Source organism: Manis javanica, chromosome 3, assembly GCF_040802235.1.
Source record: "Manis javanica isolate MJ-LG chromosome 3, MJ_LKY, whole genome shotgun sequence".
NCBI classification, from domain to species: domain Eukaryota; kingdom Metazoa; phylum Chordata; class Mammalia; order Pholidota; family Manidae; genus Manis; species Manis javanica.
Genome location: NC_133158.1, coordinates 214,140,616 through 214,284,794, shown reverse-complemented (window position 1 = coordinate 214,284,794; position 144,179 = coordinate 214,140,616). Strand labels below are relative to the sequence as shown.

Sequence of the window (144,179 nt, the reverse complement as noted above, 5' to 3'; positions counted from 1 at the left end):
CAAGATTACCATGACAATAGTTAATTTATTTAATAATGCTATGTGTCACACATGGTGCTAAAAGCTTTATTTGGGTTACCTTTTATCTTTTTAGATTTTTTATTACTAGAATTTTCAATAATACATAAAAATTTAACAGTCTAAGGAAGTCCCATGTACCTAATAACCCACCCTTGACTCTTACAAATTCATGACCAATCTGGTTATTTCTTTATTTCCTTGTGTCCTGTACTATTTTGATTTCATCCATAAATATTTCAGTATGTAATGTCTAGAACACAAGGACATTTTTAATGAAGCATTATTTTCTATAATACTCAAGACAACCTTAGGAAGTTGGTCCTATGAATACCCCCATTTCCCAGCTGAAAACACCAAAGCTCAGAGAAGTGAAGGACCTCGTCCTAAGTCCCCTGCTAACGGGTAGTCTAGTAGGGATTCGGACACAGTTCTGTCTGCATGCAAAGTCAAGGCTCCTACACACCGCATCGGCTCTCTAATGCAAGGTAGTTTTATTCTCCAGAGACCTTTCTGATTTTTCAGTCTCTCCATACTGACAGATACTTCAGGGTGACAAATAAAAATGCTCTTAATCACTTCAAGAATTGAGAAATTTACCCAGGGCACTAGATGACATTAATTTCTAAAAAACAAGGTGCTCATGGAAATCATTAGATGCTTCTTTTCCTGGTATCTTAAGTTCATCCAGACTTGCAGCTCCTGAGACTGGCTGTAAAGTAGGAAGCACCTCCAGTCGTGGGTTTCCTGGAGTCCTGAAGGCGCAGAGATGCAGCCGGCGCCTGCGTGTGTCCGGGCGGGCCAACGAGGCGGGCCTGGAGGCAGTGAGTCCCAGGGCTCAGTCAGTGCCACACAGCGCGTCACCACCACGCATGCTCGAGATGGGGAGGGTGTACTAAGGGATGCTGGCTGGTGGCCGTTTTATTCATATTTTGCTAACATTCTATACAGATCCTTACTCAAATAAAACATACCTTTTAAAATTATTTTCAGGCCTGAATATTTTTCTCTGAGCAGAGTCACTCATGCTACTGCTCTACTTGGAAAGTCAATAAGAAATTACTTTCATGTTCAGCTATTATAAATAATAACAACGATTACTTGACATGAAATTTCTAAGTTATAAACGTGCTCTATACTCACAGGGATTCCCAGCCAAAGTATCCTAGACACTGTTCTGGCCTAGAGGAACTTAGCCTGCAGCTTACAATTGCCAGATAGCCAAGAGGTGGTTGTTAGAGAGGCAGGCCCTCGGAAGAGTGAAGAATTCAGCAAAAAGAGTACTTTCCCTGGGTATAGGAAAATGGAATGGCTGAGGAGGCTGAACTGAAAAAAGAGAAAGTTGAAAAATCTTTGCCTAAGATTCCTTACATTAAACTTACATCTTTCCCTACATTACATAAGATTCCGTCCCTTTTGGCACATTTGGACCTTTATGTAAACAAGCCAAAATTACATGGTGATTTTTCATTACATTAGCCTTTCTTCATAGGGTCTGATTCCATTAGTCAGCACTGCATGTGTCCACGGTAGATGCAAGCATGGGTAAGTCAGGGACTTGCTGTTTCCATCTGGTGGGGCGCACTTGCCTGCGGGGTACAACGTCTCTCCTGGAAACAGGAAAGGAAAGGAAATGCCAGTGAAGCGTTGTTGGATTAGAGATGGGGTCAAAGGAAAAACTCTTATTATTCAGCTGGGATGGAATAAAAAAGTCTTCGCATTTGGGCATCAGGTCCAAGGACAGCTCTTGTCCATGTGTTTCACACCTACTATTGCCAAATCTCAAACACAGTGTCGCCCTCTCCAGGTGTATTCCCATGACCCCCTCCCAAGACAGAGGCCCACGGCCACATTTCTATTAATGCCCTTCCTGGCAGTTCTAAAAGGAAGCTGCTAAATCACAGTACTCTTTCTACATGAGCTCATTAAGCTTTTGGACGTTGACTTGGTCATCTTCAAACTGCTTTTGCAAGCCTAGCACAGAGTAGATAGTCAAAAGTTCGTTAAATCAATGAACAATGCTAAGATTTAACAGGACTATACCTCAGAGGAGAGGGAGTATCAGAGGCATGGATTTGGAAATCCCAGCATAGAGGCGCTGGTTGTGGACTTTAAAGTAGTTGAGCTCCCCAGCGAACATGGCACAGAGGAGAAGACAGGCTCTCAGTGGACAATGTGCCCAATGGAGCCCACTGTTATTTACTGCACACTTGCTTCTTTCGACCTTCTGCACCCCTATCCACCCTCAGAATGCCCCTTGTCCTGCTTGAATTTTCCCTGACTGACTTGTAAGATGTTATGCAACTTTTAAATTTCTTTATTCCATTTACTGGTGCCCTACTGCCCTTGTTAGAATGTAAGTCCGTGAAGGATCTTTGTGTATGCAATCTCTAATGCAGCCTACGTACTTAGAACATAGCACACAATAAATATTTGTTGAAATAATGAATAACTATCTGTATTTCAATAATAAATAATGAGGAAGAGAAATGGCAAAAAGAACAATCATAAAATAGGAAGATAAACACAAGATCACCCTATGTTAGAAACAAAAGAAGAAAAGAAATGTAGTAAGTAGGGGGTAAGTAAGAACTGAGAGAGCTATGAAACATTTTAGGAAGAAGATCTGAGAAGAGATTTTTAGGTGTAGTGAATCCAGCTCATTGATAATTACAGAACAACCTCTGTGGCAGTGAGTGAAGAAATCAGATAGCAAAAGGTTGAAAATGAAGTCAGTGTTGAGACAGGGAACCGCATCGAGCACAGACCACCCTTTTTTAGTGGCGAATATCAAGAGAGCACAAAACAAGTTTGAGGTAGTAACAGAGATGAGAAAATTGCAGATGCTTTTAAAACAAGGGACCAGTGGCCACTGGGGAGCATGAAGGGAAAAAATGCAAAAAATGAAGAGATGGAAGATATAAATATACCGGGGGGAAAACCACAGGAGACAGGCAGTGAGGATCGTAAGCACATAGGTTGGGAAGCCTCTCCAAGAAGCCAGCAAACATCTTTCTCCAAAACATAATAAGGAGGGTAAGGCAACGTCTATACAGACAGATTACTTAGGAGTGAAGAGAATACAAAGGAGTCCATGTTATAAAGTTTTCTGTTATATAGGATTCAGTTTTCTGTGCATAAGTAAAGATATATCGGCTCATACCCGCACATACCATTCTGCCCACCTGCGAATATTAGCAGCGACATGACTCACGGGTCCAGATCACAGCATGATCCATTTGGTTACTTTCTACCTACATGATTTCAAGGATGCGACACCACAGGTTCGTCTGTTCAGTAGTATTTGTGGGCTGTCTCCTATGGACCCAATCCTGCTCTGGGCAGTGGAGCTACAACAGCCAATAAAACAGACAAAACTCCCGGCTAGAGGAGAGCAACGATTAACAGGGTAAGAAGTTAAATATATGATACGTTACGTAATGATGCATGCTAAGAAGAAAAATAGAAGAGGACCGAATCACATGAACAAGTCCCGTAAATCATCAGGATCTACCCAGGAAAATCAGCTGACTTTCTCCTAAAGTTTGTTTCTTTATTGACCTCTCCACTTTGCCCAAGGCACTAATTAACCCAGGGACAAAGAGGAAGTCTGTGGCAATTTCACCTTTCATAACCACCCTGGTCTAGTTGAGGCCAGCCTGAAAGCCTTCCGGGGCAGAGGTGGTCACTAGTCACTTTAGCTAGATCTGGGGACCAATTTTCATGCCACCTTTTCTAAATAGGTGGTGCCCACAGGAGGGGTAGTCTCCCACAGAGTGCACCTGACGACACATCATTCTCCAAGATGCCTCCCGGGGAAGAGTGGTCTCCTTGGAGACATCCACACGGCCAGCTGAGGGCTGCATTATCTACTGATGATGACTATTTGAACCCCTGAAGGTCGTTTGTGACCACCCTGGTAAAACAACTGACCATCTTGCAGGGAGAGAAAGAAGTTAGTGCCTGGCTTCTACACAAGGACAGCTCCCAGGGCTGCATTCAGCGGTTGCAGAAAGGAAGTGTTCTTTGCAGTTAGAGCTCTCCAAGCGGGATGCACGTGAGTCACAGAGCACGAGATGACAGCCTCCAAGGCTGCCTCCCCACATGCAGGCAGTTGCAATTTTAGCTAAAATGACAGGGAAAGACTGGAAAGACTGAGGTGTTGAAATAAAGATCGAAGCATGTGAGTTTGGAAGAAGTTTAGTGGATATCTGGAGCTGAATCATTCTCTTGTATTCATATAGAAGCAGAGCGAATATCAAAATCACTAAAGAACACGTGGCTGAGCACCGGGACACCTGAGATAGAGGACCAGCCTTGCTCCTGGCCATTTGTGAAACTAGGGTAAAGTCTGTTGGAATTTCCTGTTCTCAGCGTCACCTACAGCATGAAGGGGTCAGGCAAGGTGCATTATGAAGACCTCTCTGCCTCTGTGATTCCATGCAGATCTTTCCCTGGCATGTAAGGGTAAATCTTCAGGTCCTCAGCATCTGTAACATTCTGTATTTGACCATATGACTCTTTAAAATGACCCTATTGGATAAAATGGCTGGTTCTCACCACTGCCACCTCATCAAAGGCTGTCACCCCACACTGATTTATTGTTTCTCATGGTGTTTTATCTCAATCTGAAAATATATTTTATATTGTGGGTTTTTTTAAGTCATTTATTTCCCTCTAGAATATAAGCTTCATAAAGGCAGCAATTTTGTGTCACTTCTGTATTCCCAAGACCTAAAATAGTACCCAACAGATAGGTACAAGCTAGATACTTGCCAAATGTTATTGTTTAATTATGAAAATACTGGTTCACTAGATTTCATACTGGGATGCATGACTAACTACTTAGAATCCATTTTTAAGTCAAATGGATTTTGTTAGTGATAATGTCATTTTTAATCAAGTTTCTAACCAAAAGGAAAAAAGGAAAGAAATAAAGTCATAGGACTGTACTGCTTTCACTGCTTAAAATCATTTTTTTAAATTTACTAATAGTCATAAAAACTGATCTCTTTCATGAGCTGACTTGAGATGGAAAACCAGCATGATATCCTAAATAATTGAATGAAATTATATGTTATCTCTTGAAATGATTAAGATATTGAACAAGGCATTGCTTTTAACCATCTACTTGTATTCACATTTTTCTCCCTTCAGGAAAGCAGCTTGATTTTGATAATTAGTCTGAATTAACAGATACCTTATTCATTATTTGTAACAATGACATTTAACATTTTTCATTTCTTCTCAGCTGATCATTATGTGAAATGGAATAATCTTTTTTGAACTTTCCAATAGCATACCCAACAAACTAAATAAAATAGAAGTATGAAAACAAAAATAAAACTTTGGACAGTAGCACAGTTTGTGGTTAGTTCAGAATTATATAGTTTTTATCCAGTTCTGACACTAACTTATAAACTAAAATGAATTATTAAAGCACTAAGAGCTTTAGTTTCTGTATATGTTAAAAATCGGGTTAATAATACTACCAGCCAGTTGGGCTGTCGGGAAAGCCAGAAGAGATAACACTTGCAAAGCATTTATCACAGGACCTGGCAGGCAATAAATTCTTACCAAATCTTTGCTATTCTTTCCATTTTAAAACTCAACTGGCCCAACGTCTTTATCAAAATATATTCTGGTAAACTTAAGTCTTTCATCAATAATCCACATGTTTACTGAGATTCTGCTAAGCTAGCAATATCACTGTCATAAATAGTCATTAGGAGGTCTGCTAACACAGGCTATCTCGGCCCAGTTCCCTAGAAATAGAGCTGCAGGTAAAGCCTATTTGCTGATGCTTTGTTGAGGACTGCTATCCAGAAACTGCAGGCATGGGGAGAAGGGGGGCAGGTGGGCATAAGCCATGCTGGGCACAGGTTCCCGATGAGCTGATTGCTCATCTCCAGGGCATATTTATGATGCTACTGAGTCTCTAAACAGTCTTTTTAAGAGAGTAGAATTTATGGACCAGCCCTCCCATTATTCAAATTTGCCCCAAGGGCATTGGCACTTCTGTGTTGCACAGACAGGGGAGGGGTTTCCAGTGGACACGCTGCTGTCTTGCTCCTCAGTGACAAGGAAGCCACGGGGCTAGAGCACGAGGTGTTCAGGGAGAAGGGTAAGCTGCTGCCTTAGGGGCTTGTCCCCACACATGAAGGAAGGGGCCTTCTTATCGGCAGGGGGAGGTAAGGGAATCATATCTCTTTCTCTTCTAAACCACTTCCAAACCATCTGGGCCTGGAGTTTCTCTGAATTTCTAAGGCCCTCACAGATGGACTCTATGTGAGCATCTCCATTAGATGCCAAGAAATCTACAACTATAATTGCTCTTCAGTCTTTTCAAATGCCATTTCATTTGCTGGTATGTGAATGAGAAAAATAACAAAAAAATCAAACACAAACCAAAAAGAAAATTAGCTGAGACAGTGCAATGCAGTTTGAAAACATGCTACATGTGAAGAAAAGAACCTTGCCAATTACAGTTTTCAAAAACTCTGTTAGAAATTGCTCATATTAAACAATATATAAACAAAAGCACCTTAAGTCTTCTGTGCAAGTTAATATTTGACATATATGTTGCTGAGATACTATGACCCTAAGATGAAAAGGAGAGCTATTTTGGGGTATATCATTTAACTGAAAAATATTTACTTCATCTCAAGGAAAATATAAAATAATGGGAATTTTTTGAGGTATATTCTGAATGGAAAGATAAGTTGGGGGTGGGGGTTAAAAACATAAAAAGATTTTTAAAAGATGATACTTTAGTCTGTAAGATGAGCTTCAAGCAAAGATAGGTAAGTTGCCACTGTAGTGAGGTACGTTGATCATCAAATGGACATAAATAGCATCAGTCTTATTAAAAAGAATTAAAGAGAGAGTGGTAGACTAGATATCTGGAGCAGTCCATGCCCATGTGCTAGAAGAGCTGGACAATATATAAAACAACTGGTTTAGGGCATGGGACGGCTAACATGTTAGTGAAAAGTCATTGGTTCAGGAACTTGAGGTACAAAAGAGAACCAGAAAAGTGAGCCCAGCTCTCTGACAACTTTTTACCTTTTCCCCCTTAATTAGAAAGAGGAAGGGTGAGAGAGTGAGTGGTGCTTTTGAGAGAGACCAGAAACAGTCCAGAGCCTGCCAAAGGGCTCCCAGTGGAGTCCCCCCACTTTGGGTCAAAGCTATTCCGGAGGAACGCACTTTCAGATAATAAAGGTGAAAGATGAAGATAAGAACGAAGTGTGATGCACAATACATGCCAGAAGTACAGCTCAGCTCAAAACCATCTCAATACATGAGCTTGCATCAAGATGCCCCCCACCTTGATAGTGCTCCCAGATGTCTGGCAGATGGAAAACTAAATCCTTTCTGGAAAGTGAAACATCTTCTTTTTAAGAATATTTTTAAGGACAATCTGTACACGCATTGTTGGAGGTGGGGTGGGGGTAGTTAGGAGGGAGGCAGGCACAGAAAAAAAACACTAGAGGAAATTAGCAAAAACAGACAATAGAAACAGACCCATAGGAACTCCAGTTTTGGAGATAATACCCTGTTCAAGGACATAAAAGGTAAGATCTTAAATTTTAGCAGAAACTAAAATATAGTTTTTAAAATAGAATTCCAAAACACAAACAAAATAATTACCAAAATTAAAATCCCAATAGGCAGGTTTTATAGTAAATTAAAGGTGACTGAAGAGAGAATCAGCAAACTGAGATATAGGTCAGAAGAAAATGTTCAAAATGAAGCACAGAGGACCTAAAACATGAAAATTACCGAAAAGAAAATAACAGTTATAAGGGATATAGTATAAAAACCTTGCACAAATAGAATGGAAATCCCAGAAAAAGAATAGAAAGAGAATGGGCAGCAATGAAATTTAAAGAGAACATGGCTGAGAATGTTCCCAAGCTGACTCAATAAATCAACCCACATATTCAAGAAGCCATACAAAGCGCAACTAGAAAAAACTAAACAGTAGTTAATACCTGCTCACATAGTGGTTAAACTAATGTTGAAAACTATGCTGGAAACCCATCCAGAGAAAATCTTCACGGCAATTGAAAGAAAAAAGAAAAGATGACCTTCAAATGAACAATTGACCTGACAGTGGACTCCTCAACAGTAACAACAGAAGAAAAAAAAATCCAGAAAACTATATATGAAGTATTTAAGTAAATTTAAAATTATATGCATAGCAAAAACACCCTCCAAAAAACAAAGATGCAATTAAGACAATTTTCAGACCAACAACTGAGAAAATTCATCTCCAGCAGATGCACATTTGAAATATTTTTCAGGCTGAATAAAATTTATCCCCAACAGAAATTCAGAAATTCAAGAAAAAATAAAGAATTAAAAACATGGTAAATACATAGATAAAACTAAGTGAATTCAGTATCTGGCAAAGGGCTTTTGTGGTAAATGTCTTGGTGATGTTGCTATCCAAGAATTAAAGCCTAGAGGTATGCATCCATTTCAAACGTGCCTCCAAACTAGCAAAACATAACCTGGAGTTCAGCTTAATCCCTTTAGACCTCCACTGTCTTCGATCGCAGCCACTAGCCACATGTCACTATTGAGCACTTGAAACACGGAGTATAAATTGAGACATGTTGTAAATATCAAATACACCCCCTGGACTTAGCCCAATTTTTTAATATAAATATATTATTAATATTTTATATTGATTAAGTACTGGAATAATATGGGTATATTGGGTTAAGTAAAATGTTATTGAAATTCATTTCATTTTTTTCTTTTTACGTGTCCTAATGCGACTATGAAGCCACTACACATTTCAAAATCACATATTAAGCTGCCATTCTATTCTCATTGGGTGGTGTTGCCTGAGAAACATGAACCCTATTACCTCAGAATGGAAAGTCCCATACTGATATCCACTCTCTGAAATCACTCTGTTAAGAGTTTATGAATAGCAGAGACAATAGTAGTAATTCATGAACACTATGTCTTATAGATAAAGCAGTTATCTGTAACTCTCTTTAAGAGTTACAACCATTCTTCAAATGAGAGTCCCTTACAAACTAGATCTATTTGTAAGGGTATCGTTGGACATAAAAATGCAGATTTGCAATTGAAAAATGCAGGTGTGCAGAGGCTCAGCACACAGTGTCTCCACTGAACGTGCTCCCTTGCGGGGAGCTAAGACCGTATCAACACTAGTGGAAGTTCATGGTACTTTTCGAATTACAACACATTCAATTACTGGAACAGGAAAGCAGTTACGTCTTAGAGATGGCACACATTTGTTATTTATTACAGTATCTTGGTAAATACTTCCGGGTTTTGACAGGTGACAGCCCTGTAAACAGCACATGCGAAGTGAAACAAGACATGAAGCCCAGCCTATAAATAGTAAATGTGAATATCCCCAGGCAAACATGCATAAAGACCCACTAGAGTAGAGAAGAACTGGGCAGAAAGCATTATGGGCATATATGTACGCACGTCTATTACATATACGCATAATTCTCCCCTCCTGAGTTCAAAAGGACCTTCCACCAGAGAGCAGAGGAACCGACTATTTGGAAGGCAAAATTTGTTCTGTGACATTATCTTTTATCTTCACTCCAGGTCTGTTGCCTTGGAAGTCAGCACGTGCCTGAGATGAAGAAGTAATGCTATAGAAACCTTACCAACTCTTTGTGGGGACAAAGTAGTTCTGCATTTCTTCCCATTCACAGCAAACATGAAGCCAGGAATCCAATCCAATGGACACACGTGGTACAGGAAGACGGCGAGATAAATGACTGAGAGATGTTTTCATGCGTCTGTCAGTTAACCCGCTGAAGTATACCGATGCCATTCCTTCGGAGCCTGAGCCCTAGAACTATGCCTCTATTTGGCATATTAAGGTCATGCACACCCTGACTCCCACCAGCCATGTGGCTTCTTCCCGCATTACGCTCACACATTCCTTTTGCACTCCGGAAAAACCAACTTTATTATACTTTGCCAAGCGTGCCATTTTTTTCAAACTTAACACTTTTTTCCACATGCTTTCCTTTCTATCTGGAGCGTTCTTCCGTTTCCTCTAGTTGCTTAAGTCTATTTATCCTTTATAACTAAGCTTAAATATCACAGTGCAGGGGATCTCCCTCCACCTCATAAACAAATGATTTTTGAATCCACTTCAAACCATTTTTAGGACCGTCTATGGAAAACATGGGGAAACGATGTAATTTAATCTAGAATAATTTCAAGGATTTCATTAACAATTAGTCAAATGTAATGAGCTTGTAAAAAACCTAGACTATAGGCACATGTACCTATATATATATATGAATATACACGTATTTTGTAATTGTTCTCTGACGATGATGTGAGGAATTCTGCATATACACTTACACATAATATATGCACATAAACTACGTAACCAAAAGAAAGTTTTACCACTGTATTTGTTAATGTTTGGGAATGAAATAATTTTTAATAGTCACTAGAAGTACATTCACTGTTGTTTTGTTACTAGACTATTTCCTCATTAAGACAGTTAAAATGTGAGCTAACGATGAAAAAATAAACCAGACAATATGCAAAGGGGTACCAAATTAAAATTTCAACTTCAGTCATGACAACAAAAACATGTTTCTCTTCAAATTTAATTTCCATGAGAAACTATTCTAAATTAAAACCTTCCAGTGCAGTGTCCTTCCATTTTTTGCATTTTTTACTACCTAGAGATCAAACAGTTTGACACAGCAAAAATTCTGGGAAGTTAGGAAGAAATGCTGATCGGTTTGTTGGCTGGTGGCCGGGGGAATGTTATGACCGAGTAATTATGTGTTCTGGACAGATGCATTAACCAGGCTTGGGGCTGGAGCCACTGGATATTATTTTAGTCATGAGGCTAGAGGAACTGAATCATTTTCAAAGCATTGGCTGGCTGACATGGCCGTACTGCTGCCTGTTGCAATGGCTCTTTGGCAGTGACTTCCAACGCTGCACTTATGACATGGTAAACAAAAACTACATTAAAGGTTTGCTTTTTAATCATGAACGAGTTCAACATTTCCACTAAGCTCTCTTGCTGTTCATCAAGTCCCGTGGAGGGCTATTGCTGATTTCCACAGCCCTGTCTCCTCAACGGAAGACTTGCAGCAATGCAACAGGCTGAAAGGCTTAGTATCTTTTAAAAGCAATGGAAAGGTCCATGATGAAAATCCAACATAGGAGTACATTTTCACAGCTGTTCTCCCCTATTAAATGATGCCTTTTACCTTCTACTAATGACTTACTTCATTTCATAAAATGCCATTCTTGACAAAATGTCTGTTTAATATCTATCTAGTATATCTAGGATAATACTATCCTAAAGACAAACAGGATAATAATAAAATAAGACAGTCAACATGATGGCTTTTGGCTTCCAGGAAAAGACAGTAAAGCTCCATGATAATCAAACGGCTAAGTTTCTTCTCAGGTAACTTTTCCTCTTGTGCCATTTAGACTTGAAGTTTTACTTTGACATCAGGTACTAATTATAAATTTAATAATAATTTAACTGGGACCATGCTTAATTATTGCAAATATTTTGTACTGGCTATTCTAAAACTTCGGTAATAATTTTAATATGATTTAAAATAGAAGCATTTTTCCTTTTATAATGCTTGGAATTCTGAGGATATACTGACATTTCTCTCAAAGGCACCACGACTAAAGTGAAGTGCAAATAAGAAAGTCAGGATCAGAACATTTGGAAGACTTGAGTAGGGTTTTCATAGTAGCACATGATTGTTTCTCACAGATAGCAAAGTAGGTGCTGGATGGATAGATGGACAGATAGACACAGAGAGATAGTAGCTATAGAGAAAGATGGGGTATGTCATTGTTTTTATTTATTTTTAAAATATATATAATGGCTACAAACTTTAAAGCTATTAAGCATTAGAGTATATTTTCCAGACTCAGATATGCTTAAAAACATGCTGCAAGATTCATTATTTTGGTTCAGTTTCATCATATTATTGTGATTTTTTTCTTTTGATTAGTCACAAAGCATCATCAGGAGAAACTGAGAGATCGCTTTTGCTTTAATTACAAAACCCCTCAGAAGTCCATCAGAGTATTTATAGTATCATTGCATGTGCTATAATTAAGTTTGTCTCTTAATTAACTGTAACTGAAATTTCTAAGAAAAATGCTACATAAGATGATTACAAGTAAGCAATGAATTACATTGTGATCATTAAAATCATTATAATCATCTTATTTTTTTTATTAACAAAGTTCACTATTTGAAATGTTCCTTGTGTGTTCTTTTTTAAATGAACTTATCTAGAAATGCTATTCCCTCATGCCAAAGAGTGATCAAAAGTCCAAAAGGTTCTGTTAATTGGAAGGTGCTTAATGAACTCGTTAGGAAAAATTTAGAAAAACTCCCCCCAAATTAGCAAGCAGCTCTAAAAAACAGAATATAAACTGAAACTTTATGTGACGTCCAGGAAGAATTTACTGAGAGAAAGCCTTGAAGTACATCTGAAAAGTAAAAAGCCTTATAAATGAAACCACAATGGGAAAAATGATGAAAAATTGCTTTCCTAAAAGATGGAGAATGCAGAGACAGAAAGAGAAAATTGGGTTAATGAAGGAGGCAGAGCTAAAAAACACAAGTTGAACTATCTTAAGGCAAAATTGTATCATGTTTTAAAAAATGGTTATTAATGATTCTAAAATACAGCATACACTGAATTTGCTATGTTAGGAATTGGTAGTAAATCTAATTAGATTGAAATATTGAAATATATAATGAAGTATTATAATGATACTATAATTATACTATAATGAAACACTTTGATCCATCAGAATTGAGCACATAACCAATATAATTAACAGAAAAGGTTTTACAAGGAAAGAATATGTGCCATGTCCGAACATTAAAAACACATTGTAGAAATTTCACAATTTAAAATTTCTATTCCTTTCTTTGCCGAGGAACTCAAACATTTTCACAAAATAAAGAGGTTTTTTTTTACTCTTTTAGTTATTTTAATAAACTTATTTTGCTGTAAAGAGTCACTAATTCCACTGGTAGTTAGATAGTGGTACTCAGTAGTTGTCACTTACACTAATCATTGGATAAGTGAGTGGGATATGAATTAAGGCTATTTTATCCTATGTGGTCTATTTAATTCCTTTCTGAAAAGTAAGAAATCAAAATGGTAGCGTTGTTTAGGTTGTAAAGTTAAAATATTAAATGCGACTCTGCTACATAGACATTTACAAAATATGAACAAATAAATTTGTTCTTAAGAAAGGGATTTGTTTGTTTACAAAGGGATGTAATCAGCAGCTATTTCATCACTTATCTGCCTTCATGAATTGTTTTTATTTAGCATGTATATTGGATTCACACATCAGTTATAATCATACCCTGTTTAAATATTGGAAAATCTGGGGACTGTTTTCTTCAAATGTTTTCACAAGATGCTTTTTGATTTTTAAAAACTGTTCAAGCAGATGCTCACGTTGCTAAAGAACCAAAAAAATGGGGGGGGGGGGTGGAGGGACAGAGAAACTGAAAAAACATGTCTTTGAAGAAGCAAAGTATAAAGTAAGTAGAGTGAAAATGTCGGAAGGTGTTTTGTCACCATAAGGTGGGGTGAATGTGAATTTGCTATAAAGTGACCTAAATTATATACAGAAACGTCTACAGTATTTTTTTCTGATGACCCAATGGGAATAGCTTTTAAGCAAACTTAAAAAAAGAATGCAATAGCAGAATGCATGTTAATGTGACTGATCTTCCACTAACGACTCTCTCTAAAAAGAAAAAGAAAAAGAAACTTTCTATAAAGCCTAAACAAGGCAGAAAAGACATACATCTGTCATAGGTTTGCCGCTTTATAGTTACTACTTCCAGAAAGGATGTGAGTTATGAAGTGAGTCCTTTTCTAAACATTCTAATAAAGTCTGGATAAGATACACAGGGCATCACAACCCTTCAAGCTGCTGTTCTCGAAATAATATGAAGCATTATCCAGGGCATCTCTAGGTTCCTTGTATAAAGTGCTACACCAATTGAAAACTCTAGGCTGCCTTACCATTTTTTAAATTCTCTTTTGGAAAACTTGCACTGCTCTTTCACTTTACAAAGAGGTGACTGAAGAATCCGTATTTTATAAGATGTCCATGCTTTTTGGAGAAAGGGATCAGTGTATTTAATTTATGAGCCCTAATTCTTTTTTTTTTTTAGCTCCTAAAATCCCAAACATTAGCTCTGTTGCAGGTACTAAAGATAACTGGAGCATATCCTAGGCATTTAGTCTTAAAAAAGAGATTGGTAAAAAGAGCACAGAAATGCCAATTAACATCTGATTATTAACTACAGTCTTTAAGAACTAAAATGAAGAACAATAGATTCAGCATACAACGAACAGCAGAAAATCTCCTCTTGTTCTTACTGTTTTTTCTCCTATTTTCGAATCAAATAATTTAAATCCTTTGTGGTTAATTTCCACAAATTCTGTTTAAAGGATCTGAATGCCTTCCTGCGTCCAGACTGTAGTATTTCTAGTTCAACCCTATTCCTAAAAACTCTCCTCTTTTTTAAAAGTTCATTTTAATTTCCAATCTTAAACTAAAAACCAACTCCTGAAAAAAGAAATGTTAAAAGTTACAAACATCTATTCCACTAGTCAAAGAAAAGGCATTTTTCTTGGTTTCTAAAAATACTTAGAGGAAAATACATATTAATTATCATGAGAAAATCTGAAGCTAAAGTGAAAAAATAGACCTAACTCCATTACACTCAAATTAACAAGTTATTATCAAAGTATGGATTATTAACAAGCTTGAACTGTTTCATGACTATTGAAAGTATTACTAGTTGAAAGCAGAAAAGAAATAGAAAGATGAAGACAGAAAAAGTAAAAAAAGCAAACAGAATAAATTGTGGATATTGGCTCACATAGAATGTGCTATTATAATCAACTTCTAAGACACTCCAATTACTGTTTACCATGATTTCACAATGGTGTATATTTCTTAAACTTTTGTTTAATTTAGTCTGTGAACCTAATATGATTAATTACTATTTTCTACAGTAGGAATGACCCATAGACAGGAATGGCTATAGTAATATGAGATGTCAAAAAGAAAGATAAGTATGTATAGCGAAAGAGTTTGAGATGATAAGGATATTTTAAGTCTTACTTGCCTTTCTGTTAACAGCATCCAGGAACCCTGAGGCTCACGCCCTCTTTAACTGATGCCATGTAGTATTTATGCACACATGACAACAAAATATGTTTCAATAAAAATATATCTGAACTAGCAAAGCAAAATTGCTTTAAGCTTTTGATCTGTCTCATAGCTCACATCTCTCAACGTCTTTTTCTTTCAACAGTTACATTCAAAAAGTCAGATATACAGCTGACGATTCAAGCTGAATGACACCGTGATAAACTGTGGGCTCTCCTGAAGAGAAAATACGTCATAAATCGGTGCAACACTTACCTCATTTTAAATATTACTGTCTCCTTTTATCAGGTAACACTCTATGACCTCCCTTTACCTCCCTTCCTCCCATATTTTACATGAGATTTTAATTCTATACAATGATCACAACCAGAAAATTTTTTAAAATTAAAATAGGATATATGGCTTTAAAGGCTTAGGTTATCTGATAAATTTTTTTAAAAAAAGGAGGACTGACTGACTTCTGCTGCCCCATAAAATGTGGCAGTAACAGAATTGTATCTATTTTTAAATTGCAATCACTCTTTATATTTAGCTGCAGTTTATCCCGTGATACAAAATGATAGGCAGTGCAGTTTAATGAAATGGAAAATGCATCCACAGCTAAATGGCAAAGAGATATTTTTGCAGGGAGCAAATGACAACATCACACGGAGCTTTTTCTCAGTAAAGCATCTAGTCATGAATCACAGCAGCCCTCCCTGTCCACACTGTACTTCCAGGGAACTGCCTGATTTATACCGGCCGGTCTCCAGCCAGAAGGTGTCCTCCTTCTGGGTGCTCAGATCTGGATCACACTCCCAAACCTAATAAGTGTGTGAAATGTACTCGTATAAATCCTGGTTATCATCTGCACAGCTTCGGATCATCTCCTTCATGCTCCAGGCCTATGGAGAGTCGGGTCTCCTTTTGCTGCGGTACCGAGAAAAGAGGGGCCCCGGTCAGGACAGCCGCTGTGGGGGTGCCAGTGGGCAGCAGACAGCGGGGTGCGGGGGAGGTCTGCCGCCACAGCGCCCAGGCTAGTGCAGTCTGGCAGAGACGTCAGTCCTGTCCTCCAGTCACAAAGGATCAGGAACAACAGTCACAAAGGATTGCTTCCCATTTTCCAACTGCTTTTTATCTGAAAGTGGGGCGGGAAATTGAAACCTGTGGACCCAGTCCCCTGATTCAGTCCCCCAAATATCCCATCTTCTGAGTTCTTCCCGTCCTTCCCAGACACCCCTGACAGAAGCCACGTGATGCTCTCTTAACTGTGTGCTGTCGTCAGGAGGCCCGGCCACCCTAGTCTGATGATTATACCATGCAGGGTTAAGGGAGATTCCCAAGGTGGCTGAAAATCTCTTCATGATTCGATTGATCCTATTAAAAATTATTATTCCTTTTTACTTTTACAAGCCCTGCTTAGGATATGAGTGTTTTACCTACATAAGTAATATGTCTTATTTTCCCACAATATGAAAAAGAAATAAAATGTCTTTTGCAAAGCGCTATTGCTTTTATATGTCCCCATTTGGGGCATGCTGTGCGACGGTTTTTGGATGAGTGGCAAGAGACATCAGGCTGTTTCACCGCCCCGGGCCCCATGGAGCCATGCCAGGCATGTTGCCACCCCACTGCCTGAGCCGCCATGAGGTGAATAGTGTGGTCTCTAGCCTTGAAACAGAGTGAAGCCCATTCATCTCAAAATACTCCCTCATGGCTATTCCACAGCCAGCTTCCCAAAGCCCCAGCTGCGGTCTGCGGGTGAAGCACCCAGGCTTGAACACTGCCAGCTTTCTCTGTCAGCCTCTGACGGCATGCTCTGCGCTTTATTACTGCTATTATTATCTCTAAGTTTTCGTCCTTCTTGCCTGAAAACATCAATGTCTTTCTTTTCCACAGGTAACCTCCCTCCAGTGCTGAATTCCATCTCCTCAGGCCTCCCACAGGGCTGCACATCACGTACCTGCCCTCAACCTCGCTGTGGACCCTTCCCAGTATGCTTTCAGAGACACGTGCACGCAACTGGAAAAAAATTACTTTGTGTGTCCCTACCACGTTATGGTTCCATTTCTATCCTTCTTTGCATTGTTATGAACTTGCCAGGCTCGCTTCTTACCTTTCTATGGCACCTGCTCTGTGCATCATTAATTACTTATTTTACATAGATCTTCACAGATCAATCAATCCCACTAAGGCCGAGGTAAATTGCCTTGTTCCAGGCCGTATCCTCAATGTCTAAAGCATGTTCTGGCATGTAGTAAGCATTCTAAAAATATTGATTACATTGGGTTAGTTACCTAACTTTAATAAGTGCTTTTTTTCCTACTAATGTCTCTGTCACTCCTGAAAATCTTACTAGTTTTACCATGTCATGAAAAGCTATATTCATCAAAAACATATGATTTATACTTTCTCAACATTTACTTACAAATTAGTAAGTAAAATAAGCCTCAGCCATTTCTCTTTTCAATCCTTAAGAATCTGACGCTGATGGGGACATTTTCTGCACGGACCCTCCTGTGTGTCAGCCTCCCCCACACGGCCACTCCTGAGCCTCCAGCTCAGCCTCTTTCTTCTAAGCTTTATAAACTAACCTCCCCACCTGACCCCGACCTCCTTGCCTGGAAGGTGGTATCAGACTCCAATCTCCCCCATCTTTAGCCACACTGAGCATTATCAGCAGACCAACTTGCCCTGTTCAAAATTTCCCAAAGCTTCTCAACGCTTGTATTATTAAATCTAAACTCCTTATCTTGGGCCCTTGGCAATCTGACCTTCATCTCTCCAGCCATACCTCCCAGATTACTTATAGTCTTCAGTCCAATCTATGCACTAAGACCAGGAGTGTCTTACATTTTCCTCCATAGGACGGCTGCTTAATGTCAACTGCTCTGCCTAGAACGCATCCCCTCCTTTCAGTCTATCCAATATTCATCTCCTAATATTTAGTCTGGATTACTATTTCTTCATTAAGGCACAACAAAACTTCCAAGTACAGTGGTGTCCATTTACACCATTATTTTGGGAACCAACTATGTACATCATTTCTTTTCTTTTGTTAGTTCTGAAATAGTTTTGTAATAGATTCCAGATGTTCAAAAATCAGGGGGTGCAAGAGTACATACAAAAAAGCTCCCCCAAAAAGCTCCCCTTCTAGTCCCTTCAACCAGTTTCCCTCCTAGAAACAACCAACATTATCTGCTCCTTGATTGTCCTTCTAGAGATATTTGATTAGTAGCAAATAAAATTCAATACCTTTTAATATGTTTAGCATTTTGCACCAAACAAATACATATCTGTTTATGTCTCTTATAGATATTTAACATTTCTTTATGTACTTACATATTGTCTTCCCACTTGGCTTCTTACAGAAATGTGTCACAAATGTTCCTTGATTGATTGTGTGATTCTTTCTTTCAAGTTTGGGACAGACTGTTCAATGGTAAGACTGAATGTCCACCACCTTCCTCCTCCATTAAGAAGGATAAAAAAGTAAGCAGTAGGTTCTTTTTCAAACACTTCCTCCCCATACACAGCCATTCAAGGAAAATTAAAGCATGACTAATCACATATGCATACGTACATGGCTGCACTGCAATAGTCTAACGTGTTCCAGGCACAAGCACATAATAACAAATTTCCTTCAGTTCTGATACTTCTGCTGATACAAAGATTAACAGCATCACTGACTTAAATGGACGATTCTGTTTCATTTTAGAAATCTCTCATTTCTGCAGCATTCCAAGTTCACTGAAGGTATGTTTGCCCTGAAATTTTTGTTTCATAATTGGCGTCCATCTCCATTTCACATTGGACATATTAGACATGACGTGAGAGCCCACCCACATTGTTACTGCTTCTTAAATGCCCTGCAGTTCCCTATAATTATTTTAAAAATATATACCAAACTGTGAAAGAATAAAGCTCCCCCCACCCAAAGTTTTCTTATATAAAGTTATAAAATAATACCTAGGAGTCGAACACTGTAATCAAAGCAAGTTTCATTCATAGTTAAACATTATACCTAGTGGTACTAATTTAAAGCATTACCCAGTGCATAGGAAAATATGTGCTTGTAATCAAACGGTTTATTTGGTCAGTAGAGAGCCAAAGCAGATAAGCTAGAACCCTTCAAAATTCATTAAAGAGTTTCCAACTATCAAATTGGCTGTTTTTAATGGATCAAATAAATGAGACAGGTTCCAGAGATCCCTCTTACTTCACACTATACAAAACAGAATCTTAATTTATACCCCACACATGTCCCTTGAATTAGTATATTTCTTTCTGCTTAATCATGTATCTAAATCAGTGCCCAAGAATTAAGTATTAATTATAATTTCTTTTAGAAAACTTTAGAAATTCTTTAAGTTTTAGAAAGTTCACCTTGATGATTTTTACCTAGCACAATACTGATGCTTTTAAAAACCTGCTATTTTTTTTTTCTTCAGAACTCAATGGAAAACACTAGTATTTAGGTTTAAGTATTTTAGTAACATTAAAATCACCAGAATTGTAACATAGTTCTGGTTTATGTTATTTCTTCTTAATGGTATATTTCCTTTCCAACTAAACACACACACAATTTTTGTAAGTTTATTTTTATTCCTATGGGCCTTTCACCTAGAAGTCTCCTAAGTACAAAATTCCTAGTAAGTTACGAAAAGTTCAGGTGTGAGTGAGATTAAGTAGGATTCAATAATTCTGATTCATCACAAAGATTGAGTTTACTTTTTAATCCTCAATTTTGATAAAGTTTGTTTGGGGTTCTATTTCAGACTTTGGGAATATATTTCATCAACGGTTGGAACATTTACCAGCTAAGAAGTTAAGTAACATTTAACAGCTGAACATATTGCTCAAGAGAGATGTTAAGACACTGTTCAGGTAGGCTGGGAGCGCTTAGTTTTGATAGGCATGATGTATAGCTAGGGAAGTAAGTGTCCACAAATAATTATGCTGGCTTTGAAAGAGTGGCCTATTTATGGGTAGAACAGCCAATGAGACTGAGGTAGTAGTTGTCAAGTTTACAGGAAGTAATTAAAGCAACAGAGATTCTCTCCTTTTACTGGCTGTTTCTGGATTCCATAGAGATTATGAAGAGAGACAAGAAAAATGACAGAGCAGCCTGAACAGCCCTTCGAACTTTCCACTAAGAAAATTGTTTTTCTCCACAGATAAACTTTCTAATTAACAAACACTTATTGTTTTCATTTTACACAGCATTGACTGCACTTTTACACACACACACACACACACACACAATATGATTTCTGCATGTTAACAAAAGCACAGAGATGTTTACTCCCCAAAGGACTGTTTCACCCGAACGAGGTAACCCTCCCCACCCTCAGCTCCTTGGGGTCGTTGCCATTTGGCGTTGTTCCTTTCATTTTATGAATCAGGTCCCCAGTTGCTTCTGCGACTGTTGTCAGTGCAGCCTGACCTGTTGTGATGGGGATAACAAAGAAAAATGTCTCCCCGGCTTCCACAGCAGTGCATTCCTGTGCCTGTCCTCCCAGATTTCGTGTTGGCATTTTTCTGGTATATGTTCCTCAACACAGATAGTGACATTCCTAGGCCTTTGCTTCAAGGAACATAGAAGTGAACCCTTCCCAGTAATCAGCATTTGTGAATACATTTATGGATCTATGAGTATGGGATCTGTTAATTCTCTGCATATTACATAATACCTATGATTGTTTGCATTCGTGGTTGCTTGTAATGCTTCTAATTCCACAGCTTCTCTCTACTTCCAGCTGGTTGTTTCTTATGTCTACAAAGATGTCTCTATCTTCCACCCTGACTTCCTGCTAAAAAATCACTTTAGAACTGAACTCCCAAGAGCACAGGGGGGAAAGGAAAAGAGATGGGGTGGTGGCCTTCCACTAGCCCAGTTTCCAGGTTACAAGTCCATCACCATTCTGTCAACCAAGGAAGTTCTGAATTATCGTTCCTAATTTATTTAGCTTGTTGGGCTTCCAAGTAAAATTCCTTGGGGAGCAGGGGTTTTGCTCCTAATTCACAGGGTAACTGAATTCACTCACTACTAGCAGTGGCTTCAGGAGAGCTCCACCCACAGATAGACAAGATATGATGGTAATTGGAAGGATGTTTATTAGCAACCTCCTCCAAAATACCTCCCCTTATGGCAGAGCCCTTAGAACTTCTATTTTGAATCCTGCCACTCTTTACAGCATTGAAAACATCAGCTTTAGAGGAGCTAGAATACTTTGGACAGGAGAACAGAGTAAGGCACCCATTAGCATTTCCATATGAGTAAGTTTATCTCTTAACTCTTGGAGCCTAGTGGGGCCTGGAGAGACCTAGCATGTTTCGGTGGGGACAGAGAAATGTTTCTCAAGCTACCACTTTGGGGAACTGGGGAGTGGAGGGGACAAGAAGAAAGGGAAGGACAGTGATGAGGGCCCGGGGCTCTGAAGGCTGGGATTCGTGAGCCGAGAGAGTGGGGGATGACACCTAGTACAGGTGGGGGGCAGTCTTCACGGGACCCTCCCCTCAGTCAGCAGAGCCCCTACGTCCAGATCAGCAGAGGCTTTCTTTTCTGATATGAGTGACTTAATGTCAACTAAAAATATTTTTGTTTATATTGAACTATAAATGTATTTGTTTAAATTGAACTTTAAAAGGCCTCTGTTGTTGCAAATACCAATAACCCCTGAACATACGTTCATCCTGAGTTCAGCTTCTTTTATAAGGCGTGTCCATTCTTCCTCAAATTCAGGCAGGAAAATTCTTCAATCTGTACACAAAATCTGTCGTACATGCCGGCATTGAGTGCCATGATTTTTGTGTAGGAAGTTACTGATAAAGGCTCATCTAGGGCACACAGGTAAGACATAATGCCATGCATTCATTCCCTATCATATTCTCCCTGCAGCAAGGTATGGGCAGAATATTCATTTAATTTTCATAATCTGTAAAATGAAGGGGAAAAAAGCCTGCTGTGTCTGTTTTTGCATTATATTGAAGTGATAAGTAAAATTGAGTGACAGCTATGACTCACTATGTGCAAATTATGATTCCACCTTTTCCTTCAGGCACCTTTCTGTCCACACAGTATTTTTGTGCTTCTGAATCGAGGGTGATCCTTGGTTGATTCTAAAGCTGGGTTTGCAGGCAGCCTAACGTGATTAAAGGAAGAAGGCAAGGAGACTGCCTGTCCGAAATACTGTGTGACGCCTAAGGAAACGGCAGCCGCAGAGCAGGGACGGAGCCGCAGGAGAGGTGGCGGGGAACTTCACCCAGATGAAACCACGGCGCCACCACGCATCTTCTTACCCACTGTCCCTGGTTTGTGTAGGACATTTTCAGATGCACATGCTGCCGTCTAATCCTCTGCAGCTGCACAAAGGCTATCACGTGCGTTCTCCTGTTCTGCAGGCTGTGGTCCCTGAACGCTCTCTTGACGCCTCCAGAGCGCCCTCCAGCCGTCGGTGCGCCCCCAGGCCCCGAGGCCCCAGGAGCCTGCGAGGGTGAGCGGACGCGCGGTCCCCACCGCCGGCAGTGAGGCCAGCCCACCCGCGCAGCTGTGCCTCCTGCGGGTAAGCGCCGCCCTTTCGGCGCAGCCCTGCGCGGTCCGTTTCAGAAGCCACACCCAGGGGCAGACACCGAGGGCCCCGGCGCGGCCGAGCGTGCAACCTCGGGAGCCTTGTCGAGCTCGCCCGTGCCCCGGTGCCCAGCGCGCCCTGGCCCCTGGCGGCGTCGGGTGCCCACTGGGCTCGCGCGTCCTCCGCCCCGCGTCCTGTTCCTGCGCGACCTGCCTTTCTTTCCCTAAAACTCTATTTGCACGAATTACTTCTTCCTTTCATTAGGTAACAGGATTTATTTTCTTTTCTCTCTGTGTCAACCATGCACACACTCGGTGCCGAAGAACCAGTCAACTTGTGTGTTCTTAATTATTTTTATTTCTGATGAGGCAGATTCAAAAGAGCAAAGTCAGAGAAAATAACCACACGGCTCGCAGTGGGCTTTCTGCCTTTGTTTGGATTCGACTTCTCCTTCGCGGGTCGTTCTTAATTCTCCTCTGCAGCGCGGGGCGATTAAATCAGCATCTCAGGGCCACAGAGGCCAGGCGGCCCGGGGCTCGGAGGCGTCCCTGTCCTGGTATTTCCTGGCATTAAATGGGCAACTTCCCCTCCTACGAGGGGTGCTTGCAGCTGGGAAAGAGAGGCGCAGGAAGACCTCCCAGCAAAATCCGTCACTGCCTGGCCGGCCCGGCTGCCCTTGAGGGGCGGCCCAGGTGTGCCCAGGCCACAGCTTTGCCCTGAGAGGAGGAACACGGTGAGAGGCAGGTCCCAGGGGTCCCAAAGGAGCTGCGGAGGGGCAGATGCCCTCTCCCTGGGGACGCGGACTTGCTCTTTGCCTTGAAGTTGGCCTGGTGTCAGTGAAGATGTGCAGGGGCCACGATACCTTAGAGGACACGGCAACTATTGGTGACTCCATGGCTTGAAAAGCGACCGACACGAGCTGGGAGTGGCATGGAAGACCCTTCTCGCTGAAGCTGACGCCTCTTAGGAGGCAAGGAGAGGGGTGCCAGCCAGGTGGCTGGGAGCTTGCCTTCCGCCTCCACTGAAACCACATCCTCTTGGGGCCCAGCCCCAGGGGGGCGCTAAGATAAACCTGGTCGACCAGCCAGCGTGGAGGCCCCAAGAAAAGTCTTATGTTCTTGTGCTTCGTTGGAGGCCGTTGTGTCCCCACTACCCAGGCCAGGAGGCATTAAATACATTTGTTCACTGAATGACAGAGTATTAGAAGCCCCTCCCCCACCAGAACCAATGGAATTTACATACCAAGCCCAGCGACGGAAGGAGAGGGACGGAAGTGCTCTCTACCCAGTTTGGGGAAGAACTGGCCACCCAGGAAAATGAATTCTGACTCAACAACATCTTCACTTACTTTATATGAAAGAAGCACACTCACAGGTGGCTTGGAGGCCCGTGGGGCGGGGAAGGGACTGGGTGCTTCTAACCACCCTTCCCTGGAGTTCTTCGGGAGAAGAGACCCTGGGACGTGGGGGCTACCACGGAAGGCCGCGTGAGCATTAGCTCTGCACACCAATCATAAACGTAAGACCGCAGAACTTTCAAACCCCTGTCTAAGCAAATGCATTCATCAGAGCACTGGTAATGGGTTTGGGAAGCCGCCCTAGGAAGAGAATTACTGCAATTGGCCCTTGGGGCGTAGAGTTTTTCAGGGCTTCCCCGCTCCGGGTGCCCCTGGACGGCACGCCTGGTGGAACCCGGTGGCTCTTGGACTAGACCTGACAGTCGACCCCTCAAAGCAGCACCGTAGGTGCCCCGCGTTGGGCTCGCGGGCCCCTCCCGGGCCCAGGCACCGTGGTCACACTCTGTCCCCAGCTCCCGGGGGAGGCCCTGCGCAGCTGCCAGCCTGTGCCTAAAGGACACTGCCAGACGTCAGCTGCCTCTGTCTTGGGCTATTTTTGGCACGTTTCCTCCACGTTTCCCAGGTCTCCTGGGAATTTGAACATACGTTTCTTTAATTTCAGACTAGATTCCCTAGTGTGGACCAGACCGGGCACTTCCTGTGACCTGTCCTCCTCCGGGCCCGCAGCGCTGCTTCCAGCCGTAAGGGCGCGGCCGCGTGCGCCCTGGCAAACGGCAGCCTTTTTGACCTTCTTTCCGAACCTAGACCAGCCGGACTGCTCCTGGTCGTGCGCGGCCAAGGACCGAAGGGGCTGGAGTGGCCAGATGGAGAGGCGCTGCGTCGCGGGGCAGCGCTCCGGTGGGGCACCGCCGTCTTGCTTTCCTAGACGCGGGAAAGCGTCGCTGCTCGGAATCTTCCCCTTCCGGCGAAGGCGGGAGGAGCGGGTGGGCAGAGCCCGACCTGAGGGTGGGGGTGCGGGGCCGAGCAACTGGAGCGGGGGAAGCGCGCGCCCGCTGACCTGGGGGTGCTGCCCTTTGCTAGGGGGCCGGAGCCAGGCTGGGTGGTACCGGTCCCCGCTGCGCGCTGGCTCGGGTCGCTCCCGGAGCTCGTTACGGGTGGTAAACGGGTACGCGGGCGGGGCAGTTCATTAGACAAGAAATGGATTCGTTGTTTATTATCTATAAACATTCCAGGCACAGCGACCAATCGTAAAACCGCGGAAGGGCCTATAAAGGAAAGCCGCCGCGCAGCGTCCACGTGGGCAGTGCGCGCTTAGCGATTGTTCCCGGCGCCCGAGTGCGCGTTCCAGAGGGCGGTGGGGGAGGCAGCTGTACAGCGGCCTGTTGGAAAACAACTGCCTAGACTGGAAGCACGATTTTTCCAAGTTGAATGGGGTTGGAGAAAAATTGGGGTGAGCTAGAAGGGGACGACGAGAAAGAGGGAGAAACCGGAGTGGCAGATCGTCGTGGGTCATGACTGAGGCTGGCACAAGCAATAAAAGCTATTGATTAGGTGGGGACAGCAATTCAGTCTTTGGTCTTGGTGAGGTGCTTGGTCATCAACCATGAAAGTAGCCTAATATTGTTTTTTGGAGGGAGAGCAACTTTAAAACTGGCATCTCAGAAGTTCACGTTTGAGTGTGGCTGAGATGGTTTTTAAATTCTCATTGAGCCTAAAACATTTTCTAATAGAAGTTGGTCTCAAACAATTAAATACTGTTTTAAAGTATAAAGTCCGGTGGTGGTGTTTTTTTTCCCTCCAACAAATAGCTATTTTGTTTCCTTAGGTATTTCTTAAAACAAACTCTAAGCTCTCTCTGTTTACAATATATTATATTTTAAAAGAGTAGAAACAATGGTCCAAATTTACACTGGTTTTCTAACAACTAATGCAAGTATATTGTTGTCAATTTGATTCAGAACCTGTTACCTAGAAATCAAGTTATTGGTGAATATACTGGCTTGGAAAATTTTCAGGAATACGTTTTAGAAGACAGTGCCATACACATAGGGGTTCCCTATTTCTCAGATTTTTTTAAACTTCACTGAAGTATAACAATCTGAAAAGGGATGCTTTATAAGTAATTTAAAATAATACATCTTATATAATTACCTAAATCAAGATAGAGGACCACCAGCACCCCAGAAGTCCCTTCATTAAAAAAAATCGATTTATTAGATTTTTGTTTTGGGATAAGTTCTTTTTAAACAGTTGTTCATCAAATGCGCAAATTTCTTTTCAATGCTGTGGAGTATTTTTTACTGACGATTATCTTATGGAAAAAATTTTTTTTTGAGCTTTCCTATTTCGTGGTGGGAACAGAAAGGGGCTCCAATCCATTTCCCCCCGCCCCCCTGCCCTCTGGAAACATGCACCTCGTCCCCCAGCTTCCTTCTTCCATACTGAGAGACAAAACAAACAAACCGTTACATGTTGAAAAACACATCTGAAAACAGAAAGGTCACATTACTACCGAGTCCTGGGGAACATTAATCTGGTGTTTGGAAAACAGTTGACAGTTGAAGGTTGGAGTTTCTCTCTTTTCTTCTCTTGGACGAAAATAGAGAGACGAGAGAGAGAGATCTCACTTGAATGAAAATAAAAGGGAAAAAGATCACTACTCTGTGGCCTCCTCAGAAATAAATGCTTTGGGGTCTACCAGCATTCTAACTCAGAATTTAAAAACAGAAAGAAGAAAAGAAAAGTACAGGGACAAAGAAAGGCTCTGAAATGGCTCAAGTTCGCCTTTCCTCAAAATATAGTGTGTGTGTGTGTGTGTGTGTGTGTGTGTCTGTGTGCGCGCGCGCGCGCGCGCGTGTGTGTGTATTCCTAAAATAATTAATGTGAAGAGTGAGAAATAGTCACGACAATGTCAAGCCCTGAACGCCTTGGAGGGTGGGGGCGGGGGGGTCTCTGGGATAAAAACCAGTCCCTCGCCTACTAGCGAAGGAGAAGGTGAGGGTTGATTGCCTGACCGCGGGCCTCCCAGCCCGCGACGCCCTGGGCCTCCGCCTGGGCGCTGAACTGCCTTCCTGGCCTGGGTGGGTGCCAGGGACCCACCGCCCAAGGGCCCAAGAGCTGGTCGGTGAACTAGGGTGTAGCAGCCTGATCTGTGTGCAATCGCCTGAGATTCCTCTTTGAAATTTTAAGGCTTAAAATAAGGAAAGCTCTGAAGTGCGTTCCTGGGACGATGGAAATACTGCGTTGAAACTTACTGATAAATTGTAACGACGGCGAACAGTGCACCCTTCCTCCCACGCGCGGTTAGAGCCTGGTTTCTCTAAAACCGACTGCATTTGAGCAGCGGGATGGGGGAGCCGGCCAGGCGGTGAGGGCGGGAATCCAGAGCCTCAGGATCGAGCAGCACTTGGACTAGAGAGAAAGTCGCGTTAACTTTGCGGGGCTCGGCTTCCCCGTGCACAGACTGAGACCCGAGGATGCGCGCTTGCGTTGCCGGACCACCATCAGGCCGCGGCGAGCAGACACGCTCGGTTGCTGAACCCTCTCCCCCAGTCCCCGCTGCGTGTCTGTGAAAGTGCAACGCGTATTTGGAGCCACCGAGACTCGGATGGCAAGGTTCGGGGTCAGTGCTCCGGGTGGGCAAGTTTCGCGCCGCGCCCCCGGGCGTTAACCTGCCCAGGGCCCCGCGTGGCCAGGGCGACCGGCGCGCGCGGCACCCGCCGACGCAGCGGGCTGACAGTGATTTATGCGCTGGTGACACAGGTCGGCCGTAAACCTGGTTGGCTGCAGCGGGTTTGGGAGCCGCGGCGGAGTCACCGCAGGACCGCTCAGCCGCGAGGGCGCGCTCCTGCCTGCGCGCCGTGCCCGGCCTCCCGGCCCGGCCTCTCCCCGAGCGCGGGCAGGTCCGCTCTCCCGGCGCCGCCGGGTCCCCCTGCAAAGCCCTCGGTTAACCGAAAGCACGTCCACTCCGGGCCGCGCCTTACCCGCGCGCCCCCGGGGCTCCGCGCAGCGTCTGGCGGGACCTGGGCGCGCGGCCCGCAGAGCTCGGGGGCAGGCGGCGGGGGAGCTGCCCGGAGTTCCCGGGGCGCGGGGCGTGGGGGCTCGCCTTCTGCCCGGGCAGGAATCGCCCGCGCCATTTGAGTCTTGACCTCCCAGAGCCCGGCAGCCCTGCGGCCGCGGCCCCAGCGCCGGGCACGCGCCCACGCCGCGCCCCTCGGAAGGAGCCAGACGGTCTCATCCGGCTCCAAGCCCACGCTTTCCAGCGCCCGGGCCCTGCGCGCCCCTGCCGCCCGGCCGGCTGCCCGGCGCCACGCAGGGGGTGAGCACCGCCGCCCGGAGGGCCCCGGGAGCGGCGCGGGCTCCGCGGGCGGCTGCATGCGGGCCCGACCCTGCGGGTCCCCCCGGAGCGCCCCTCGGCCCGGCGGTTCCTGAATTCGCTGTGTCGCCGCCTCCCAACACACGCGACGCGGAGCGGCTCCGGTCCCCGCGCTGCGGGACGGCACCCCCTGCGCCCGCGGCGGGGAGGCGGCCGCGCCCTGGCCGTGTACCGCCGGGCCTGCAGCTCTGCGACGAGGCCGAGCAGGTCGGGGTACGTGCCGCGCGCCCCATACCCCCGACCCGCCCCCGGGGTCCCGTCTCCAGCGGCGTCTCCACCGCGACCCGGCGCCGCAGCTGACGCCGACACTCCCGAAAAACCGCCGGGCTCTACGCCGCGGGGACCAATTCCCGGACCCCGGGGACCCGAACCCGCGTCCCCACCTGCCCGTCGTTGGCCCCGCGCCGCTGGGCCCCGGAGGGCGAGGACGTGCACGTGCGCCCCGGCCCCGGGCCTCCGAGGCCCCCGATGGCTGCGGTGCCATCACTTCAGATGCCGCAAAGACGCCCGGGCGCAGCGGGCGCCGACGGTGACAGCTCTCCACACTCAGGAATGTTACCCCAGCTGCGCGGAAGGTTTTCCGTGCTTTTTATTCCGTTGGGACGCTCCGGTGGAACACGCTTAGGACGCAGACAGAGACTGGGTATGGTTTGTCCTAGTCACGTGAAAGAAAAAAAAAAGAACTAAAAATGTTTCTAAAAGGACTTACAGAACATTTAAGATAACCACATACAAACGCCCACATGTTTTTTGGGAGCTGTTACAACTTCGAAATTACATTTCCAATGTAATAAAAATGTAGTTCTTTTAGTCGTTGGCACAGTTTTTCTAAATTGATGACATTTGGTTACAAAACTTTGCTGAAAAACAAAACAAACCAGTGCTCATCCATCAAATTCTTGCACCATGGCAGCAAGTAGCACATTTGACTTTAAAACATACACAGTTACAAAACATATACTACAGTTACTTTGAAACAAAATGTTTTTAACTGCCTGACACATACACAAAACACTGAAAACACGGTAAAATGTTAGAAATAATTCTAATACATTCGCCTCTATGAAATCAGAATTTATCCCCACAACTAACTTTTTGGGTTAAAACAATTTTTGCTTCTTAATTCCTAGATGTGGAAGGGAAGTAAATGAATATGTGCAAGATATCATTAAAAATCAAGGACAATGTTGTATAATCTTCCTTGTAAAACATAGTTTATATGCGCTGCGTATTTGACCATGTGAAACTGTCATGTATAAATTTCATGCTTTTATGAAACAAAGTTCACATATATACGATGCAAACCTTATTGTTTAGTTTAAGCACATATCATAAGCAGTTACCTTGATTTATGTTTGTGTTAAAAGCCTCTATCCCAAACGAGGGAGCTTTGTGTTTAAACAGCAAATCATCTCAAAATATAAAATCTGAAGAAATTAGCTACTTGCAAGTCTTTTGAAATTTTAGAGATGATATTTGCTGGGGTTTTTTCTCTAATTTCATAATTTACATGTGTGAGTGTTTAGGTCACTCTTTTCCTACATAAATGGTGCATATTAAGCAAGATAAATTAATTTTAAAACTTATTTGTTCTTTAATGTTAAAAATTTAGATTACTGTAAGGCAAGTAAACTAAATGTAGAGCTTTCTTTGTAGTCACAATGATAGAACAAATCAAAGTAGTACTACATTGCTGATGGTACTACATTTCTCAGCCTGAGAAAACCATCTACCTATCTTCTCTTGAATTTTAAAAAACGTACTTGGAATTCTTTGGCAGGTTCTACATATAATATGTGTCCTTAACAGCTTCTATGGTAAATGTCAATACTGAGTTTATAGAGCTAGCTTTATTCCAATTAAGGGGAGTTTCTGAACAACACCAGCATAACAGGAAAAAGACATCTTCCTCACAAATTCATACCACACATTTCCTATCCCCAATGCAACAGGAATAATCCTTTGATTCCATTAAAATGGTCACTAACCTTATAATGACAAAAGAGTGTTTTACTGGCTTACCTGAAGGAGTCTTGTCAATGTCAGAGGCGCTGAGATTGTGAGCGCTCCGTGCTGTCCATCGCAGTCCTGGACCCTGTACTCTTGCGTCTCTGAAGGCTGAAGTTACAACGTATGACCATTGCCTCCTGGGACTCTTACGAAAATGAGACAGATAGCTGGTTCAAATGAACTGCAGACCTTGACCTCGGGATAAAGCTGAGAAAAACAAATCATATCACATACACTGAAAAATAATTAAAATGGTTTTCTAGACATTGTCTTGTGGGTGTTATTTTGCGTGTACATAGAAATGTTCTACTCAATCGCATAGATATGCAGGAAATGATTGTACTTACAAAAATGTTATTTAAACCTTTTTTTCAGAGGGGCAAAAGTCACCTTAGAAAGCAGTTGCACGGCGACGTTCACTTTTCAGGTTTTGAAACTTGAATATTTTAATTCATAACATACCTCCTTTCTCATTCTAAAAAAAAATCAGGCCTCTTCAAAGCTGGCATTTAAAATTTTTCTGTTGTTTGGGAGGTTAGGCGTGTAAGGTTGCATTTCCTATTGATTCTGTCAAAGCAAAATCATTGTTTGCTTTGGATTTAATATTTTATTTGGATGGTGTGAATATTTGTTTAAAACTATGAACTCTAGGGAATTTTAGTTCTATGCAACATAAATGAGTTTTATATAATGGATACATGCTGTTTCAGCCAAGAAAAAAAAACAAGATTTGCACCTCAACAATGTATTACTAAAATGGGTCGGATATTGTCAATCTAAGTTGACCTTAGTTTGAAAACAAAAGATGAAGTTCTTTGAATGAATTGCTAGCATACTGTTGTGTATTACATGTATACATATTTTACTGATTTTAGAATGGAAAATAGTTCTCCTGAGAAAGCAATTTGAGGTGGATTAACTAATGATATTTTTCCAGTCCAAATTTTAAGGTACTAAAACATTGGCATATGTTTTCCTTTCTTAGAATATTTCCAAAAGAAAATCTCAAACATGAAAAGACATTAGAGGGATGGTCTATTTAAAAATTAGGACCATTGTTCTGCTTTTAAAATCACCGGTCTTTCTGCCAGGAGAAATATGTTTAACAGTCATTAATACTTTAGGCTCATTGAAGTAGAAGCATGGAATGTCATGTTGAAAAAAGAAAAAATATGCCTTCATACATAGGCATCCATACTCTTTTTTACAAAGAAGGTTAAAAAGGCTTCATAATTTTTGGCTGCAGAAAAAGGGGATAACAAACATCACAGCCAAAGCAAGAGGAAAGCCAGTTGTGGTTTTTAGACAACAGAGAAGTATTTTCCAGGGTAGATTCAGTTTCATTTGGAGCCATTGAGTAAAGAGAAGTCGACCTTGGCTATCTAAATTAAATTATCTGGATTCTCTGTCCACACAGAGCGATGATAGCATCTCCTGTTCCTATGAGCTGTGTAGATGTATTTCTAACATGGGAATACAGACCCCCACTGTTTACTTTTGAAATAATTTGGAACTTTCATTTCAGGTAAGAAACACTTTTCACCAAAACCATACTGTAACTGTATTTCCAATTACGTGCACCATAGTAGCAGTCTTTAAATGGAGTACACGGCCAGTGGTCATCCATCATTCATTGAACAGCTCTTCCTTGGTCTTCTGATAAGGACCAGGCACTGTTGCAGACACACCGGTGAACAAACCAGACAAAATCCTTGTCCTTGGTGGACTTACTGCAGTTCTGTCTGGACAGTATGGCAATTGATTGTTAGGGGGGCAGTAGAAGTCCTGGCTTCCAGGTTATCCACTAGGTGGCAAGGTGGGCAAATGGCCCACTTTATGTGGAGCAAAATTTGGTGCAAAGAATAGTGTAGTTCTATGAAAATTTCCACCCTATTTGGTTTAAAGAATCTCTTTTTTGAGCACTATAGTTAATAGCTAAGGGTCAGGGTACATCCCGTGTTCTGTACCACAAAGCCTTCTGTGCTAGGGGCTCATCACTTAAGAGAGGAAGAGAGCCGGCTGCCTTCCCCAGAGGCCTGGCTACTCGATCCTCGAGCTTATCTTCAAGGTGGTCCTTTTCCTCCCCATAGTTCTCTGTGCCCCGCCCCCCAGCCCCCAACTGTGTGTAGATATGTCTAAAGGTCTGACCCTCTGGCTTTGCACAGAGCCCCCCAAAGCCTTGGCTCAATTTTATTCAAATGTATATATATCAATTTAGATAAACACTGTGGTTTGCAAATTTGGGGAGTTATTGTCCAAAAACACTAACATCTTAGAAAAACATCCACACTGACCAGCAAGTTCGTATGCCAATATACATACATGCACTCAGGCATATATTTTGTTTTCAGAAATCCCCTAAGTGAGACCTCACATTTACATTGAAGAAATAGAATTGCTTCACTTAATCAAATCTTTTCTTTGGGATAGAATTAAGATATTCCTAAATGAATCAGACCTTTATTCATCTTTAGATCACCCAAAGCAATAAAATAAAAAACCTTCCCTTCTTAGAAAAATAGTTCATACGGGATGTAGAAATACTTATAGACTTGTTTAAATGTAAAGTTGGGAAATTTTCTGTGCTTATTTAGCATATGAAGTCAGGATCTCTGTTTCCAGGTAAGGGTTTTTTAAATCTAAAAGTGAGATGCTAGAAATAAATATTTCTCCACATGAAGACTCTCTCTTCAAGGAGCCTCTGTGTTCTTCTTCTAAGAATATAATTAGAACATTAACATGTTAGAATGTATAACTGAAAATTTTCTCCTTACTGTTTCACTCTGGCCATGGTAGTTCTCAATAGAATTGAAATGCATGGATCACAGTTTGACCATGAGGTTTGACAAAAGTTGCAAACTAGCAAAAGAACAATTATTTAATACATAGACTGGGAATGGAATGTGGGTACATTTTCTGGTAGATGTGGTAGAAATCTGGTAGATTTCTCAATACACAATCGGGCACCAATTTTATCCATTCTGCTCAACTGATTGCTAAGAATGGTTATTTCATGCAGAAGTCATCTGTATAAAATTTATGCTCTTACTGTGGTCGAGACAAGGGTGTGCTGTGATATTACTAGTGAACAATCTGTTTTTTACTATGATTTTCATTGTGTAAAGATTTACCTGTATGAACAAAGAAGGGACAATTAAAAGTGGTTCGGGCATAAGAAGTCTCCTGAACTGAAGACGGCAACATTCTACCTGACAGCGGAGCAAGAAGGAGCCTCAAAGTCAAGCAGAGGGGGACTCGAGGCCTGTATGTTAGAAAAAAGGTGGAAGAACCTTAAGGAAAGTACGGTTCTAAGCAACAGAATGGATCGTAGTGGGAGCTTGTGGGGTCTCCTCTTGACCTCTGTACCACTAGAATTTTTATATCAATAATCTGATGGGACTTTTTTATTTTTCCCTCTCCTTTCCTTCCCTTTCTCGACCCTCCACGTTAATTCTGCTTTAGATTTCAAGGCTTGAGAATACAGCTTTTAGTGGTTTTTAGATAATTCCATTACAAAAATCTTTAATGAATTTATTATTGTGAAATTCTATTCTGGATTGCCATCACTGTAGGCTTTTCTTATAGACATTGTCATTGCTTAGAATTTCTCTTTTTTCATAAATGGTAGTGTGACATGCAGAGTAAAACTTTAAATATTTTAACAACCACAAAATCCTCAGCAAATCAAAGTTTTCATTTAAAGGTATTTACCACTCACAGTTTTCCATCTACAAACATATTTTCTTCATAACTGTAACTATTGTATGCATTCCAATTAGTGTTTTTTTTAACTTGATATTGTCTCATAAGCAGTTCCCCCTATTCTTAACATGTTTTTATATTTTTCTAGGTTAATGGCTAAACTCCTTTGGATTTCTTCTCTAAGCACACTCTTTCCTAAGGTTCCCTATTTCAGTAAATGGCACCATCATCTCCCGAGCTTTAAAGTAAAAGATCTAGGAGACTTCCATCTCCTGTATTTTTACCGCCACCCCCGTTCCCAAACCTGGTGACCTCTCGTCTGAACGACCTCCCTCAAGAGCTGCTACCTGGTCTCCTTCCTTCCCTCCTTGCTCCAGCCTATTGTCCGCTGGTCACCCAGCAGTCAGGACGATTGCTTTAAAAACATGAATCACATCGTGCTCACTGCTCTTTCTAAATCCTTCTATGACATTCTGGGACACTGGATAGGATCCCAATTCCCAACCACCTACTGGGTCCTGCAAGATCTGCCTGCTTCTCTAAACCCGTCACCCTCTACGGGTCCGTCCACTCGCTCCTCCATTCATCCAGTCCTCAAACATTTCCTGACTTGGTCTCAGGTTTCAGTGACTCTGGTGCTGGGAACCGAGAAGTGAATAGAACACCGTCTTCCTGCATGAAGCTGACGTTCTGTGGCACATGGACCAGTCTTGTTTCTGCCTGACAGCTTGTGCGTTTGTGGCCTCCTCTGCCTTGCAGTGTTCTCAGGCACATCTTCTCAGGGATGGATCTATTTAGCTGGATACAAGTGTACATATGCGGATCCATCACACGGCCAGCATACCCAGGACTCGCAGCCCGACACCTCGAAATAAAGTCATGGCTATTTCCTCGGCGTATACATGTGAAAATTAAATAAGTTAAGGACTACAAAGCCCTCGGCAGAGTCAGTGTAAGAGAAGAGTAAGATGACTGTATTAGCTATAATTTTTGTTTTATTATCATTATTGTTGATTAAATGTTTCACGATCTTTCCAGAGAGTTCTGAGACTCGGTTCCTCAGAGTGTTGGCCAAACTATGCATAAGCACCTCTGCAGAAATCCTAAGTCACAAGATATATTCCCAAAGTGCTGAAAGATGGCTTTCTTCTGGAGCCAGCGCTCTACTGGGCTGTGTGGTACAAATATCCATGGCTTAATAGTGTGGCTTTTATCGTGTATACCAACTGGAAAATAATTTAGAGCTGGTTCTTGATTGGAAACAAATGTTGACCCTTTAGTGCATCACATTCAAAATGTTTTCTTTGCAAAGTGTTTAAATGTTTATTACTGGGTTTATCGCATTGTATTCGAGTCACAGGTAGAGGACCAGGCTTGGTAGCTGATGCCTGCCGTCTGGAGTGCCGTCTGGTTTAGCGTCTCAGCGCCCTTCAGCGTGCCCTGCTTCAGACGATAAACTCTATCATCCCCCAGCTGCGAGGCAGGGGCCTGGCTGGAAGGCTGAGGCGCACGGGGGTGGTCCTGAGCTGAGTGGGGCCTGTTTGGGAAATTGGTGAGGCCAGTGACCCGGGGATGTCTGGCTGATTTGCACGACAGAAAAAGGGCTTTGAGGGGGCAATGTAGGTGCTGAAGGCTAAAATCAGGGTCAGAGAAGGAGAGGCGGGAGGGCCTCACAGACCACGGCTAGGTCCTGTGAGGACGGCCTTCCTTTCTCCCCGTTTCTGCTGCGTAGAGACCAGATTCTCAGGACACGAGCAGTGCAGAGAACTGCAGCTTCTGGTTGTTTTTTAGAGCTTCCCTGTATGTGTACGAGGAGACGGCATCCTGGTGAGTAAACAGAAAGTCACCTGAGTTCCTAGGATCCTTGTTTATTTTAATTTTAAAAGTAAATTAGGGGAGAGGGACATTTGTGAAGATTCTGTCTTTAAATAATTTCCTTTGGGAAAAGTCAACAACTCAAATATTTTAAAAGTGATTAAACATTTGCAAAGAGACGGAAAACAGTATCTTAGGCATGCGTGTCCCCCAAACGTACATATTTCCAATGGAGACCTTTAAACTGCCAATACCCAAGAGACGAGGCCACTGCTATGAGACTGGCACTAGTCTCACCGGTTAATTTTTTCCCTGGAGAGTGTTTCTGGGCGACAGAGTGGCGTCCGGCCTCCCCAGGTTGCTCCACTGACAAACTGCAGTGGTGGTAAAGCCAAGGAGCCTGACAAAATCTCATTAATCATTTTAAATTAAATCCAACCTTCTTGTCCAACCAACCATGCCAAAAAGAAAGCCTTTTTTTTTAAAAAAACGAATGAAAATTTCCTCAGTAAAGTTTTGGTATCTTTCTCTTGTTGCCTTTAATTCAATTAGACAAAATAGAAATAAAACAATCCACTTTTCTAAGCTGGCAAACAAAACATTTGTTCAGAAATGATTTAACAGATCAACCAAGTGTCTTCAAAAAATAAAACAAATTTTGAATAAAAATTGAGGGAAACATTCTGAGGGGAAACTAGTTAAATTAGGAATACCATTTATCTTTATTTTCTGAACAGTTTAATGAATTCATTTTGTACCTAAAGTATATGGTGCTTAGTAATATTTGAAAGGAGAAATTAAAAAATCCACTATCCATAATATTTTGGTGTATTTTATTTCATTCTTTTTTCCATCCATAGGCTTTGCTTTACTAGTAATTGCAATGTGTATGTGTGTGCACACATACATATGTACACATATATACTTAAGTATAACTTCATGTCTTTCCAATATTCATCCTTTCCTATAGCTCTTTCCCCATGTTATTCATAAGCATCATGTCTTCATAGTAACACAGCACGAGGATCTATTTGGTCTACATGACCAGTGCTGAGAGTATGAACTGGTACATGGTCTGTACTTAAATATTTGCTAGTTATTTATCAGAACAGCTCTAAATTGGGGGCATTCTCATTTTTTCCATCTTTTTTTTTCTTGAATTAAAAACAATAATGGTGCAAAGGGTGTAAGTACTGCCTTTTCCCTATTTTAGATTATTTCCTTAGGAGGGCTTCCCAGAAGTGGACATATTAACTTTTGAATGCTTGGAAAAGCAACTGTAGGCAGTTGTGTTATTAACAGTGGTATTTAAGAAGTACACTTAAATCACAGGAAAAGACTCCAGTTAGAATAAACAGGTTATCATCTTAAATAATAACAGGATTATGTAAATTCTTGAAATTAAAAAAATCAAAGACAGTCTCAAAGTAGCAATTCATCCAAATATTTAAAATTAAAAGGCCTAGGGAGATGGATTTATATCTTGAATAAATTAATACTGTGTTAATACCTTTAAAAAATTAACTCTAATTATTCTGATGTGTAGGTTGTGTACACCGGAAAGCCTTGGATATATTTTAAAAAATGGAAATAGTTAAGCCATCATATGATCTGTTATAGAGACACTGACCCAGAGCTGACGTAATTCAATCTGATGAGAAACTGCCCTGGGCCAAAGAACAATGTTAGGTACTGAGGGAGCTATAAGAATAAAATTTCCACTTGCAAGAATTGGGGAAGCTGCTCTGGAGAGAAAGAGTCCGAGAGGACTGTGCAAGGCAAATAACATTTCTCCAGGTAAATATGGGGCGGCGGCGGCAACCTGTTCAAGGAGCAAAAAAAAAAAAAAGAGGGAATGAGGAAGGATGCAACTCCAGGGTTCATTGAGTTTTAATAGAATGTGGCTAGGAAAAATCCAATCGATGACAAATTTGGAGGACTCAAAAGTCTTTAAGCATATCCCCCCTTTTCTTTCCTGTCTTTTCTATAGTAAAACCTCTAATGTGTACCTTAGGAAGCAGCGGCGGCACAAAAAGGATGCTCCGCAGCGCCCACGCGCATGTGCCGCGGGCTCACAGCGGGCCCGCGCTGCACCCTGGGTCAGGGGTGTTTGGTCAGAGATGACATAAAGCTATTAGCGCTGTTGTGATTTTCCAGCCCCAAAGAACTCAGCCTCCAGTAGAAAAGGTGGACTCAAAAAGGCCTGAGTGCAGATGGGGAAAAAACGACTTTTTTTTTCCATCTGGTTTTAGCCTTCAGAAAAAACGACTTTTTTTCCCAAATGCAAAGCCCAGCATCTTTCCTGAAACTCGCCCATAGCACTCTTCTCAGGGCCTTCTGCAGGCTTCAGGAACCCTCTTCTTCTGACTTCCTTTTCTCTCCCAAAACTTAAAATGCTGTATTTCTCAATAATATTTTACTCATATTCCCTAGAGTTGTCCTTTCTCATGCTTCACTTACGATAACATATTTTAAATACTTATATGACCCCCTAACTTATATATCCCGCCCTGGCCTTTCTGAACTCTAGTCCTATTCTCTTGCTGCGATTAATGTTCTATTGGTGATTTCCAGTTCAAAATATCCCCAAACAGCGATCGTCTTCCCCATTTCACTCCATTGGCTGCTTCTCCGAGTAGCTACCTCGGATGATAAGACAACCAAATCCTTGTATTGGAAACCTTTGTCCAATGTCACTAAATCCTATCATTTTCCAGTGCTTTTTATTCACTCGTCTTCTCTAACCCTCTGCTACTTGCCTAGTTCAGACTTTATCATAGAATCTGACACGTTGGGAGCAGTTCTTGACTTAATAAGATCATATTCTGATAAAGGAGTGGGACATGTAGAAAATTATAGTATAGTTAGAATAATAAAGATATGTACAAAGCGCTATGCCTCACAAAGGAAGAAGTAATTAATGCCAGTGGTGCGCATGATGCACAGTCTTGGATAACTTTGATGGATAAATTATACTTGTGGTGCATCTTAGATAGCAAGTAGGGTAACTTTAGGTAAATACGGGAGAGGATATCACAGAAAGAACAGCTTGTAAAAAGCAAAGACATGCCAGGCCACACTTGAGGAACGGTGGGAGGGGTCTTTAAAGATAAGCTGGAGGCCCACTGTGAAGGGTCACATGCCCTGAGAAGGAGGCTCTACTCAGTGTCTCAGAAAGAAGGGAGACATTGAAAGACTTTAAACAGCTGTGCCATAAAGAGTTAGTTGCAGACAGATAAACTTGTTATGTCTGAGAGCAGGTCCAATAGTTTCCAACCTATGGGGATATGCCTCCCCAAAAGGCACTTGGAAGTAGGTATGTGGGGACCTTATTTGTATGTCACAATGACTGAGGGACACTGGTGGCATCTAGGAGGCAAAATGCAGGCATGTTTATGTTCTGCACAGCATGAAGCCGTGCCCTGTAAGGAGCATCCTTCTCCCAAAGCCAGCAGGACCGCCGCTGGAAGACACTGAATTGCTCACTGAGTTAACATTCAGTAAACATTTACTACTAAGGCTTTTCATACATAGAAATTAAAAAATTTTGGCTCACCTAGTTTTAAAAACAACCAGGAATAAATCCTTACTCAGTAAGCATAGGACGTAGTGAAAAGAATATTGCCTGACCGGAGAGAGCTCCACTTCAGGTAATGGCTCCCTGGCTCTTTCTGACCAACCCTCCAAAAGGTTAAGAGCACAAACTCTGGACAAAATATACAAAATCAAGGGCCTGAAGTTAATGGAGAGCAGCCCAAGATGGGCTGACACCCTAGAGACACTTGGAAGAAGAGAATGGCCCCGGGTGAGCTTCCCGTTTTGATAGCTTTTCTCCTGAGGGCAGGCCCCACCTACTTAGCATCACGAGAACCTTTAGCTTTACTGTCTTGAAGAGCCATGGGACAGAGTGTGGGGCAGCTGCTAGAAAATAAAGAGGGAAGTGATAGCAGGGACAGAAGCAGGGAAAGAGCGCCCTCATTTCTGTGCATGAACTCTGCCCCCAACTGTGGCTGGTCTCTGAACACGCAAGCACGGGAAAGATTCCTCGTAGAGCAGAGCGAGGTTCTGAGCTGAACAAGGTTAAAGAACTGAACTGGGATTTGAGCTGCCGTCAACCGCCAAGGGAGAAAGAGCTTACAAATGGGGTTCTGCCACGTTAACAAGCAGCTAAGGAAAAAAAATGTCTTCGGAAAAACATATCAGAATCCAGGGTTTCTACAAAATTTTATCCACCATGTCCATGACAAAATTTAAATTACTAACAGATGAAAAAACAGGAAAATGTAATCTATTCTCAAAAGGCACAGAAACAAATGTCACTGAAATGACCTATAGAAATGAGCACATAAAGATTTTAAAGCAGCTATTATAACTATATTCAAAGTTATAAGGGAAAATGTGCTTATAATGAATGAAAAGACAGGAAATCTCAGCACAGAAATAGAAATTATAAAAACTAAATGGAATTTTTGGAACCAAAAAATACACTATTTGGAAGAAGAAAGTTCACAGAATGAGTTAAAATTGTTACAGGAAAGTCAGTGAACCAGAATAAAGATCAAGAGAAATAATACAATGGAAAAAAAGATCGAAAAAATATCAACAGATTTGTGAGAGGATAGCGAAAGTTTTAGCTTTAGCTAGTGTAAGGGAGAGGAGAGAATATGAGACCGAGAAAACATCTGACAAAACAGTTATTAGAGGAAATGACATTATTACACACAGGGGGGAATAATTTGAGTCTCATGACTTCTCATTGGAAAAAGTGGGGCCAGAAGACTGTGGCACAGTATCTTTAAAGTGCCAAGGTGAGCAGGGGAGAGAACTGTAACACAGAACTATATGCTCAGCAAAAATACTCATCAAAAAGGAAAACAAAATAAAGATGTTTTCATATAAAATAAAACTATGATACTTAATTGCCAGCACACCTGAACTCTAATAGATGTGAAATGTTTTTAGGCTGAAACGAATATTATAAAGAAACTTGGGTCTTCAGGAAGGAATAAGGGCATCAGAAATGATTATGTGGGTAAATATGAATGAGTATTTTTTTCTTCATTTAAGATGTTTATGTGAAATTATTATATTGTGGAATTTATAACAAATGCTACATGTACTACATATGACAACTAAAAGGGTTGATTGATGAATAGAGGGATGGATAAATATGTGGTAAAGTGAATGCCATAACATCTTAATTATAGAATTTAGGTGGTAGTACATAGATATTCTCTGTTAAATATTTTAACTTTTCTATATGTTTAAAAATTTCCATAAGAAAATGTTGGAGAGAGAGAAACTAAAACACAGAGGCAGAGAGGACCAAATGGTAACGTAGAGAAAAACAAAGACAAGACAAATGAGCAGGCAGGGTCCTGGGCACTGGAAAAGTACTATTCTCCAGTTTTTGAAACAATAAATTAGTTTTGAAGTTAAAAATATAATTATTTTATCTTGGGATTCAAGAGTATGCATACACGAAAATTTAGACACTTTAGAGCCTTAGAAATTGTTTACTACTAGTCTAAAAGTCCCTTAGATTTTCAAAAATTGTTTGATTCCCTTGTGTTTTGTCCTTGAATGTTGTGTGGCACATCACTCCAGCTGGAGTATCACCAGCCCACTACTGACTTGGGGCCAGAACTGGAAGGGAGCCAGCACTGCACCCCTGCCGCTGGGAGTGTCTGCCTCCCGGATTCCCTGCCTCTGAATGAGCAGCTCCACTCACCCCACGGCGCGTCCTTCCAAAGCAGACACTTCCCCGCAGAGGCATTCCCAGGGGACTGCGGACTTACCATGTAAGTGTGCTGTCCTTCAGCACCCACCGTTGTGTTTTATAACTAAATAATCATTGAGCTGTACTTCGTACAGTTCCTTCTGCTAAGCAGTGTTTCCCCTCTCATGCCTTAGCGAAGGCCGAGCCCACGTCTAGGTGGACCCTTGGTAACTGGATGGAATGGATGAGTAAAGAATGTTACTGTAGTCACAATATCCCTTTCTCGGCTGATTCTGAACAGAAATCAAGATTAAGAGGATAGTAAAGTTTGACTAATTACTTTAGATATAAGTTCTGATGACATTTTGTTCTTGTGTGTGTGTAAATCTTAGATCTTAACCTATTTTGCTATCCCAAATGGCTTAAAGGACTTACTGAGATTTGACTAACCCAGAAGTCTTAAAACTGAAAAGTCAAGTGATGAATTTATATTATAACAATAAGTGCTTGTTTGGCATAATAATAGTAACAAGTCAATACTCTTTTCAGTGTTCAAAGGAAAAAGAAGCTGGTTATGGTTTCTGTCGAAGTCAAATCCAACTTTTATAAAGACAGAAATAATCTCAGGTCAAAAGTAAATAAATTTCACAACTCAGTTTCAGAGAAAAAGGAAAGGCTTTAGTTAAAAATTTTACAATAAAATAATTATGGTTATAAATCTCTTTAGTTAAATATGTAAATATACATGGTATTTTAAAAAAGAATGGACATGAGGAAAGTTTTTCAGGCAAATTTAATGCACAAATATACCATCGTTTAGAGGATAATGTCAGTTTAACATTCTTAAACAGCTGTGTCAGACAATGGCTATGCTTTGTGCAAAACACGATAAGCAAAATTAAGAAAAATTCTGCCAAATTCTTTAGTTCCCCAAGGAAGTTACTAAAAAAGGAAATAGTTAAAGAAAAAGAAAAGGCTGTACACTCAAGCTCGATTGTACACAGGGGCGAGAAAGCCCAGCACTCATGTAACCACGGTATCTGCTAAGTCAGTCCTCGGGTAGTTCTGCTCGGATGCTAGAAGTGGAAGTCCTGGCAGCTGCGCCGCTACGCAGCCACATGGCCAATAAGGTAGATGTTGTCATAAAGGTGCCCTACAAAATCTTCGCTAATGTTTTGAGCAGCACGACGGGTATTTCGAATAAATTCTCGCTTGGACATTTTATTCTTCACATGAGGGCTGGTGAGGTCGATGGACAGTAGAATCAGCGAGTAGCACAGCACGTAGACGGCGTCTGGAGGCAAGAGGAACAGCCCGCATTACGAGCCAGTTCACAGCACGATCCCTACCGCACAGAGAAGGCAGAAGCGCTCCCGGTGTCACGTGATGGACATCGGGTCACAGCTAAGCACAGGACGACCACCCTCCCCCGTCTGCCGGGGCCTCTCCCAGTGTTGGCCCTGGGAGTCCCACACTCTGGGAAACGATTCCCTCCTGGGCAAGCGAGGGCAGTGGACATCCCACGTGAACACCAATTCAGTGAGTATTTTCTTCAATTCGAAAGACCTTTAGAATAGTTTAGGAATTTACAGTGAAAACACATCCTAAATTTAAAACTTACAGAATTGGTTCTATTTTATCTTTGCTTTCACACGTTATAATCCCATTCAACTATCCATAAAGTACATTTGTACTGTCAGTGTATTTATTTATCTTCCTATTCTTAAGAAAACTCCAAAAGCCACATATTTATTAATATAGATTGTTTTCACAAAAGTATAATTTGAAACCACCTTTAATGACAAAAATATGTATTAATTTGGTATAGAAAATAAAATGTAAGCAACTGATAAGGTTATTAATATTCTCATTTGAGATATGTCTTTTAGAGGTCTATAGAATTTACATATTTCAAATGTAAATTTCAGAGTAAATCTTTAGGGAAGAGAATGCTAAATCTGAGAACCATGCATCAGGAAATTTCTTCTTTATGTATGTTCAGGGCAGTTTTTGATGTTTACCATTAAAATAGTAACAAACCTTGGGATTTTGCTACTACTACCTGCTACAATTATTTGCTACTTGCCATTTCTATGGTGTTTATATTTCAGAATCCAGTCATCTTACAAAAGCTAAGTTAAACATTATGTCTAGTAAAAGCATGTTCAACAAATTTCATATGATAGGTAAATGTTTGGTCATCTCTCCTTAGTAAGAGAAGCATGATAAAATTTTTGTGGTGCTTATTTTGATTTGAAGAGATGAAGCAGCTATATCAAGTGAAAAATAGGAGACTCCAGCTATACCACATGTACACACACATAAATATACAAACAATGAAAACTAGTATTAAAAGTAAATTTTAGTAGAAAAGTTCTAGGTGTTACCTATATAAACATGCGGACTACTAAAAGCTTTAAAATCAATTTCTCAAGTTTTCTGATTAGTAGAAATATCCAATGTTCAAACAATAATTTTTAAAAATGTATGTAGTTAGGTCTAACCTCCCTAAAACAGTATGTGTACAGTTTATATAAATGATAGCTATGATCAACTAAGCTATTCCTTCCAAGCTCACATAAATGATGTGTTCCATAGAATTGGATGTTGCTACAAGCAGCGAAAGAAGGATTTGTAATTACTGAAAGCAGGTTTCTCAACAGTGAGCAGAATATCCCATTTACTATTACTTTTACTCGGAAGCGGGATGGGAAGGAAGGAACTCACTATATATATTCTTACCAGGACTAAGGCCAAGTTCTCGCATCAGATCAGGGTTACAAGCACAGAATCTGTGTGAGAACTTCGTTATAAGAGTTTCGAGATACTCCCCACGCTCTTCAGGGGCATGGATATGACGAAAAAATTCTCTCAGTGCATTGGGCAAGAATTGATTTCTAAAATTATGCAATGTTACAAGGTCATCCAAGACATCTCTCCTAGTAGAAAAAGAAAAAGAAACAGCTTTAATTTTCCTCTAATTCAAAAGCCAGGGATGGGAAAAAATGATAAATTGTCATTTTTTTGAATGAAAATAAATTCCTATTGATTATAGATCAGTGAATCCTATGGAAAATATATTATTCTTAAATTTAAAAAAATCTGACTTTAATTCTAATTTAATTTACCTAGTGATTACTTAAGAAACAAAATGATTTTAAAATTTTCTGACTAGGTTGTAACAAAACGAGGTGGAACTTGTAATTCTAATTACAAAACAAAGAAAATATGAATTCTGGAATATTAAAAAGGGCAGCTTCTTTTCAAATGTCTTCTTGGCTAAATCCAAATAGCAACAGAATTCTGTATTTTTTAAATCATGAAGCTAAGAGAGTTTTTTCCCTTCCATATCAATCCACATCATCGGAGGTCACAACAGTTTATGTAGAATTCTAAAAAATGTTTATATGTACTACATATATTGTTCTAGAATCTGCTTTTGCTTACTTCACATAGTATATTGTGAACAGCTTACTATGTCTTCACACTTAGATCTGACTCATTCTTTTTAATGACTCCACTGTATCTCATTGTATGGGTATCTCATTTAATGGATTCAATGTATCTCATTTAATGGCTCCACTGTATCTCATTGCATGGATGTAACGAATCTATTGATACACATTTAGGTTATTTACAATCATAGGAATATCTTTGTACAAATATGTGTGTACATATAATTATATAATTTTTTCAATAGCATTACAATAGTCATACTTTGTTAATATATGCTTACGTTTATATATGAATATATTATATATGCTATGTATATACATGTTTATACAATATGCTTCAATTCCTTCTGAACTCAACCAAAATTATATGGTCATAATCTTTAATTTCTAACCAATTGCTGATGGCAAGGATAGGCAAACTACAGCCAATGGACAAAATATGGCCCCCTGCTTGTTCTTGTGAATGGTTTTTATCAGAACACAGCCACACTCACTCGCTTACACATCGTCTGTCTGCTTTCACAGCACAATGGCTGCGACAGATTCTGCAACTAGATGGCTGCTGTGAAGTACAGCTTTTAAAGTAAAACTTAACTCACTAAAAGCACTACTTAACTAACTACTGATGAACTTAAGTTTTTTTAAAAAATTTTTTTACCTTTCATCAAGATAGATTCTCAGTTTTTTCCAATTTAGTGTTCTCGTGCAGAAGATAAACTTTGCTATTTCCTTTGGTGAATCATCGAGGATACCCTTGGACATAAAGTAGTTCACTCCCTATGGCAAAAAGACAAATCTACCTAAATAAAATGAGGTTTTATTTAAAAATTTAACAATTTGGCAATAGCAGCACAATAGACATATAGTCTTTCCAGCATTAATAGACTTTTTATAGCTGTAACATGCAAAATACAAGCTAGAACTTGAACTGAAACTATTACTTGTGGTTGATAGTTTACATGCAATGAAAGGTAGGAAATTCAAAGTTAAGACTCCTAGAGAAATCCTAACCAATTTTGTCGCTCTTGTCAGTTAAAACCAACTATACAAGAAATACGGCCTAAAATCAGGGGTGAGGGAAAGGACAGTGAAATGACTGCACGGACGTTAGGCCTTACAACAAACATAACCCCACTGCCTAAAAAGAAAATATGCTTTCCTGAAGCTCAGATACAGAATTCAATACATGATTCAATGAAATAACTTACTGAGAAACAAAAAGATTCTTCAAATGAAAGACTAACAAGTTGATTTTAGAAAGAAAAAAAATTAAATTATTTAACTTAAAATAAAGCAGGCACAGTTCCAGGCAGGTGTAAGGGTCGTGCGTACTTTGGCTTTAAGCATGGCTACATTCTGTAAGAATTTAATTCCAATACATACAGAGGCAAATAAGAGGACAAAACAATTTCAATGTTCTTCATAGGATTTATCTTTGAATTTCCTTTTCTCTGCATGCAGTTTTCCAGAGAAGCATTATCCAGTCATTTGTACCTACTTTAGATTTAAATCATCAACAAGAAAATATCAACAGAAAAAAATCAAACGCTGAAACCAATGTTCTCTTATGATTATGGAGGTCACATTCAAACAAGTGCTTTATGGGATTTGAATGTGCAGCTTATTGAAATAAAAGGCAGGTGTGTTTATTTCAACTCGCAGTTATCCAGAGGTGCATTCCCATGAATGCTTATGTCTGGATAGCAGCACCCTGTGCGGTTCACTGGCCGGGAAAATGATGTATTATATACACACAACATCCTGATTTCACACACACATTCCTCCAGCATTTCACCCCTTTCACAAACACATACAGTCCTCAGAAATATTGCACATATTAAAATTCAAAAAGTTGGAAGAATTTTTATATAAGATCCTTTAAGATAAAAACTCTTATAACATTTTTATAGTAACATTTTTAAAAAAGCAATTTGGCACCATGAAGTCATGTTTTTGAAAGGTTATCATTATCTGTAAACAGTAATTCAAAGATTTATTTTATAGAAAACCAACTTTATGAGCCATCAGGATAATAAACTAATGGCAATGTTAATCGAATTCTCAGGTGAATTTTAATAGTAAAAAAGCAATGCTAAGTATGGGTTTAAAAAAAATGTGCAGAAGAGCAGAATGTGGTAACATGAAACTTCCTTGTCAACTCAATTGTAAGCTGTATTTTGGGCTGCATCCTGGATACGAGGCTGGAAAATACAGCGCGATCAAGACGGAAAGCTAAAGAATCTGCTTGGAATGAGGCTCTCAGTGACCGTCTGAGGGGGCAGGAACTACAGAAGTAGAAATGCTTGCTCCATCCTTTCCTCCATTAGTTTGAATAATCGAGAGTTGACTGTATATTTAATTGATCTATGGCAAAAATTGTCAGGCCTGGTATTTCCCCAAATTCCTCCATTTCAAAGAGTAACAATATTTCAGAAGTATTCCCAGTGTTTAATTTTAATCAAAGTGATTCAAAGACACAGGAATGTCAATTAAGCTCTTTATTCCTATTTGCAAATCAATAATTAAGATATATAAATCTATTTAAAAAAATACACAAAAAATAAAAAGCCACTAATATGATCCATTGAGTATTACATAATTCTCTAATTCTATGATACATGCCATTTTCATACCATTTGATGCTCCTCATAGTTTAACACTGGCATTTGCCTCATGTAAGCATCACAAAAATGTATCATTGGTCATGTGTTTTTTATGGAGCACATGTTTTGAGGATTTAGTATGTGACCTAACTTGAGTTCTCCGAGATCCATCAGATACAGGAGAGTGAGCACGGACACACGGTCGGTTCAAACCCGATCCTGAAAACAGGGGGCACGGCTTGAAATAAGCCGACTCTGTGGGCTCTGTGGGAAATGAAGGTGTCAGTTTCAAGCCTGGGATTCCTCTGGACAGGAAGAAAGGTCATTAAAGTGACGGGTAAAGGGACGGCAAATGGGAAGAAGCATGGGCCCAAGCTATGATTCTCGTCAATAAGCGAGCTGGCAACCACCCAATTTTTTGCAGTTATGTAAGCAATGGATCAGAAAAGAAACCACATCATGAGGTCTGTTAGATGACCATGCATTTGCTTAGTAAGTGGTGTATTTTGATTTTTGATAAAAGTTCGGAATAATGGTACAGAGAGCATTATGCTAGACCCCATAACATATTAGTTATAAATTAAGACTAGAATTCTCAGAGGGTGTGTGTGTGTGTGTGTGTGTGTGTGTGTGTGTGCGCGCTGTATCTCACAGGCAAAGGAAATCGTGAACATTAATATTAGTCTGTTTTAACATACTTTTCCAGAATAAGGAAGGTTGTATGTAGTTCACTATAGTCTGCATGATTCCCTATAAACGCATCCAACTCTGGATGTCACATTTTATGAGGCATATCCACAAGATAGAACTTATCTGGATAAAGGAAATCAGGACCCGATAAGATTGCTGAAGGATTTAGAATTCATGTTATGTAAGAAAGAGTTGAGGTATGTAAGATATTAGGCCTAAAAAAGCAGTTTAGGGAAGAGGAAAAGATTAAGACTAAGAATCTGAGAGGCTGTGTCACAAGTAAAAAGGAGCAGACATTGTACGCATTTTCAAGGAAAGCTATCGAACTTCTCCCCAGAATAATTCACATTTAAAAATACAAATTAAATGCCTTAATCCCATCTGCTGGCTAGGAATTCCTATTCTAGATGAATGCAGGATTATAGTTGGTGGGTGTCAGTAAGAGGCTCACCAAATAAAGAAGAGCATGCTTGCAACTACAACTAATTCCATTTATTCAAAGGCAAATAGTGTGTCATTTGCTTGATTCAATTTTTTGTTTATTATTTCCAAAATAAGCTTAAGTTTAAAATTATTACTATTTACCCTGATTGCTTAATCTATATAAATCTTAACTCCACTATACAAACTCTGCTCTGGTCAACTTAGAGAATTCTCTAAATTATTAGTTACAGTGTATTTCTTTTTTTTTTCATGTGGGGTAATTCTAAGACATTTTTGTCATATAACTTTGAGACAAATCATGATGGTATCAGTCCTATAATGAGTTGGTTCCATACCATAAAGGGAAGCTCTTGTCAGCTGAAACTACTGTCCAAAATAGATTTTAAGAAACAGTTTTAAAGGAAAGTTACAACTATGAAATAAATAAAATCCTATTATAAAAACAGATTGGATATAGGTATCAGGCTCCATATCTTTTTGGAAAATGACAGACTGGTTAATAAAGTTCATGTTCCAAACCTCAAATTTCTTAATAACTTGATATTTTAAAGTATCCATTTAACTTTAGATTTAAATATAAGCATGAACACCCAAAGACTAGTCTGTAAAATATATGTATACTATGTATATATCTAATTTACAGATAGGTGTATATCTGCTTTAAAAGCATTTCTAAAACATTGAATCAAAACAAATATATTAAAATTGTCTAAATCTTCATTAAAAAATATAATAAGCACAAGGTATAAATGCAAGGTATCCAGTGACAGACACTGAGAAATATAGGACAATTTGCTCTAAGAAAAACCTAAAGATTGTCTGGGGAGACGAGACAGGTAACTAACTAGAAGACACCTATGTGACAAATCAATGATAAAGGCAGTCAAATAAGGCACAAATGAGCTGGCATTCAAAGTAAGAGCTCAGAAGTCCAATGAAATGGAAAGTCATTATGTGACAGGATATTTGGATAAGATTTCCTGGATCATCTACTCTGAAGGACGTGTGGGAGGTTAGATAGCTCAGGATGAGGGGCGCACTGGAGAAGCATATTTCAGGCAACGTTGTATTAGATGAGCCACAGATGAAGCAGTAGCCTGCAATGTAAATTTGACAGTAATATAAAGAGAAATAATGAAAGGGAAGTTAAGACAGTAGGCTACGACGATTGTCCAGGCTTGACCATGTGAAAATGTAATAGAAATGCAAAGGAAATAACATATTCTGGAAGCACATGAAAAACAACAACATATGCGACACACGGGAGTCCCCCCTTGTCTGGGGTTTCCGCCGCCATGGTCAGCTGTGGTCTGGCAGCAGAGGACCACCTGTCCTCAAAGGTCGGCAGTAGCCTAACACTAGGTCACAATGCCTACGTCATCCGCCTCATCACGCAGGTGTTTTATCTCACATCATTACAAGAAGAAGGGTGAATACAGTACTATAGGATATTTTGAAAGACCACCTTCACATGACTTATTACAGTATATTGTTAAAATTGTTCTATTTTACTGTTGTTCATCTCTGACTGTATGTAATAAATTAAACTTTATCACAGGTGTGTACTTACAGGAAAAACCATAGTATACACAGGGTTTGGTACTACCTGCAGTTTCAGGCATCCACGGGGGGTCCTGGAACGTATTCCCCGCAGATAATGCGGGGACGATGTATATGAAAACAGGAAGTGAGAGCGCGTGGTAATATGCTGCTGGTAAGCCAAGGGATGACGAAATATGAAAGGTGACTGTTGCTTCTGGCTTAGTTGAAGAGGGAAATGACTGACAGAGAACAATGACTGATAGAAAAAGAAATACGTTATAGAAGGTGTTGATTTAAAGGAAACGATGAGTTCGATCTGAGAAATGTTGCATTTCAGGTGACGCCAGATGCAACTAGGAAGGCAGAGTAGGCAGTGGGCAACCTTTGTAAGATACAGAGATGAAAACAAGGGTTGAAGGCGTAGATTAAGCATCTTGAAGAAGGACGATAAAGACGGGAGCAGCTAATAACGAGGACAGACAGAATAATGTCCCAGGGGCTAAGGGCCTTTCAAATGTAAAGAAAAGCATTTACATAGTCTAGTTGAAAGAGCTTAATTTTCAGACTAGGGACCAATTCACGGTTCTGCCACTTAAGGATTATATGAATATAGTTTATTTGGCCTTTCCAAGCCTCAGTTTCCCGAGAAGCAACAATCCTTAAGTGGCTATTGCGAAGATGTGACAGTGCCTTGCAGAGAACATGGCGAGCCGGCTTCCCTTTCCTCTTCAACAGCTCAAGGAGGTGAACACGGAAAAGCAGGGCCCTGGACCTGGTGATTAGGAGAGAAGAAAGTTGTGAGGTCTCTTTCCACAGAGGAAAGGGGCTCCGAGCCAAGTAGGAGGTTCGCAGTGAGGAAAGTGAAGATAACCCACTCACTTCAAAATATTTTTGGTACAAAGGAGGAAAAAATAACCAGCAAAATTCAAGGGCGAAGATCAAATGAAATTTTTTACAAGATAATTTTAACCTATGCATGTCAGAAGAAGAAAGAGAATCAGTGGGCAGAGGGAAAGACTGAAGTGCAGGAGACAGAGGCGATAAAGCGGCAGCAGGGCGGAGAAAGGAGAAAGGGGAGCAGGGAAGAGGGCTGACCGTCCAGCGGGGGTCCTCACAGAGGGCGGGACAGCAGCGCTGGCCCAGAGGCAGGTGCAGGGGACGGCAAGAAGCTGCTAAAAGCGGAAAACCAAGCACATGCCACTTTCCTTCTAGGGCGGACAAGCCGTCCAGAGAGAGGCACGAGGGGGTGCTGCTCTGGGTCCTCGAGTGAAGGGGTAAAGGTTTATATGAACAGTGGTGCGGGGTGTACCAGGAAGTCCACTAGGAATAAACACAAGTTGGGCCAGGAGGCTGTGAGCCCCAGTTACGTTCATGAGGATTCTCCCCATCTCACGTTAAGGTTTTCTTTATTACAACAGTTGTTTTCAGTGATTCAAGAAAAAAAGTCAAGAAATTTTGTAACGCAAACTCTATAAAGTCGGTAAAATTTGTTATGCAAGTGATAGCATTAAGACTTACATAATTTAGGTAGAATGGTGAGCTGTTTTGATGTAATTAGGTTATTTTTACAAATAACTCAATAAATCACAAATAGCTTAAACCAATATTAAGAAGGAAAGTAGAATGAAGAAAAAGATATGTTGGAGCTTACTCACCTACAATGAATCTTTCCTTTTTCTTACTACTGTAAGAATGGCTCTTTCCATTCATGTTTAATGTATGCCCACCTAAGTCCTTTTCTTTTATCACATAAACACTCAGGTCTTCTCTCCCCTTTTAATAAAGCCTTATTTTTTTTATTCAAATCATTATTTGCGGTGTGCTTCACTTCCATGTATATTAAAATCCAGAAAAATACATACTTGGGAACAGAGTGAATTCTTGAAAACTAGGTCTGCAAAGCGAAATGAAAAGGTACCAACTGTTGCTGTGAACCTAAAACTGCCCCAAGAAGAGGCTTAATTAAAAAAGAAAAGTGCTGACTACTGGCCCTGAAAGTACTGGCCGTGGACACAGCAGCTCAGCAGAAACGTTTGCAGCAGTCGGATCAGCAGAAGTAATCACTGCTAGAACAGTACCCCTCATGTGTTTTCCTAAAGAACAGAATAGCAAAGAAATTTTTTAAAGACTTGATTTAGCTAGTTTTGTTCAAATTTGTTCTCATGGAGAAATGTGAAATCCAGTAATACCTTGACTACTACTTTCCAGGTAATAAACGCGTCCCCAGAGCACTACGTAATGGAAAACAAACTGGGCACTGCATTTAATTTGCTTTCTAAAAGGACACTTGAGGGCTTTTAAAGTAACAATACTTACATTTTAACCACTAAATATTTATAAAACAAAATTGTTCCATCTAGACATTTAATTTTTCTTTCACTATGAGAGCTGATATATTAATATTCAAGTACACATTTTAACCACAGTGAAATGAACTGAAATGTCACCTTTGCACACTAAATGTTGATGTAAAAATTAGGAGATACAGAGCATGTTGTGAAAACCTTGCCTTTGAGATAGTAAAAAATAACTGGCACCCTCCGGGTGGGCAGAGTATTCCCGTCGTCTGATCTGAGAATGTGGCATCTCTCCTTCCTGGTGGTGCTTTCAGAACTGCTAAGCAAAAAAGGAAACCACTCATTTTTGCTCAGTCAGAAGCTCTCACTCGTCCTATTAAATCAGAGAACATGCGTTACATAGTGAAGGAAAAAAGAGCCAGCATAGAACTTGAACAGGTGAAATTCATCTGGGGATTTGTATTCTGCAATAAAATCAATGCCTTGCTTTATAGCTGCATTAAAATAAATGCAGATCATTCCTTATGGGAAATTTTAAGACTGTATATCTTGTTTTGGTCTTGTCGGTTCATTGCCATCCTGCCCTCGGAGGTCCGCCATGTTTTCTTCTAAGTCCCCACACCACTGCCCTGCGTGAACGTCCACCTGCTGCACCTACTTCACAGGTGTCGCCCCGCTTTCCATGACGATCTAAGCCGCTCACATGTATTATCATTGTTATTCCTAATGTAGTCACTAGATTCAAACACTAATGTAAAATCTATGCCCAGGTTTTTAATGCTGTCATGTGGAAAGATTATTTTACAAGAGTAATAGGTAATGTTTTCCTCTTATTGAAGTGCCCATAACGAGGCCATTCACTGGGAGGCTTGATGTGACTTAGAACTAAAAGGAAAGGGGCCAGAACGATTGGGAAAGAAATGAGAAGATAATTTTGATGATGATCTGAACTGCAGAATTCCACCTTATCTCTTCCCTAGGAAGAAGAGAGACCACCTACTATCCACACTTAGGTAGGAGAAGTGACAGTTGTGAAGGGAAGAGAAAGTGCCAATATCCTGTAGCCAATTCTCTCTGACACAGGTGCTGAAATTGGTCAGGAAGTCACATTTCCTCTGGGGAAGAATGAAGAGTCACACTGTCCAGCTTTGTGTATGGAATATGGAATGAAGTCAGTTTAATTACTGACCTTGTTTGAATGGCAAGGACTCCAGCTTCCAAAAAATAATTCACAGAGGACTTTTTTTCAGTATATTCAAAGGCACAATGCTGAGGAATTGCTAAGACAAATCACATACACACCCTACATTATTTCTAGCTAGAGATGTCAACAGGAAATCTCACGTAAAGGAGGAACAGTTCAAAAGAAATCAAAAGAAAAATAGAAAATTCCCTCTAATGGAGTCCAGGGAAAAGGGAGGGAGGTAGAGGACAAATCTCTCTGCTGCTTTTTCCTTGGAGGGAAGGCAGTGACACAGGACAAAGTAACACGGCCCTTACTAGTAATGGTTTTAAATAATAATACAAACTCCTTATTAATAAGTGCTAATAGAATCAAGAAGAAAAATATCCCCCAAAAGAGTCCCACTGAGCCGGGACACATCAAGACAAGGCTATGAAGGCACTTCCTGTATGATCAGATGAGCGCTCCTAACGATCAGATGTGACGATCATTATTATACTTAGTGTTGTGACTTGTAGCTGGGTTAAGTTTCTTGGAAAAGTCCCTTCTATCTCTAATCTGTCTGTAAGCTGGAAAAACAAGCATTTTAATCCAATCATGGAGATAAAACTCCATTGGGTTAAGGTATGATTATTAACAATTCAAACCAAAGAGAAAGTAACACATTGGTACAATGATGTCAGCTAATTTAGAACTCCTGCTTACAAAAATCACACCAAATACTACATTTTCAATGTGTATATATTTACTATTTAATGAGTAACTCTATTTTGACAAATAAAAATTAGTTTATCATATTACCTAGATTCTATTATGCTCACTTATAAACATTTTAACCACTCTGAAACAAATTTGAAACAAACACATTTTAAAAACCCTCCAAATGTTAATATTAGACAAGCAGAGAAGTTGGGATTTAAATGGTAGTCTAAATGCCAGCACATATGTATATTTATTAATGTCATTAAAGTATCTGCTCAACCTACCATTTCAGCCAACACGTTTTAATTTGAACATAATTTTGGACACCTAATTATTGCTTAAAGTGTCCTCAAAAAGATTAAACTAAGCAGTACTGCTGACACAAAAAGTTATTGTATATGCAAAAGGCTGTATATGCACATGCCGGGAAATGAAATTAAAGTCAAATGACATCACCATGTAAAGCCAGGTGTTGGTGTGACCGATACATACTTCTTGAAGGACCATTACTCAGGGGCCAAATATTAATCTACTAGGATCTGAAAGTCTCAGGAGAGGAAGTGCCGCAAAGCCCAGAGTAGTGCTCGGTGTATTTCGTTAGCACTTAGAGGCACTAGGCAGTCAGCATATATCACTTAACAGTCACAGCCCTGCCACGACGCAGAGCCAACAGGGTCACCATTTTACAGAGAGGAAACTGAAGCATACAGAGGCCAAACAACTGGCCATATAATTAGTAAGTAGAGAGATACTTAATAAATATTTGTTGAATGAATGTTTGAATCTATCTATATAAAGCTTCTAGCTGACTTTCAAGAAAAGCTGTAAACTTTTAAGGATTATATAATTCAACTGAGGGGTAAAAAAGATAATAATAATAACAACAACAAAAACCTATGATTTGGACCCAAACTCCTATATACTTTGAAATGCCACACATTATAGACTCTCAGAGGGCAGAGTCACAAGCCAAACAACACAGTAACATGTCACACTGATGCCAAAGTGGTTCACAAAGATCTTAGGGCTTTGATTGTAAGGAAGATATGTTCAGCAACTTTATGATATGAAAGAAGAAAACATTAGAGTATTAGGGATAAATGCACGCTATATTAGTTGGTTAAAAACTTTGCATTTAATGTAGTGTTCCCGTCATACTCCTGTATTTCAAAAGCTGCAGTTAGCTCAATGGATGTTGTAAAATTGATGATGTCCAAGAACTTAGGAAATATTACTGTCTTTTATCTTTCTCTGATAAATATTGTCTTTATGTGATAATGTCCTCATATCTTGGAGTGATACTGTGACAGTGGTAGCAGCAATTGCTAAATTCAGGAAAGGCATGTAGGAGAGACAATTACCTTGGACATGGAAGCTGAGAACTTCAATCTAGAATGTGTTATCAAGTTTCCCTGACAGTATAGCCACATCAGATCAGGAAGAACATTTTGGAGATATCAAGGTGGTCAGGCAATGATAAAGGTAATAAAACACAAACAGATTCTTCCTTGAGATGTACTTAAAATACTAATACAATCTTGCAAACTCTCCAGGTACATTTATTTAAGTTGATAACAAAAGTAAAATTCAAACAAGGAAAAGATCTTGCTCATTTTAGCACTTAATATTTTTTAATTTGGTGTTGGCAGTAGAGATGTCATGGTGCTAAATTATTCTAATTTTAGTTCTCTACTTGAAAGTCCTGGATCGGATACATTGTTCATTAATTTCTGTTTACTTTTACTCCAGACAATTCACATTAAATGAAGTAACAGTATCTCTCATAGCATGCTCAGGAAAACAAAAGCAAAATACATTAGATGGTTCGACTGATGAATAAACTGTGGATGACTCCAGGCCTGTATATATTTTTCAATTAGATTAAGACGAGAAGAGGGCCTGGGAAATTTGTTTCTCCTGAAACTTACAAAAGGTTTACCCAGAGTCCACAAACATGCTTCTGTGGATTGATTCTATCCCCCACTCTGGAATGATTCTTGGAAACAAGGGATGGAGAGGGTAGCCAAGAGATACTATGGTCAGGGTAGGGTGTAAAATAAAGTTGACCTAATAGACACATGGTAAAGTTCACTTCTTAAACATAAAATCAACATATTATGGATCAGAGTAAAAGGAGACAGATAGACCCATACACATTCACACATGCTATGGGGCTCTAGGAAAGTGAATGGCCTACAGACGTGTAACATGACTAGTTTTAAATAGGTTGAAGGTATTAACTTATTGAGACAGAGGTAAATATTTAGTGTCTGAGGCAATGCTGACCAGGGAAAGGGGCTTTGCCAGGGAACTTGAGCATTTTAGCCCTTTGAGTAAATAATCCTTTTTGAGGAGAAAGATTTTTAAGCTTTATTTGGTCAGGGACTATTCTCATTGTCAACTAGCTCTTCTGGCTTTGATTAGAGTCTTGCCAGCCAACTTGGAGACAAAATTATTGCTAATGAAAATTAGCCTTGTTTATTTTTATTAGAAATAATTTGTGTTCAGGATGACGCATCAAATTCTTAATGAATCTGGGTAATGATGGTGATGATACCACCTTAGGATGTTCTTGACTGCAAACAATAGGAGCCTTGACTCAAAAAAGGCAAAGAGATTTATTACTGTGTGTAACAAGAAGTTCCAAAGTGATTTGCCACCAGGGTTGTGAGGCTCACCCATGGCATCATGGATCCCATCCTGTCTTTCTAATGTGCTATTCTCAGAGTGTTGCTAATACCCCTCATGGCTGCAAGATGGCTGCAAGTGTTCCTGTCATATCATTGGATACACCACTGTCCAGAAGTGTACTTGTACATGTGTGTACACACACAGCACTCCTTTCCTTTGTCTCTTTTTGAAATAAAAAAAAAATCTTTCTCTGCCCATGTCTCCTCCCATTTCATAGGTCAGAAATGAATTGCATGGATTTCATGGAAGCCGAGGGAAATAAACTTAATGATTAATTCAGAATAATTTGTGTTCAAACTCCTCGAGGCTGGGAATGGAGCCAGCCTTTCACCTGGCTGACGTTCTTTATCTAGTGAGGAGACTAAATGATGGGATTCAAACCCTGCCCATACAGGGCGATTGTGATTTTTAAAAAGAAAATTGCTTTTGCCATAGGACACAGTGGCATCTGAAGGAACTCTACGACATCTGAGTCTCACGTGCATCTTTCTGTTTTTACCCACTGTGTGGGGGTAACTATTCCTGTTCATTAGGTTGAATCACCTCAACCACGGCATAGTTACCTGTGCTCAGGGGCAGGAGGCCCCCAGATGGGAGGAAGGCAGTTTCAGAAACGAACCTGAATCACTGTGCTCTGGGGTCAAGATTCCTCCTTTGGGTATGAGGGCTTCTAAACCAGCAGAGCCCAGAAGGAAGGGAAGCAGAGCCACAAATTTCATGAGTGGCTGACCAGTAAAGACAGTGCTACAGATGCTCAGCTGCCTGCTCAAAGGCCGTTTCCCTCTTCACTGCTTCCCATCTCGCCACTGCTGCTAAATCATGATGTCTGGGCCAATCACATAAGCCCTTATTTCTGTTCTCTACTGGTCAAGGGATGTCGATATGACTCAGTGCTGTTTAACACAAGTGAGCAGAGGTATACTGCTGGCTCCTGTAAATGATTTTTTTCTCCCTGATGAGCATAAGGAATTTGAGGACAGTTTGTCTGCCCCCTTTCCCTGTGCTGAGGGTGCTTTTCATATGGGGGTGCGATGTTTGGAGCAGTGTAGTCACTGTGTTACCAAGAGACAAAAGGTCAATGCACTGAGGGAACATGAGCTCTGCTTACCACTGAAACAACTGGGATACTGAGTCTCTTCTGAAGGAAATAAATGGATGCGGTTTAAGCCACTATTCGTTAGGTTATCTGCTACTTCCAGCCAAAACACGCTGGCTGATACGCACAGGGAAAAGTGGGTACTGCAAGCAGCAGATCATAAAATGGGAAACTGGCTGAGTGAAGCATAGTGAAGGGCACTGAGGACCCCATTATTCCTAGATATATGTTAGTTCATAACAAAAGCTAGAAGAGTTTAGGACTTTTAGTTTATCTTTGTTTCTTTATGCTGTCAGGCATTGTCTGAAGTATGCCCAGCTTACTGCCAACTTGGCTCAGGTTTTACTACCTGTAACATAAGTTTACTCCTCAGAGACTGATCCATTTTCAGTAGAAATATAAAGTCAAATTTCTAGACCTACACAACTAGGAATAAACTTGGTCAAACTAAAAAACATCTCAGTGGTCTGTCAGCCTTCACTGGGAATAGCCTTGTGTTGCACAAGATTTAATAGTGTACAGAACTCAATACCAAGGGTACAATGATGAATGATCTGCTAAAATTATTTGACATGCACACTTATATCAGTGTCTACAGGCAGTTAGTGGAATTCAGTGTTTTCCAAACCAACACTTTCCTTCTTAACATATTAGATGACAATCAATATTCAGAATACAGAAAAATTAATGTCTTTCAAGACTCAACTCTCAGTTTTATTTAGTTATAATAAATACTATCAGATGAAGGAAAGAGAACAAATAATTATAGATTCATAGGCTTTGAATAAGAAAGAAGACTACATACGGATGAAATGATCATGAGATAGCCACCAGTGAACAACAGGGCACTCCCATCATTCAATCTAGGTGTCCATTCATGTAGGACAAACTTCTTTACACATAGTAAGATTACAGATAATTTATACTAGCATATCTCAGAATACGTTCCTGGAACAGTACTTAACCAAAAAAATAGAAAAGACACTGTGTCAATAAATTTAGGTAATACTCTCACATGTGCACAATCGAAAAGCCATTCTGTAAATAAGATGACTAATCATAACCTGTCATGGTCCAGTTGTAAGACTAGGGAACTCCTTGTACTACATCCGTTATCTGGGGGAGTAATTATTCCAAAGAATACATTTAATACATTTAACACATGCTTATCTTATATTCTAATGAAACCATTCACAGTTTTCTATCCCTAGGAATAAAAGTAAAAGTTATTTTTTATCACCACTCTGCTATGAAGTATTGGTAATGAACACTTTGCTGCTGTATAATGGAGCAAAAGTCAGTAAGACTTAATGTCTGTGATATTATTCATAAGAATTGAGTATAAACTCCTGAATACCTTTCTAAATGGGAGAACTGAAGATTTTGTTTATATTTTAGCTGGTCCAACAATGAAAAGAATATGTTATCTTGAAAATAAGCAGTTTATGCATTTCCATCTGAAACATGTACACAGATCAAATTTAGAATATTTATCCCATTAGATTCTATCTCAGATCTAATAAAATGCCTAAAATTGTATGACTGTGGCTTGTTCTGTTTGAAACAGTGAAAATGTGCTTACAGACTTAAAAAAAGACTTCTTTTATTAACCCCAATGAGGATATTATATTTAAAAAAAACTTTTTAAAAACATATTTTACACAAAGAAAAATAAACCTGCACTATATTAAAGTTAAACCATGCTCACTAACAATTTTTCAGATTCTGAATTTAAAAATAACTATGCCAAGAAAATGTTTATATACTAAGTGGAGCACAAGGAATATAGCTTACTAGTTGATAAGTAAAATTACTTTACTATAATATTGCTAGTGGAACACAATCAACACACGTAACTTGGACATGCAGGGGAAATACAGCCTAACGTAAATGCATGGTTTTTAGCACATTCCTTTATTAGAATGTGGTCACCTGCCACAAAGTACACAAGCTCATGCACGAGATCAAGACTTACATACAGCTGAGATCACAATGTCATGCATAGAACAAAAGCGTGCTAGATAATCGTACCACAAACTGCGCAGGTGTTCTCCCCCACCCCATGAGCCACTGTCAGCAGTTGCTGTGGAGTTTGGTTACCCATATCCGTGACATGAACGATGTCCTTTGGAGAATCTTGTTCCCTGTGGCTGTAAGTATTCTTATTTTTATAATATTTTAATGATGCTTGCTATCAAAATGTTAAGTACAGAACCAGAAATTACGGAAGTGTAGATTTTTTACAATACCGAACAATTACATACATACATTCTATCTCAGGTACTTACAATAAATATCACTTCCCTTTAAACATATTAGCAAAACTCATTTATGGCTCAGGCTTAAATGAACCCAAAATAACATATCTCATACAGTGCTCCAGTGAGGGGGTAAAAAGAAAGCAACCTTCAAAGAGCACTTCCTGATTTCCAGCACTCAAAACACTTGGCAAGAGTCACTCTAATGCCTGGTTAAAATATGACTCAGCTGAGTTTTATATGAAAACATCTATCAAAATAACTCAACCACATAATTTCAATTTTGAAAGCTTGCCTGCGATGAATAACCCAATCGGCATTGGTTATTTATATTAGTTAATGAAAGAAAGTCAACAATACAATCATTAAAATACTTCCTTTCATTTCTCTGCACCTACAAGTGCATTTGAATGTACTTCTTTGCCTATTTATATCCTAAGCACATTCTGGTAAAGAAATGATTCTATTTCGCTATTAGGCAACACCTGCCCAGTTACTGGTGTTCATAAAAGCATCGAAGCAGAATTCTGGAACCACGAGCCACTCTGAATGGTTCAGCTCTATGTCTCTTGGCAGCACTACTTGCTCCTATCAGAACGATGAATTCAATAGTTCTGGAATGTTCCAGGTTATCTTTAAAAGAGGCAAGGGCGTGAAGAAAGAGAAAATACAGCCAACTCTCAATAACAATGGGAGGTAGGATGGGTAAGTACAATCTGGATATCTAAAAATCTGAATAACTTCAATCCCCCCTCTTGGTAAACATTTGACTTAAGATCTAAAAAAATGTTATCATATAAAAAGAGGATTTTAATTTTACCTCTTTGCTCTGCCCTCCCCCCTCCAAAAACTCCAGAGGAGGTGTAATTAGAACTCTAGTCTGATATATGCAGCTACAAAGATGGAAATATATTTTGACATCTAGCTTTTCCAGTTTAGGTAGTTCAAGCTATCCGTATCATATTCTAGTGCAGAAAGGCCTTTCTACAGTTTCATCTTTGCAAAAGAAGGATGGCTTTGTAATTTGTTTAAAAAATTGTAACTCCTTCAGCAAGGAACGATTACTTACCATAATCAGTATCAGCCATTACACCCAACTTTTCTGACTTTGTAAATCTACAACTCAGTACTTGCCAAGCTACATTTTCCTTAGAATGTAACATATGTAAGTGATATGAATTAAAGATGACGGTTTAACTCAATGTCAGTATAATTCATGACAGGAGCCTGCATGCCTCGGTGAAGGGCATGATGACACGGGGCTTGGGAGCCTCTTTCCTGATTCTTATGTATCTAGAGTAAAACAACGTACTGCTCTGCCTTGGTTCTTCTCCAGCAATTGTCAGTTAACTCAAGAGACTGATGCAACATATATATCTTATTTTAAAGTATAAACTGTTTTAATTGGCAGCAAGTAATATCTGATTGTAGTAACAAGAGTAATGAAATCCCTGAACTATGCAGTTCTTCCGATACATAAGTGTAGCAGAACTCTTGTACAGAGCAAGCATGCCACAGTGCAAGATCGAAAGGTGACGTGCTTCCTGTCGCTATATATTTAGAAGGAAGAGAACTTGAATGTGACCAAAAATAAAGTAAAAACAAGTGTATTCTATAAAAAACTCACATAAAAAATTTCAGTAAAAGGACAAGTTGCAAAACCTAAATTTATGACAGTTCATTCATTTGCTTGCTAAAGAATGACTATTAGATCCTAAAAATTCATATAATATTGGTTTCAAATATATAATTTGAGCTTATAACTTAAAACTCATTCTACTTTCAGTAAAAGTATCAGTCTTCTATTCACTGAAAGTAAAAACTCTTTGAACAGTAGAGAAAGGAAAACACAAATAATTTAGATATTTATACCAGGCTCTATAATACATACAAACTTTGTATTTATGGGGCTAACACTTAACAGATAATGTGTGTGTATCAGTAAACTTTTGCAATGGTATTATATTTTATGTTTAATTCAAGTGTAAGAAAAATTTAACAAAAAACATCATATATAACAAATGAAAATTTAATTTTAAAAATCCGATGTAATTTATATTATAAGCATATTTATAAAACTGCTATTTCTGTTTAATATTCAAATATTTTGCAGGGGCAAAACATTTCTAATTATAACACAGCAAAAGTTACTTTTAAAAATATTCGACTGCACAATTTAAACAAGTACTTTAATACCTCTGCAACAAATGAAAAAAGTTGGTTTTTGAAAATTAAATAAATTAAATAAAATGACTGCCAGTTAAATTTTCCCACAGAAAAGAATCCATCCAGAAGTAGTACTTCTTGGTGTCTCGTAATTTCCATTAGTCTTAAAAATGAGAGATACTTAAATACTTCTTTCCAGGGTATATTAAAATGAAAATGAGGGAAAAGAACTGTTTTCAGATTTTGATCATTCTTACATATTATGTTAAGAAATAATTAGATAATTCCTATGAAAGTATTCAATTTTATAACAAAATCTATAAGCAGTTTCTATGGCAACATGGAATTAGATTGTTAAAGGCATTAAAGACTACGTTCTGATGTGTCATAAGCAAGCAATGTCCTTCGTGATTATCTCTGATAAAAGTACCACCTTTAATAAACAGCGGCAATAGGACAGGAAGAAAGTGCTGCAGATAAAATCTGGTGAACCTCTTTCGTGCTTTCCACTTCCAATGTAGTAACATCTGAATTGGGACCAGTAGAGGACTGCAGGTCTGTCATGGGGCCTCCACATGGTGAGCGGGTAAGGAGGTGGAGGAGGAGGACGTGAGGCAGGAGACATGGCCGCGCCCTACAGCACTGACTTCAGCTCGGGGCTGTGCAGTGACTGCAAAGGTGCGCTCAACGACTGGTCACTTTACCTGCACATCTGTTACACCGGAAAGCTGCAGCAAGACAGTAATGAAGTTCAACTGTTACAAACATGCAAATGCCCCACTTACCTCCTCTGGGTTGGCATTAAAGGTGAGGCTGCCTTCATCCAGCTGCAGATACAACTTTCTAAAAGAAAACCCTAGAGGTGGGTTCTTACTGTATATGGAACAGTGACCCCAAGTGGATTTACACAACCTGTGAAAGGACAAGAAAATAGACAAGAAAATATTACCATATTTAATTTCCTAAGTCAAACACACATACACATGCTAAAACAGCAACATGAAATGATAAAATTGGATTTTATAGCTCTAAAGTTGAAAATTTTTAATTCTCTATTTGCTTGTTTACTACAGTGATAGAAAAATGCCTCCAATTTAGCAATTTTGATACACTTAATAATTATGAGATAGAAGAGTTAATAATATTCATGAGTATTATCTGAAGTTAAATATAAACCACTAGTACTAATAGTAATGATAACTAACATTTATCAAGTATATACTAGATGCCAGGCACTATTTAAAACATTTCCATAGTATTACCTTGCTAAATCTTTCCAACAATCCTATGATGTTGGTGCTACAGACAAAGAAACACAGATATGATAAAAAGTTGCCCAGCTAATTTGTGTAGAGGAAGGGTTTGAACTCAAGGAGCCTCGCTTACTCCAGAGTTTGAAATCTTAACTAAGAAGCCAAACGGGATTAAGAAACTATGTGCTCTACTGAGAAATAAAAGTGAGTGGAGGAAAAGACTGTTGGGCAGAGGGAGAACTTTGTTTTTCTTAACAATACATACAGTAACCACAGGCAAACTACATAGAAACAGTGATGCTGTAACTTAAGTACATAAAGCACAAACTGTGATGGGATGCTTAGCTGTGTAGACACTGCTTCAAACACTGGCGCTTTACTATCATGGTGATCCGTGACTGTTTAAGAACTGTATAAAACCTTAAATGCTAACAGTTCATATCTCAAAACATACTACTTCGGCTGATCGGGATAATGGTTTCCAATTCTGTATGAGCTACTGGTTATTATTTGAAGGCAAAAGTTTTATTTTATTACAAAGCCTAGAAATTCTAGACACACACCATAGATCATTGAATGTAAGTGCATTACTCTAGAGACATCAAGAGTTTGAAACTATATTTTGATATACTCTTTTAATGACTCTATCTCAAAATTGTCTAAATTCTGTGTTCAAAACCACCTCCTTGTAGTGACAACTAGGAAAATGGTTTCACTTTCTGATATTCATTATTGATTTTTAGTTCAAACTGCCTTCTTTTCACACACACACACACACACACACAATATACAGGAAAACAAGTCTCAGATTATAACAAAAAGAACTGTGAGGATAGTAGATAAAATACCTAATTTAATATGAAACTATCTTAATAGTTAATTTATGTCCTTGAATTATTTTTACCAACCAAATAAAATCACTGATTCTAAAACAGTAAATTTAGTAACTTTTTCAGAAAATTATCAGTGTTTTAGCAGCCTCTTTAATCTTGTTCCACAGCTTTTGACCTTTATCACTAACCTATGTGAAAGCAGAAGAATCTCTTGGTAACAAAACCAAAGTTGAAATAAAATCTGAGCTGGCTTTAATTTAAAATAGAAGGAATTTGTCATTAAGAAAAAAATTATCCAAGTATCATAAAAACACGCATAATTTGTAAATAATAAAGAAAGCATTTCTTTCAGAAATGAACAATCCAGATTTAAATCCCAAGTGAAGAATACATTCTGATCGAGCTCAGATAGCTTAAACTTTTTTTTTTTTCAAAGTTCAAATACAGGATCAGAAGTTAAGTTTTCAGGGAATACTACAATGTGTTAAAGAGATTATAAATAAAGAAGGAGCCAGTTTTAAAGTATTTTTATTTCCTTTTATACTAAATGATTAAAAAATAACTCTAACTTATTTTAAACACTAATTCACAGAATGTCTCCTCACTTCCACAGCACCTTCACAATGACAAGACAACGAGAGAACAAGACGATACTGACAACTTTTACCTATTTGGAGGTTGAGAAATGAGCTCTAATTAATACTATAATTCTATAGTATTGGGAAGCCTCAGTTAGGAATGTCATTGTTGGTAATAACGTTTTTACTAAAGTTCAGCTATTCATATAATTTCTTATTTTTATCATTTAGATATTCACTTGGAAATTATTTAAAGTCTCAAAAAGGCTTTTGGTTTTGGGTATGTTTTACATTGTTAGGAAGTCCCATTTTAAAATAATGAGACTTAAATAAACTTAGGCAAACAATGCTAGAAAACCCCAAATCCAATGATTCTTCTATGTTTGATAACATTTTCATGACTCAAATATTTGATGCTATTTAAGGATAACTCAGTTTCTGTAAGATAGACTCCAAACATTCTTAAATTACTTTAATTTAAACTGGTACAATAGTTGTTAAAGTTCCTATAATCCATTTCACTTCGGCAAGTACATTATCCCCTTGCTTTCTAATATTTTCCTACTTCATTGGTGAAGTGGTGGTTAGAAAAATAAATGAAGTACTCACTAGTCAAAGTTTATGCTAACAAGCACCTCTGATAAAAATAAATACATAAATAAGTATATATACACACATATACTCCATGTGTAACCACTGAAAACAATAAGGTTTGGGAAATACTAATTGATTTTTAGGTATGCCTATTCTTCATAGGGGAAGTACAAACTACATCAGGGCTGTGAACGCTAAGCTCTGTATTGTAAATTCTCACTGAACAACTTGTACAATAAACCAACACATCTTGACTAGTAAACTTTCTCCTAACTGCGAAGTCACTATTTGCTTTTATACTGCCCCTCTTTTCCCAATATCGATTTTGACTGTGATGATAACTGCATCTTTATCTTTCCTGGTTATGATAAAGAGCAATTCAAACTACAAGCCCAAGTTAAAAAGAAATACTTCATAACGCATAGAGATCTGTTACTAAAAGGACGTTTAAGCATGATCACCTTTAGAGATACCGAAAGCAAACACGGTGGGTTGGACTTACCCTTGCCAGAGAAGTTCATCATTCGCAAGATCCTGCCAAACACAGGAAGCCAGGCAGAGGTCAGTTGCATTCAGGTAGGACAAGATGGTAAAGCTTAGCTCAGGAGGCAACATTTCCAAATTAATGAAGCCTTCCTGTTCTTTAGATTTCCTTGCCTTCAAAAGATGGTATCTATCTATGCCTACTTGGACTTGTCTCCGGTGACCGGCGCTCGGCATGCTGCTGGCAGCCATCCGTCTGCTCTGCTCTCTGCTGAGGTAGCCTTGCTCGCTGTAGCCTTCCTGCTGGAGCTGCTGGTTTCTGGCCACTCTCCACAGCGCCTGACCCATCTGCAAGCCTGGGAGAAAGCCAGACGCAGTGAGGCTACAGCAACAAACGAGCCCACCTTTCCCCTGCTCTGACGGGAAGCATTCATTCATCAGCGGTTAACAGCCCTGATTACAGCATATTAAAAGGTATTCCTTTTAATATGACAAAGAATACTTGGAACATCCTGAGTATAAGACTTGGACGGAGAAAGTTTCAGGAATATCTGGTTTGGTCATCAACTTTCTTCCAGTTTGCTGACTACTTTAAAAATCCACAAGTGACATAATCATTTTTCACATGGTAAGGTTTAAAAGTTACTGATGTCCTAAAGACTCTTACAAATTATGATTATGTAGACTTATGGGCCAGTATTAAAAGCAGCTCTGATCAGAGCACTGGACTTCAGTTAAAAGGCCTCTAGCCCCTGCTTTTTATCACAACTCAGGCTAAGCCAAGCTAGCCCCTTTTAACCACAGTCCCAGATGCGTAACAGCTGTGAAACAGGCTTTTTGTTTAATTCTTGCCAGTCTACACTTAAGTTGTAATAAAATGTAACATGGGCCCTGAAGTCTAATTCAGAAACCTTATAAATTAGACACCTAGAACTATATGAGAAATAGCTCAGTAATGACTCTTTGGTTTTGTCATTGCTTTAAATAAAAAATCACAACTTGTGCGAATTTCCCATTCTCCTTATAGCTCTACGTGTCCCTCAGAGGCGCCTGGGAGAGGGCGCACTCCAGGCTCCTCCCCCTCCCCGCGACCTCCAGCAGCGCTGCGTTTATCTGTTACAAATGTTGGACTTTTTGTATACGATTGCTTAGAAAACTACTGGTCTGGCCTTTTTATTTGATCTTAGCTTTAAGTAACTTTTCCTGGGCAAATAAATTCACTGAGAAAAATAAAATCAGGAACAGTTTTTAACTAATGAAAACAATTACTTTCATGCTCTCTTTTCCAAGCATAATATTCTTGCTTTATAAACCCAAGCTGATCATTAATATGTGTGTGCATATTTCAAAAATTTTGGTGGAATATTGAATTTTGAATAAAATCATTAAATTTCATATCATGAACTAACATTGAAATATGATTTTGTTAATCAGCTGCTTACAATAGGACTAATAACAACAAAAGTCCACTCGTATCCAGATACTTTGAAAACTATTAGGAATGATTTGAAAAATGAGAATTTCAAAGCATGTCAAATATATTCTTTTTTCAATAAAAAGGCATGATGATTCACATGTGTATTTATAGGGTTAATGGCTACTATTTGGATCATGGCCACTATAGCACATCACTTATTGCTCAAAATAGAAAATACAGTCCAGGATAATTTTTCACTCTTCCTTCTTACAGTGAATTGCTTGGAAACTCAGCAGCCCAAGTTAACGGGATCGAGGCAGTGGGGTGCAGAGGAAGGTTACAAGGAAAAGGAACATACTAATGATTTTTAAATGTGTGGAAAATTTTGTAAAACAAAGGATAATCTTTCCTCCTTACAACACAGGTAATAATAATGGTAGCAGTTGCTAAAATAGTGGTTAAGCTATAATAATTAAATTCTTATTTTTAATACAGAACATGAAGAGAATGAAAAAACAGTTCAAAGACTGGCAGAAAATCTTTGTAAATCACTTATCTGATGAAGGACTTGTGACCAAAGTATACAAAGAACTCCTAAAACTCAACAAGAAAACTCGCTTAAAAATTTGCAAAATATTTCAAGAGATGCCTAACCAAAAAATGATATACAGATAATAGTCATAGGAAAAGATGACCACCATCACATGTTATTAGGCAATTGCTTGCCTAATCACGTTATTAGGCAAGATCAGAACAAGAGATAACACTACACATCTATTAGACTGCCTGAAATCCAAAACCCTGACAACACTAAATGCAGGCAAGGATGTGAGGATGCAGACGGTGCAGTCACTTTGAACGACAGTTTGACAGATTCTTACAAAACTAAAGATGCTTTTATCACATTATCTAGCATTTGTGCTCCTTGGTATTTACCCAAATAAACTGAAAACTTATGTCCATACAAAACCTGCATACAAATTTTAAAAAAGCATAAGTCATAAGTAATAAAACTTGTAAGCAACCAAGATGTCCTTCAGTCAGTGAATGGATAAACTGTGACTATCCAGATGATGTGCTACTTAGTGCTAAAAAGAAATGAGCTATTAAGCCATGAAAAGACGTGGAGGGAATGTGACTGCATGCCACAGTGAAAGAAGCCGATCTGAAAGGCTACGGCATGTATGATTACAATTACATTACACCCTGGAAAAGGCAAGACTACAGAGAGAGTAAAAATTACTAACAAAAAAAATACAGATCATCAACAGAAACTTGTAAGTTTACGTTTTGCTTAATGTTTAAGTACACCAAGTCATATTATGACATAAGTACAATTTAATTTTGACACAATTTAACACTTTAAGACTCACAATCATAAAGGTATCTTATTTTTATGTTTTTTTTGTTTTTCTTGCAAGAAAATATCTAGAAATTGCACTGATTGCTAGCATAACTGTTCTCACTTTAGATAACTACATTTACTTTTCTCTTTTGTTTTTGTATGACTAAAGGTAAATAATCAAATGTGTTAACTATGATGTTTGAAGTCGCAAGATTTGAGGCATTTAATATCAGTTTCTATGTATTTCCCATACAGCATCTTTCCAGTTAAGCAGCTGTTAAGCATCTGTTGTGACTCTCAGGGGTGTTGCTAGGGAACACAGAGTCAGGGCCATTTCCCTGGGCTCTGGACTTTAATGGGGAATCACTAAAATTGAGCACTGGGTAATGTGATTCAGAAAGCATCCGGCAGGTAGACAGAAGTAAAGTCAGCAGCTGGTTCTTGGGGGGAGAAAAAAACATTCGAGGTTCATGTACACATGATTCAGACAAAGAAAACAGCATTTTCTATTCTCTGACTGCAAACTGCCCTTCTGGGATGTCCTTTTCCCTTTAAAGCAGCGTTGACACTGGGCAAGAACACGAAATGATAAACCACTTAGGGAAGATTAATAGAGTAAGTTTCTCTTTTGGGGGGAAGGAAAAGGTGTCTGTGGTGTCCATTCCTACTCCAGCTCTTCCTTAGGGGAACGGCTGCGCAAGGTGGGCGGAGCTGTCCGGAAAGCAGTAAGACTCTCAAAGGACGTGATGCCCACCGCGGACATTGTGCAGCAAGTCATGGAGGAACCACAGTGCCGCGGACTCTGCGGTCGGACTTGAGTTTAGATCCCGACTCCACGGGTTATTACTTACAGGGCCCTGGGCAATTTATTTGACGATTGTAAGTTTTAGTTTATTCATATCTAATGTGATAATTTGTACATTATATAATAATAAATAATGCCACCTATAGCTCTAAAGGCTGTGTATTAAACGATTTAATGCATAAAGTTCATTCCACAGCTAATATAATACAATGTTGGTTATTAGTTTTGACAAAGTCGGTTTTCTGTAAAGTGAAAATGATGGGCACTTGAATGAAACTTTTTTAATGACCCTTCAGTCGTCCTGATGCCCTCTGCCTCCTGAACCGTGGTTTGTTCATGCTGATACTTGCCCGGTTTTGTGGGGCATAAGCACAATTCTTCATCTCCTTTAGTTATTTCATCTTCTTTAGTTATTTCATATTTCAGTTATGGTTAATGTTTTCTCATAAATGCAATTATTTTATATCAATGACCAAAAAAACAATAAAAAAACCAACAACAAACAAAACAAACCCCAAATGTAAACGACAAAAGCCTGTGTTATGTTTCACAAAAAAAAATCTCAAAATTCATAATGCCTGATATAGTACTGACTGCACAGGTATGAAATAGGTTCTTGTGTCATCACTAGTGATCTGTGAACATCTGGCCCTAAAAGAGATACAAAATATAACAGAGTTTCAGGCTCGGTTCTTGCATGATCGCATAGTCTTGAAAACAGGTGTTTGGACTGGAACCAATCAAAATGGGACTTAAAAGTACAAAATCTTCAGATGTCTTGAAGTTTTGATAAAAATCTTGATATAAAGATTTTCAGCATTGAAACACAGCATTATAAACGATACAGTACTCTGTTGTGTCCATTGCCCAGTCAAAAAAATGACGCTGCAAAGTGGAACTACTGAATGTGCAAAAAGTTTCAAATTTGAAAAAATTAAACACAAAAGAAGCTTTTTTATGTTAAATAGTTTCGGTGTAATTGTGGATTTTATGATGAAACCGTTGCTGATAGTTCAAAATGGGTTTAGGAATGCAGATATTTATGTCTTGGAAACTCTTCTAATTTTATAAAATTGTAACTTAGTCTATTTTGTGTACAAATAGAAAACCTACTGTCAATTCTCGCTAACTCGTGGTAGTTGTATTCTATGAAGTCCTGGCAAACCCTGGATTAGTGGACACTGAGCCACTGCCCCTAGGGAGAACACTAGGCCAGGTTCCTGCAAGCCTCTGGCCACACACTTTTGTTAATCGGTCAGTACATAATCTTATTTTATGTGTGTTTCTGTTTAATAGTTGATTCATTGACATGGAACTCCTCAGGCCTGATCGCAGCTTATCTACGCCGGTATTTTCTTGGTGAGGCGCCATCACAGCCTGCCCGCGCTTAGGAACAGCCAGCACTTCAGTACTCAGCGTGGCGGCCACTGTGAACAGCAAAATCATGAAAAAGAAGCTCAAAAATGTGAAAAATGTGGTAATGAACAGACCATAAAAAGGATACTTACACTGTGAGAGCTAAAAAAAGAAGGCAGAATATTACTTTGTTCAACTTTAGCTGGGAATGGGCTTCTCATAGACGCACATATTCTGCCACTCTGCGCAAGTCCAAGAACAGCCACACAGTGTCACAAGTATTGATTTGTAGGATAAAAAATAGATTTTAGTGAGTAGGAGAATTCCAAATACAAAATCCACAAGTAGTGAGCATCGGCTGAATTAATACTATTAAAGATAATACCATGCCTTTTCTTCCAAATTTGGATTTTTCTTGTTCAAAGTTTCTTTATTGAGTTCAGAGGATTTTTTAAATTCTAAGGAGCTTCAAAATGAAACCGAAGATACTTTCTCTTGGTTTCCAAAAGTAGAAGCAGCATTTCATTATTTATCATCCAAAATTACTTAGGTCACAGAGGAGAAATTTCATTAATACAAAATGCCCTGTAAGGTTTCAAAGGTGAAATTCTTCCTTTCAGAGAAGCAAAAAAAAAAAAAAAAAAGGCAAAAAGAAGGCAAGTAGGGCATCATATTTTCTTATTTATCAGTGTGGTAATACAATACTTATAAAAAATCAATCCCAGTACTCCTTTTTAAATCGGACAGGTATCAAACGAAGCAGCAATGGGCAAACAGGCAAATGAATATAATTCAAGAATTTCTATTTTTCTGAAATTATGCAAATATGACTATCAACTTAATTAATCTTGATTGCTTTAATACCACAGTCAAGTAATGCTCCCTGTATCTCAGAGCTAGTATATACTATTTTGTTTTAAGGGCCAAATATTCATGTTTAATTCTGCACCACCCACAAATGCACTCATGCATGTGAGTACACACACGTGAGCACATGCATATGCAAATGTCCCATGGGGACAGGACACTCAAAAGCCTGCCCCTAACAGCGACTGAATGGCGGTCAGTAACCAACCTGAGCAGACTTGAACACTCAGTGGTACTGGAGATAAATATGTCACATCAGCTGAGAGGTAGACACCTATTTTATTAATCTCATATATAAAAACTAAATATTTTGGTGTTTATCATTATCTTGTATTACAAATTTAACTTTCTGTTCCTAAAGTGCTATGCTGCCATAGCACAGTAGCTGAGATGACATAAATGGAAATTAAACATAATTTTAGGACAATTCCATCATCTTTCAAAAATAAACAATTTGAAAAATACTAACCAAGAAATGCACATAAAGTGTCGTGCTTAGCTAAGGGTCCATTTATGGAGCAAAGAGCCACTGTCACCTCTAAATGACCTTTTGTAGCCTTACCTAACAGCACCCTAGGCATGTTACATCTAGGGTTAATATGTACCTATAGTGTTTTTCCTTCCTTTTGGTATTACATTACTTAATTATAATATTCTAAATTCATTTTGATTCATGCTAACATGGTTTTCAGGAATAGGTTTTAAACCAGGACCAGGATAAATACAAATGATAGGGTGTCATGTCATTCATATGATTTGTGATTTATAAGACATCAATTGGACAGTAGATGGAAAAAAGAATGTTCTAACTCACTTTTGATAAAGTATTTAAGGTCAACTCATTTTCTTGTTAAACATGTAAGATTGAGCACACACATTTATCACTTGTCCCTCCTATTAAAAATGAGAAAAAAAGAAATAAAAGAGGCAGAAACCAAACCTAAAATAGAAGAAAAAGATAATGTTGAGTAGACATGAGAGTTCGATTGATTTCTGTAACATGAAAGAAGGGGTGGGTATAAATGAAGCCACGAGGAAAGAGCAGGAGAGGGTATCTGGAAGATGCAGGGAGAGATGCAGAGGCTGTCTACCTTCTGTGCAGTCCCCACAAGGCTTTCTGTGGGTCCAAAACACTGTGTAAGTATGGGAGTAACTCAGAGTAAAATGAGGAAAAAAACCAAGGATTAAGTCTGTGAGTCACTGTTTCCTTAATTATGCAATAATGAAAAAAATACCCCTTTTAATTTTTGTGAGAATTAAATGAAGTAATATGTGTTAATGGTAATAGACCACAGAATATCCCTGAACACATGTACATCACAAGACGAAAATGCTTGGGAATATACTCCACCCCCTTCCCCTTATCCAGATAAAATGAAGAAGCATTTTCTCTAAAAAAATGGAATGACCCTAGGGAAAAGATACCCCTGCTCTCCTTGTAATATTCACAAACGACCCAGCATAATGGCTATGAAACCAATCATTCCACAGCAAGAGCCATGAGCCCTGTACACGTACATACATATATCGAGCAGCTTTCTATTGTCTCAGAGATACAATGTCCAATCATTAAAGTGTGGCTGAAATACTTCCACAACCATCACTTGGTTTATTTTTTCTTGATTTCATCCAGTGACTCTTTAGTAAAAGTTAACAAGCTAATTTTAATCATTAGCAGACATACTTATAAAATCACATACTCTATGTATTACATATTTCGAAAGTTTGCATTGCTATATATGAATATGGTAAAAAGGTACATCTTCCTCCCAAATTTGACCTTTCCAGTAGACTTGGGACCCCCTCAAGGACTACCAAGAAAAATCCTAAGACAGTATTTTTTTTTAAATCAAGGTATCATTGATATACAATCTTACAAAGATTTCACATGAACACTGTGGTTTCGACATTCACCTGTATTATCAAGTTCCCCCCACACCCCACCGCAGTCACTGTCCATCCATCAGCACAGTAAGATGCCACAGAGTCACTACTTATCTTCCCTGTGCTGTACCTAAAGCAGTGTTTCTTAAATGCAGATTCTGAATGTCCAGTGAGCTGAAGGGGGATCTGAACAAAGCAAAGGCAATGGGACAGTCTCAAAATGGACATTAGAAGCTGATCTGCAGGAACTGCTTTTGAACAAACCTAGGATAATTTTGACATCAAAATAAAAATAATGACAGTAATAGAATATAATCTGTCACATAAAAAAAGGGGAATCCATGAGTCTGCACTGATGACCCACACATACATAAATAATGTAGAAAGGAAAGCTCTTCCTTAAAATAAAATGTTGCCTAATAAAGACAGAAGGAATAAAGGAGTTAGAAAAATCATCATAAAAAACAGTCCTGGGAAAAATTATCAACGGATGCTGAACCCAAGTTTGATAAAGAATGGAAAACTTATAAAGTCTCAAAGTTTTTCCCCAATATAACTCACTAATTACAAAAAGAAATTAAGAAATCAGACAATATCTAACCAAGTGTTCCAAGTTAGTATTTACCAGTAAGACAAATGGACATCATGTGCCTCTGGACATGACACCCTGTGAAGAATACAACATGAATTGTTCAGTAGCACAGCCCAAATGTACACAGGAGTCCCTCCATCTGTGGTTTCCCTTTCCATGCTTCCAGTTATCTGTGGTCAACCACAGTCAGGAAGCAGATGGGCCTCCTTGTCACCTACAGTCATATATAAAGAGCTCACACGCCTCAACAAACAAAAAAACAAATAACCCAATTAAAAAATGGGCAGAGGAACTGAACAGACAGTTCTCCAAAAAAGAAATACAGATGGCCAAGAGACACATGAAAAGATGCTCCACATCGCTAATTATCAGAGAAATGCAAATTAAAACTACAACTGAGGTATCACCTCACACCAGTAAGGATAGCTGCCATCCAAAAGACAAACAACAACAAATGTTGGCGAGGCTGTGGAGAAAGGGGAACCCTCCTACACTGCTGGTGGGGAATTGTAAATTAGTTCAACCATTGTGGAAAGCAGTATGGAGGTGCATCAAAATGCTCAAAACAGACCTACCATTTGACCCAGGAATTCCACTCCTAGGAATTTACCCTAAGAACGCAGCAATCAAGTTTGAGAAAGACAGATGCACTCCTATGTTTATCGCCAGCACTATTTCTACTCAGCCATAAGAAGTGGAAAAATCCAGACCCAATTTGCAGCAAAATGGATGGAGCTGGAGAGTATTATGCTCAGTGAAACAAGCCAAGCGGAGAAAGAGAAATACCAAATGATTTCACTCATCTGAGGAGTATAGGAACAAAGGAAAAACTGAAGGAACAAAACAGCAGCAGAATTACAGAACCCAAAAATGGACTAACAGGTACCAAAGGGAAAGGAACTGGGGAGGATGGGTGGGCAGGGAGAGGATAAGGGGGGGGGAAGAAGAAGGGGGGGGTATTAAGATTAGCATGCATCGGGGGGGAGGGAGAAAGGGGAGGGTGGGCTGCACAACACAGAGAGGACAAGTAGTGACTCTACAACATTTTGCTAAGCTGATGGACAGTAACCGTAATGGTGGTTGTTCAGGGGGGACCTGATATAGGGAGAGAGCATAGTAAACATAGTATTCTTCAGGTAAGTGTAGATTAAAAATTTAAAAAAAAAAAAAGAAGAAAGAAAGAAAAGGGGGATTACTCCTTAACAGGATAAAACTATTGGTAAATCAAAGATCAACGCATGCTTTAAATATCCTTAATGTTGATCGACTTAAAGGGTGTCAGATGATCAGCTATGGAGGTACTCTTTTCTGATAATATTCCTTTCTCTTAATTAAAAAAAAAAAAAAAAAAGCAGTTACTGTGTGCTGACCTCCAATGAGTTCTGCACAGTGGTATAGAGGGCATGTCAAAGTGTGGGCAAAGGGTCTGTTTGTTTCTACGCAGAAGATCAAGGCCTAGCTTGGATACCCAGAAAATGAACTAAGATACGATATGAGGAGGAGCTTCCGGCATCAGCACTCTCTGGAGGACTCGTGCCGGGGGATGATCATCAAAAAGCCTCCACAGGGATCCGGACGATGCTGCGGTTTGTGGCTGCATCCAGCCCACCGTCTCCTGGACTTGCCATAAGAAGGAGGAGGGAGATGTCTAGGCTGGCATGTGCATACAGTGAGACAACGAATTTGACTGGATCTGGTACTGTTGGAACTCAACCAGGAGAGAAGGTCAAGAGCCTAACACCACCTCCCCAGGCCCACAGACACCATTTGCCTCCCTCCAGCCCAGCACTTAGGCATTTGTATCATCTCACATCATCACAAGGGTGAGTACAGTACAGTATTTTGAGAGAGAGACCACATTCACATAACTTTTATTATAGCATATTGTTATAATTGTTCTATTTTACTATTAATTATTGTTGTTAATGTCTTACTGTGCCTAATTTATACATTAAACTTTATCACGGGTGTGTGTATCTATAGGAAATAAGGTGGAATACATACACAGGGTATGGTACTACCCATGGTTTCAGGCGTCCACTGGGGGTCTTGGAACGTATGCCCTGCAAATAGGGGAGACTATTGTAATCTGAATCTGATCACAGGAATATCAGAGAAATACAAATGGGACTCTATAACATGAGAATTTTTTCTTCAAAAATGCCAATCAAGGAAGCCAAAGAAAGACTGAGAAGCAGTAATTGAAAAAGTAGACATAATGGGCTGGAGACTAGATAAAAACATTGTATCCATGTTAAATTTTCTGAATTTGATAGCTGTACAGTGGCTATATCAGAGGATGTTTTTTTAGGCAAAACACTGGACTCTTAAGACATAGTGTATGTGACCCGGTCTCAGATGGCTCAAAGGAACAGTAACATCAATCTCTATGAAGAATGATGAAGCAATGCTGCAAATTTTTAAGAATTAGTGAATGTGGGTAAAAGGTACATACTAGTTATCTTTTTTAGTCGTACGTAACCTTTCTGAAAACAGAAATCTCTTGGATGTGAAACACAGGCACATGAATTAAAGAAAAAAAACCGAATTGGATGTGCACTCAGTTTAACAATTACTGCTCTAGGGATTAGTGTGATACAGACTGAACCATTGTAAGAGGGTAAAAGCTTAGCATCATGATTTAAATGTAGTAGGAAACTCCTGTCAAGGAAAACAAAATAGTAAAAATTATTTTTGCCATTTTTGATAGAACCTTTTTTAATATAGGGCAGAGAAAATTCTTTAAGGAAAGTAGGAAAAAAACACCCCTTTAACTTAGCGTGTGTGTGTGTGTGTGTGTGTGTGTGTGTGTGCATGCACACAGGTTTAAGGTTTGGAATTCCTGGCAACTGCCTCCTTTTGTACATAATATTATGTACCTAAATATATTTATATATTATCTATTTATATAACATTTAATATGAATACTAAACAATATCGTTTTTGTACTCTAAACTACCATTTACTTAATATGTACCCTGTGCCAAGCACTCTGATAAGGTTTTTATATATTATCTCACTTTAATCCTCACCACAGCCCTAGCAGGTAGATGTTATTATCCTAATTTTATAGCTGAGGAAATAGTGATGCAGGGAGGTTAAGCAATCTTGCCTGAGGCCGCATAACTGGCAAATGGAAAATTTCGTACTCAAACTCAGGTCTATCTGAGTCCACAGTTTTTAGTCTTAACCACCAAACCGTACACCCAGAACCATCAGAGCCCACAGAGGGCAGAGGCGATCTACCACCTGTTTCTTTGTCGCCGGCCCTGCCCTCTTTCACCTCAGTCACTGCGTGTCACCTCCACTTTAGCTCCCAGCTGCAGCTTCTCTTTCAGGCTACTGTTCTTGTAGAAAACACACAGGCTTTGATGTGAAAAAAGATCTGGTTCAAACTCCAACACAGAATCTGATTAGCCTAGTCTGTGGTCCTCGATTTTTCCTCATCAAAACAATGGCTGATTCTTGTCCCATGGGACTCACAGGGGGCGGCATTCAGAGACTCTAGCCCATAGCAGGTGATTTACAATAAGAGACAATTTGTCCTCACCCTTCAACCTCCTTTAAATAACTGTCAGGCTGGTTCTTCTATTTCAGTGCACACCTCACTACTTCAGATTTTATTACCTGAGTAGTTATAATCCTGGTTCTAAATTTCATTTATTTGGAGAGATGACATTTACCTTTGTTAGGAGAAAAAAATACCAACTAGTAGATATATAAAGTAAGCAGAGGTTAACTTTGCTTAGATTGATACACTACATAAAAAAGCAGAGTTTGGCAAATAGGTTAGTATTTAGTCACCAGTTGGTGATAACAGAGATACATTTTTGGCAGTTAGGCCTACCATCATCTTTAATCACTATCTATATGTTCTAGAAATGGCATCTTCATGGGAAAATTCAATATGTCAAAGGGCCTTTTTGCAGATGATTAAATAAATCTGTCAGTTAATAAGAGGGAAGTTTCTACTACAGATCTTTAAAATCTTCACAAACACAGTCATTTAAAATATAAAATGCTTTGTGCATAGTATGTTAATTTCTTAGATCTTTGCAAAGTTACAATTGTTGAGATCAGTATTTTTAAGCATATTTCTTGATTACAGAATACTAATGTTTACTCAAACATAAGTTCATTAAGACAATAATTTTAGAATTCACTTACCATATTGTGCTTTTACTCAATTTTATTATATGTATTAAAAGAAATAAAATTTATATATATGGTTTGTATAGTAGCATGCTAACTACTGGTTAATAGTTACGGTGCATCTGTGTAAAGCAAGGCCAGAGTTCTAATCTGCATGAATATTAGTTAACATGGTATCTTGCAAAGCGAGAACTGCCTGTAAGTATTAAGATGAGAAGTTGATTCTACACAGTAAGCTACATGGATAAGTCTAGTACCAAACACAGTGCCTTGGACCTATAAAGTACTCAGTCACTATTTGTTGACTAACTGAATGGATGCATGGTAAACAGTGATAAAAAATTGAATTAGATGAACCTTGATCTAAACTTCACATCTTTTAAAAATTTACTCAAATGGATCATTAACTTAAATGTAAATAAAACTTCAAAAAAATATATAGGAGATCTTAGAGATCTAGGACTAAAGAAAGAGTTCTCAGACTTGGCATCAAAAACATGCCCATTAGAGTAAAAACTGATAAAGTGGACCTCTTCAAAATTAAAAACTTTTGCTCTTTGAAAGCCCATGTGAAGATGAAAATGCAAGCCACAGACTGAGAGAAAGTATTTGCAAACCACATATCTGATAAAGGAGTACTATCTAGAATATATAAACAACTCTCAAAATCCAACAGTAAATAATCAAACAATTCAATTTAAAAAATGGGCAAAAGACACTGAAAACAAATTGATAATTCACCAAAGAGGATATACAAATGGCACACAAGCCCATGATAAGATGTTCAATATCATTACTCAGGAGGGAGGTGGATGCAGTTATAGAAGGTCAGCACGAGCAAGCCCTGTGGTTGCAGTGACCGGTATCTTGCTTGTGGTCCTTGATTCACGGAACTGCACAGAGCATCATATACCCATACACGTGTAAGTGAAGTCAGACTGGAGGAATATGAAGAAGACACATTGAATGTATAAATGTCAATGTCCTGGTTGTGACAGTACATTACAGTTTTTCAAAATGTCACCATCCAGGGAAACTAGGCAAAGTGCACAAGAGATTTCTCTGTATGTTTCTTGCAACTGCATGTATATCAACAATTATCTCAAAAAAAAAAAGACTTAAAGTGGGTGAATTTTATGCCATGTAAATAAGCTGCTTTTAAAAAAGAATCAGAAACTCAAATGAATGCTCTAAAGGTGACAAAGGACACAGAAAGTCTAGTTTCATTTGACAAAAAGTAACTAATTTAGGTTTCAGGAAATCCAGTATTATTAAAAAATCTATGACCAGTGAGTCACCTCTGACTTTATGCAATTTACTATCTAGGTCAAAAGAACAGGATCAAGAATTACAAATCTTTAAAGATATGAATTGCATAATGATGTTTTGACTGTTTACAGAGGATGTATCAATGATCGGGTAAACGTATAAATACATGTTTCTATTAAAATAAAAAAGCAACAGCATACAGTACTTCGATTGTACACTGATGGAGCAATTTTTTTGAAAAGCCTATTTTTTAAAAAAAATCTAAATATTGAGGTCTTTTGGTTTTTAAATTCATTTTGAGTTTTGTTATGCTGAGATTAATTAGAGAATGTGGGCTCCGTGATGTCTACTTGAGAGAAATGTATAGGTTTTCGTTGCACTGCTACTTTGGAGAGTGAATTGAAAGTTACAGCTCCAGGTAGTTGTGCCACAAGCCGTGTGACCTTAGATTGGCCAAACAAGGTTTCTGGGCTTGTTTTCCAATAAAATGGGGGAAATCACTGCTATATATTTTACAGGATTCCTATGAGCCTTAAATTGAGATAAAATATATAAGCATCTTTTAGTTGGTAAAGCAGCATGTAGGTCCTGACACACTTTTTCTTCTAATGCAATAATCTGAGAAACAGTTGTCTTTTTCTGACACTTTGGATGTAGTTTTCTCATTTAAAAAAATACAGTTTTAGTCCAGATGAATTTGCTGTAACAAGCCCAAAGGCATATTTGCCTGGAAGGCAGTATTAAATTAGGTTGACAACTATATCAGTTACTAATGATTAACATTTACAAGAACAGACCACCAAAGTAGTTAAGGACAGACTAAATAGTGAAATTTAAAAAAAAAAGAAAAGAAAGAACCTGATAACCAATCACATCACTAAAACTGCAAAGCAGCAATTGTGAGAGAAATGAAAGAAGTGTAAGTCCACACAGAGGTCTTTCTAAGAAGAAAAGGGAAATAGCTAAGTACTCAAAGGTCACAAGGTACACTAAACACATAAAAAAAACCTCACTCATTAAATTTAAAGATGTGGACCTGCAGGAGCAGTTTTTGTTACTAAAAGGCATACCAATTTTTTTTTTAATTCAAAAGGATTTACAATATCACTTTCTTTTCTGAAGGATTTTTTTTTCCTTTTCCGTAATTTGATTCTATCACGAGTGTTACCAAATGGCACCTAAACAAACGTAAAAATTAAAATGTGTGAAAATTAAAAAATATTAAATACAACTGAGGAAAAAGAAGCTGAGAATCTTAGGCTTATTTAATTTCTGTGGCTTGTTTTGCAAGAAAAGTTCAACTGTTTAAATCTTGAAATAAAATAAATGTATCATATTTCTCACCAGCATTATTTTCAATTATCCTGGTTATTATTTAACTGCACTTTTTAAACTCAACCCGACTGCACCCAGCAGCTCCTATGGGTGCCTATTTCCACCCCACTTCCAAGGGGCAGACCACGCCCCCTGCCCACCAACCAATGGCCATTCCTGTGAGAGTTGTGGAACTGAAAACACAAAACAAAAACTGTAATCCTCACTGAACGGCTTTTATGCAACTAAAACAAAGTATTAAAATAAAATAAATATTGAGGGCAGTCTGAACAGAAGTCAGCAATGAGATGAGAAAACACCCGCTAATGAAAAGAGACTGACGCAAAACAGATTGGATCCAGGCTCCTTCTCTTAACTTGCTGGATTCGGCAAGTCACTTAAATTTTGCAGTTTCAGTTTTCTCACCTGTGAAACAGGGGTTTTGAACTTGATGATCCCTAGACTCTCTTTAGCTATATAATTCTATAAAAATTAGGTGAGAAAAAAATCCTGAAAAATAAAATAAAACGAAGAGGTGATGGGGATGGGTGTGTGTGTGTACATATGGCATCTGTCCTTTCCATCTTTTTCCCCCCATGTCCATGACTTCTATCAGTCACCAGTTGGCATAAGCAGCTAGGGGCTCTCCAAGCATGGTTCACTTGCTAAGATCCTGTTCCTTCATTCAACAAGCTTATGAAATCCTGTGGAATCTGTTCTTGAAGAATACACAAACTGCTGGTCATAGAGTTAAACAGTCCACCTGCTGCCTAAACTTGAACCCAAAAATATCTTTTCTCATCTCTTTACCACTAAAGTTCTTGTCCCAAATACGATGTAAACTTATTCAAGTCAGGATGTTTCAGTTTTATTGTAGAATCTATGTCAGTAAACGTCAGACAAGCAAAATGTGGAGAAAAAAGTAAATAGGGAACATAAATTTCTACAAGTAGATGTACTTCATTCAAGTTGTTTAAAAATAGTAAACTAATCCAATGGAAAAAGCAGCATAAGGCAGGTGTATATTTCACAGACTTGAGTATTAATGATTTTGATGCATTATCACAGGCCTGCCCAAGGATTAGCCTCAGCTTCCATTTGAATAAAGTGTAGAAAATAGTTACATGAAGCAGTTGGATAAGTAATGAACTATAAAATCATAAATTTAAATGACTAACTTCAGTGCACTGTGATACAAAAAAGGATAATCTCTCACTAATTCAATGTTTTTACATTGTGACATGAGGAAACTGACTGCCCTTGAATCTACAGGAAAGCACAGCAAACACCCAAACCATTCCCTGCGCCTCTGATCATGTGTAACAGATCACCATGCATGTTGCCGCTTATCTAGCAGCTATCACCATACCTTGTGGAAGTATTTCAACTGTTACTCTCTCAAGCATCTGTTTAACATTTTTCAGACATCTAAGGGCCCAAAGCTACTAGATAACTGGCTGTAGCCTACTATAAATGAAGTATGTTAACCCGATAAGGAACCCCAGTTTAAAAGCCAAATTGATAATCAGAACTGACACATTCAAGATGATATTAAGCACCTGAAGTAAGATAAACTTGAATAATACTTTATTAACAGATGAAGGTCATATTACAACATCTTTCAAACCTGAAAGAAGTACAGGAGATTTTACAGTGGCTCACAGCCAAAACAGTGTGACAACAAAGCTTGAAGGCTGCATCTTTAATTTCCAATAAGCTTACATGGTTCATTGACAAAAGCTGAGCTGGTCCTGCCACCTAAAAATGCTTAGAAGCCAGGCATACAATGCATACTTCTAATCTAAGACACACCTATCCCATCACTATTTGATCTCATACCAATGTAAAGACTGCCACTAACCTGCATTTTCTCTGCACCAGAAAGGCTTATCTCGCATTTGCCAACTTCTTTCCTTCTTGAAATCTATCTTTGCTCATGTTTATTCTGATACCATTTCAACCATATAAAATGGCAGTGGGTAGCAAATACAGTCTCCAGTTTTGATATTCTCTGCTCATGGACCCTAAAAACACAAACATTCCTCTCTCACACATCCCTCAGGCAAAATTTCTCAAGAATAATAAGCCTCTCTTCAGATAATTGGTATGGAAGAGACAAAAATAAAACCTTTTCCAAGAGAGATAATGCTTGTTCAAGTTTATTTCTTTGTATCTGGCATTTCTCTTGGACACAACTTTGCTCAGTTATGCCTATTAACTCCTGAAAGGTACCAGCCAGGGTATCTGGGCTACGCAGCCTCTGAGATGGCCCGCGAGGATCGCGAGGATCCTGGCATCCTGGGATTCCTGCCCTTGCATAACCCGCTCCACACTGATTTTGGGTTGGACTTATTGACTCACTTCTAACAACTACAATAGGGCACTACTGATGGGATCCCACTTCTGAGATTAGATCACAAAGACTATGGCGTCTTGGGTGCTCTCTCATTTATTTGCTCACCCTAGGGGAAGCCGGCTGCCATACTGGGAGGCGGCCCTACCGAGAAGCCCATGTGGGGAGAACTCGGGCCTCCCAACCGTCAGAAATACGGTTACCGAACTCCAAACATTAGAAGTCAAGAGAAGGAAAACTGAAACGGAAAACATAAATTAGCTTCACTTTGCGGTAATAAAGGTCATGATGCACTGATTTGGAGAGAAACACCTGGGATCCTTGAAAATAAAAATTCTACTTGTTGAACCAAGTAGATTCAACCATTACATTACCAAATACATACAGAACCTAAAAATAAAACGAACACATTTAAATGAGGACTGGGATTCATGTACATAATTTCACCCAATTAGTAATATTTAATTGAGCAACCACCATGTAAAACACTAGAGGCCAGTCACAGAGAAACAAACAAGAGACAGGAAATTAAGAACTTGCCAAATTTATAACCAAAGCTTGACAGCTAAAGCAACTGGCAGCCCATCGTGACCCTACCTGTACGTTTGCTTTCATATTACTGGAAAGTACGTAAAGAACAGAAAACTGTGTCTACCGATTCCTCCTTCCCCCCAAAAAAGAAAAAAAAAACTTCCACTCTACTTGAAAAGCAACACTTGGGCTAGAAAAGAGCAATCCTTGCTGTTTCCCGGCTTTATTTCAGAACGAAGCCGGGTCGCCACCTGGGGTCCCAAGCTGACCTTATAGCCCAGTGGCCTAGAAACACAGGCACACACCTACTCCCGCCTCCTGACGAGCATGCCTCATTTTAATAAGCCGCCACCGCTGTCACTCAAGATGCTCTGCACTGTCATTGGCCCCAAAGTCGGGCTGGTTGGCAAGTTTCTGCCCCCCAGGCCAGCCCCGGTTGTCTCCATTTCCGTGAGGAAAAGGGGGGTTGTGCAGGGAAAGGGGGCAAGAACGCTGAAATATCGGGGCTGACGCTCGTACCTGAGCGACCTGCGATCCCCACCGCCGCCGCGACGACTCGGCCTCTGGGCGGGGACTTTGGGCCAAAAAGAAAAATGATTCAGCCGGGAACTGGTGCTCAGGCCATGGAGAAGCCGGCTCAGACCTCACTTGTTCACGCCGGTGGAGGTGACGGCGACGAGGACCCCAGAGCCCTCGGGACTCTGCGCTCCGCGAGCCGCGGCAGCCCGAGCGGCCGACGGTCCCGCTCTTGACGTTTCCTATTGTTGCCGGAAGTGACGTTCGGGTTCGGGGCTTAAAGGGGACGCACTTTTACCCCCGCGTGTACGATTCGCCAGAGGCGCCCAGCTTCTCCGTCTGCGGCCCGCGCCCCTCTGCAGCCCCCGGCCTCGGCGGCCTCCCGCTCGGCCTCGGGCCGGGACCGGCCTTGGAGCGGACGCTCAGCGGGGTGGGTCTCCTCCGGCCGGACGCACGTGGTGCGGAATCTGCCGCGGGGAGTCGCGGGGCGCGGGCGGCGGCCGCTGGGGTCCGGCGGCGGGGCTCGGCGAGCTGGCACCGGCCGTTCCGAGCACGAACGGGCGGCGCGGCGGGCGCCGGGCCTGGGTGCCGCAGGCGGTCCGCAGGCGGGCTCCGGGGGCGTCCGTGGCGCTGGGCGGCCGGGGCCCTTCCGAGGCGCTGCTGCGCTGGGCCGGGGGTTGTCGCTCCGCTGCCGGTCGGGCGGCCCCGCGGGAGCCCCGACCAGATCTGCCCTTTCAGTGTTTACACCGGCTGGGGCGAGGGGAGCCTCGGTCGGCCCTGCTTCTACACCCAGTTATCCTGTGACACCACCGAAGTAGGAGGAATCGTGGCCGCTCCCCCTTGGAGACGGGGTCGGAGTTTAGGGCTGGGGACTCGCAGACGGACTGTTCCTCCCGCCGGATCCTCTGGGCTTGGAGCTGCCTGGAGGAAAAGATCCAAGTAGCTGTCGGTGTTTTCCTTGCTTGCATTTTCCTGGTGTTTCAGTATGTCCCCACCTTCCTAGACGACCCTTGCTTTTTCCCCTCACTACGGAAAAATCAGTCGTGGCCTTTGCAATGATGGCTATCCTAGGATGTTTTTCTAAAATTATCCGCAAACCTTTTAACAGTTTTGTATGTGACACAGCAGTCGTGCTGAGCTCTATGCTTGTCTCTTAGTCCCTTTGTTTCCCCCACAATTTTCTCGGTGTTCTCCCTTTCCTAGACCTTTCTTCCTTCCTCCTAGCGCAGAATTTCCCTAGTAACTTTTGCGGGAAGTTTCATGAACTTAACCTCATCTCTACTCGGTTTTATTTTTAATACATGGTCTTAGATAACAGCTAGCGTTATGAGCTATTCAGACTTCCAGCCGTTCACCATCATCGTTCCAGTCAGTGTAATTGCTTTATTCTGAACTCAAATCACTTTGAGTTCAGTGGCATTCCGTTCGGAGGCATCACTTACCGACCTCTAAAGCAGTGAGATTAAGCTAAATTAAAAATCTTATATCTTAGATGGTACTCTATACCGTTTTCAGGAAGTGTCCCGTAATAAATTCGGATGGGCAGATCTGACTTGTAGAGAGAACCCTGGAGGAAGTTAGGAAGCCATATTGATCTTAGCGATTGAATCTGTGCTGCAAGCTGAGAAATACCTTTTATTATTCCCTTTGATAAGCTTTGTAAAGTGAACATTTAATTTTTAAAAAAGTAACAAGGTATTTTTCATTTCTGAAAGTTATGTTAAAGTGAGCGTGAGTCGTTGATTTGCTTCTTCTATCTTAATTTTAGTGTTTTTCAATTTTATGAGAGACTTAGTAAAGCCTTTCTAGAAAAATGTAGAGCAGTAGCTGTGATTTTTTCTTGTAATACAGTTTTCTAAATTCCTTTATTTTTTCTATTCTGTTTTATCACCTGTCTCCTTCACCTGCAGATCCAAGCTGTGCTTGTATCTTACTGTTCTTCAAACTATGCTGGTCCTGAAGAGGATGCATTCCAGGGAGATACTTTGTTGTCAGAAACCCCGTTATCAGAGGTAGAAGCGATAGGAGACACTCATAAATGTACCTGTACTTCAGAGAGTGGGAAGATGGAAAGATACCATGAAGTATTAAATAAAACAAATTGCATGTAGTGGAAAGATGGAATTTACATCTAGAAGAATTAAAGGAAGTCTGTGGAAGAGAGACGATTTACATTAAAGTTATAGACTATTTTGGGGGGGAAATCTGTGCTCAGAATTATGTTAAGATAATTGGGCCGTAAAACAAGCTCAGACTTATATAACTATATTGGCCAATGACATATCTCAGAATATTTTTTTGCAGTTATAAGCAGATTAATACCCATTTCATCTTTTCCAGAAAGGTAAAGGCTGGTCTTGGGAGGTCATCTCACTGCTTCCATAGGTCCATCTAACCCCTAGTCATCCTAAAAGGATGTTAAGTAAGGTTACTTGCTTAGTGTTTTGTATAATGTGATTTCAGGATCACTTCCTTTTTTTCCCAGTTATCTACCATTTGACAGTACCTGAAATTCTCTCTGCTTAAAAATGTAAATGTTTAGCTAAAAACTGATGAACTGAAAAATACTAAATCCCATGCATGCATATATAAAATTATATTCAATGACCCATGCCTTACCATGTTGATAAACAAGAAGAAACTTGGAACAGTGAGACACTGTGTTCTTAAAGATGAGGAGCGGGTACAGAATTAGGTGGCTAGGCGCTTAAAATAGGAAAGCTTTCCGAACTTAGGATTTTTGCAAATTGCTAGACTTATTACTACTAGTTATGTATAGATACAGAGAAGGTGTGCGAGGAGACGATTTGTATCCCAGGCAACTCTGGAATGTTGACGAGCTGGGAAAGATCATACTGACTCTACTTCACCTGATTTATGAATTTTGTTTTGTTTTTACTGTCAATGACTTCATTTTAAAGGAGCTTCATTCCCAGAGGATTCATTTCTCAAGGTACTGTTATTATTTTCCTTTAAGTGTCCATGGATAGGTACAAATAGATATTTTTAAATGTGTTATTGAGCTTTCTGTAATTTAGAAGCTTATCTCTTTCTAGCAAAGGTTCTTAACCATTTATTTACCTATCCACTTTTTAATGAACCTCCTTTGGGAATAACCTTTGAAAATCTAATGAAAGTCCTACCCATATGAGTCATTAAAAAATAAAATCCCATGGTATTTTCTTTGGGATTTTAAAAATGAACCATCTTATTTTAAAACCTCAAATATTGTTCATATCTTTTGGTGCATATACACACACACACATATTCTGTTAATGTGTATTCTTTGGCATCATATTCTTGTTTCACAGGCCTTATGTATGTCAGCTTTAGTAGATACTGCCAATAAGTCTTCTGAAGTAATTGTATTGATTTACTTTTTCACAGCATTGTGTGAGTTTCAGGTGTTCTGTGGACTCACATTTTGGATTTATTTTGTAATTCCCTAATGACTAATGACATTGAGTATCTTTTCACATGTTTACTCTTTTCTAAGGTTCCTTTTCAGGTCTCTTTCCCTTTTTCTATTTATTTGTCTTTCTTTTTTGATTACTTTGTAAGAAGTTCTTCACATATTCTAGATATGGATTCATGTTTTTGTTACATATAATGCTAGCATCATCTTCTACTCAATGGCTTATCTTTCCAGTCTTAAGGGTATCTTTTGGTGAACAGAAGTTCCTTATTGTAATGCAGTTCATTTTGACAATCTTGAGATGTCTTTCGCTACGTGAAGATCATAAAAAATATTCTCTGTGATATCCGGAAAGCCTGGTGACTGTACATTTTGCATTTAGGTCTTCAACAAACCTGGAATTAATTTTGTGAAGGATGTGAGGTACCCTTTACATCAGGAGGTCAAGACTTATTTATTCCATCGGAATATCCAGTTGATACAGTACTATTTACTGAAAAAGGCCATCCTTTTTCCAGGGCTACTCAGCATCAACTTTGTCATAAATCTAGTGTCAATATATGCATGGTCTTTTTCTGGACCCTGTTCTGCTCCATTGTCTCATTTGAATTTTTTCACTAGTTCTGAATTTAACTTTATAGTCTTGATATTCAGAGGTTAAGTCCTCCAATTTTGATCTTCTTCGAGATTGTTATCCTTTTCTGTTGCATTTCTATCTAGATTTTAGAATGAGCTTGTCAGTTTCCACCTAAAAAAAACTTCAGGGATTTTCTTTGGAGGGGAGAGGGAATACCTTGCATCTGTGGGTCCATTTATTGAGTTTTTTTTCAATCCTTGAACAAGGTGTATACCTCTTCTATTTAGGGCTTCTTTAATACATTTCAATAAAGTTTTATAGTTTTTGTTTGGAGGTCTTACACATCTTTTGTAGATTTGGTCATATGTTTATATATTTATTGAGGCCACAGTGAATTATTTATACATACATAATTTTAAAAACAATAATTTGGGGAATACAGAGAAATACACTTGATTTTTGTATATTGGCCTTCTGTCCAGTAACTTTCCTAAATTCACTTAATATTTCTTTTAGATTTTTGTTATATACAATTGTGTTATCTGTAAATAATGTCATTTTTATTTCTTCCTTTCTCATCTTTCTTTTTCTTGCATTTTTGTACTGTCTATGAGCTCTTGTACAATGTTGAATAGAAATGATGAAAGTGAATAAATTTGCCTTATTCCCAGTCTCAAGAAGAAAGCTTTCACTATTCCACCATTTATTATGATGTTTTCAACATATTTTTATAAATATCTTTCATCAAGTGCAGGCAGTTCCCTTCTATTCTTAGTGTCCTAAGGATTATATCATGAATGGATGTTGAATTTTGTCAAATGCCTGTTCTGCACGTATTGAAATGATAATAAGGTTTTCCTCCCTTGTTGATGTATTGAATTATACTGATTGGCTTTTTGTTTTGTCTTACACTTTGGGTTATAATCCAGTACAATCTTATTAATTATATCATTCAGATTGCTTGGGCTCTGACCATTGGGAACTGTTTCATTTGGCCCCTGCACTCTTTTGACATCAGTGAGGGGTGCGTTTGTTTTTTTCTGTATGTATTTCTCATTTTCTGGAACTACGTGATGCTTCAGGCTCATCTTGTGTATTTTGCCCCAGTGCTAGAACTGACCGTTTCCTCAGGGAGCCATTGGTTCCATTTACTGGAGAATGGTATGACACAAGATCTGGACGCAGGGTGTGCTCTGTGCTACGGGACTGCCCACTGCTTTTCATCACCTTCAGCTGACAGAGAGAGGAAGTATATGTGTGTACACTAAGCTGTCCATGTGCACATATCTATAAATACCACAATATAAAACTATCTATATTAAACTAAATGTGAGTTCGCACTGATGTGTCTAATGCTAATCTGTTAGTCATGATCCACAGTAGCCGTTTCCTCTTGCCAATCTGTGACTTCCCACTGCAGCAATGAGAAACCTGGCTCGTACTATTGAGCCATCCATTTACCTAGTTGTCCACTTCCCATATAGATGTATGGAAGTGTTAGAATTAACCCAAATGTACATGGGAAACAATATTTATGTGCAATTAATTTTTGCCTTTAGTCTCAGGTGACTTTGTCAGCCCCTTTTCCACCTACTCCTTTCTATGAGGGGGTTTCACACATAGGTAACAGAGTTACTCTCATCACAGTGTTATTTCTTCCTGGGATATCCCAGCTTCCTAAATGGGTTTTTTAATTTGCATACATGAAGGGTCACTCTTTGTGCTGTACAGTTTTGACAAATGCATAAAGTCGTGTATCTCCCATTACAGTATCAATAGTTTCACCTCTCTAAAAAATTCCCCTGCGCTCACCTATTCAAGTCTCCTCCCTCTTAACCTTGGCAACCACTGATCTGAGGTTTTTATTGCCTCTAGTTTTGCCTTTTCTAAAGTGTCATATAATTGAAATCATACAATATGCAGCCTTTTCAGACTAGTTTCTTTTATTTAGCAATATGCATTATTAAAGTACATCCATGTGTTTTATGGCTTTATAGCTCATTTCTTTTTATTGCTAAGTAATATTCCATTGTATGGTCATACCACAGTTTTTTTTCATGCATTCACCTATTGATGGACATCTTGGTTGTTTTCACTTTTTCATGATTATGATTGGAATTGCTGTAAACATTCACATGTAGGATCTTGTATGTACATAAGTTTTCAAATTAGTTCAGTGAATGTCTGTTTGCATGATTGCTGATTGTATGGTAAGACTATGTTTAACTTCATAAGAATCTGCCAAATTATCTTGTAAAATCGCTGTGCCTTCCCACCAGCAATAATGAGAGTTCCTGTTGCTCCATATTCTCATAAATATTTGGTATTGTCAGTTTTTTGGATTCTAGCCATGAAAATAGGTGTGTAGTGATACTTCACTTTTTTAATTTGCATTGCCTAATGATATGTTGAGCATCTTTTCTTATGTATTTATTTGCCACCTGTATATTTTTTTTGTTGAGATGTATGTCTAGATATTTTACCCATTTTTTTAGTTGGGCGCTTTGTTTTTTTTACTCTAAAAGGTCTTTTATATTTTAGAAACAAACTTTTATTCAGTGTGTTTTGTAAATATTCTCTCCCTGTCTGTGGCCTGTCTTTTCACTCTCTTAACATTGTCTCTTATAGAACAGAAGTTCTTAATTTTAGTGAAGTACAATTTGTAACTTTTGTAATTCACGGACTGTGCTCTGATATTGTCTGAAAACTCTTTGCTGATCCCAGGGAAGCAGGGAGGTGGTTGCCTAGGTGAGCAAGTCATGCATCTCGGGGGGCAGGTGGGAGAAGGGAAATAAAAGTCTAGGGTTTAGCAGCTCTTTATGTGGGCTTTCACGTGATCATTCTTATTTCAAGCCCCTGGCCATACCCCTCAGCTTTTCAGAAGTCTCCTGGGCCCCTCACTTCGGAACCTCTCTTGCTGCCGTTGGTTTTCCTCTAAATAGGCAACACGATGAGCCTGTCTCTGCTCTGCTGGGCCGGTTGTCACTCATCTACTGCTTCCCTCCCTCCCGCATTTTGTTGGTACCTCCTCCGTCTTGTGGAATCTGCCCTCTTGAGTATATATGGGTTTTTCATTACTTTCATGTTAGTGTTGTCTAGAAAAAAGAAATGTAGGTAACATGCATTTAATCTGCCATATTTTTCCTCCTGAACCCTGCATTTTTTAACTTATCTATTTTTATTTTTTTCACAAAGTTTCTGGTTGGCAACTATGTGAGGTCAGAGCCCTGGGAATAATGCCTAAATCTATGCTAAATTTCTTTGTTTCCAGTTTTTACTAATTTTATTGTGGAGCTTTTATAAGTCTCTGTAATTGTCATTTATGGACATTATTTCAGGTTGATATGTCTTCTCAAATGGTACTTTGTTGTTCTCAATATTGGGGAGAGTATGACACAAATTAAGATACATATAAAATGAGAACATGAACATAGGCAAGCATACTTTTTGCAAGGAAAATATTGGGGGGAAAAGTGAACTCTATGTTTAGGAATATATGGTAGATACAAGATACTACTAGATGAGTAGGAGATAATAGCTGATAAGATGAGTATGGTCAAGTGCCTATAGGAGATGAGAACAACGTAGAATAAAGTTCAAAAATATGCAGACTGAACCAATGTTTCATGGATTTTTTTTTTAGGTGAAAAATTAGATTTCAAAGGCTGAAGCTGAATGTAAATGTTAAATAATGGCAACTGGTGACTTAAAAAGAAGCTTACGGAACCTAGAGCAAGTGCTTCGCTCTCTAAATTATCCTAATGAGGTGGATTGTATGGGGTAAGGTCTACATCAAACCTACATATATTCTTTTTGGTAATGATTTAAGAGACTATTTGAAATGAGAGAAATATCTAAATAATAACCCATATTTTATGAGTCATTTAAAAATTATCCTTGAAATGATTACAATTTTTAGAAAGCAGAGAATTAAAAGTTTGTATCTGAGTATGAATTAATGAAAAATGCCAACTCAACATCTAAAACACCTTTTAGAAGTAGAAGCACAATGTATCAGTATAAGACATGGTCTCTGTACAACTTTTAAACACATAGAATAAAACGGATTTTACAAATTACATAACTAGTTCACTAATTCACTGATTATATACTAAATTATATAATTTACTGCCATCTCACATTTAGTTGGATGGTATTTCCTTTTGATTTGGAAGGTTCTAGTTAATAGATTTCTTCTGACAACCTATACCATACTCAAAGATTACTATTAAACTGATTCGTTTAACAGACTCACCTTGAACCTTTCACTTTAGTTTCCACTTTCCAAATATGATTAACTCGCTTTTGTAGAATATAGCAGCACACACTTCCTGTATATTCACGCCAGTCTAATTTGGTAGGCCTGTTGTCTTCTATCCTTTAATACTTACCTGGTATTATTGATTGATGAAATCTTTTCCCCACTGAAGTCTGGTACTCTGTTCTGCTCGTTGCAGCATCCCTGCCTCCAGGATTGCCTAGCACACGTTAGGAGCTAATGAAACATTTATTCAATGAGTAGGTGTCAGTGGTCAAGTCCAGATTATGTATATATTCAAGTTGTAGAGTGAAACTTGGTTGAACCAGCTACTAAGTGGAATCCTGGCACAATGCACTTTACGTCTAAGCATGGATGTTGTCATTTTACACTAGGGAGAGCTGACCCGCAAGACGACCGCAGATGAGGGGTAGAGAGGCGAGAGGCGGGAGAAGGCTTCGTGCTAGCAGCCGCTACTACAGGCCTAGGGCTACATGAGAAGCGGGGGCTCCGTAGTGTGTACTGGCTTCCCTTAGTACGCAGAGCAGAGGATCTCTCCTGTCTGGTCGTGCTGGGACCTAGCCAGTTTGAGTGGTCAAGTTTTCTCTTACCACATGAAGCATCAACATTCTAAAAGACAGCTTAATAGGAATAGTTCTGAAATACACCGGTTATTCTGTCTTCTGAGTGCAGTGCGTGAACATTTGATTTCTACTGATGATTCAAGTGCCCTTAAGAACAAGGACTTTCAGATGCTTCCATAGCACTGAGGTGGGTCACACGCTTGGCAGCTGCTCCCGCGGGTGGCCCCCCACCCTCACATACATCTGCCCCCACACATTTTACTTCGTACTACTTTTTCCCGTTTTAAATTTCTTCTTGCTACCTGCTGTTTTTTTGTGTTGGTGTGCCAGTTAATAACTTTTTCTTGCTGTTTCTAATCAAAGTCCTTGGAAACTAAATGACCAAGATATTTGAGCTTGTTTAACATGCGGTGTTAAATGCAGAACTGGCAAAATTCTATTCAGTTTGCATAAAATGGGCAGATTTTGCTGCTCAAAACATGTTTTTCATTTCCTGTTTTTGAACTGTCTTCCAATAGACAAGATTGCCAAGGCAGTTTTCTCGTTGGGTAAAATATTATTGTACCTATTAACATAAAAGAGAAACAATTTATTTGTTCTTAAGAACAGTGCAATCCTGTACTTGTTCTCTGCCTTATTAAAAAGCTGGGGTTGGAAGGTTTATATATGTCCTGAATTTTCTGGAAAACAAATGTTTTACATAAGTGCATTTTTACTTCAGTTAAACAAATATAAGTGGCTAAGTGAACAAATACCTCCTGTGCTTGGTGGTGGGAGAATCTGTGAAGGTACTTCCCACTGGGAAGATAAGACCCATCCGTGCAGACACTTAAGAGTACAAGACAGAGCACGAGGCATCGGATACTGACTGTGCCGCGTCCCTCGGGGAGATCACGCGGGTCAGAAGGTGGAGGATGGCTTCGTGGAAGGCTTGAGATTTGAGAAATCGTTCAGAAGGAACGAATAACAGTCAAGAACAGCGGGGCACCTTTCTAGACTGGAGGACTAGCCGCGTAAGGCGCAGATTTCACGTGAGCCTGGTGTGAGTGGAGGAGAGTGAGCAGATCGGCCTCACGACTTTCCAGCCCCGTTTGCCCTTCTCCAGCTCGGAAGCCGTAAGGTTCCGCCCCTGCAGGCTGGGGGACAGAGCAAAGGTGGTAGGAGAACACGTGTTTGCATAGTCATAAAGGGTGCTTGAGTGCTGACGGTGGTGCTTTTGTCTTATTAGTAGGAGCAAACGGACTAGATCGTGAGGTGAGGCCTGGGGAGTCAGTAAGTCCGGCGGCAGATAGGCTGTCGGGGTAGAGAGCTCTCCGAAGTCAGCAGACGAGCAGTGGTGTCTCCGGGTGATTTGGCCAGACTGGCTTGGAGTAGGGGTCGTGTCACCCGATTGCTGCAGCCTCAGTGTTAAGTTATAAATTACTGACACTCCTTATGTTTCCATGATTATCCAACTTTGTGGACTTAGGATCATTAAAAATCTTTTTCTTTTTTCCTAACAGCTTGGTGAAGGGGGATCCGGCAGCATGTCTGCCCATCATCAGCTATTCCCTCACCTCATACTCACCTTACGTAGCAGAACTTCTGGTGGAGTCCAATACAGAGCTCGTGGCAAAGAACGACTTGCGCTTTGTGGATACTGTCTATAAGGTGTTTTTGAGTTTATGAAGCATCTATTTTAGAAATCATTGAATGTTTTTAAGGTTGATGTTTTTATAACTCCTTAAATATATGTAGCACACAGTTGCAGGATATTTTCATATAGATTTATCTCATTTAAATGTAGTCCCTGTTTTAATCAACATTTAATTCAAGTTTGCTGTGTGTTTCATACTCAAATAAATAGGATAACTAGTAAACATGTCATTGATTATCATTTGCCCTTTTTATGTCAAATTTTGGTAAACTTTGGTATACTGGCAAAAGCTAGAAATGTGATTTTATTGAGTAAAGTTTGTGGTTCATGGAATGATGAGTTAATTCCATTGTTTATAAGAAGAAACAACAACTTTGAGATTTTTGTTCCTTGAGGTCTAAGACCATGTCTTCTATTTACCATAGTATCTGCATGTTTTCTGTATGCGTTTCGAACTTAATCTCATATTTGACTAAAAAAAAAAACCCCTACTTAGTATTATTAATTTTTGCCCAAATACTGTGGTTTTCTTCAGCTTCTTTAAATAGCAAAACCTTTTTGAAGTAGAGTTGCATTTGATGAAATGGGAAATTTTATATGTAGATTCTTACAATTCATAATCGTTTACTTGGGAAGCTTCTGTGGAACCCTAAGAGGTACTTTGAAGAAATCCTAGGGTTCCACAGGGGAGGTTTAGGAATTATTGGTGTCATCTGTTTCTCTCATCCTACAACTGAAAAATTGAAACTCAGAGGCCCACCGAATTGTCTAAAACAGCATGGAGTAGAAGAATTATAAACAAATAAGAACTGTGGTTCTCTGACAGCTGGTGTGGCCTCTATAGTGAGCTAAGGTATTTTTCAAGTAGCTATGAGGCTATTTGAACTTTTTGATCATTGGCTGTATTTTTCCACCTCTCTAGACAGCTGCCTATTTTCAGTACATTCTTAGCTACCTGTTTTCTGCCTGGATGCCTCTCTTACCTGATCTCCAGCCACACCACCCCCACAAATCTCGAGTACACTTTATTTAATGGCTTGATCCTCCTTTTTTCAAGATAGCATTATGTTCCTGACCAGGTGGCCATTTATCATTATATATTATTGAAAGAAATTGCTCACAACCACTACATTGATCTATTCCTTCTTTACAGCTTCTTCGTGATCAATTTAATTATAAACCAATCTTGACAAAAAAGCAGTTTCTCCAGTGTGGGTTTGCAGAATGGAAAATCCAAATCATTTGTGATATTTTGAATTGTGTGATGAGAAAGCACAAGGAGTTAAATAGTCTTGAGAAGGTAATTATTATTAATAGATTTTAGCTTATGTTAAGTGACTCGGTGTGTTAAAGTATAAAATCAATACCTTAACTAATGCAGATTAACACATAATACAGCAATGCATTAATCACAGATTTGGATAACCTTGTAATACTTGGTTTAAATACTAGTCACTGGTTTTTACACATTTGCGATTTGGAGCTACTAGGCCTAAACTAACAGTTCAAACAATACATTTTCATCACTTCTTAGTTTTCAAAAGATGTGTGTTCTCATTTAGACTCTCAGTATTTGGCAGTCGTATTCCATATTTTAATATTTAAATGATACTAGGATTTAAATACACATCATGCTTTCCCACAGAATTTATTATGACACTTCCCTTTTTTAGGCTCCCTCACAACATAGAAAGAAAATCAGTTCTGGCAGGTCAGCACCTTCTTCAAGCAGTGAGAAGACATCTACAGAAACGGTTGGCGTTGACATTGGTGGCAGGTTTATGACTTCAGGGAAGGTAGGAAAATGCGAAGAAAACGTGTCATATAGTGTGAAGAATTATCTGCCTAATCGATGCAGTGTACAAGGTTCACTTTTCTGACTAGCAGCTGTTAAAACATTCTAGTCAGATATTACAGTATAAAGATTTTTAACAATGCATACCATATATTACCTGCGGGACATTCCTAAAGTTTTAAGAAGAGGATACAAATGTAAATTGAGCAAGCTTTCTCTTTATACTTCTAATTCCTAATTCTGCCTCATTTCCCAGAGAAAATAACGATGACTTAGGAAGGTAACATTACGTGGTCCTGAACATTTCCTCTCTGTTATTTATCTAGTCTGCCTGAAACATGGAAACTAAAGAGCACGCCATTAGTTATAGTGACAGGTTATGGTGATTCATTTATGTACATTCATATTTCTATACCACAAATGTTCATTATACAGATTGATAGTCTCGCAGTCTGTAATACGGTTTTGGGTTAGTGTTTTGAACATTTTCTTTGTTGATCGTTATCTTCCCTGTCCCCGTCTGCTTTGAACAGCAGAGGCTGAATGAGTCCATTGCACTTAGAGGTGGGAAACCTATCTCCAAGAGAAATTAAAGCCAAATATTATTTCATAATGATAAACATACTTTCACCTGTCTTCCATCTAGGGGAAACCAGAGTTTTGAGTTTGCAGGTTAGACCAGATGAATAATCAATGTATAATTAGATAAAGGATGTGAATAGTTTCTGGCTGAAGTAAAATCTAGAAAGTTATTTTTCCCCAGTTCATAATTTAACAGTCTATTAAAAGGAAATTTATATATTTGTGTATTTATATAAAATAGTGACATTTTAGTATAAGGAAAAAAAGTTCTTATGTTAATAACTTTTAAAAAATATATATGTTTTGCTCCAGGTAATAAAGGAATAAGAAAAGATGGTTTCTGAATAGATGGTCATAGTTCTTGTCCACATTAATCACTAAATCATCTCACTATTGTCAGTATGATTTTCTGTTAAGTGATTTATATCTTATATCCTTCCCCAGCTAGAATTTATATAAACGGGGGTTTTCCTATACTGGTTCTTTTTACCTTCTTTGTTCTTAGTGCAGTATTAGGCACACTAAGCACTTACTGAACACGAATGGGTATGATGATGTATTTTTCAATCTTCCATTCCAGTATTGGGGCTGAGGATAATCTAAATTGTCCTAAGAAAGGAAGATGCAAAATTTCAAGACATTAGACTTGCTTTTAATTTTCTTAAAAGTTTTGTTATCCATCAAAATTTAATCAACTACATCAAATCTGATAATCAAAATTAGAAAATACTGAAAATACTCTGACTTAGAAAAGTTGGAGTCAGTGAGTACATTCCTTTGTGTAGGGGCAAAAGTTGAGTCAATGTTAAAGCTAATCGTCTCTTCTCCCGGCACCTTCTGTGGACGGCTCTCTGTGACTCCGTGTCCCATGCCGTAAGATTTTACCGCGCGTGTGCACCTGCCTCTAGGAAAAGAAGTGGGTAGAAGACTCCTGCATCAGTGGGTTTGACCTGATGCTTTGTCATTATTAAGTTTGAGTTATTAGCTGAAAGTCTGATACTTTCTGGTTTGTTTAATGGAAATATTGTAATGAGTTGTACTCAGAGAGCCAGTTCTTGATTATTTGTATATGTGAATTATGTGATAACCTTTTAAAAATAACTTGTTGTTATGGAACATTTCAAATGTATATGAAAGTATCCATTCCCAGATTCAGGAATTTATCAACTCTTAACTAATCTTGTTTCATATTTATTATAACTACTTTTCCCAGCATCTTGCCACACAAATCTAACACAATTCGAAATAAATCCCAGACATCATTGGACTGCATAGTTGAATATTTTTCCATTTAAGAATGGCTTTAAAAAATCATAACCGCATTTCATCATCACACACAATGCTAATAGTTTAATTCATAACGCTTGATATATATGTTATATGTTGTAATTTAAACTTTTGTAAATCTTGAAGGGAAGCTAGGATGTTTCTTTTGCAGTTACCATGTATATATTTAAAGTAACTGTGTAAGGAAAACACTGAAGCAGCTGCCATTTTTCTGTCTCTGCAGAAGAAAGCTGTGGTGATCCGTCACCTCTATGATGAAGATGGTGTTGAAATTCCTGAAGATGCGCGAACTGCAGATACAGATGTTAATGAAGCATTTGACGTGTGTGATGTACAGGCCACTGAAATAAAGATTCCTGAAGGAAAGGAAGCTGAAATCAAGTCTGAGCAACAGGTAAGAATTTTGGGCTTCTTTCACAGATGCCAGTATTTCCTACTTGTGTGTACATGATGACTCCAACCTCTCAGCTTTGGGATGTCTCTAGCCTTTGGAATTATTAATCATGGCACATTAGCTTTGTGATCATTGCTTAAGAATCCACAAGTCTTACTGATTGTAATTCAACAGGTACCACTTGCTGCTCATGTTTAGGGCGCTGGGCTGGGTGTTCTGGGTGACGCAGAGGTGGCCTGGGAACTTCTCATCTAGTGAGTGACGGAGGTGTACTGCTCTGTACAGTGAGGGCCTGTGTCGCTGGTTCCCTATGTCTGCAAGTGGGACAGTGGTGTGCCACGGCCCCTCATTTCCCTTTCTGAGCCCTTGCTGTCCTCTCTCTCCCTCTGTCTCAGTATATTTCTATTACTTTATTGCCACAGACTCTGTTAGAGTGTCCAGTCTCCACCGCTATTGCTGAAACTGTTTTTTCTGTCCCCTTCTATGTCTTGTGACTTTTGTACATCTCAATATACAGTTGGCATTTATAAAAACTACCAAATGGCCATTAGGCTTATTTCCTGTTTATAGAAAACTGAACAGTTTCAATGCATTATCATTTCCCAGTCATTTCCTCTTAGCCTTGTGCTAAGTATTACAAGAAGCTAGTGAGCGCCAGTTTTATTGTGCTACCCCATTTGGTTCTGAGAGCTTTATGCGATTAATTCATTTAATCCTCACTAGAACCGTTGAAGTAAGTGCCGCTGTTCTCTTCTTAGATGAGGAAATTGGTGGGCAAGCGTGCCATCCAAGCCGCCCGCCTCCAGACGGCACTCTAAGCGCTCATGCAGTTCTGCCTTTTCTAACTGTGGACACAACATAAAGGAAATGGGAACACATTGATGTTTAAGGGAATTCCAGTTTGTGTAATACTATTTTTAATCTTTCTAACCATTATAGGGCATAAAAGTTCATCCTGAGATTACTGTACTGCAGACCCGGCTTGCTGACTGCGAGGAAAAGCTTAAAAAACTGACTTGGATAGAGAGTAGATTAGACTCTTTGGAAGAAAAAGTGAAAGGAAAAATACTGGTAAATGAAAAAAGCTGGAGTAATCTTCTAAGTCGTGTCACTCTTCTTGAAACAGAAATGCTTTTGTCTAAAAAGGTATTTTCTTTCCGTAACGTTTACAGGATATCTCAGATATGATAAAGTTTCTACTCATTGTTATGTGTGTATTCTTCTGGAAAAAATAAATAAGAGAACATTAGGTCACAGGGAAGTAGTTGGAGAGAAGCCCGGATTAGATGCAGCCAGATCTGTTGCTATGGTTGTGGCCGTAGTTTTTCTCTTCCAAATAATGTGACAAACCTGTAAGTTCAGCTTCTAGAGCTGTTAATACTTGAGGTAATTATTTTATATCCTTTCATAGTACAAATGGTCTGTATTTACCGGGTGAAGAGAAGTTGGCAGGGCAGAAAAAACTAAAATTGTAGCTGCTCACTCATTTACTTCATCAAATTGTAAATTTCATGGAAACAGTTACCAAATTTGCCACTGTCGTATCAGCTTCTTGATTCAGTCAGGATTCCAATTCCTGGTCCTAGTCCATCTTTCCTTCCTAGAAAGTAAAGTTAGTAGATTTAAGAAGTTTACTATCTGCTTCCATGTTTAAAAGATAATTTCTTACACATGTGAATATTTGTGTATTGCTTTATAAGTAAAATAAAAACATCTGAACATTTATCATGTCATCTTTATATTTTATGCTTAGTAAGAATATAAAATGAACATTTTCCTTTTCATTTCATTCATTGCATTCTAATTACTGAACATGTCATTCCAGCGCAGTGCATACAGAGAGTTCAGTGAGGTGAATGAAGACTGTGCTAGTACCGACATGGATATTCTGAATCTTGGTAAGTTCTTACAGTATTGATGGTATGGCAAGGAGTTTTCAGAAAAATGATTTTTATAGGTATCTGGTGATTTTAATATTCCCAAGCTTCATTGTTTTGGAAACCACAAAGCTCCTAGGAACAAAGAAAATATTGGGCTTACAGACTACTGAACCCGAGGATTGCAAAAGAGGCCGGCTTACGTATGTTACATGACATAGGGATTCAGTGAACTCCAGTGTATAAAATTGCAAACTTTTAGCTATTTAACTCTTAATTGCTAAGTGCTCTAGATTATTAAAAATAGATCTCCAAAGTTTCTAGTTTAAACTTAAGTGGCAGCCTTCACATAAGTAAATAATTTGTAAGAGAAGAAAATCCATTTGTCAATAACCTGTAGAATGTTGCGATTCGCTTGCATTTGAATAGTTCACTAATGATGGTGAAGTGAGAAGGACCTAAAATCAGGACAAGCCTGTCCATGTCACTTACTTTTACTAGACTGCTGACATTTTCCTTATGACTGACCAGCAAGGATAAGATTTCTGGGCTCTTTCAGGGATAGCTTTTATTTATTTTTTGATTCTTACACTTTTTGAAAAGACAGGTCTATATTTTGTCTTAAGTTTGTAATTTAATCATCTTTGCAGAAGAGATGGAGCAGGTCTGAATCTAGGCAACTTGTCTGCTGAAGTTTCCTTGACTACTACGCAGTCAGTGCACATGCCAGTGTCATCGCACAGAGAACAATTTCGGTGACTAGGCTATTAAATATGTAACTACTTGAGGCTCTGTTTCAGGTACTAAATATATTATAGACTGCAAATTTCAGATTAGGTAAAGTTTTGACTTTTTCCCATTCAGCATTCACTTATTTATTCAACAAATTCAAAGCCCAACTCTGACGATCCTTGAAATCAAAGAATTTTGTCTTATGTTCTGTACCTTTGACCTTCTATCGCCAGTGTCTGTGTATAGTAGAGCTCAAAGTTTTACTATACTGAGAGAATATGGAGTACCTGCTATTTGCAAAACACTGCCTCGTCCAAGTTTGATTTTGTATCATCAGACTTATTACCTTTTTAATTACATTATTACAGATAATGTAATTATCCGTTCAGTAAACGGAAAACCAAATTCAAGCCACTGTGCTAGGACTTAAAGTGATGAGCAGGTAGACCTCTATCTGAAATGGATTAGAGATCATGAATAAGGTGAATATCTGATCTCAGTAAATTTATAATCTGACCTCTACTGTGAAGAATCAAATTTATAAAGCCTCACACTGGATGCCTTACATATGCGTGCCGCTCGGAAGCAGGTCCGATTGCATTTGGATGTTGGGAGCGGTAATTCACCAACGTGGTTTTCAGATCGTGTTGCATTGGGAATGGTCTTTGGGAAGGGCCGGATTTGTTTTCCCTTACGGTGTTTCCGTGGGGAGTGATAAGGCATCTGTGTGTCGGGGAGGAGGAGGCAGGAGAGGCTTTCCCTGTGAGGATCGGGCTGTGCCGGGCGATTTCGGACGCGATTTCGGACGGGGTTAACGGGAGCAAGAGTCCCGGTCTGGGTGCTGTCAGGAGGCGGGAGCAACCCGATGACCGAGGGTGAAAGTGACACAGCTGGAACTTTCAGCAGAAAAGAATCGCTTGGGTCTGTGGGGAGAGGCTGTAGCCGGGCCTGTGGGTGGTTGTCTGCGCCGGACGTACGAGCGCTCTCATTTCCTTCTGTTTCATCAAGTAATGAAGTGACTTCGTAATGGTGTTGCTTTTCTGTGAAATTATGTTCAGTAGGGATACAATACAGTGACCTGGTTGCTCATTACTAGACTGTCAGAGCTGTGTTTTGTTCTATGCCTTTGTCCCCACAGAAGAAAAATTATTTGTCAAGTTGTGGTGCCACAAGACTGTGTGGTTCCAGTGTGACTAGTTCCTACATTTGGATGCATGAAGGAAGTTGTAGCAAATGAGCAGAAAGGCCAAATCCTGGAGTTTGTGTGAGGTCATAGATTTTTAGCAAAGCTGGTACGATCAGATTTGTGTTTGAGAAAGGTCATCATGAAAGCAGAATAGTGATTGGTTAGAGGAAACTAACACATGGAAGGACAGTATCTCAGAACAAGAGTGAAGGCGTCTACCAAGGCAGTAACAACGAGATGAAGAGGAGGCCATTTACATGGGGAATATTTAGGTGTTAAAATTGATCGGCCCTGCTGATGAAAGTGGAGGTGACGAAAGAGTGAAGACATCAGGGCAACACTGAGTTTGACGTGCATGGTTGGTAGACAGTTGCTGCTCTTAGTGAAACAGAACTCAGGAGGAGGAGAAAGTTTGGGAGAAGATAATGAGTTCACATTTGAATATTAAATTTGTATAACATACTTAAGACAAAATATGCAGAAGGCACTGCCCTTGATCTGGAAGCTCTGTCGTACAAGTGACAGGCTGCACCCGCTCTCCGGAAGTAGTGTTCTGATGAAACCTTTCGTAAGCCAAGTGGCATAAAATGAACAAGCACTTACCATTAATGTATATGGAAAGATTTTTTAGCATTCCCAGGCTCAATAAAGAACCAATCTTAGGCTTTTCTGATACCTTAGGGCACATCTTTCTAATGAATGCACAAAATAAATAAGGGATAAAGCACAGATGCCCCCAGACACAGTTCAGAGCTCTGGCAGCCCGACGAGAGGCCGAGTGTGGTTCCGGGTAGACACGGGGTGTGGCCTCTCGGGGTGCACGCGATCTCTGTAAGGCCCACTGCAAAACAGACATTGAACACTGTTGCTTTTTGTTTTTATCTGTAGAAGTGAAAATCCTCTTCAGATTTCTTCTGGTTAGCAAAGACAGGTACTAATGTAGGTTTTTTCATAAAAGCAAAGGGACATGATGCAAGCATTTGAATAGCAGGAGATACAGTATAATTAGGTGGCAAAGCACCTGACTGGTTCTCAGTGAAGTAAGGTCATAAATCTCGAAAGCTGGTCGGTCATGAATGATCAAGTCACATGGGGAGTTGGCTAGACAGCCTCATGTCTTCGTCCTTAGAGACCCCCTCCTTCAGAGGGATCTATCAGCGGTTACCTCGGAAACACCACAAGGCTGCAGGGGCCCCTGCTCTCCCCTTTCCTTTTCAGCTTGAACTTAATCACCCATTCTTTTCTCAGCCTCCCAGACCACATCTAAGACCCCACTGTGTTTAAATAAGGAAGACTGACCAGAGGTCCAGCAGAGCAGTAAGTCACAGAAGAGAACATGCACTTGGCTGATATGGCTGGTGTTCTGTCCACCCAGCTCTGATCTGTGGAATACCCCGTGTGGCCCCCAGCCCACTTAATGCCAGCTTTCTCCTACCATAAGGCATACCTTCAAGGCCATGTACACACACACACACACACATATCCCTTGACGTCTGGGCCTCAGAAAGCAGGGCAGAGAGAGCCGTTCCTTCACCATCCACTGTCGGTCTTCCCAATCCTCCTTTCCCATCCTAGGACCCTGAACCCCCTATTTCTGAATAGCATTTGAAAATGTTCAATACCTTTAGCAGACACCCATCTCTTATCTTCAGAAAAGAATCCAAGATTAGGGCATAGTGGATATAGTTCCTACCTCGTTTCAAATGATTCCTTGAAACTACCTATTGTCTGTAGCCCATGCTGACCGATCTGGGTGTGGCTGGTCTTCAAAGCTGTGCCATCTGATCTTGACCCCTGAGCTCAGCTCATTGGACCAATCTCTAATCCAGGAATCCCAGTCCAAAAGGTGTTGAGACAAATTTTTGCTCCCTTGAAAATTTAGAATTAGGACCAGTCCGTCAGATGATGTTGAGCTTCTGTCCCGAGTTCGTGCTGGGGAGTGAGCCGAGGGATGGGGCGAACCGGCAACCCAAGGACCCACAGGAGGCCGTCGCTCTCTGAGAGATGGAAGGAAAGGTCCTCCTAGTTGTTTCAGTCCTTACGTGGTACTGCTTTGTTCCCTGACTGAAGTTGTCTGTGTGGGCTTACAATCAAACTGTCTTGATGTAAACCAGCTTAAATGGGTGTGTAATTTTTTCTTTCTTGCCTTGTTTTTCCAGCCAGATATACTGTGACTAAAACATAGGGTTTATGGGATTGATTTAACAGAGCATGTCTTATCTGTGATGTTCTGTAATTGGTTCAGTTGTAGAAAAGATTTGCCATCATTTCACTGAATGTGTGACATCAGGATGCTGAAAATGTAAGGTTGTTCAAGTCTTTAAAAAAAGAAATCTCTGAATGAATTTTGAGCATTATTTTTTCCACACATCAACTCAGAATAGAATATTTCTTGACCTTCAAAAAGTATATTTGGTCAGGTTCAGAAATAGTTGCCACCATTTTAAGAAAAATGAAATACATGAGTCAGTAGCTTATAGTTAAACATTGGTTATGAACTTGCCTATTTACTCAGTTGATTGCTATCATGATAAAGATAATGGTACCTTTTATAGTTTTTATTGGCCAGTTGTTAACATCTATATCACCATATGTAGGTCGTTATCTTAAAGGGACATGAAAAACTCATCTGGAGCTATACCAATAGCCATTTTACATTATAAAATAAGGATTGTTTTTCTTCCATCTCTACATAAAATTTTTAGGTATTTGACCCCACTGTGAAAATAAAAGGTAACCTAAAAATTAATTTCCCCACAGATAGAAACAAAGAGGAGGGGCAACCAAGTATTCCCCTGCCCTCTGGCTGCAGTGCAGTGTCACCAGATTCAGCTCCCGGAAGTTCGGTTGTTAATTACTGTGGTTTGAAAGGAATTTCAGAGGTAAGAAACTTGGCAATTGCTCAGACGATTTCAATGCTGCGACGGTCAGAGAAAAGCAAGCATTGGATTTAGTCATACGTGCCATTGGCCAGGAAAACAGTGAAACTAAGCTCCAGTCTCTCATAGAAATTCTTTGTGATAAGTGCATAGTACTTAATGCAATGTTTTCAACTGTATTACATGTTCACGGTCCATCTTTGATGATGGTTTGAGAAATCACCTAAATTTGTTGCTTTTTAAATTAAAGGAAACAACAATGCAGAAAATTGAAAGGATGAAAAAAATGTAAGTAACAGAAAGGGGCAACAGAAATTCCTTTCTCTCGAGGGAATTGCATCGGATCACTGTATGCATAGAACACGCGTGTGTGCTTCAGACCTTGAAGGCCCCTCAGTCAGGTGTGGCATTTCCCTCAGGACTCAGTGGATGATAAATCCACCTCCAGTTCTGTGTTTGTGAGACGAGTCTCGGTTTTGGTTTCCAAGAACTGATATAAAACAATGTTAATGGAATTAATTGCAGATTAAAGAGTACAGAAAAATATTTTTGGTTGATAGTTAAAAGTATTGCCTATTTTTGATAACTGGCATATCAAAATATTAAATGTAGACAGATAGTTTAGAGACATTTTAAGTATTATTAAAATATTGCTAGTCTTTTTCAGAAAGTTATTGATATAAGAAATGATACTTTTATCTAATACGAATATGAAATTATGTGATTGAAGAACAGTTGAAAGGAAATATGAAATGAAATTGTAAGAGATCATTTTTCAACCTACTACTTTAAAACACTACAATACTTTTTTGAAATTTGAGAACTGAGATAACTTATGTTCCAAGAATTAGACTCATCATTGACTTGGTTGTGTATTCAATTTATTAATAGTAACTATAGCCACAGATAAGAAAAATATTACAGTTTATTTTAGGCCCAAAGCATAATTTCAGCAACTTAAACTGATGCCTTATTATGAATTACTTACTTAATAAATTACTTATTTATTACATTTCAGGTTTGAAGAAACTGCAGAGTTACTGAAATGTCCAAATCACTAATGACAAAATTTCCTGCATGAACTTCTTTAGGACTTGGCTACTGTCCATGTTGTATATTTTAAGAATTATCTACAAATTTTAATATGCTGCAACATTTTTTAGTAAGGATATGAATTCTACTTGGTATCTGAGCTTTTTTTCATTCAATATTAAATAAATAAGTAGTTTTGCTCTATGATGCTGCTGCTTTACTCTGTGTTATTCAGGAAAATGTTATGTGCCCGTGCATCTCTCTTCCAGAGCTTGGTCATTACAGCACTGTATTTTTGTGTTGACGGTTGTTGGCAGTGTGCTAACTAATAAGTTTTTTTAAAGCACAGGCTTGAGGACCATAGTTTATATCCTGTTGCAAACAGTCCGACTGGGACTGGCGTGTGGTTCCCAGGGGGCTCTCGTACGTACCGTGTTGCCATCTGTACTGACAGATATGTTGTAATGAAAAGTTGAAAATGTTCGTTGCAAATTCAGTGAAACAAAAGTACAGTTTCATGCTTAGTCAAACGTAGCAGCACATTTTCAGTTAGGATTGAGAACGTGAGGGTGTGATCCTCCTGTTGTGTTTGGAGGAGGTGGGAACATGCCCTGGGAAGACCATGTGAGTGCCAGTGTTCTGTGACACGGTTCAGGACCTGCAGCACAGATGCCAGTGCTGGCTGTCCAGTATGACAAGATACACACGGGTTTTTTTTTAAGTGGCTGTATATTTTTCTGGAGAAAGAGAAAGACTTAGATGAAGTTAAATCAAGGGAAAAATGAAATTCACTTTAAATTCCTAGATAAATTATCTCCTTTTAATTTTATATATAACAAACGTAATAATGGTGCGGGATAATCTTCAAGAAAAATGGATTCCAATTATTTGGTGGGGGGAAAGGGTAGTACTTTTTTCCTATTATTTAGATCATCCCTTTGTATTTTATATATTCATCTATTTATGCTATATACTACTTCTACTATATATGTGTGATTTTATACTTCTCAAATATGAAACACTAAGTTAAAATTCTAAATAGAAATGACTTTTAAGAAAACATTTCTCATTCTAATTCATGTTCTAGTCATTAGACTTTAAAATCATGAACGTTTTAAGTTAGCGTAAAACCTTGAATTTAGTAGACTTCCAGTAAATATTTCTAGAATTAGCAATCCAATTAGTTTTATTTTTTCAATTCCAAAAAATGTACACAAAAGGTTACAAAAGAAAAACTGAAATCAGTTGCTACTTAAATATCAGAACCAACTTGGAATTATAGCACCACCTTGTGGTTCATATGCCAGTATTTTACCTTTTATTTAAAGAGTGATTTCTGAGAAAACAGGATCTTATTTTCCTTTGAAAACTCAATCTCAATTTTAAAAAGAAACATTTTAAAGTTTTCTTGTGCAAAACAGAAGAAAAGCTAAGTCTCCTTTTCTCTGTCTCATTCTTCCTTTTTTTAAATAGTGTACCTATACACAAAAGTAGATGAAACATTTCTAATCTCCCAATCTACATACAATATACAGAGTATAAGTATCTGTTGAAAATATAGTAAAAGACTTCATGTGTTACTAGGTGGAAATTTGAAGTCTTAATTTTTTTATGCTTTTATGTAACAAACAGGACCTAATAAAATGCACTCATAATGACACCATACATTTACACTTACAAAGAATCACACTATACTTTGACAACATAGTCCTTGGGAAAAAAGCAAATTTGACTTAATCAAGATTACTGAAGAGATAGCCAAATATTTATTACTCTAACTCTCTTAGAAATAGTAGAAAAGTTACGCGTTCTCTCAGACAATTGGGTTAGTAGCTTGTAACTATAACCCCTTTTGTTTAACTTGAGGGTCTTGAGAAATGAGAAGTCCAGGAGAGGTGATTTGGAACTAATTAAACCCTTAGTTCACTGAAATCCTCACCGGCCCCACCCCTTTAATTGTCCCCCAAACTGGACGGAAGATACTTATTATACTGCCCACAGGGGCCTGAGCAGCTCGGGGCCCTGTCTGTAGTGCGCTCTGAATGGGTCTGGATAGAGATCAACTGGAACACGAATACATCAGGTAAGATGCTAGTTAGAACATATTAAAAAGAAATAACTATATGTAAATTCTAGGAAGCGCCAAGGACTATTAAGTTGAAAAAAAGTAATTCTATATTTTACTCTAACATTTTTAGCGTAATATTTTAACATGTAAGATATTTCCTAAAAACTAAGACTCTTTTATAACTGACAGGCACTTGGGGAAGCAATAAAACGTAAAAGAACCTTGTCAGTTTTACACACCGCAGCACTTTTTGAGCTCAAATAGTATCATATATTTGATTTTTACCTTTTAACCGCCCCCAGGTTCATGTGTCTGCTTCCTTTCAGGCTGCGGGATGCAGGGAGGGTGAGGAGGTGGGGGTAGTGACTCCGAAATGAAAACCTTAATTCTCGTTCCACTTGAGCTTTAATGTTCCAGTGAAAATGGCAGGTTTCTTAAGCCACGCAGAGTGAAGAAAGCTGAGAAAACCAGTGCCAGCAGCAGGAGGCACCCCGAGAACATGCACATTTTTTGAGGCAGGGAAAGGGAAGTTTTTAAAGTCCGTTTTCATTTTTATTTAGATCTAATACCTGTAAGAATGAGGACTCTAGCAGTGCGTCGTATTTTCTCTCCAAGGTCCACTAAATCACTCATAGAAAATTTTAATTGGACTTAAAAAAAATTTTTTTAATGCAAAATGTTCAACTCAACATTTAAAAATTAAGAACAGAGGACTTAGTAAGTATCCCAAATATATAAATAACCTGAATTCTACATTATGGATGGATGTTAAGAAGAAAAGAAAAAGGAGGAAACCACAAAATTAATTGCCCCAGAAAGCTGAACATTGGGAATTAGAGTGATGGAAAGGTGAGGACTTGGGAGTAAGTCGCAGTGGACAGATTCCTTCAGTCCACTTAAGTCGGTATCTGCTTGGAGTGCAATCGACTGATTAAATCATTGGCTGTAGCTCTTCCTCTGGTGTTGAGGTCCTCACAGGGCGGACACACAGTCGGGTCATTCAGTACCTGTATCCTCACTGACTTCTGACTGTCCTTGTGGAGGGGACAGTAAATGCCCTCATCTCCTACCACGTACTTCTCACTTCTGTAGTTTACCAGTAAAATTCACGCCAGGGGATAGATAGATGCCTTCCTCTGAGTACTCAGTAGATAGTGTTCCTACTTTTGTTTTTTGCTGTACCCAAAACCTCTGAGATTCTCTATGAATGTATCTCTGTTAGGATATTTACAAAAAAATGTTTTAAAATAAGCTATGGAGTAGCTAGTAGTTATGAATGTAAGACTTCGTTTGGATTAGACTGGAGCCAGAATCGAGCTTTTGTAGACACATTGCTGATTCCCTTCCCATTTTTCACTCTGATGAAGGATTACCCTCTGTAAGCCCCCATGCGGGTGCGGTGGTTTGTTTTGGTGACCCTTGCTTGCAAGGACACAGCCCAAGGCCTGAGCCAGAGAGAACTCCTAGCGGCCGGGGCTGAGTGCGAGCCTCCGAGGGTGCACCACTTGTCTCCTTCTGTCGCCACTGCGCTATCTCCTCTCCCCCTTGGCACGAGTCACTGACCTCTCTGCTTCTAGTCGTTCCTCCTCCAGTGTGTTCACACTGCTACAAAATGTGTTTTTTGAAATGTTCCTTTGATGATGCCATGCTGTTGTTTAAAATGTTTCTTCAAAGAAAGTTTCTCTCATTCCTACTGAGCAAAGCCTGGACAGCACAGGCCTTTTTCTTTGAAGTCTCATCCATCTTCCCACCAGCATCTATGGTTCTCTCGAGTCTGCATACATGCTGCTCTCTTAAATTGTGCCTTTGCACACTTTCTTTTGCTGAGAACAGCTTTTCCTCTGAATGGGCAAATTTTTCTGCTTATTCTGTAAGACAAGGTACCATTCTCAGAAAGGCTTTTCTCAACTACGGGAGCCAAATTATAAGCTTCCGTCTCTTTTCTGCCTTATACCTTGTTAATGCCTTTGATTTTGCACTGATTTTGTCACTAGTATTTGTGACACGTCTACTCTCCATCAGGCTGTCTTCTGGTTTCCAATCTTCCTTCCAGTGTTTGTTTCCTCTAGAGCCCAGCAAAGTGGTACTCAGTAATTATTAGTATTTTTTGGCTGAATGACTATCAAATTATAAATTCTAAGCAAAGTTTCTGGATAAGTAGGATCGTATCAAGTTGAAAGTGGCAGTCCTGTCTTGCTAGATCCTTTTCATGGAAGGCATGCATTGACCGAATCAGCACACTTCATTGGTATGTTAACAAATGACCTGAGAATGGAAGCCGACTGGAGTGTGTCATGTGCCGCTGCGCCAGGCACTGGCCTTAGGCAGGGGAACAGGGTAGACGCGATTCCAATTCTCACCGAGCTAATGGCTGAGCAGGAAGACAGTTAAATAAGCAGTGCAATGGAAAGTACTAGAAGAGTATGATGCGTCTGACTAATCCGGGTGGGGGGACGCTTCTAAGGGGAAGTGATATACTCATCTGTGTCCTGGAGTATGAATGGGGGTAGCCGGAGAAGATAAGCAAAAGCGCCAGCATGAACACGAGGGCTGGCATACCGAGGGCGTGTGTGTAGGTGTGGGAGGGGGGCGCAGAGGCTGCAGGTCAGTTTAGACAACCCCAGGGGCCGTTTGCATTTTACTTTCCAAAAAACTTAAGTGGCAGAATATCATAACCAGATCTGAGTTTTGAAGGATTTTTAGTTCAGTGCTGTAGTGTGGAGAATGACTAAGAGGCGGCAGGCCTAGTGGCGGAGAAATCATCTAAGAGGCTATTACAGTGACCTGAAAAGAGATGCTAAGGATGCCCCACATTAAGATGACAGTGGAGATGGAGGGAAATAATGGAATTTCTTCCAATTTAAGACGTTCTTAAATCAATTCAACTCCGATTTAAAGGCTCCCTTCAGTTTAGTATCTGCATCGGGCGATGGGAAGGATACCACACTAATGTCTATTCGGTGTGCTGCCGCACCCAAGTAGCCCTGCTCCGGAACCCTGCCGGGATTATGAAACCTTGAGCTCCTCTCCTGACCTGTTGAATCAGATTCTGCATTGTGCCAAAAACCCAGTTATTTTTAGGTACCTTAAATTCGAGGAACAGTCGTTTACAGTCACATACCTTTTGCTTTGTTATAATCAGCATGAGTTTAAGCCCTCAGATTCGGGATCTTTTGAAATGCTTTCATCTAAATACAACTTTTTCTAATCCATTTCAATATCTTGGAGTTTTTTCCCCCTTTGAATGGATAGTTTCAGGGTTTTGAATTCATTTAGTTATATGATTTTTTTTTAACTCAGTTGAATTATATCTAACAATGAATTAAAACCTTCTTTCTCTAAAATTAGTTGGAAACTATGGTGTCTTATCAGCAAGCCTGTGCAGGGTGTACTAATATCTTCTATCTTTCAAACACTTGCATCTATGCTGAGAAATTTCCTGTTTTTTCCTCAATTATGCTACCCAAATGTGACAGGCAGTCCTCTTCTGCATACTAACTCTTTCAGTATTTGTCAGTTACCTTTTTGAATAGGTGGAAAGGGCTTTATAAGGATCCATACTTTACATCTCAATATTCCATTTATCCTTTTCTCGATGTTGCAACACATTTTGAATCGCTATGTTCTCTTCCACTTTCCCTCATCACATATTGTGTTTTTTAGTTCTTGAATGTGCTAGACTTACTGCAACCTTCTTAGGGTGACTGTTCCATCTGCCTGCAATGCTCCTTACTGCCCTCTCTTCACATCCTGTCCTCGGTACCATGTCAAGCTGGCTTGGACTCATCCCTGGGGTTCAGATGAAGCCTACCTTCCTCAGTAGCATCCCCTAATATCCTAGCATAGTTAGGGCATCTTTATATGTGATTGTGTGCACTTAGTACAATGTCTGCTTCAATTACTTCATTTCTGCACAGTTTAAATCATAATTTTTTGGCAGTAGTTCCACAAAGTTCTCCTAAGGGACTCAAATACACCCCTTTTTCTAAACACGACCTAAGATGGCCTCTGATACATCATGGAAGCATCCCTGTCTTCTCTGTTCTCTCAATGATATGAAAGGAAGACTTTGTGGATCCAATCAGGGACCTATCTTCAAGTCAGAAACAGGTGACATTGTTCATTCTGCTCAAGGAGTGAAGGACCACAGAATTGGTTTTCTGGTTTGGTTGTTTTCCCTGAAAAGCGAGAAAGTGTAACAAGCATTAATAAGGACTAATCTCTGTATAATTGTAGTGGCTATCCTAGACACTCACTTGCTGTCCACCCTCACACTGCCCTTCCTTTGGGGAACTTACCCAAATTTCCTAATAGCCAGCAATGCCTCCTCTTTCTGAGCCACGTTGCTTGAAGTGAAATGAATCCAGGTGTGGCCCATCCACCTGGTAACTCGTTCTCTCCCAGCACTGATTGGGCAGGTGCGCCCATCCCCCAGCTGCAGACGCGGAGCTTGGTCTTGGGAAAGAACCCCTCTGTTCCCTTCTCACAGCTCCCAGAAGAGGCTGCTTTACTCAGCACAGCGCAGTGGGGGGATCTGGGTCTGGAGCTGACAGTTATTTGTGCCTGAGTGAGGAGCTGTCACCTGGAACCCGAAGGGGAAGCCAGTTTCTCAAAGGGTACAATGGTCAACGGTGTTTGAAACGCTGGAGGAAGCTTCCTCCAAAGCTAGGCCTACCTAGGGACATTTAATTTCTATGAGCCAATGTACTGCTGTAATTATTAGAGTCCTTATGGGTATGATGTAGCTACAAAAGTTGGTGCATAATTTTAAGGAAAAAATCTCATAACCTATTTCTTTTCTCATGGCAAAGAACTATTCAATAAATGACTTTTTACCATAATACTTTGACACATGCAAAAGACAGCACTATACAACTCAAGCCAATTAAATTCTACAGAGAAGGTATCAGTTGCTATTAATTTTCCAGACCCAAATTCTCATTTGAAAACATAAATTAAGATGGCTTTTTAAATCTGAAGTATGTAGAAAAATTTACAACAAGCCATTGACATAGAAGATTAGGATGTGAGAAGTAATAGTGATTGTATTTTCCTGTTTTATTAGGAAGGTGAATCGGGATGAACAGAAAAACAGGAAAGCACTTTGCTCAAACCCACAAAAATGACACATTTTAACAAGAGTTCGTTGTACAAATTTTCAGAGAAGTCGTTAGCCCCTCCCCTCTTAGTACCATTTTAGTTGAGTTTAGGTTATGAATGCTGAAGTTAAAGGAGACATGTTTTTAAATTGCTTAAAGTATTATCTTCAAAGGTATAAAAGTTATACAATAGACAATGTTCAAATATATTTGGTAGTTTAGTAATAACATTTGCTTCCAGGATAATGTTCTCACACTTAATAATTTTAAGAATGTACTTTCCCCGTGGGAACCAGAGATGTTATGCTATGAGAAACCAGAGGGAAAGAGTTCAAAGGTAGTCTGAGGTGCTTTTTTTTTTTTTTTCGTTTAGAAAAGGGATAAGACTGTTTGGATTATGTTGCTGTCCGATTTAGTAAAAAAAAAAAAAAAATGCTAATGAATTTATGTGAACCTTTAGGTTATCAACATTCTTGCTCAAGATAGATTTATGGTAAAAATAGACTTCTGAGCTGCCTTGTTAAATTTTTAAAGATGGGTTTGGATGGGCTACAAATAACATCCTCTACCCTGAGGTCAAAAAGAGTATGTAAACTAGAATTTTTTAGATAAAGGATACTTATTATAGTTTTAGCTTCCATTCTTCCTATTAAAATGACTGTATAAGAATTTAAGATAATTTTTAAATTTTGAATATATCACATATTACACATGTTCATTTTGTTTTCATTTAGAACATTTTTAAAAATACAAAGAGCAAATTTATACCAAATGTGCAGTAAAGAAATAATCTTTCTTAATGTGGTGGTGTAGCTTTGTTTTTAACTTTTTTTCTATTTATGTGTGCTTTTATGTGGACTGTGTGAGTTATCAAAAAAAATGGATACCGTATTTTATATTTGTGTTTTTACATGGAACTCAGAATTTTCCATGTTATTAAATGTTCTCAAATGCAAAATCTGGATCTTAATAGCTACAAAATATTCTCTCCTAGAAGTGCAGCATTTGACCTTCATCATTCCAGGCATAACACCATAATCTTTTAAATTATTTCTCTGTGGTATATTTTGCTGGTTTAAAAAATTCCTAAATGTAAAAAAGTGCCATAAAAAACATTTCTATGTAAACCTTTGGTGATATGTACTATTTCCTCAGGCTATATTTTCAAGGTATGCAATCATTAAGGTACTCGATACTGATTTCTGACTTCATGTCCATTGAAGTTATACTCTTCTATAGGAGTTTTTAAGTGTACACACCACAATTGAATATTTTCATTTCTGAACCCTCTACTAATTAGTGCATAATTTATATTTCATCATTACATCTGTTACTAATTTTTGTTATTAAAGAAGGCAGTTGCAGAGGTTTCTTTTCCCAATAGCTCTTCACTGGAGCGCCCTGACCCAGAGGAAAACACTTGGAGCATTTTAACTGTTTCTTCTGGTGTCTGAGTACATATTTCTAAATAATACAGTTTTGGTTTGTTTGGTCTATTTTAGGTATTATTTGTGGATTACGGAAGAGGAGGAATTAGCACCCCAGTTCTCACCTACCCCTCCCACCAGTCTGTTTATACCCTATTTAACTCTCATTTTGTGTTTTCTGCCTGGCGCCTTCCCACCTAGAGTTCCCCGTCCTTCCTGCCAGCCTGGCGGCTGTGCCCTCCGCCAACCGCATGCCATTCATCACGGAACTTCCGTCTGCCCTTCTCCTGGGTTGAGTCTTTATTCTGTGGGTCCTGCATCTTCCTTTCTTTGCCACAGTCTGCGGTCTTCCTGGGGTGCAGTCGCCAAGTCCCGGGGCTCTCCGGGACTCTGCTAGCCCCTCGGCTCCCAGGCTCCCAGCAGCCACACCCTGACCTACAGCTTTGTCCCTGCTGACTGGGCCCCACTTGCCCGTCTCATTTTCCTTTTCCAGAAGTTTGTTAAAACGTCAGCTGATAGCCCCTCACCCATACTCTTCACGTGGGTTTACAGCTTTCACGTTCCTTCACTGTCACGGTAAGGGGGGCTTTGAGGGCGGGAAACACATGCTTTTTTAAAATAGGTGGCCTGCTTCATTTACTTAAATGTTTTACAAACTTTAGAAAACTCTACAAAGTCAGCGCAAGGTCACTAGAAAGAAATCCAAATGGCACAACAGCACCAATGCAGCCAGTCCTCACTCTTCGTACTTTAGTTGACAGGTGGGCAAAGTACTGCCCAGAAAAATACAGGGGCAAAAACGTGGGCAGGAGGAGGCAGGGATTAAGACGTGGCTCAACCGTAAAGCAGGAGAAGGCAGGGCAAAGCAGACAATTTTTGTGAGGCTGGCTGTCTAAAGGCACAGGTGTTCCACAAAAGCTGGACAACAAGGAGAAAATAAGTCTCTTGTATCTAAGTTCTCTGTGCCCATGCTGCTTATATATTCTAGACTAAACCAGGTCATTCATTTCAGGGGAGGAGGAGAAAGCAGGGGCCATGGGAAGAGGGAAACTAAGGGAGGAAGCATTTGCTTGTTCTTCGGACATGTAACACTGGCGACACTCTAGATTCATGCCATCAATGACATCAATCACATCTTACAAACGCATTTCCGTAAGGCAGGTTGAATAGGGCTTGCTTCCACTCGCTGCATTTATTGACACCTTTGCTTTCACTCGTATTTATTGACTCCTTAGGTTGCTAATCTATATTTTTTTCACATCATTTCCATCAAATAAAATTCACTTTATTTTTATGACCATATTTAAAACTGAAACTATCTCCCCAAATGGTTTGGGTTTCCAAGTGGCAGAGATTTTATGTGTTTTGTATCAGAATGGCCCAAGATCTCAGACAGTGTGTGCATTAATCACAGCCACTTACTGCTTTGGTTCGGATGTCTGCTCTACACACAGGGCTAGGATCAGAGTCGGCCTTAGCCCCGAAGGGAAAATCATTCATGTTGAGTATATCCATAAATGTTGGCTCCAGCAATGTGTTTTTGGAGTAATAAACACAATTTTGTTCCCAATTGAAGGGAAATAATGCTTGCGATTGAACTTGGAATGGAAGTCTGGAACACATGCAGACACTCCCAACTAACGCATTTGCTAATAGAAACACTGTCCACCAGGATGGTAAGCCAACACCTTGAGGAGGATAGAGATCTTTGGAATTTACTGAAAATGGAAACTTGATTACATTGGACACAGAGGACATTTATACTTATAGAAACACTTTAGATAAGACAAGACTTTTAAAAGCCAGAAAAGGAGTCACTTTTAGAGTTATTCCAGAAAAAAATATTGTAATCTTTTTCTGAAATTGTAATAAGCATCAAAGGATTGTCATATTAATACTGACAGAGATCAGGTGGTTAATTGAAGATTTAAACTTTAAAGGTTGAATTTCTCTACCATTGGCTCAGAATTTTTCTTTGCTACATACAGTTCAACTTTGTGGTCTGGCAACTACCCAAAAGCCATTTATTTAGGATGCATACCTTTCCACAGCTGGATTTTCCAATGTGATTATAAAGTTCATATGACAGAACTATCCTAAAAATAAGTATGTCAGCAGGCTTTGCTTGGCTTTATGCATTTATTCTGGATGTAACATAACTTGATACAAACACAGATGACACTCTTAAGACATTTTGCCAGAGACATTCAAGTGGAGCATCATCTGAGATTGAAGGTGATTTAGAAACACCTGGGCCGAATATTTATGTCCAGGCCTTAAATCCTAAAAGCCTTGCAGTTTTATAGTCCTTCCGAGGAAAGACAGGAACCACGTTAACACTTGTTAGTGAACAGTTAATGCACAGCTGAGAAAGACTTTTTTGAAAAATTTGAAAATTATGCAAAAAAAAAAGAGAGGGAAGATTAGAAAGGATTAATGTTTGGTCAGCAGTTATAGGTTTAGGAATATATTATTTAGAAATCTATCTTTTATATTTTGAGGTCTGGGGGTATGAAGAGAAGATGCATCGGAATATTCCCAATAATTCTAAATATTCCAAATATTATATTCAAATGAGCGTCATTGTAGTTGGCATTCAATGGAATGTAGCTAAGAGTCCCAGCAAATGCTAAAATAATAATCAAGGTCTTGTGTTCGAACTTGCAAGCTCTATGTGGTCCACTTGGAACCCCATCTTGTTAATGGTATTATTTCCATGTTCTCCTCCCTCCCTTCCTTACATCTGCCTGGTCCAACCTGATGCCAGAGAAGACAAAAAACTGAACTTAATTTGATAGAAGGATATGACCTACTACACCCAGTGTAGTAGGAGTGGGCACTGCAGTTCATACTGCAAATATTTTCTCAAAGTGGGAACTTTATTAGGCTCTCAGATGGGGAGGAGCTTCATCGGCAGGTGGAAGTGCCAGAAAAAAGCTCAGTCCCCAAGGTAATCTTTATCAATAACAACAACACTGTCATTGCTACAGTTTTGAATCCTTACTCTGGTCACAGAATGGAGTATGTATATTTCTATTTAAATCTCCTAACAATCCAGTAAGGTAAATACTTGTGTTAACCCGTCTTATTTATGAGATACCTACATCAATTCACTAGATCAGCAACCAACCTCCAAAATCAATGGTCTCAAAACACCAACCCTGAATTTACCTCATGATTCTCTGGACAGTAATTCGGGCAGGACCAGCAGGCCGGTTCCCGGTCTGGGGCAGGTGTAGGCGATCTGGCCTCTGAGCGGCGTGAGCTTGGGACCAGCCGGCGAAGCAGTCCGAGCCTGACCAGTCCATACCAGTCTCAGCTGGGACAACAGGGCCTCTGCGGGGTTTCTCCGTCTCCAGCCTGCTGGTCGACGTGTGTTCCAGGGCTGGTCTCAGGATTCCAAAGGGCCCAGGGTCAGGGAACACTGCAGGGCCTCCGGGGCCCAGGCTTGGACCCGGCACGCCTCCTTTCTAGAGCCTTCTGTAGGTCCAGACGCCACAGGCTGCCAGGTTTCAATGGTGGTGTCTTGCCAAGGGGTTTCAGCCTCCAGCAAGTTCACTGTGGATTCAGTGTGACCAAAGAAATGACAAAACATTCTTGGGGTGAAAGGGTTTATACCGAACTTTATTTCCAGGTGTCAGGTCAGTCACTAAAATCCCGTCCACTCAGAGCAAGTCTGTATGGAGCAAGCCGGTCTCGGTCTTGGTCTTGGTCTTGGTCTCGGTCTCGGTCTCTGGGCCCCTCTGGGCCCCTCTGTCTGCACAGCAATCCCACACAGGCATCCTCTGGGCCTCTGTCCTGGGCACTGCCACCACTCCAGCCTCTGCTCTGCTCTCCTGCAGCCTTGCAGCTGTGCCACTGTGTCACCCAGAACACTGGGTGGAGCTCTTTCTAGAGAGTCAATAACAACATATCGCCCACACATGTGTAGAGAGCCAGCCAACCAGGGCCAGGTGGGAATCCTGGCCACAGGTGGGGAAATAAGACTTCACTTCTGGGAGGAGCTTCATTGTGATTACGTTTGCCTTCTACCGTGTCTGAGCTCGAGGCAGGTGTCATTACTTGCCGAAGATCACACTTAACGAGCCACGAGGCACTGCTACACAGCTGGGAGGCACTTCACAACTGCCTTGGCAAATGGCTTGGCATTTTTTTGAAATATCTTCTTATTAAACTTGTAAGAATTCTTCATGCATTCTGGATACAAGTCTTTCACCTGACGTGTGCTGTGAATGTTTTCTCCCAGATTTCGGCTCGCTGTGTCATTTTCTTACTGGTGCTTTCTAAAGAGCGAACATCTTTTCATGACCATCACGTCCAATTTATCAACTTGTTCCTTTCACTTCTTGTGCCTTTGGTCCTGTTTAAGAACAGATGAATGGAAAGAGGTGGAGAAGACTCAAAATGTAGTGTAAGGGTCCAGCCTGAAGTGGTCCACATGCTTTGTTTAGAAACAAATCTTGCATGCTATTTAATAAAACAAGCTTACTTGCCTTAACATAAAAATAATTCTGACCAGAGAGATATCGGAGGATAAAGGCCCGCATCTATTCCATGGCACAGAAATGCACCCTTTCAGAACCCGAGGTTAGGAATCATAGAACTGAACGGCCACTTGCCCAGATAAGCAATTGTTATTATTGCAATGAGCTCCAGGGCAAATACAGAGATAAGGCTACCATTGAAAGAGGACTTACTATTGTAGTTTATATATATGATGAATTCTGCCTTAATCTTTTCTGACCACGGGTTGTATTATTAGCTTCCTATGCAGATTCAACTATTCAACTGCTTAACTACGTCTAAGCTACTAATAAACCTTCCTGAATGAATAGCAGATGAACAACTGAACGTAAATGAAAACAGATGCCGCAAAGAGGATCCGGAATTGTCAGCAGCTCTTCATGACCACTACATGTTTTCTCTTACAAACTCACATGCCCACTGCACGTTGCCAAAGTTTATTGACTTCTTCCAAAATTTCTGCATGAAATTATGATTATGATCTCATAGGGTTCAGGATGGCTGACTAGAGAGCACATCTCCCCAGGATGTTTTTTGAAAGGAGCTGGTGCCCCCAGGAGTGCTGGGGGAGGGAGGCGCACAGATGCGTGCGGACGTTACTGAGCGAGATGCTGCTGTGTGATCTCAGAATCTTCCAATGTTTGTCTCCTTTCAAATCTGAGGATCTAACATCACCCCATGATCCAGGGGCACACGTAAGCGGACAGGGACACCTTCTGGTCCTGAATTTGGTATCTGCCTTCTTATGCCTTTAGAATATACTTTTTAAAAATTCAACCTATTCAAATATCAATATTTCTATGAATATGCACACATACGCACCAAACATATTCATGATATATAAGGAAAGATGGGTTCTTACACAACATAAAATAAAATAACATAAAACAATGTTTGCTGCTCTAGAGGCATTTGCTTTAGCTTTAATGTCTGTTTAAATGTACGCATCAAGTATGTTTAAGAAGTGATCATGGATCAGATGGTACACAACCAGGTGTGGCATCTGGGACTAAGGTGTATCACCACTGACTTTTTATCCTCACTGGATAAATCCTAAAACACGGAAAGTTCATTTTATGCCTTGTTTTTTTGGATACTCATCAGGTTGGTTAAACTACCTAATGAATCTCATGCATCTGTAACCCCAATTCCATCTCTTTTTTCTTACTCCTTTTCTGACAAAAGTTGATTTTTCAAAGGCAGCTTAAAAAAAGGAAGATACACGTTCAGACACATGCATAGACTGTTGAAATGCACACAGATGGAGGGGTGGGAGGGTGTGGGGCGGCCAAGGAGGGATGGGCTGTGTGCAGCATCAGTAACTATTATTGTTATTTTTACACAGGGGCAGATATGTGTTAGAATATATGCCTATTATATATTGTTAAATGATGGCTCCTTCTGGCAGGAAAATGTCCAGCTCGAAATCTAGTTTCAGGCAACTGTTCACCAGAATCACTATTTTATCTGTGCTTTTCATGTATTTATTCTCTTGATTGTGCTGGTTATATTGAGCATTTACTAGCACTTTATCTGTGTCACAGCACGTGACTTGCATAAAGGCCAGTTGTTAAGATTTTAGTACTGAAAGTATCTGAAAATTCAGAGCGCTTGTCTCTTCCTTTACACAGGTTTCTGGCTCCCTCTTGTCTATACCACTGGTGATGGAATCGCATAGCTCACTCGGTTTGTAGTAAAGCTTATTCAAGTTTCTGTAGTGGAATGTATTATCATTGCACAAAATCTTAAAACACGAGATTTCTTTAAGAAAATCAGTGAATTTCAAGACAGTAGTTTTAAATGATATATATTTGGAAATGTCCTTAATTCTGAAGAAATACGCAGCGTTAACATTAAACTGCTAGCTTTTTTAAAGATTTAAATTTGGTTTATTTTTTTCCCGGTTTGAAGTATAATAAATAGGTCCACCTCCAAAGACAACCTCTTTAAATACAAAGTTCTTTTCCAGTCTTTTTTTGGATGCATTTTTACATAACTGGGACCATACTCTCCACATATATACAGTGCATATCCTGCCTTTTAAACTTAAAATTAGCATCAGTTTTTCCTATATCACCAAAATTTCATGCATGTAACTTAAAAATCCATCATGACAGTATCTTAATTAATTTATCTAATCCCATAATATTGCACACTTAAGCTTGTTATTATAAAAATGGCTTACTGCATGAAAGCCATTTTTCATGAAACACCTTACTGCATGAAACCTCTCACAAACTCCATATTATTTTTACAAGGGTGTCAGATCACATCCCTTCCTGGCGGTAAGTATTTACGGACCCTGCTTTCCCATAACACTCGGTCTGCCTTCTCTGCATCAACACAGAGCCCCCTGAGCACTGGAAAAGCATCACTGGGGAAACGGCCAGATTTATTTATAGGCGGGAATATAGATTACTATCTATTATTTACTCTTTGTAGGAAATGTGTCAGGCATTTTAAGGGAAAATAGAAGTACTACCCCTGTTCTTGAAAGGTCTAAAGACAGTCATTTACAAATAAATATTTGACTTTATATATATGTTAGAGTTCACTTTTACATATTCCTCTGGAAACTGGGGCTCACCCATAGCTATGAAATACACATAACTAAATAAAAAGCAGAGCTTTCTGAGGTTTCTGGCTGTTTCAAGACGTAAAGGTCCATGTTATTCTATCTTTAGAAACCTCATTGGTAGGCAGAGGGTAACGGAGTGATTAATTGGGTGGATCTGGGGATGAGATTTTCTTCAATTGAATTCTTAGTTCTACATGTGTTATTTTTTAAAAGCTGGACAAATAATCTCCTAGGCCTCAGTCTGCTCACCTACAAAGTGGGTATACTGCTCTCTCTCTCTCGTGTGGCCTGTGAGTATTAAGTGAGCCGATACATGTGAAGCGTGTGGGGACGTGCAGTCACATGGTGTATACATGTGTAGGAAACACCCTCTTCTGTATTTTCTGCTTTCTTTCCGCCTCCACCCGCCACCTTAAACTTTCAAGTAATTTAGGGGCAGGACAGAAAGTGGAACTGCTTGCAAACCGTTCTGTTATTTCTTCAAAGCCTCAAACCTCCAGAGAATTTAGGCTTGGCAGGAAACAGGAAGAGAGTGGGTGTGATTTGAAGACAGAGATAGAGTGTCTTGAAAAACCGTAAAGGAACGAATTCCCCAGAGTAGATGGCAGGGCCCCAGAACTGGGTGAGGGGGTGGTTGTAGATCCTGAGAGTGAGGGTCTGCACGCTTCCTGGCAGTGCCTGAAAAGCTGGCAGGACTCCCACATCGCGGGCACCACTGAGCCTCCGGCCTGGCCGAGGGCTCAGACCTCTGCAGGTGTTAGGGCAGCAAAGACCTGCCCCAGCTGAACAAGCCTGACCACGGATTCAGGGGACAACCCGGCTAATCGCAGGGTGTTTGTGGACGGCAAAGTCCCCGGTGTCAGCTCTGGGTTGGGTGGGGACAGACTCTCCGAAGGACTGAGAGATTTCGCAGTAGCCAGTGGCACGGAGCTTGGAAACTGAAATTCGGTTGATTTGTTAAATAAAGAGATGAGGTGCCATTGTGAACCAAGATTCCCATCCGACACTCAAAAAGCATCATTAATGACAATCATTGAGCTTTTACTGATATGGATGGAAGTAGAAAAGGGAACATTCTCTGGCTGACATTTCTGGACACATCCTGCCAACTTCCTGGCGTTGCTTCATCGGTTATGTTGAATTTCAAGAATTTTGGATCTTTTCTTCCCACTGGCCTTTGCCTCCAGACATGCCCCCAATTCCTCTTATCCTCACACCACCACCATCAGTATCTCTTGCCCCCCCCTGCCGCACTCCCATCCTTCCTCTCCTCGTGGTCACACTGCCCGGGTGCAGCCACCCAGTGGGTCTGCTTTCCCGCCTCCCGTGCGCACCCCAGCTGACTAGTTTGGGCATTTTCTCTCCATCGAGGGAAACGATTTTGCTGGAAGAAAATGGCCTCTGGCAGGCCAAATCCAAAATATTTTGTTTTGTGTCTTATTTAATCTCTGAGTAGCCTTTGACCCTATATGCCCCTCCTGTGTCGAAAATATGTTTTTTTATGATTTTATTTTTTAAAGCCGTTTTAGGTCTACAATAAAATTGAGAGGGAAGTACAGATTTCCCACATCCTCCGTCCCCCACACAAACCTGGCCTCCCCAATATTAACATCACTCACCAGATGGTACCTTTGTTACCAAGGGGAACCCGCATTAGCACTACAAGCATCTGAAGTCTATTGTTTATCTTTGGGTTCACCTACAGTGTACATTTACAGGCTGGGCAAATGTCATGATATCATTTGTAATACCACATAGAGGGATTTCACTGCTTTAAAAAGGATTTCATTTTTAATCCGGCGGTCTTGCCAATGAGTTTCAGCCCCAGGCAAGTTCACTATGGATTCAGTGTGACCAAAGAAATGACAGTAGAACGTTCTTCGGGTGAGATGTTTCTGCCCAACTTTATTCCCACGGTGGCAGGTCAATCGCTAAAATCCCATTCACTCAGAGCGAGTCTGCACACAGCCAGCCAGTCTCAGCCTCTCAGCCTGCACAGCTGTCCTCTGGGCCTCTGTCCTCGGCGCTGCCACCACTGCAGCCTCTGCTCTGCTCTCCTGCAGCCTTGCAGCCGTGCCACCCTGTCTCTCAGAGCACTGAGTGGAGCTCCTTATACAGATTCAGTAGCAATGTATTGCCCACACATGTGTAGTGAGCTAGCCAACCAGGGCCAGGGGAGAATCCTGGACACAGGAACCTTCATTTTATCCACACTGGCATAGTACAATATTCTATTATTTTAAAAATAATCTATAAGACAGTATTTCTGGAAATAGAAGTCATGCTACTCCTTCTTACAACCCCAGGGGCTTCTATTCTAATGCCTTCAAACTCTGATGTCCTCTATTCTGTGCTTGAGTTAGTGCCCCTGTTAGGTGTCTATTCTGCTGGGCTAAGACTTACGCTGTCTTTCCTCATCTGTTTCTCTTGTTCAGTTCTTCAATCCAAGAGAATGTCAAATCCTCTTGTTTCTACCCAAGAAATATTTCTTAGGCATTCTTTTCCTTCCAGTTTCTACTAGCTAGGAAGCTCACCTTCACCTCTCAGTTAGAGTACTTGATAGCGCCTCATTGATTTCCTGCTACCCGCCTTCCACAGTCTGGTGCTGTCTCACCCTGTAAACCAAGGACATGAGGCATCTCTCTCCCGCACTGCGTCTCCTGACCGTCTCCCTCTTGCCCGCAGGAGGAAATGAGACCACTGCATCTCAGTGTATCTCAAAGGGTGGTTCCTGGCCCAGCAGGGTTAGTAAGCCTGGGAGCTTGCCAGCAAAGCAGTCTTCGGCCCCACCCCAGACCTACCGAAAGCGAAACTGGTCCCGGGAGCTGTGATTCCAGGTGGTTCCGATTCATTCCCATGGACTCCGGAGAAACCGCCTCCACCGGCCAGAAGAACCGCTCTGTTCTGGCTGCTACCAGACTTGACGGCCTCCCCTGCGTTTGTATTTCCCGTGCACTTTATGCTCGTTTCTCACTGACCTTCTTCTCATGCAAATACCAGATTTCAGGAGTGTTCTTCCCGACTGGACTCCCACACTTGCATTTTTCCTTTTTGTTGGCAAATTGCCGATAGATCTTCACTATCCATCTGAAATGCTGTGAGAAAGTCTGACCTCTCTCAAGAAACATACCTGCCCGTCCTTCATCAGCACTTGGCCTTTCCATTTAAATTTATCTGTACATGCAGCACTTCCCTCCAAAGGCTGACTTCCTGCCATTGACAGTCTATGCCGACCTCTGTCCCCCTAGCGGGCCAGCTTGCTGTTTTCTGTTTTTCTCTTCTTATTTTGCTTCCTCTTTTGCACAGAGGATTTAGAACATTTGCAAAACATATTGAAATGAAATATTTGTACTCAGAACCATAAGGGTAATTGAGAAGTTTGGCAACTCTTACAACTTTGTAAAGGTCTTTATTGCCTATCAGAGTATCAGTTTCCTGTTGTACTTCTGTCCACCTGTGCACATAAAATGACAGTAATTATTTGAGAGGCCGGCTGATTCTTCTCAGGCCCCAACCATATGTTCCTTCTGTCGCTACTCCAGCCATGTGTTCCCCTAGGCCTCTTTATACAACCTCCTATCTGAACCCCATGATTTCTCTGTTGTTCAAAATCCTATTGCTTTACATGAAGGTGTTTCAAGTCTGTCTCGTGTGTGTGTGTGTGTGTGTGTGTGTGTGTGTGTGTGCGTGTGCGCACGCGCGCATGTTTTAAAATCTGACTGCCGTTCATGGGCGAAGGAATATGGGTGGCTTCAGGGAAGGAACTAAGCAAAGAAGGCCTTACTGCTACCACCTTAGGGTTTGGACTCTATTTGATGGCCTCTTTCTCTAAAATATAGCCCTCTTCCCTTTCTCACATTTTACTCATTAAGATGGACATTAAAAACAAACAAAAAGAAGCGACTTCACTCTAGGCATGAAAATGAATCAGTTTACCAAAAATGGGGGCTGCTATTTGCTATTGCTTTGCTGTCACTGCTGGCTAATTACAAGTGTGTTCATCTTCCCATAACTTCATGTTAAACTGTTCAGTTAGTAACTGCATCAAAGCGCCAAAATTAACCCAACAGTTGAAAACTTAATGCAGTTTCAACCGGGAATCGCACTGTCACAGACAGAATCAGGTGCCTGATTTCAGAGAAATGAAATTAAGGAGTTAAGTCAAAACAGGCTATTTTAATTACAAATAAGGCAGGTTGGAACCTTTTTTGATTAACATCTAACCAAATAAAATCAGCTAATAATTCTTAAATGATCTTTTTATTTCATCACTGAGTATTTGATATTCCTTGATGACTTCCACAGATTCGTTTTATACACGTAGAAAATCGCATGCGCAAAGCCAGAAACAGTGACTTCTTAACTGTCATTTCATTGTCATCAGAAGCAAGAGACTTTTGATAAAACTCAGTGTTTGCTCTGAACCAGCTCATTGTTCCAGCAGCAATAATTCCAGCTCAACATATTGGTCAATGTAGATGTTTAGTTCAAGAGCCAGATCTGCCACAGCCCTAACTGTTCTGTCTACTCCATAGAGGGACACCCCACGGTCTACCCGTAGCAGTTTTCTTATAGAAAGGAAACAATAATTGTGATACTTTGAACTCCATATACGTGAGAGGTATAAAACCGACGGGTTTCTGATGTTCCATTTCAAAATAATAGCAATGGATTTATTCTTGAGGAAGTACATAAAACTAAAGCTTTTTGAGCCACAGCAGCTACGAGGATACATTTGGGGACCAGTTGTCTGAGGTGCTGATTTCTACCCATACGTCCCAATCTGCCGGAATGGCCACTGAGGCCATATCACATGAGGCTTTTCTCCCTGCAGGCTCCGAAGCATCCTCTTCCCCTCCGTGTCAAAGGCAGACAGAGCCTCATCCTACAATGGGCCTCTTCACTTGAACTCCTTGGCCAACTGGATGACCAAGGCTGTTAACCAGCCATCACAAATGAGCCTTCTCTGGGCACATCCACATGTTTGCTTATCACGTTGGTGCATCTCTTCTGATTATTGATGGGCACAAGAATACTCAGCCTCCTTCTGTACCATCACAAATAGAAGAGGGACTTGGATGAGTGTGAAATCATGCGTGGGGGAGGGAAAGAGTGCACCGTTTGTCCTCCACTGCAGAAACCCTGCGAAGGCAAATTTGGCCTTGTACCAGACTGCCTTCTCCAGCACTGGAAAGAGGTAATCAAACTCAGTGATAAACACAACGGACATCAGAATCTTGCCCTGATTAGTTTCTTCCCACTGGTCCTCGCAGAGGACACGCTGAGGCTCCCGAGCAGGTGGTGGGCAACGTTGGGAGCGTGGGCTCTGCCGGGCATCCTCTGAGAAGGTGTGTGAGTGTCCGGATCAGCAGCCTTCTGGTGTCCACCACGCGCTCTGCAGTCCTTGCCATTCAGCTCAGAAGAACACATGGAGGACAAGAGAGCTCCTCCTGGTCTTATTTGCAGGGCATGTCACAGCAAGAAGCTTTAGTTCCCTGCAGAATGATGGAAAGTCCAGTTCCCCCTCCGGCAGAGCCGGATAGTCATCAGCTCCTGGTTGGAGAGACTTACTGGCAACTGTTCACTGATAAGTAGCCTGGAGTTAAAATTAAGGAATCTGAATGCAATTAAGAAATGATAAATTAGTGAAAGTGTCTGGAAAAAAATAAGACAGAAATACTGGGTCTTTTTGTTTTAGGAAAGGAAGTTATTTACAAAGGGCCTGTTTCTCTCCTGATCGCCGGTCAAAGATTTGGGGTTGATTCTGATTGACTTCGACTAGTTCTTATCACCAGTTCAGGACTGATAAAGCTTAAACGAATGAAAAAAGTGTGCGTGTGTTGAGCACTTACACCAGTTGTGGTCTTCACGTGTCAGTTCATTCACTCAGCACATTTGTATTAATCGTCAGCTACATTCAGGGCACTTGGGCTGCATGGGGGGGTGTTCTTTCGAGAAAACCTGAGCATTATTTTGGTAATCATAGTGGTGAACAAGGCAGTTCGCTTTACTTCTCTGAGCTACACATCTGGGAAATTATTTTTAAAATACTTACTTTAATCCAACCAATACAGACAGTTTTTGTGTCTGTGGGAGAAGATGCCAGAATATTAGAGAAAAGCCATTGCTAAATAATGAGAGTTCACATAAATAGAAGATTGTCAGACAGAAATCTTTCAGACAGAAATCTTCCAGGCAGAGCTAGATGTTAATAAATATGACTCAAATCAACTCATTTTGATTCATTCAACTACTTCAGTTGAACATTAGAATAAATTATAGAGGAAAACTGAGTACTTCCTTTGGTAATTTCCTTACAATAGGATTGATACTAATTTATTACCCCACAAATATTTTTTGAAAAAGCAACTAATTGTGCTACAAGATTACTCTCTAGTAGAGGAAGATGTCTCAACCAAATAAATAACCACTACAGCCAAACAATTAAAAAAAAAACACTACAACATATAAATACTAAAATAGAAGCTTTTAAGGCTGCAGAGGGGCATAAAAGATACAACTGGTGATAGAATATGCTAAGCATTCTCTTAAACACTTTCTTCTTTTAAATTAGAGTATCATTAATATAAAATTTTATGTTGGTTTCAAATGTTCATCACAGTGGTTCAACAGTCCCTGTGATCAATTTATATTGTGATTGTGGAGGCAACCGGTAGTCACTTCTCAGTGTCTGTGAGTCTATTGCTGATTTGTTCCTTCTATTTTGCTTTGGTTTTATATTCCGCAGATGAGTGACATCACATGGTATTTATCTTTCTCCACCTGGCTTATTTCACTTGAGCATAATACCCTCTAGATCCTTCCATGTTGTTGAAAATGTCAGGATTTCTTTTCTTTTTATGGATAAATAATATTCCATTGTGTATATGTACCACATCTTCTTTATCCATTCATCCAAAGTAGGGCAGGGATGTGGGAGAAGCGTCATGATTAACTTTTCCTTCCAGGATGAAAAATGCCAAGAGACAAACAGTATGGTAAGAATAGGAGAGACTTCATCTTAAGGTTAAGATTTCATTTAAAATACCAGGGAGTTAGGAGGTAAGATTCCTAACATATTCTCTGGTAATCACACATAAACCCACCCTATCTTAAGGCAATATAAGCAGTCTTAACTGGTATGTTCCCAGTGCCTGAGGGAAACTACTGTCTCTCGGAGAAGAACCAGATCAACAAATTCTGCTGGAGATACACATCATGAGACCACATGTCAAGTCTACCCCCCCCCTTTGCCTTCTTGAAAACCTTAAAAGACGAATCCTAAGCCCTTACGTGCACTTCCTTTCTGAGGTTGCCCGCACTCCCCTTTCTTTGTGTACTTTTTAAATAAAGCCTTTACTGCTCAACTTACTGCGTTTTGTCACTGCCCTCATCCAGTAGTAAGTATCTTTGTCACTTCATTATTTCATTCTATTATCTAGACTTTGGCACAGGTCTTCACTCTCTGTCCTACTTTAGCTTCCTTGCTCTCTGCTGCCTGCAAGACAGCTGTCATTCTCTGCTACTCTTTCTCTGATGAATTCCCTCTGACCTGCTTGACAACTGTTTCTCATTCAGTCAAGAACCCTCCCTTTTCCAAGTTGAGGTTTCACCTGGTGTGCAGGGTGAGACCTCCCCAGACACAGCTGCCTGGCAACACAACTCTTGATGGACATAACGTTGCTTTTATGGTTTGGCCATTGCGAATAGTGTGGTGCTCAACATAGGGGTACATATATCTTTTCAAATCAGGGATTTTGTTTTCTTCAGGTAATGTCCTAGGAGCGTAAACATTCTTTCTTTCCCTCCTCTTTCCCCAGCTAAAAAGAGAAAGAGAAAAAATATAAATGAGGGAAACATCATCAGATACCACAATGACTGGTTAGAAATTTATAGCCATTATTATCTTAAACCCGATTTTCTTTTCTTGTTCTCTTTGTTTTGTTTTTTTTAATGCTGTTGAACTAAATGGCTTTACTTAACCAATATTTTAGAAGGGTAGGTAGAGGGCAGGTCTGCAAGATGCCTTTCCAGAGAACAAAGTAGGTAGCCTCGGGGAAAAAACCCCTGGGAGAGCCCCAAACAATAGTAAAGGACAAGTGGGATTTTTCCAAGTTGTGTGTGTAAAACTGCACTTTACAGCATTTGGCTAAAGGTTAATCCTGAGGGATGATGCTTCCAAATAATTTACTCAGACGTTTATTCATCTTGTTTTAATCCTGGTTCCTGATAGTTTAAATAAAACCACCTTTATTCTAAGATTTATATAAGGTGGTTTTATCCTATTACTCACAGAAGTGTAAAGTTAGCATAAAGAACATTGTTACTGAATTAAACCTGAAAGTGTTTATTGAATATGGTGACTGGTTTGTTAATCTTGGCAGTAGGAGAGAACTTCATTAATTAGCGCCAGTCCTGGCAGAACTTAACATCTCATCAGGGAGAAAAGATTCATATGAAATAACACAAACCAGTATGTGTTTCCGTACTGTTTCAAGTTTCAAAATGTGTATTATAGATGTTCCTGGAATTGTGTTTATCGCTGTTTCCGCAGAAAGCATCGTGAACCACCTGTGGGCAGCAGCCAACAGATGCTTACAGATATCACCGTCTACCCCCAGAGGCATCCTGGGGAGACTTCCTGACATCACCTTAGTGCCCTTATCTGTGAAGTGGGGTTAATGGCGCCCAGCTTATTTGTGAAGGGGATCAGAACATGCCACTTCAAAATATGCCACTTTGGTATATTGATTGTTTTGAGCTGAGGGCAATTGAGAAACAGCAAGTACGAGAAGAGCCCTCTGCTGCCCCCTTCCTACCACACGGCAGGGCATGCATTGTCTCCATCTGCTGTAGCAAAATGAGACCCCCAACCCTTATCTCCAGGGGGAGAACAGGCACCATCAGTGATTTCCCATTTTCAAGAGGATAAATAGCACCTAAAGTCCTTAACCTTCGTCTAGGACCCTGTGGGGTTCTATCTAGCTTGTCTAGTTTCCACTAACTTTATGTCTATTTTGCGGTAACCGGACCATACCACACCACTCAAAATGGTTGACTAGCAATGTCCCATACATGCTTTCTTTTTTGCTTGAAACTTATTTTTCCTTTGAGCTTACCTCTCAAATTCTACCCATTTCTCAACACAGAGTTTAAGTGCTACATTTTCCAAGCCTTCTCGATGTTACCAATGCTCTCTGCTCTTTCAGTTTTTAAGACTTGAATACTGTTTCTCATTGACTTGATTTGACCCTAATTATTACTTTATTATGAAGATATGTGGTAGTACTCCTTACCTAGGGAGAAAAACCACATCATTAAAACTATGTATTAATTATTAATAAAATTATTTTCCAATAATATCAAATATTATTAATATCAAATCATTCATAAGAGCTAAAATCATCAGGCCTGTAATCTCCTTCAGGAAGGTAGAACCATTTAATTTAACAGATCAGGAACATAGATTCCTAAATCATTTGCTTAGCACTTTAGGCTGACCGTGAGTTGTAAGATTTGGAAGTAAAGTTTACTTTGCTCTTCTGGTTGCTGCTTGTATCTAAGTGGATCTGCTCTCACTTCACTTTGATAGAATGCTCCAGCTTTCTTTGCATGCATGAAGTCATTTCTTGTGTTACTGGAAAGAATGACAATTTTGTTTCTACGATTATTCAGAGCTTCCCAGAAAATGGAAGCAAACCCCAAATCTCACTATACATTGAATATCATTAGTGCATATATATTTTTGTTATTCATATTTAGGTTGTGAGACTTGAAATCACATACATGAGCATTCTTTGTTCACTATGAAGCTGTTTGCAAATACTCTTGTTTTCTGAGCTATTTTTAAAATGCCAAGAACAATACACTTTCATTCCCATAGGGTAATCTTGGAACCTAATTCCTACATCCTTTCTCTCTCCAAATCGGTTATGATCACACATCCTCAGGTTTGTGAAGCATATTTAGGTGTAAAGGAAAAAGAGACAGCTATAACTGGTTGAAAGGAATAGATGCCCAGGTGTTCTGGATCACCCCGGAGAGCTTCAGGTGGTTCAGGGTCTGACCCACAGCAGTGAGCAAATTCTCTTCCCTGCCCCCCGCCAGACAGGGCTCAGCTGCAGCAAGCCGTTCAGGTCTATGTGATTAGGACTCTCTCCTTTGCAAAACATGGACATGAACCTGAAAAGAAATGTATACATTTCACAATTCTAAGATTTATTGCCTTCAAAATATTAAACATACAACAAAATAATCCATAGGAAAAAGAGCACAACAATGTTATTATTTTTCAAAAAAAACCCAAAACAAACAAATAGACGAGGATGGAGAAAGTGATGTCATGAAGTCAAGAGGAGGCTCTGGTTTTCAAGTTGAATCTATTCACATATTGCACAAATATGAACTTGAACTTGATAAGCCATTTCGTGACCACTTCCCTGGGCAACCGTGGGCCTATCTGAGTCATTTTGCTTCTCTGGAGGAGTGAGGTGGTTGCTGTCGGCGAAGCGGGCTGAATCCACGCTGTGAGCCTTGGTGTGGCTGCGGATGGATGAGCTGTCAGGAGGTGGCAGCAGTGTGGGGCCCGGCATCTGCCTCACCCTGGGGGTGGCAGCCTCCAGGAAGTCAGGGAACAACCAGCCTGTCTACCTTCCTTTCAAAGTAATGATATATTAAAATAATAAAATAATATTATGAATTAGATCATGAGCTTCATAAGAGAGAAGATTCTTCTCAGAGCTTTGACGCCCCATTTGGAATTTTCTTTGTTGATAATCAGTTATTAGGACTGCTCGTTAAGTTGATTAAACTCTGCGGTTCTCCTGCAGCAGATTTCCTTAATCTGTGCTTCTTTCTCTCAGGATGCCAGAGAAACTTCATTTTCATGAGTTTGCCAAGTGTTGACCCTGCCTTTAAAAACTGGGTCAATAGAGTTGTTGATGCTGAAATTCTTGAGCGCGCCAACTGCATCGGGCTTTATGGATATTGAACCCGGCTCATCTCACAAGCCAACGGGGGCAATAGCTTTCCTTCCTCTTTTATTCTGAATGCCCTAATTTTCCTTGTAGATGAGAGGATGCAGTTGAGTCTAATGACTCCCTTTATTGCTTTTCAATGCTAGTAGCTAACACAATATTTTATATATATGTTAAGGCTCTAGAAACTTTTGATGTCATTGATAGCTGTCAAATACAATAAATAGCATTCCAAATTTTAGAAGAGCAGTATTTACTAAAGCAGCATGTATACTATGTAACAGCACCGTGATACATTCTCCTCAAAGTGGAGCTCACGAAGTTTTCCACACTGATTCTACTGTCCAGTGAGGAAATGGGTTTAGAGTGGGGAACTTGCTCCATCTTTAGGATGAGGATATTTCTTCTTAAAAGATAGGTTTGGCTCAAGCTGTCACTGGAATTATCAGATGTTTTATATCAGATCTGTTGAATGAGAGATGAAAAGTACTGTGTTCTTAATATGCCAAATACTCTTCTAAGGGTTTTATAATAACAGCCTCATAGAGAGATAAGTGGATTACTACTTATATTTCGAAATGAAAAATGCTGAAAGGTTTAGTAGCTAGAACCCCGACATCCTATAGCTGATAAAAGGCCTATCCCGGATTTAAACCAGGGAAGTCATTTCAAGGATCCTGCTCTGTGCTGAATTGTTATACATCTTTCCATTTAAGATTTGCTTTTAATCCAGCAGGTGATGTTAAAATTACATAAGATTATGTTCCTCATTTTGAATAATTGTCTTCTTAGCTAAAGTTACTTAATGCTATTGAGCTTCCTTTTCATTTTTATAAAATTTTTATATCAATTTCATTGAAAGACTTACGAGCACTCATCATGCAATGTGTTTGGATAAAAAGCAAAATAAAGATCATAAGTTATACACTAACATATCCAACTGATTTTTAACAAAGGTACAGAAATAATTCAGTGGAAGAATAATAGCCTTTCCATAAAGAGTGTTATGCCAATTAGGGTCATCAAAAATGAACCTCGACTGCAACCTCACACCTTATTCAAAAATTAACTCAAAATAGAGCATAGTTTTATAAAATATTGGACTATAAAACATTTAGGAAAAAAGCAAAGGGGGCCATCTTCAGGATTAGGGCTGGGCAGAGTTCTTGAACATGACATCAGTAGAATGATACCCAAGCTTTTTGATACACTACACTTCATCAAAATAGTAAACTTTGGCTCTGTATATCAAAAGAATAAAAAAGACAAGCTACACACTGGTAGACAATGTTTTCAAACACCCTATCTGATATAGGAATTATATCTAGTATATTTGAAAACTCTCAAAAGTCAACAGTTAAAAACAATTAGAAAATGGGCAAAATACACAAACAGACATTTCCCAGGGAGAGGATGTGTATGGCAAATAAGCACATGAAGAGATGCTCAAGCATCACTAATGCACATTAGGAAAAGGGACATTAAAGCCGCAGTGAGACACAGCTATGCGCCTGTAAGAAGAGCTAAAATGGAAAACCGTGATGGCGCCAAATGCTGGTGAGAACGCATGAAACTGGACTGTTTCGCACACTGCCGGGGGCATCTCAAACGACACAACCACCCTGACAAGAGCTTGGCAGTCTCTGCATGGGAATCTATACATTATTTTTGCAGCATCATGTGACTCTCCGAGTATTTCACAGTATAAGCTAAAGAAATCACATGTCAGACACAGTAAGATGGTAATGGGCTCTCACTGTATATCCTGTAGTGGTAAAAATGACACCTATTGGGAAGTACGTACACATAAAAGACATGTACAGTTGATTTTAGAGAGGTGTTGTCTTCGGTTGCTTGAGATTAAAATATCTAAATTTCTGAACAATTTAAGAAAAAAAGTTCCTTTTAAAATTCTAGTCATGTCTCTTGCAGCAGTATAACGTTTACTTGAAAAAATTTCAGAAGAACCACTGGATGGCAGTAGAGGTTTGGGTTTTTGTTCATTTGGGGTTCTTTTGGGAGAAAGCTGAGAAAATAAGGGACCGGTTTGGTTCTGTTCTTTGCAAATAAAACTCTGTAAGGTTAGACAGTACTGGTGGTTCCCGGGGTTTAAGCTGCAAATCCAATCATTTACGAGAATCAGTGTTGGTGTAAGTTAAAACCTACACTAAATAGTACTGCGCAAGACCACCTACAGAGGAAAACTTTGTACGTTTGTAAACCTTGAGCTAACATTCTGGGATGAAAATGAACAATTTTAGAGCAAAAAAAAAAAAAAACAACTTTAGCATTGAGCTCTTGGCTAGCATTTGGAATTTTCTGGTTCAAAATCTTAATGGCTTTCAGAGATTTTAAGCAACTCCCTGATCTCTGCTAATTTCCTCCCAATAAGTCCACAGAATTCAGTGGCTCCTCATTTCTTATCTGGCAAAAGGCCTTCTTGTAGATGAATGGATTAAAACGATCCAGTATAGGAGGCAGAGGTACAAAATTCTGCTGTTTCTGTGATATCATATTTCAAAATGCTCAATATCTTTTTATCTTGATAAAGCTGAGAGAAAAATCTCTATTATCACTTGCTGAATTTGCCATAAAATTTACTTGTTAGGTTGCTAGGGGCAAATTGAGGCATTGGCTTCCTGTCAGGGTTCGAGAGATCCTACACATTTTGATGACTGAGGTTAACACATGCGTTCATCTCCTTGTAAACATATAGTGCCGTCGAGGATATTTCTGAGGTGTATATCTGCATACACTGCTTTTCTTTTGTGTCATCCTAATGTCAGATGGAGTAACACAGTGGCTACTGAAGCTGGGACTATGTAGGGAAGACACATTCAAAATCACAGTTGAAAATTCACAGTGGCGTGAACGCAAATGTCCCCATGAGTCATGCATCATGACAATTTTTACAACAAAATGGTTCAATTTTTAGCCTGCCTGCTACAAGTGTCATCTAAACCTTCTGGATGCTAGACAACGAGGGTGATGTGGCATGACTATACTGAGGCATCCCCCATGAGGATGGGAGGGTAATAGAGGGTAGCATTATGGGGGGTAAAAGTGGGAGCCTGTCAGAGAGCTCAGCATGTGCCCACCCCGGAGTAGGAGTCCAATAAATCTTATTTGCTGTGAGCACATGGCTCGGATCAGAAGATGCTACTGCATAGCAGACTCTTAACACCATAGACTGTTTCATAAAAAGGAGTTCATATTGATGTCTGAGTAGAGGGAAAAATCTAACAGTTTCTCACGTACGTTACCCACATCAGGAAATCTTAAGAATGCTGATTTTCATGACATAATAGTACTTCCGTATATCCACCTTTGTTCGCAGTAGCAAAACAAGCTTTCTGGGGAAAAGGGATGTACTGTAAGGTCTATTTTTCCCTAGAGGAATATGACTTATTTTCTTTGTAGTTCAGCGTCATCAATAATAAAACAGCAAACTTGAATACGTTTTCTATAATTGTTTGGTGATGAGATGAAGTAGTTAAACATTCACTCCTTCAACATTTATTAACTTTCTCCTGTTCTTTAGCTTTTTCCTTGGATTTTGAAATTGAAAATTTTCCTGCAGAAGATTCTCTAGGGCCACTGAGGTGTGTGAGGAGATGAATAATTGATAGTGAAGCTTTCAAATCCACTAGGGTGTGAGCTTTTAGTCATGTCTTTCCCTGGTTTTATTTTCCTCAAACACTTGACGCATGTTAAGATGCTTGATAATCTTGCATAAAATGTATATTTTGCTCCTCGTTACTGACTCCAGTACCTACCTTTCCGCCTCTGCACTTTTCTATTTTTCTTTGCCTTTGTTTTTCTTTGCTTTGATTTTCTCACTTGAAAGTCTATTCTGGATTCAAGTGCCTCTTTTGAAGGTTGTATATAAAACAGGTAACAACAGACAGGCATTCAGAGAATTAGGCCCTGGGGCTCAGAATCTTGGTGTTACTTTTTATGAAGATGAGTATGTGCTAAACCTTTCAGGGTCACCTATCATCATATTTAAATAAAGCTTTGACCTCGCCTAGATAATTGGAAGTTGCTCTTTGTCTCTCGAAGTTGGTCTCTGGACTTCCTTAGCAGTAAGTCTTAAGTGACTCCTTTTTAATACTTTCCAGAAAAGCAATGGGGAAATAGATTAATGTTTTACTGTAAAAGTTAACTGATTCACCTGCTCAGCATCTCCCCACAGCAGCATGTTGCTGAGAAATTGTCTGGCTCTGCATGAGAGAAACTGTCCACAGCAATATGAGGGGGCAGCCCTTTGGAATTTGTCTCGCTGAATCGTCTAAAATCATAATAGGGAAGTCGCAGGATTCACCTCCACACGTACCCGCGGAAGTGGCCAGATAACCAGGGCTTGCTGTTTCCATAGAACGTGTCTTTAATTGCTCAGACGGGGTCTTAAACAGCATCTCTTCTAGCCTCATCCGGGCCCTGTCAGCACAGTGGCAAGAGGTCGTTGCCCCATTTTTATTAATGATGACATTAAAGCAGAGTTAGAATACACTGGAGTCGAAATTTTGTTTCTGAAAACAAGTTTTTTTATAATAAGGTTTAAATACATTATATAACATTAAAACTGAAGAAAAACTTGTTTGTTACTTCACATGGCCGTGGGCAGCTGCTGCTAGCAAGTCTCAGCTCTGCAGCCAGCTAATGACCCAGGCATCAGCTGGAAATTCGTTCCCTTGTCTAAAGTGGAACTCTGATACCAGGTTGTCCTCACATTCTGGTGTTTGGACATCAATTAGCTAAGATATGTGTGGGTAAAGTGAAGGTTCCTGTGGCCAGGATTCTCACCTGGCCCTGGCTGGACATTGTTACTGACTCTATATAAAGAGCTCCGCCCAGTGCTCTGAGTGACATGGTGGCAGGGCTGCAAGGCTGCAGGAGAGCAGAGACTGGAGTGGTGGCAGCACCGAGGACAGAGGCCCAGAGGATGGCTGTGCGGGCAGAGGGTCCTAGAGGCGGAGACCGGCTTGCTGCAGGCAGACTCGCGCTGAGTGGATGGGATTCTAGTGACTGACCTGCCACGGTGGGAATAAAGTTGAGTATAACCTTTTCACCCCAAGAACGTTCTACTGTCATTTCTTTGGTCACATTGAATCCATAGTGAACTTGTCCGAGGCTGAAACCCACTGGCCAGACAATCATGTGTATGTATAGTAAGCCATCATGTTGTACAACTGAAATACATGCATTTTTATGAAAAAGATAATAAATATATAGTAAAAGAACAAAAAATACCTCTCTTCTTTCATTATGAGGACTGCTCTTGGGATTCGGAAGTGAGCTCAAGTGAAAATCTCCTTCTGACCAAGAGATACATCTACCTTAACGACTGGTCCAAAAACCATTCCCTCTCCGGTCTGTTCTTCCGCTGGTTGGGGACCCTGGAGCTTCGGAACCCAGTCTCTGTTTTGGAGGCGTCATAACCAGCTTTGGGTTGTGGCTTCCCCTTTTTATTCCAGACATAATACAGCTAAGAACCCGAGCTTCCCTCGTGGAGGTGACTGTCTATGGGGCTGATTTCCCTCTATCCTACAGCCTGATCTCGCATCCCTGAAGCCCCGACTAGGCATCTCATCAGGTCAGAAGGTCAAGGTCCACTAGGTGCTCCAGATTGCCTAGGACTCTGTCTCAAATTGCTTTGAAGAATGAAGTGTTGTTTAATTTTTTTAAACCTCTAATATCAGAAAGAACAGTTTCCTACCCTGAGAAAGGTAACCTCTCTGTGGTGGGCCAAGGATGTCAGCGAAGCTGTTATTGACTACATATTGATTTTTTGGCTGACTTACAGGTTTGCAATGACTTTTGAATTCTGTGAATGTTAATGTCCCCTTTCTTTTTACTGTATTTTATTCATAGCAAAGCATAAGGGCTATTTTGAGGAGTGAACCGATTAATGACAGCTCCTTTCCAGTATCCAGTGTGCTAACTGGATGCCGTCCCATCCCACTATGAAAGAAGAAATCCTTTCATAATCGTATGATGACTGGTCATCAGGCAACTGCAGACCAACGCCCCCCGAGACACTGCCTCACACCTGTTAGAATGGCTGTTATCACAAAGATAAGAGCTGACGAATGCTGGTGAGGAGGTGGAGGGAAGGGGCCCTCCTGCTTCTTGCACTGCTGGTGGGACTGTCAACTGGTACATTCTCTGAGGAAAACAGCATGGACGTTCCTCAAAAAATTAAAAAAAGATCCACCATATGACCCAGCAATTCCACTTTTGGGAATCTATCCAAAGGAAACCGAACCACTAACTCAAAAAGATATCTGCACCCCCATGTTCATAGCTGCATTATTTATAATAGCCACGATGTGGAAACAACATATGTAAGTGTCCACTGGTGGATGAATGGGTAAAGAAAATGCAGTATATGTAGAGAGACAATGGAATATTATTTAGCTATAAAACAGAGGGAAATTCTGCCATTTGGACAATGTGAATGGACCTTGAAGGCATTAGCCTAAGTGAAATAAGTCACACATAGAAAGACAAATATTGTATGATCTCACTCACATGTGGAATTTAAAAAGTCAGAGACACAGAGGACAGATTAGTGGTTGTGAGAGGCAGGAGGTGGGGGTGGGTGAAATGGGTTAAGAAGGTCAAAAGACATACACTTCCATCTACAAGGTAAATGCGTTTTGGAGATGCAATGCAGAGCATGGTGACTGAAGTTAACAATACACTATCCTATATGTAAAAGTGGCTAAGACAGCAAATATTAGAAGTTCTCATCATAAGAAAGAAACTGTAGATACGTGAGGTAATATATATTAGCTGAAGTTATTGTGTTAATCATTTCACAATATATGCAGATATCTAATCACCAGGAGTACATCCAAAATGAATACAATGTTGTGTGTCAATTACATCTCAATAAAAGTGGGGGGAGGGAAAAAGAAGAGAAATAAGATGTAGGTACTGTTATTACCCCCATTCTTCAGATGAGGAAACTGTAGCTTAATGGTGTTTATTGCTTGAGATTGTGATTGTTTTATCTGGAAAATGATGCGTAGACCAACCATTAAAGAAGATTCACATAGGTCAATTCATCGCCCTTTACGCAGTCTGAAGGGGACAATCAGATACCCTGGTTTTCTTAGGGAACATTTTACTTTGCCACATTTTATTCTTCCACACACATCCTTGGGTATGGACAGAACATTTTGTCTGCATTAGTACGGCATGAAAATATTTAAAGAAACCTGTTCTGATTTGATTTTTCAACTTTTATCATCTTTTAAAAAAATCATCTTTCTTAAACTATTGGCCAGCTTGGCAAACCTGAGTGGGTTAACTGCTAGCTTTGGGCCTCAACATCCTCGTCCCTAAAATGGGAAAAATACTAATATGTACTCACAGGCTTGGAATGGGTAACTCATTAAGTTTTAAAAAGTGAGCACAGCAATGCTTGGCACCCAGTAAGGGATAGGCGTTTGTTAAATAAAAATTAAAGAGAGAGAATATGTCCAGAGAAATAAGCTTAGATGTTTTTAGATAATTTCTAATGGACTTTCTCTCAGGAGAGACTGAAATAGAAAACTGGCCCCTGAGCAGAAAGGTGATACCCCTTGTTAGAAGTACTGTCAGGGGTTGGTTTAGGGTGCGCTGTGGGCTCATTCCCCTCCAGGCTGAGGTTCTCCAACCCGAGACCCAGGGGAATGTTACTCATTTTTATCCTTGGAACATGATGGGGAATTAGCCAGAAAGTTGGTGTCTATTAAATGTTGGTTGAATTAATGAGTATTTAGCATACTCTTTCTTGGTAATTTTCCTGGAATTCCCAGCTTGGTCAAACGCCCCCTTTTCCAGACATACCTATTAGTCCAGATCCATATGACTACAGCAAATCAACCACAGAGTTACTGTGATGGGAGAATTTGAACACAACTGGGAGTGCCTGGAAGGGGCAGATGTTGACAGCAGTTTCCAGAAACCTTACCACCAAGTTCATCAGCCTCCGGTTAAACGCTTCTGAAATAAAGTTTAAAAGTGATGTGATGGCTCCTTCCTTTAGTAGCATCATGTGGAAGCACATAATCAAAATGTCTCATGCAGAAAAAAGATGATTTGTGACAATGCCTGGAATTTTACACTATTTTGTTCAAAGAGGAGAATTGTTTTTTGAAGATTTGTAGGGAAAATTCAGTCCCTTAAAAAAAATTGTTTAGCAAATGCTTATTGAACAATAGGGAAAATAGAATAATCTCTTGTCCACTTTCAAACCATTTTCTCATGGTTGTGGATATGTATTTTTAAAAATACTAGCATTGTTTAAAAAATATGTGTGGATGTCCTGGATTCTCATGGAAACAATGTACTCAGCATATGGGTGTTCGCTGAGTTCATCATTGTGACTGATGCTAACGTCTTTCATGCCCTCCATTCCTTACCAACCACCAGCTCCCACCGCCATCCACTTTCCTTGTGGTCTAACCCAGTCCTCCTCAGGCCCAGTCCAAGCCTTGCTTATGGACTCGTGCTTTCCTGCTCCTAAATCCAGCGAGAGTTGGTGTTGGAGTTGCTGCAGAAACTAAGCCCGGAATCTCCTTCATCACTTCCCTGACCTGCTGGAAATCCAGTAGCTGAACAGGGGCCTGAGAACTGTCCTGCAGCTGCTCCGACACACACCCAGCCCCCACTGCACTAATGGCAGCTGCTTCTGGAGCGTTGGAAATGGTTATCAATCTAAGGAGTAGCGGGGAGACAAGAGGTAAGAAGAAAGGGGGATGAGAAGGTGGGCGGCAGTCACGGATGACAGCAGGTGGGACAAGGAGGCCGGGGAAGGGATGGGTCGGGGCTGAGGGTCAGGGACGGGGGGGGAAACATGCGCATGAGGGAAGGTACCCAGTGACACGACCCAGTGGGCACAGACTCTTCTCCTGAGACGTCTGGTTTTCCTTTCCTTAAGTGTTTTTCTTTTTGATATCATTTTATCCCTGTTTTAACCTGCCAGGATTCTAGAAGTCCATTTTTCTTCATGACACCCCTCCTATGTCTCCAGGATGTGATGGTAGTAGAGGAGAACATATCTAAGGAGGATGTATTGCAAGACTAAAGAAGCCCAGCGTCCCTTCAGTTAGTAGTGCCATGTTAGTTACGTTAGTTGTTAGGCTAGTCCTGTGTCCTGTCAGCTCTTAGTATCTGTGGTCCCACGCGGCGACACAGATGCTCTGAGTTTATCGTGGGATGAAAGCAGTCAAATAGCGTCTGTCTCGGCACTTGCCGTCGTCTACTAGGGCTGCCACGGCCAAAGGCACAGACTGGGGGGCCTAACCAACCGCAGTGCGCGGCCTTCTGCACTAGAGGCTGGAAGCCCAAGGTGTCCGCAGTTTTCTCTCTGCAGCCTGTGAGAGAGAACATCCCACGTGCTTCTCTCCGAGCTTCTGGCGGCACGCTGGACACCACTGGCACCCCTTGGCTTCTAGAAGCAGTGCTTCAACTCCACCTTTCTCCTTACATTTTCCTAACAAAAGTTAGAAGGACCAGTGTGGCCCTGGAAGTGATCAGGCAGAGAATTTCTGCTTATTTCATCTATAAGATCCACATATCCTTGATTCTGAGAGGATCAACTGGAGGAAACTACGTAGAAAATAGATCCACTAAGCAATTAGCATTTGACAACGTGTTTGGAGCCCATTGGAGAGTGTGACTGGTTTGGTAGTGATTGTAAGTGCACAGCGGAAAACTAAGATTTGTCTCTGCCTGCAGGTCTGAAAGATAAAATGAGCAGTATCACTTAAAGGCAAGGATGGTTTTATTTCCAATTACATTGCCAAAAGATTCTTTGGTTTAAAAATGCAGTAATGATTTTTAAAACAAGTCAGAATGTTGACACCTTAAATTTTCATTTGGTTAAAAGAGAAATTATGCAAATAATATATGCATATATATATATATATATATATTTCAAATAATACAATGAATACTCATGACCAGATCATCCGGCTTAGGAAATAATATCTTATCAATACCACCCAGGCTGTTTCCTCCCCAAATGCATCATGACATATGTAAGTATTGCTAAAATAGCTAACAATTTTGTGTATCTTTTTTTTAAATTTTGGTATCATTAATCTACAGTTACATGAGCAACATTATGGTTACTAGACTCCCCCCATCACCAAGTCCCCCCCACACACCCCATTACAGTCTCTGTCCATCAGCGTAGTGAGATGCTGTAGAGTCACACTTGTCTTCTCTGTGTTGTAGGTCATTAAATATTGTTAGTGTTATCTTCTGCCCATCAGGACACATTTGAATGCA

The 144,179-nt window shown here is 39.9% G+C and overlaps 3 protein-coding genes and 1 long non-coding RNA gene across 18 annotated transcripts; 1 reads left to right on the top strand and 3 right to left on the bottom strand.

The window, feature by feature from the left end:
* Positions 1-27,050: 27,050 nt before the first annotated feature.
* On the bottom strand, positions 27,051-42,239 carry LOC118968477 (uncharacterized). 2 transcript variants are annotated; one of them, XM_073232805.1, is made up of 2 exons: positions 41,797-42,239; positions 27,051-30,688 (listed from the first exon to the last, which is right to left on the bottom strand). In XM_073232805.1, the coding sequence occupies exon 2, from the start codon at positions 28,953-28,955 to the stop codon at positions 27,924-27,926; it is 1,032 nt and encodes a 343-aa protein (XP_073088906.1). In that variant the 5' UTR covers positions 28,956-30,688; positions 41,797-42,239; the 3' UTR covers positions 27,051-27,923. The 2 variants fall into 2 exon arrangements, with proteins under 2 accessions (XP_073088906.1, XP_036854877.2); XM_036998982.2 differs by lacking the exon at positions 41,797-42,239 and having other exon boundaries at positions 27,051-29,126; positions 30,494-30,763.
* Positions 42,240-42,492: 253 nt separating this feature from the next.
* On the bottom strand, positions 42,493-85,212 carry FBXO8 (F-box protein 8). Its single transcript, XM_017651052.3, has 6 exons — positions 84,990-85,212; positions 66,605-66,941; positions 63,630-63,756; positions 45,831-45,949; positions 44,460-44,656; positions 42,493-43,011 (listed from the first exon to the last, which is right to left on the bottom strand). The coding sequence occupies exons 2-6, from the start codon at positions 66,931-66,933 to the stop codon at positions 42,824-42,826; spliced, it is 960 nt and encodes a 319-aa protein (XP_017506541.1). The 5' UTR covers positions 66,934-66,941; positions 84,990-85,212; the 3' UTR covers positions 42,493-42,823.
* An 11-nt stretch (positions 85,213-85,223) lies between these two features.
* CEP44 (centrosomal protein 44) lies at positions 85,224-107,424 on the top strand. 14 transcript variants are annotated; one of them, XM_073232796.1, is made up of 13 exons: positions 85,224-85,416; positions 86,897-86,998; positions 87,908-87,939; positions 92,622-92,758; positions 95,323-95,470; positions 96,610-96,756; positions 97,130-97,252; positions 99,344-99,514; positions 100,454-100,660; positions 101,340-101,412; positions 106,070-106,191; positions 106,439-106,476; positions 107,207-107,424. In XM_073232796.1, exons 4-13 carry the CDS (start codon positions 92,670-92,672, stop codon positions 107,247-107,249), a joined length of 1,161 nt encoding a protein of 386 aa, XP_073088897.1. In that variant the 5' UTR covers positions 85,224-85,416; positions 86,897-86,998; positions 87,908-87,939; positions 92,622-92,669; the 3' UTR covers positions 107,250-107,424. The 14 variants fall into 14 exon arrangements, with proteins under 14 accessions (XP_073088897.1, XP_073088900.1, XP_073088894.1 ...); XM_073232798.1 differs by lacking the exon at positions 85,224-85,416 and adding an exon at positions 85,492-85,925; XM_073232795.1 differs by lacking the exon at positions 85,224-85,416 and adding an exon at positions 85,492-85,969.
* On the bottom strand, positions 100,993-126,135 carry LOC140848568 (uncharacterized). The gene is made up of 3 exons (XR_012129671.1): positions 125,718-126,135; positions 118,986-120,174; positions 100,993-101,114 (listed from the first exon to the last, which is right to left on the bottom strand). It is a non-coding gene; the product is annotated as an uncharacterized lncRNA (long non-coding RNA).
* Positions 126,136-144,179: the final 18,044 nt, after the last annotated feature.

Excerpts from the sequence above, each read along its gene's own strand:
- LOC118968477 (XM_073232805.1), bottom strand. The coding sequence starts at position 28,955 with ATGGCACCGCAGCCATCGGGGGCCTCGGAGGCCCGGGGCCGGGGCGCA.
- FBXO8 (XM_017651052.3), bottom strand. The coding sequence starts at position 66,933 with ATGGGTCAGGCGCTGTGGAGAGTGGCCAGAAACCAGCAGCTCCAGCAG. Across the intron at positions 44,657-45,830 it reads AGAATCTATCTTGATGAAAG|GAGAGATGTCTTGGATGACC; the intron begins GTAAAAAAATTT and ends TTTTTCTACTAG. Across the intron at positions 43,012-44,459 it reads AGAACTTGGCCTTAGTCCTG|ACGCCGTCTACGTGCTGTGC; the intron begins GTAAGAATATAT and ends TCTTGCCTCCAG.
- CEP44 (XM_017651039.3), top strand. The coding sequence starts at position 92,670 with ATGGCAACTGGTGACTTAAAAAGAAGCTTACGGAACCTAGAGCAAGTG. Across the intron at positions 92,759-95,322 it reads AATGAGGTGGATTGTATGGG|CTTGGTGAAGGGGGATCCGG; the intron begins GTAAGGTCTACA and ends TTTTCCTAACAG. Across the intron at positions 100,661-101,339 it reads AAATGCTTTTGTCTAAAAAG|CGCAGTGCATACAGAGAGTT; the intron begins GTATTTTCTTTC and ends ATGTCATTCCAG.